The sequence below is a fragment of the Miniopterus schreibersii genome (genome assembly GCF_964146895.1).
Source record: "Miniopterus schreibersii genome assembly, chromosome: 7".
Taxonomy (NCBI): Eukaryota; Metazoa; Chordata; class Mammalia; order Chiroptera; family Miniopteridae; genus Miniopterus; species Miniopterus schreibersii.
The window spans coordinates 9182060-9290791 of NC_138108.1; the positions used below are offsets into that span (position 1 = coordinate 9182060).

The 108732-nt window shown below is 45.1% G+C and overlaps 1 protein-coding gene across 1 annotated transcript; it reads right to left on the bottom strand.

The window, feature by feature from the left end:
* Positions 1-3056: 3056 nt before the first annotated feature.
* SGPP2 (sphingosine-1-phosphate phosphatase 2) lies at positions 3057-81381 on the bottom strand. The gene is made up of 5 exons (XM_081142714.1): positions 81119-81381; positions 46967-47125; positions 26140-26319; positions 23532-23621; positions 3057-8746 (listed from the first exon to the last, which is right to left on the bottom strand). The coding sequence occupies exons 1-5, from the start codon at positions 81335-81337 to the stop codon at positions 8195-8197; spliced, it is 1200 nt and encodes a 399-aa protein (XP_080998840.1). The 5' UTR covers positions 81338-81381; the 3' UTR covers positions 3057-8194.
* Between the last annotated feature and the right edge of the window lie 27351 nt (positions 81382-108732).

Below are 108732 nucleotides of genomic sequence, written 5' to 3' on the forward strand. Positions count from 1 at the left end.
CGCCAGGCTAATCTCAACATTTTAATGTTTGTTTCTTAGTCATAGGAAGTAGTTAGAATAGGAATTCTCCCTGGTTTATAGAACAATCGACCTTCAGAGAGATTAATGATGTGCCCAAAAGTTACATGGCTATTAAGTAGGATTGAGACACCCCGTAAGAGTGACTTGGAGTTCAGGATCACTCAGTATTTTTTGTCATTTACCTACTTAGCCAAAATGCTGAGATGTGTGTTTTTTAATATAAAAAAATACTGGGAGACAAAATGTAAAAAATCTTAACTCCAGTACTTTAAAAAATTGTACTAAGTAAGGCCTTCCCAAGCTAATGTCCTTTCCTCCCAGTGTCCTCAAGTAAGTGACCCCTGTTAACAATTTAGCTTGCATTGTTTCTGACATTTTCCCTTGTTTGGACAGTCAGCCACAAACATGCTCAGTTTGTGGTCAAACTCTGCTTCCTGGTTTGCAACAAGTTTTGATTTTTAGTTTACCTACTATATCTCATGACGTTTCCCTTAACATGTCCCATTTTTTCTAGCTCAGTACATACAGACCTACCTCATTCTTTGAAATGATGCAATCTTCTGTTGTACAGATGTCTATAATTTGTTCAGCTGTCCCTCTGTTGGACATTCTGTTGTTTCCAACTCTGCAGGTACAAACTGTTCCAATGGACTTGCATATAGCTCCCCCTAAGTAGCACTGGCTTAGGGACCCCAGAAACCAGTCCTAAAGACTGCAAGACTGTATAAATATCCATGTTTGCTGTCTGGCGGTCACGTTCACAGATGCGTGGGGTTAGATAGTTCTTAGTTGTGACTGGTGCTTGAGCAGTACATTATCCCAGGAGGTTAGATTCCTAGCCATGTAGGGGATGTTAGGTGACTACCCTGGAGCAGCCTACCTAAGAGCCAGTGAGCCTGACTGCTGCTCAGCCTTCAGCGGTGATGGCCCCTGGGGTTGGTACGGGCACTGCGCACAGTCTTGCATCTCAGTCTTTGCCTCTGCTGGTTGTTTTCTATAAATACCATTAACCCCAATGCTCGAGTCTTGACTTGGCTCTTTTGTCCATTTTATCAAAAACAGACTGGTGGCCTTAAAAGGACACAACTGCCTTCAGCAAAATCTGCCCTCTGAATGACAAAAGCTTTGGACACACCGGATTTCTTCCAAAGTTATGGTTTATTACGTTAATAAGGAATTAGAATCACTTTATATTACTGGAAAAAGAAATAGAGGCTGCCATATGTAATAAAATTCAAGGCAACAGCACATGGCTATGACAGTCTGTGAGCAGCCCCCTAAGGCTGGTGCTCGACAACCAGGCCACAGGAAGGGGGAAGCTGACCACAGCAATCCTAGTTTCCACTACCGCCCGTTTATTTCCAGGTATTCCACTCCTTGGACTTTCCAGTAAACAGAAGGGATGCCTGTAAACACTGCAGCGAGACTGGACTGAACAAATATCTCCAGCAAAGGGTTTAATTGAGTTATGACTGGCTAAAGCCCCAGATGTTTGTTCTCCCCGTGACCAAGCAGTGTGGTGAGAATATGCTCAAGGCCCACACTCGAGTTTCTCACCACTCATTTGTAAGGTTTGGCCTTGATTATTGCTATTGAAGGGAACCAGGGATGTGATGTGACTGTGTGTTAGGAACACTGAAAAGTCCCCAGGCACAGGAGGCACTTGCAGAGAGAACCACTGCAGCACTCGAGTTAGCGTGGGACGGGCCAGACATACGAAGCAAACCCATCCTTGAAGACAAAAGTGAAACGAGGGTATGTGCCTGCTTGAGACCAAGGCTTGTAGCAAAAGAGATTTCCTACCTTCTACAAGTCACAACTTTCTATCATAGGGCATGAAAATATGCCTGCCCCCCAATAAGCATCTGTTTAGGCCAGCAAGAAACCAATTGTCAAGGATGCACAGCTGGGCAGACAAGCACATTGTGCTGGATACATACCGGGTAAAAGACCAGTCAAGGAGGGTGGGGTTCCCGCGAGACTTCCTAGCTCTGTTGGGGAGAACTTTCAAACAAGGAGCACTTGGGGTTATCCCCAGGTGGACGAAGTCAGATAGGCCAGGTAGAGGGTGCCCCAAAGCAAACCGTGCTGTAGGAGGCAGGGAGATGGTGTGTGGGCGCTAACGGAAAACAATGGGCACAACACCTGTCCCGGGAGGCCCTGGGCTGGCGTGTCCTGGGGCACAGTGAACCCGACTTCCTCTGTGATCGTCACGGCAGGTAAGCAGCTGGCTGACCCATACGCCTTTCTTCTCTTTGCCTACTTTGCACCCCCCACCTAGACATCCAGATGAAACATGTGAAGCAAAACATTGGGCATCAGCAGTGAAGGGGCCGGGATCCCTGAGACACAGAAAACAAGGCGAGCCCTGTGATTGCCAGGTGTGCTGCACAGACAGCTTCCAGTGGGGGTGGGGGTGGGATTCGGGCAGAGTGGAGGTCTCCAGGAGTTGAGGGGCTGGGAGGCCACAGAGGCCCTGGCAGCTAGAGCTGGCAGGAAGGATGGAAGCTGCAGGGAGCTCTGCAGAGGCCTCACTGAGCCCAAAGTCATGTACTGGTCAGCATGTGCATGTGTGGGTGCTCCCATCACAGGTGACCTGTAACCATCCACAAAGACGGAACACAGCTGGAGCAGAGCTCACACAGGCCAGAGCTAGAGACCCTCACCCACCGGGGCAATGTGGAGAGTCCTCAGAAGGATTTGCCTCAGTGCTGGGAAAACCGGCTTTAGACTAAATGTCACTCGGGTTCTGCCTCATAAAGCTCGAGAACAAGACCCGGAAGAATCACGCCAGTTCCAAGTCATGAACTGCAGCCCAGAAGCAACCTTCAGGACATGTATAGTGATGCAGACATATCCAGCACCCAACGAGGTATAATTCACAGGAACTGGCATCCAATAAAAAATCACTCGGCAAGCCCTGGCCGGGTAGCTTGGTTAGAGCATCGTGAGAATATGCGAAGGTTGCAGGTTCGATCCCTGGTCGGCACATATAGGAACCAACCAATGATGCGTAAATAATGGGACAACAAATCGATGTTTCTCTCAATAATTTTTAAAAATTATTAAGTGAGCAACGAAGCCAGGAAATACAGTCCTTATGACTAAAACACTCTAACTCAAAAACAGCGTCGATAATAAAGTCCATAGGTGAGGATAACTATTCCAGATGTTCAGGAAGCCAGGAAAGGCCGAACAAGGTGAGACATGGAAGAGGTGTGTTTGGAATTCCTGGAGAAGAAAACTGATGTGAGAGAGAAAAAGGAAGAAAATAAGCTGATAAAAATACTAATACCTACTTAAGAGAATCGATTTCTTGAAAAATTCACTTTAAGCTGTGTTTTTCTTTCCCACAACAAATATGGCTTTCTAGCCACATGTTTTACCAGTGCCCGATTAAGACAGCTGAACTGCTCTGTGTTTGGTGTGCCTTGTGCATAACTTGCTCCTACCCCAGCGCCACCCGTCGGGTTTCCACGTGACCGAGGGACACTGCAGAGCCCTCTCAGACTCTTCAGATGCTGGTGGATGGCGTAAGTCACCCCGCCCCACCCCCAACAACTTGAGGTTCGCCTTGTCAAGAGGCACTGACATTCTTTGCCCCTCTCCATTGGGGAAGAATCTGGCTTGTGCTCCAGCCAAGGGGAGCCCGGCCTCACAGCAGCAAAGAGCAGGCCAGCAGATGTTCGAGTGGCATGAAAGCAGCCTTCCCGCCGGAGGCCCCGCCACATCCCTGCTCTCCTTGTGTGCTGCTGCATGCCATCCAGGCAGGCGCGGAAAGGACAACGGATTCTGGGCTTCACAGAGTTCCCTTGCCGCATGTGGCTGCAGTTTTCGGAATGTAACATTCAGCTCATGGTTCACCGTCGATGCTCACTCCTCATATGCACCCGGTAAAGTCAAGTCTGCGCCGCAGGTGGGCCCCGCTTCGGGGAAGCAATGGACGCAAGGCGCAGCCACAGTAATTCATTACAGAGCTTATGTTTTCAGAAACGACGGATTGCCGTATGATTTTTAAACAGCAAATCCCTTGGTGCAGTTAAAATTCAAGTTTAAAAAATCCACCCACAGGCAGCTCTTAAGAAAACATCTATTCTCTACAAGATACGCCTACACCCCTATTCCATGTGGTCCTGGTCAGCCTCTTACTAGGGAACTGGGCCTTCAGTCAGTATCATTAAAGGGACATGAAGCCTTTAATGGTCCCTCAAAGAGCCAGGCTCATGGCAAAATTTTTAAATGAAATTCCACAGGACTAGTTCAGGAAACCGAGCAGAGAGAGGAAGGCAGCACTGGGGACATGGACCGAGTCCCTGGCTGCCGTTGCCTCTGCTTAGAGCCAAAAGGACACGGGATTGAAGCTGTGTCTGAGGGTCAGAGCCAGCGGAAGGGGTAGGTGTGCACAGCAGACTGCTATCCACTAAAGGAGACTGAAATCACCGCCAGATGTCACCTCCTCTGGCACGGCCCCACGTGGACGCAGGAAACGGGCTGAGGCTTCCTCCATGCTCTTAGGACCTGGTTCTGCAACATCCAAGGCCCCTGCTGATCCTGACCCACTGTTATTTTTATGCACGATCGCCAGCACGGGTTTGGTGAGATTCTCCTTGTGAGCACTGGGTGCAGGTGTCTGGGAAAGGGCCTCTGATGTGCTGTGCTCTCCATGGATGTCATCTTGTGCCCGTTTCCCATCACATCCCTGTGCAAACCTCACGGGCTCACCCACTCCTCCCGTGAGCCTCCCTAGAGCTGCTGCAGCCCCCAAGCTGGAATTAACCACCCCTCCCAATCCCCACAGCATGGGTATTTTTCCCTGGCAGTCTTAACACATTGGATCTTGAATTGTGATTCTCTGTGCCCGTGTCTCCCCTCTCCTGAGTGAACACAGCTCAGATGGGGTCTGACCCTGCTGCCATATCTGGTGTGAATACATACATACTCTTCAAAGTACAACTCGGATCCTAGCCTTGGCCTTGCAAACAAGGAGGTCGGCTTTCTGTACCATTTCAGATAGCACATTTGTGATGCTTGAAGGCAGAGCACATCATTGTAATAATGTGAAATAGGATCGTGTCCATTTGGTTCAGCAAATAGTATACTCATCTGTGAAAACCCTTTAGTTACCTCACCTACCAACACCTATAACATTTACCTTTCAATAGTGAAACCCACCTATAAATACGGTAAATGATGCTCTTTAGTATCGAGTGGTTAGCACACCACTTCCTGTCAATCACTCTGACCGCTGAGGCTCTCAGCAACACTCGCCTGTGGTTCAACTAGACTGCGACAGAGACTTATATAGCCTGCTGTGTATTTCTGTCCCCTCCTTCAACTCAGGTCAAATGAACCCTCAGAAAAAAATCTAAGGAAGCAGAAACTGGCTTAACAAATATTTTATTTTTTTAAAGAATAAACTTACATAACGGTACATAAAGAAGACAGCTGAAAGCTTCTGAAACAGAAAGCGGAGCACGCGGCCCTGAAACACCACAGGCTTCGACGTCACCGGGAGGCATCCACTACCTATTTGGGCGAGAAAATCCCACGTTACAGTGCGACCACCAGGCGTGTTGTGGAGTGAGTTCGACCGCTCACCAAGGGTTTTAGTTCAGGACTCTTCTGTGTCTTTCTTCTGAGTGTTCTGTTATGGTGGAGGTCTGAGAAAAATGGCATGGCATGACCATTAGAATGATGGCTACAGAATGGACGCCCTGGGCGGTGGGCTGGGGGATGAGGGCAGGTGTGAGAGGCATGTCGTCCCACTGGCTTCTGGAGAGGCCAGTGATCCGGAGGGCTTTGGTGTCACAGGCTCCAAATGCAGGGCTGGCCACACCCCGGATCTTCAGCTTATATTGGATTCATCACTGTAAGCTTGATTTTAAAGTTCATTCTTAAAATTTTTATTTGGATGATAGCTGCATTTTTAAAATTTCTGCATCCTGTTGATTTTTCTGAATTTTTTTAAAATCATTTTTCAAGTTCTTAATCTTCAAGACTCCAGATCAAGAGAGGGGCTTTGGCTCAACACTGGGGGTCCACCAGCAGGGAGCAGTCTTTCCCCAGAGAGAAAGTCTCAATGTCTTAACGGCAAACTCTGAAGGGAAAGACCCAGAGGGTGCAAGACTTTCATAGTGTGAGAAATAGAAGGAGGGGCTGGCAGAGCAGGAGCTCAAAAACTAAGACTGGCCTCATCCGCATGCTCTCTACTCTCCAGCTGCTGTGATAAGATACTTGAAAAGGTCACCAGCCCTGACCAATCCTTGGGCCACTCCTGAATGTGCCGTGGCTCGATCCAAATCGTGCAAACGCAGCCTTAAGTCACCGGTAGAGCCGGTGGTCTTTCCTACTGTTGGCACTTAACACAGAAGAGACAGGTAACAATTTCACACGCACACCAACAAATCGCCAACGCCTGCTGCTGTGACGACAAATGATACAAGTGGCAAAGGCTGGTCCTTCTGTCCAATAGCTTCGGAAAAATCAGCTGGAATCATTCTGCATAATCGTCCAGTGGTCTGGGAGGGGGAAGGCGTTACAGGAAGGTGCCTCGCCCGCTGCCCTGGGGGGGGGGGCAGGAGTGCCTGCCAGCGGGGCTCCCCCCAAGTACGGCCCAGTCACGGTGCAGCGGCCACCAGGCAGTGTGCTGGAAAATGGGACACACGGCGGGCATTTCCATCCTTGCCCTCCAACCGCCAAAGACGTGAGAAGACCTCAAAGGATGTTTTACCAAACATTATTCTCAGGAAAGTGGAGCAGCAAGTTGGCCACAGATCATCCCAGCAGCGAGGCCAGGGGACAGGCAGGGTGGAGATGGGAAGGAACGAGGTTTCCGCTTTCAGCCGGGAGGCGGCAAGGAGCCCGCCTTCCCAGGGGCCCGGCGGGGCGGGGCGGTGCCCGTTAGGGTCACCCATCACCGCTCCCGTGGCTCGGGCACTGGGCTGCCAAAGCCAGTGTCATTTTTGAGAAAGCTGTGGCTACTTGTCCCTTGCCCTTAATAACTGAAGAGGAGCCCTGCGAGACCCCCTCTGGTGTCTGCATAACTGTCCCCTTCCTAGGCCTCCCGAGGACACACGCTCGCTCGGTGTAAAGGCTCTTGTGTTTGGTTGGCTTGTTTTCCCAAAGAGGCTGACGTTATTCTTGAGTTATTTACCCTTAAAACTGCCCAGAGATTTGGGGGGGGGGGCCTGATTTACAGAACGTAACAGAAATGGAGGAGCCATGTCAGGGTCAGGCAACGTCCCAGGAGAAGTTCTGTTCCTCTACTGACCCACTTTCATATGCAGACGACAGTTGATAATGGAAGCAAAAAAAAAAAAGAAAAAAGCAGCAGCTGAGATGGGCAGGGGGCCGCCCCAAGTCACTGGGAAGCGGGAGAGAGCAGGACACTCAGAGCAGCCCAGAGGCAGCCGCTTCTGGTGGAGGCTGAACCCTCCTGCCCGGTGCGGTGGGAGCAGCCAGCGGCTCCTCGGATCAGAGGAGTGGCACCTGGAATCCCTCAAACTTGCAAACAAGCCGCAGCAGACCCGTTTCAATACTCACCCCCCAGAGGCTGGGGTGCGCGAGGGCAGTGGGCTCCTGCCTGGGACCTCACAGCTCTGTCCCCGCCTCCCCGGCATCACAGTGGGGTCTGCAGCGCTCTCACCACCCAAGCGGGCAGCCTCATCTGATCATGACAAGAAAGTCGCCTTGTCTAAGGAATGCAGTTTCACAGGGTGCCACCCTTCCTCCAGACCAAAGATCCAGTTTGGGAAATGAGACTCAGTGCCGGGCCAGGTCATCACTGAAAAAATGCTCCATCTCCAGCCTCCTGGATGCCGCCCCCCTCTCTCCAGAGCCCAGGGGGGCGTGTGGTCCTTCCCGAACCACCTGCTGTCCCTGCCAGCCGGGGACTTGGTCTGGAGCCCGAGTCAGCAGACAGGGTGAGGACCCTTAGAGAACCTGACGGTTTCAGCCTGGCTTCACTGGCTGCATGACCCCTCTGGACTCGAAGCTCCTACAAGATGACTTTTCCTTCCACACAGCACCGGGCGTTTATCATAGGCATCAGCAAAACAGACGTGTGACTTAAAGAACATTTGCAAAATAAAATGTGTTGTCAAGACTTGCCCACCCAACCACTTCCCCGTGTCTTGGCTCTTGTCCAACGGGCTAGTTTCCAAGTGCTTGGGGCTCAGAGCAACCCCAGCAGCCTGTGCAGCATGGGCACAACGGTGGTGGCACAGATGCCAACCGACGTGTAGGTGACGAACTTGTAAGGCACTTCGATCTCCAGTCTCCGCCTGGCCTCCTTGTTCCTGGTGACCACCTTGAACCAGGAGAACAGCACCTGCAGTGAGAGGTTCTGCACAAGCTGACGGACCACAAGGATCAGCAGGATCCCCACCGTAAACTTGGTCAGACCCAAGACCAGCATGTCCGGGGTGAGCGGCCAGATGTGCTCAATCCCAGGCGGGGACTCCGTGGGCCTGGACACGAGCTGGAAGAAACTGTTGATCCAGAAACCTATGGTGACGCCGGCCCCGGCGGCCAGAATGGTGGTGGTGTCCGCTCGGGTGGGGCTGTAGTAGTCAGACACGGGGTAATTGTAGCACAGGAGGAATGGCACCACGAGGGCGCACACGGGGAAGAGGGGGCTGGCCGAGTCCAGGCGGTCGATGAGCGTCCAGGCGGGGTAGGTGACCACGATGAGGACCGCGGTGATCAGGACGCCGCCCAGCACGTCCTGCGGGGGAGAGAGAAGAGCGCGTGAGCCAGTGGGAGCTCCCTCTGGGCAGGTAAGATTTTGAGTCAAATACGGCTGAGTTGACATTTAAAATACAGTTTTTACATTGTTTTATTTTTTAATACATGTTTGAAAAATGTAAAGCGGTAAAACTTTGAAAACAGGGAAGAACAATCGTCGCGCTACTCGAGTTACGTATTTTCTTCCAGTTTTTCTGTTTTTTGGAAGAAACTCTGTATTTGTTTTCTCAGTGCATAGCTATGATCCCATTGTTCCTTCAATCGCCTATTATTTTTATTTGATTTTCTATGGCAAGTATGGCCAGCATCTTCACGGAGGTGGCCCCACCCTTCCTGCAGGCCGGGGAGGGGGCGCGGGATTCCGGGGGAGCCGCAGTCACAGCAGCCCCCACGCTCGCCCGGCTGGGCGGCTGGAGAAGACGTTTGGGGTGCGGTGGGGCCAAAGCTCTGCCAGGCCCCGGGCGCACCGAGTGGCTCTACCACGCCTGACTTAGTCCCCCTAGAGCGTTTTCGATGGTTTTCTTCCTTCCTCCCTCTTCCTCTCCTTGCCTTTCTTCCTTAAATGTCTGTTTAAAACAGCTTTAGCTCCTTAATATCAGCCACTTTTCCCTCAGCATTCCCACTGCAAAATTTATCAGAAGATGAAGTCACGGTCATTAATGGTGCAATACGTCTAAGTCAGAATGAGGAGCTTGCTGCGGCTCTGTTACAAAGTTGCACATGGATTATTGTGAAAGTTTATGGTTGAAATTTTTTTTTAATTTTTTAATTTATCTTTATTGATTTCAGAGAGAGGAAAGGAGAGGGAGAGAGAGAGAGAGAAACATCAATGATGAGAGAGTCACTGATCGAGCCCGCAACCCAGGCATGTGCCCTGACCGGGGATCGAACCCCGATCGCCTGGATCCTAGGTCGACGCTCAACCGCTGAGCCATGCCCGGCAAGGCAATGGTTGAAATTTTTAAACCGACCGCCGCCCCCCCCGCCGCCAAAAGTGACATCTGTAATACTTTCAGCAATAAAGATAAAAAAACAGAAACAAGAAACACTTCCCCCAGTGCAGTGATTATAATCTGGAAAACACTGAAAAGTATAAGAAAAAGCGAGGATCCTTGTTTCCACTACCCAGAGTCAACCCTGTCTGTATCTGGCATGTTGCCTTCCACTCTTTTCATACATATAAAAGAATTCTCCAGGCTTAGTCTTTTGCTTTAATAACTTCATATATTTCTCTCGCTTGTTTCCAATACAATGACATCTCAAACATGTGTGAGAATTAGACCTTGGAGAAAAATCACTGAGGCTACAGCACAGCTCAAGATGAGTGGCATCCGCCCATCCATCCATCCGTCCGTCCTGACGAGAGGGCGCGAGTGCCCACCCCACGCTGGACACAGCGCTGGAGGGTCCAGGGTGAGGGAAACGCACGACCTGTGCCTAGGCCGAGCCTACAGCCCGGCGGAGAGACAGGCAGTTCTAAGAGGGAACCAGGCGAGGGTGTGGACCCTGGTGGTCCTCTGCGGCTGGAGGAGCGAGCAAACAGGCAGGGACCCCGCCGACAAGGTCCTAGAACCCAGCCCACTTCAGGAGAGCGACACCTGGGAGCCAAGCGAAGCCACTGAAGCGCGTCACTGGGCACCAGGGCCAGGAGACTTCCTCCAACCACCAAACCGAACGGTGAGCGGAGGAGCTGAGCCGTGTATGGAACAGGAACTGCGAAGGCCCCTGAACGCACGGAAACGCACCTCAACTCACGCATGGGAAGTGAGGAGAAATCAAAACGTCTCTTCACACAAAAATTGGACATGGATGTTTAAGCAGGTCTATTAGTAATCACCAGCCCCTGGAAACGCCCACAGTGTCGGGCTGGCTGGGTGAACTGCTAGTCACACGGGGATATTTCTCAGCAATAAAAGGCAACCAACTACTGCTGCGGGCAACAGCCTGAGATCTCCAGAGAATCAGGCCGAGTGGGAAACGCCAGTCTCCAGGGCTACATACTGTACGGCTGAATTCATGTGAAATTCTCCAGAAGAAGTAACTACAGTGATGGCCAGGGTCTAGGGGTGGGGGGAGTGTGGACTGCAAAGGGATAGCATGGGGGAGTTTTTTGGGGGTGATGGAACTGTTCTGTATTATGGGGGTGACTACCCGAATCTATGTGTGTTAAAATCCATAGAACTATACACCCCAAAGCCAATTCTGTTAATTTAAAAAATAAATTTAAAAATTACATTTTAAACAAAAATTACAGAGCCAGTGGGCTCCGTCTTTGCCACTGAGTAACCCTGCTGAGCGTCTGCTGCTGGGTGTAAAGTGTGCTGGACCCCGAGGTCCCCAACATGCCCCCCCACCCCCACCATGCACTAACCATAACCTGGAAGTGTGACAACGTTCTGTTGATGCAACAGGAAGGGGGAAAAGGGACTCTGTCTATTAATCATATGAACGCAAAATGGCACAACCTATATGGGGAGGAATTTGGTGATATTTTTAAAAATTACAAGTTCATCTAACCTCGGACCCTCAATCTCACTCTGGGCCCGACCCCAGAGCCACGCCTGCCCACGTCTGGAACGGGGCATTTACAAGCTGTGCGCTCCAGTTTGCTGGTAACGGCAGGAGGCCGGGAACACGCACCGTTCCACCTGCGGGACCCCTTCCGTCCGCCCGCGGCGCTCGCACGAGGGAGCCCCGCGGGAAGCTGCGACACTCAGGAAGCAGGACGCACACAGCGCACCGCCCGCTCCGTGTAAGGCGGCGGGGGTGGGCCGTAGATGCATTCTACCCCACGCGGGGCACAGGGCTGGGACGGAGGCTTTTCTTAGGCCACCGTGATGTGCCCTTTGAATTTCACGTCATGTAAACAGGTTGCCTCTGTGAAGTGCTCAGTGAGATAAAATTCAGTCAGTCTCTCCTTCTGCAAATAGGACCTGCCTCTGAATTCCCAGGAGACTGGGGACCCCCGGGAGCCCAGCAGTGCCCTCTGCGGGTAGCTGGAAATGATAAATGTGAGGAGGGCCTACCGACACATCACCTGCTAAGGACCTAAGGCATCTTGTCTGTGCGTTTTAAAGAAATATGCATTTTGAGGGAAGGGACAAAACCAGGCACCCTGAGCGCAACACCCCAAACAGCCTGTCCTCTCTCTGCCCCTCAGATCGCCTCCTGGCAGCCTCACTGGACCTCACATGTGAGTCCTAAGGAAGCCTCCATCTAGGTAACACAGAGCTAGAGAATGCTGCTTTGAAACCACGCTGGCAAAGGGCCCTCCAAAGGGAAGAACCCATTCTTTCTCGAACCCTAGGCCACAGTACCCATGGGGGCGCTTTCCGATACTACTTGGCGGGACACGGGCAGAGCATGTGTATCACCCACTATGGCCCTTGAATCAGTCTCGGGCACAGATCTGTCCTGCCTGGCAGGACACCTGGGGAGATGCTAGCGACGTGCAGAACAGTGGGAAGGGGGCTGTCGCCCGGCAGGGACCACAGTACCAAGAGCCGCGGCAGCCTCTCCTAGACCAGAGGGTGGGGCAGTCACTGCCCAGGTCAGGGAGCTGCTGGGCCCACAGGGAGGTGGGTAAGACCCAGGTGCCCAGGGTCACAGTCTGGGTGAGAGCAAGGGAGCCAGCGAAGCCATCCTGACACGGGGCGTGAGACAGAGTAGCACTGGCTCTAGGGGCTCGGACGGGGTCACATGAGACTCCCTTGGAAAACTCCAGAAAAATCTTGTGGGGGCGTTTCTATTGGGAATGGGGGTAAAACAGTTTCGCCGCTGGCTAGAGGTTCCGAGTGGTCCTCAGGCGCTCAGGGGAATTCTACCACGGTACATGTTCCTGTGGGGGGCACCCCAGGCTCCCTGGTCACAGAAGCTGGGAGTCCTGGTGCCCATATCCGACTGCTCCCTCCTCTCCGCACCAGCACCCGCCAGTATGCTCCAGACTCCTCCTTCATTCACATGCTCCGCTCCTGCCATCAGAGTTCAAATCTTCATTACGCCTCCTGCCTGCCATTCTCCTGCCCCGGGCGCCCCTGGCTGCCTTCCCGCTGGCCGTTTCCATAGCAAACATTCCCACGCTTGCTTGACTGGGCACTGGAATCACCGAGGAAGGGCTGAAAGTGCAGCTTCCCGGGCAGTGCCCTCCATTCGGATCTGCAGTGCGGCCCAGGAGTCTGCATTCTAACACCCCGGGGCAACGCTGATGCAGCGAGTTTCAACGGGAAACGCCAAGAAACAGCCTGGGGAGCAAGGGTCAGAGCCCGGCCGCCGTGGGCTGAATGAAGCCGTCATTCCAGGGTTCTCTCTCACTACCTTCCACCTTGAACTCTCCCCTCCAGCCACGTGGGTCTGCCCGCTTTGCCTAGACGTGCCCGGTGCAGCCTCATCGATAGCTGTGCCCCGTGTGCGCGCAGCTCGCCCGCACGCCTGTCGGGGCCTCGCCAGTCCCCCGAGGCTCAGCTCCACTCTCCTTCCTTTCCAGCAGCCTCAGGAATCACGGCGGCTGCAGCAGCGGCTCCCTGAGCTGAACGCGAGGGCTCCTGCTCAGTGCCACTCGGGGCCTGTGCAGGGCCCACGCCCAGGCTTTCCCGAGGGGATTCTGAGGCTCCAGCAGTGCGGCCAGTTCTCCTGCAGGTCTGCACAGCTCCCCCAATGCCCCGCACAGGGCCCAACGGGGGGCAGACATCCAGTCCCGGCGACTGGAGAGTCTAACGCCTCTCTCACCCCGCATACCCAGAGTGTTTAACACGCACTGTTTCCACACACGGAAGAAAACCTGCCTCCTTCCCTGTCTTCCTTTGTAACTGCAGGTATCAAATGCCCAGGCCCCTGGCTGGAATATTCTTTCCTACGGATTCTGTTCATCGTCAGTGCACCAGGAGGCGAGACTATTTTGGTCCATAGGCCCAGCACTTGAGGCAAAAGTAATTGTGGTCAACGTGGCTGCTGGTGTAGGGCTTTTCTTCTAGCCACACGGTTGGACTTTTAGCCATAAAAGGCGGTAAAACGACATTTAGGTATTTTTGTAAGGAAAATACTTGAACCATCGCGCATGAGATTTCTAATTTGGGGCTCTACGTTTCTAATAACAGACTATGCTAAAAGGCTTCTAAAAATAACAACTGGCGTGCTTGAAACTTCTCGAACAACTTTTTACATGAATTTTTTTTCAAGCTACTAATTTCACAGAAACTATAAAAACTCACAAATCTCCAACTCAGGTCTGCTGTCTGGTTTCTGGCAGATCTGAAATCAGGAGCTATCTTTGGAACTGCACGCCGGTCACGTGTTTGGCACAGTGCACCAAAAATTAGATAAAAATACATGCTGCTTTCTTATCTCCTGATGTAGCAGGAATATTTTCCATTTGAAAAGATACATTTCTGCAAGCTTGGGGTTTTTTTGTTTGTTTGTTTTGAAGTAACCAACCATAAATGAGATATGGAGAATTCAAACTTTACATAAAGAATACAGTTATGGTACATGGTTGCATGCATGGGTGAGATATCAAAAGGAAACAAACTAAAATGTTGAGTACTTTTTTCTGCTTGGATGTTACAGGTTAGTCCACGCTTTGCAGTATTCCCTCAATTTTCTACAGCCAACACCTACAGGTTTTATTATAATAAAAATGTAATCAGAAGAAATCAGGATGCTCAAGTCAGAATGTTTCAAGAGAGACAAAAACACAAGCACGTAGGATACGTTGCCAGCATTCCCTACAGATCACACTGTTTGAAATATAGTCAATCTTTAATTCAATTTACCATCCAAGGTTTAAACAAAGACTTTTAAATTATTTGAAAAGAAAATCATTGCCCGAAACTAACATTTTCTAAAGATAAATGCACAAAGATCTATATCCCTTTGACTTTTGTACCTCCTGTAGTTTCAGTTTTAAAACTTAGTATTCAGATACAAGCTTGGGCTTTGTTATATCTCATTACAGAAAACAACTGTATAGACAAAGGTGTTCAGGAAAGAATGTTAACAGAGCCATCCCAAGTGTCAGAACAAATTTATATAAACACAAGCAAGAGTCGTCTTATTCTTGCCAAACAGAAACATTGCTTTTGGTAAACATCTCTAGATATCTCGACAGCAGGCCCTAACCCTGAGAACTCCGGCCTTTGTGAATTCTGACCCTACATCACATTCCCATATGCAGTTTACAGCGACAAATTTACATTCTGTCTTCAAACATCTTCCCTGAAGAATGCTTTTGAGCCAGACCAACACAACACAAGATTAGCTAACTAGAAAGAAGGGTCCGAACCAGCCCATTCATTCAATTGTTAGGAAAGAATGCATTCAGATCCTGGAACTATTTATGCTGAAAACTCTATGATTCTGGCACCTTCCCCTCGGCTGGGTCCCCTGCTGAGAACGTGAAGGCCCTCTCTGCCCTTGGCTGCCTTTACAGAGCCAGCTGAAGCCAGGAGCGGAGTAAAAGACAAGACCCACTTCTTTGTAGATGCAGAGAAAGCTCTGAATGCGAGCAGACCCTGCCATTAAAACAATAAAGAAAACACTGCCCCCAAAACACTATGATTACTCTAGGAAATAATGTGAAGTTACAGACCAGCGTTTCCGAGCTCACACACTCGGGTCTCTTTTCCATGCCAGCTCGCAATTAATTGAATTTCTGAGTAATGCAGATGAGGTTCAATAGAAGCCAAATGGCAAGGGGGGTGCATTGTTCATAAATATGAATGATTGCAGAGAGAAACCTACGCGTCATGTGATTAGCATATGTATGGGGGAGGAAGAGTGAATGCCTCTGTCCAGAAATATTAATTTCCTATTGAAACGCAGTGGTGTCCACAGGCATCAGTCAGAGGCAGGAAGCACATCTACCTTGTCACTGAGGGGAGCACGAGCAGTCGCGTCTCTTGATATTCGTGGCTATGGGGGGGGCTCGGACCCTGATGCCCCTCCCTTCTGAGTCATGACTGTTCTGAGTCACCTCAGATATCTGAGCACAAATCTAGGGCTCAGGATCCCTGGGCACGGCATCCTATAGTGGTAACGAGGCAGCTTTGAAAAAGACTTTTTGAAAACTCACTGAAGCTCCAGAGTAACTATATGAATCAGAAAAAAATACGCCAGCATCCACCTGCAATTTGAGAATAAATGACTGCCTGGAACCTGAGCATATTTAAGCCTTCGTTAAAAATTATGGTGATGTGCCCTGGCCCAAAGGCTCAGGTGGTTGGAGCACCATCCCATACACCAAAAGGTTGTGGGTTCGATTCCTGGGCAGGGCACATACCTAGGTTGTGGGTTGGATCCCCGGTCGGGGGCCTACGGGGAGGCAACCGATCGATGTTTGTCTCTCATGTCAATGTTTCTCTCCCCCTTCCTCTCTCTCTAAAAATCATTTAAAAAATATACCCTCAGGTGAGGATTTTTAAAAATTAGGTTTTCTACAAGTGTGTTAAGACAAATTATATGAAACTCGGATATAAGGCAAAAAAAAATTTCAATGTCATATGGGGGCAAAGGCCACCCAAGGATCACAGGAGGGGAAAGCACTTTGTTCCACTCACTGCTTACGACTGACGGACTCAGACGCAGTGAAGTGAGAGCTGGTAGGTTTTTGTTTGGTAGAGATGCACATAACTTCTGTTCAGTGGAAATGATAACCCCAAAGGTTACACTTTATAGGACAGTTTTGTATATAACCCAGCAATCTTAATGTAATATTTATTCATTAAATTGTCTGTAAATATTTAGTTCTTCTTAACGTCTCATTGGTTCCTCCGCTAATTAATGAGTAAAATCTCTGACACCTATTCATGTTATATTTGGGCAAGAGTTCTGATTTTCTGATTTACCACTTAAAGATTATACTCTAGCAAGTAGGTAATCATTTCAATGTTCATTCATATGACTATCTTGAATGACTGAATATGCATATTCCATATAATAATTACCATTTTTATCTTTTCTTTTGTATATTCTAATGGGACTGGTGTGCTAAAAAAGTAAATAAAGCAGGTAGTTATATTTAAAAAAACACACACATAACAAAACATATCTTTATTGATTTCAGAGAGAGGAAAGGAGAGGGAGAGAGAGAAACATCAATGATGAGAGAGTCACTGATCGAGCCCGCAACCCGGGCATGTGCCCTGACCAGGAATCAAACCCTGATCGCCTGGATCCTAGGTGGACGCTCAACCGCTGAGCCACGCCCGGCCGGGCATGCTTCTTAATGTGATGATGTAATAAGGTATTATCCCATGCTTTTATAGTATCAACTAGAAAGATATTCAGCTATACTGTATATTTCTAAACTCTACTCCATATACAGCCTGATTTAGGAAATAATCACTTGCTCACCTTGGCTTCACAGAAACCTTACAAGTTCAAACAGCAGAGCTTCGTGAAACAGACGAAATTCCCCACCCACGCTTCACAGTAACACGGACAGCTCTAGCTATGACGAATCTCAGGGCTCGGCAGGCCCCGGGGATTGTGGCATCAGCTCAAACAAGCTGCCAGGCAGGTTACAACATCCTCTGTGACACCTGCTAAGCAGCCTGCAGGAATGACAAGCAGAGGGAAGGGCAATCTGCGAGGAGACACAACAGACACCGTCAGACATTTCAGTGATTTTTCTCAGGTCTGGGTGGGCAGTCAGGCCTTTGCGCAACCAGAGAGGAGAGGAGGGTCATGTTCGATGGGCTGTGGTTGTGGAACAGGCCCGTGCGGGCTGAAGTGTAACTGGCCTTGTCCCCGTATCCGCTGGGATGCGAATGGGTGCAGATGGTCCCCATGCTCTGAAAACTGAACCTGGCACTAGAATCTGCAGGAAGCTTGTTGAAATGCAGGTTTCGATTCAGCAGGTCCCAGGGGGCCTGAGAGTCTGCATGTCTAACCAGCTCCCAGGTGACACTGAGGCTTTGGTCAGGGGACTCCGTCGGGAATGGCAAAGACCATCTCCCATCGCTGAACTGCAGAGCCAACTCAGGCTCTTCATGCTGAACGTGGCGGGTTTGAGCTTCCCGGGTGCGTTTTTGAAACACATTAAAATAATAAAAACTGAATGCCAGTGAAAGACGACTTACTAACACTTGTAGGATGCAACTAAACATATTTTTAGGGGGAGATGCAGAGCCTTGAGTGATATATTGGAAAGAAGGGTTATAAATCAGTGGTTAAGAATCTACTTCAAATACATTGGCAAGATAACAGCAAACTAATTCTGAAAGAAGTAGAACAACAAAGAACAAAAATTAATACATGTGCAGTAGAGAAAATTCACAAAATCAAAACCTGGCTCTGTGAAAAGACGAGTAATATTGATAAACCCCTATAAAACTGATCAAAAACAGAGGCAGACTCAGGAATGAAGAGAGATTGTTCCAGACCCTACAAAGATAATAGACTATTGTAAACAACATTATGGCAACTGATTTGACAACTGAGATAAGATGGACAAATTCCTAGAAAAACACAACTTATACTGATAAAGGAGAAAACAAAATCTGGATAGTCATATATATATATACACACACACACACATATATAATGGATAGATATGACAGCAAAGACATTTGAAGAACAAAATTGGAGAACTTTCACCACCTGACACCAAGACTTACAAAGCTCCAGTAAATAAGAGATGGGTGCTGGCATGCAGACAGACTAATAAACTAATGGGAAAGAGCAGAGAGTGTATATATAGGGAGAGTATAAATAGTCACTTGGTTTATGATAAGTTGATGCTTCCATAAATGCAAAGAGGATCGTCCTTCTAACAAATAGGGCCGAGTACATTGGGTACTCCTATACAACAAAAATGAGTCGCAAAATCAATTCCAAGTAAATTGTAGATCTAAATAAGAAAAGCAAAATTATACAGCTTCTCAAACATGAGAGAATATCATCATGACGTTGTGGTAGGCAAAAGTATCTTAAACAGGACACCAAAAGTTGCAAACATAGGTAAAAAATGATAATTGGATTATGTTAAAATTAAGAACTTCTGTTCACCTGAAGAGACCACTGGAAGAGTAATAAGGCAAGTCACAAAATGGGAAAAGAAATTCGAAATACATATATCTGACCAGTGACTCACCAACAAACCAATCAAGAAAACACAAGCAGTCCAATAAAAAATTGCCAAAAGACAAACAGGCACCCCACTAAAAAGATATATAAGTGGCCAATAAACATATGAAAAGGGGCTGACATTCATCAGAGAAATCAATGTAAAAGCACAAGGAGATATTGCGATATACCCGCTAGAATAGCTAAAATGACAGTGACGGACATTGGCCAGGGCTGCAAGGATGTGGAGAACTGGGAATCTCATGTCCTACTGGTAGGAGCGTAAATTGGTACAATTCTTCAGAAAACACAACGGTATATCCTTAAAGGTGAACGGTGCTTATGACCCAGCAATTTCACTTCCACATTCACACTCAACAGTAACACGTACATATCTGCTCTAAAAGGCACATAAAAGAAAGTTCGGGGGAAGCATCATTTATAAGCCTCCAACTGGAAACCACCCAAACATCTGTCAGTAATAGGAGTTAATAAAGTATGATACGGTCATATAATTTAACACTATACAAGAATAGAAATGAGTGAAAACTATATACAACCACATGGTGACCATCACAAACGAAACAGTAAGGAAAGGAAGCCAAATGCAGAAGAACGCATACTGCGTGATCCCATGCATGTCCAGTCCAACTAGGAATGGTGCCAGGGACCTGGGGAGTGGGCGCCTTGGGGGAGATGCAGAGCAGCGGGCAGGAGGGGTCTTCTGAGGCGCTGGTAGTGCTGTGTTTACAGTAACCTGGGTGGTTGTTACTTGGGTGTACTAGAGCAAATTAAGCTTGAAACATGGCTGGAGGCAAAAATGACAAAACTGAAGCTGTGCAAGTTCAGAGTCTTCTACAGAGTAGGAAAATGCAATGATGTCAACGTAGAAAGGATACCACTGGGGCTCTGCCTGCCCTCTCCTTCTGATGACAGACCCGATTTACTTTGGAGAACTGCACTGCGCCTCCCACATACCAAGTCTCACGCTAACCCTAACCCTGGCTTACGCAGGCTGGCTCCTGACCCAAGGTCCAGTCACAGTCCCCGGCACCCCTTGGAGAGCGCTGGGTGCAGCAATGGGCTCATAACCCAGGTCAGGACAACTAAGTACCTTCCCTGAAATTCATCCCATTGGAATCCTTTCAGGAGTGAAACAAAGAATTTAAGGCCAGACCTCCCTGGGTCTAGTCTCGGAGAGAAGGCAGCTCCAAAGCATGGATCCATCACATGGAGAAAAGCCCTTCCTGAGGCTCAGTTGTTTGGCCCCAACTATGTTGGATTCCAGGAGCTACCCAGTCTTTCCAAGATATTCTACCCTGTCCCCTCCCTCACAGCTGGCTGCAACTGGTTTACTCTTCAAACCAAGAGAATATGAGATTATACACCGAAAAATCATTTCTGTAAATCGGTTAGGATGCCTTTCACTATGAGAAATATAAGACTCCAATAAAAATCAGCTTGAGCTATAAGGAACTTTGACCTTGAACAGTGAGCCTAGGGAAGGGCGGCCGCAGGTGCGGTACATTCAGCAGCTCAAGAGTGTCATCAAGGCCCCCATGTTTTATCTCCGTGTTTGCCACGAACAGTGCTGACTTCTCTCAAGGGTGGGTTCCCCTGCGGGCCCCAGATGGCTGCTGCTCACAGTTGGGACTATCTGTGCCATGATTCCTACCCAGCAGGTGATGGAGAAACTTCTCCACGCAGGGACCAGCATAATCAGATTTGGAAATAATATCCTGGCAGTGGTGTGAGAACAGCTCTAAGACATCTTTAAGAGCCAGAATTAATCCGGCTTGGTGACTTCCTGGCTGGTGGAGTGTGGGAAGGGAGGAGCCAGGGGGATGCCCAAGTTCCTTATTAGGCGTCTTGGTAGGTAGAGGCAAGGCCAGGACTGGTTTGGCAGGATGGTGACAGTGCGAGCAGGTTCGAAGGGTCCCCACGCTGCACTGGGAACAGCCAGGAGCTGACTGGAGCCTGTCCAAAGCCCTGACATCACAGCAAGCCTTTAGCCCCTGACAAGGGGTGATTTAATGGCTGAGCTAAGCTCTCCGTGACCTGCCCTTCCCCTCCGTGCACAGAGAACCGTGTATATAAAACAGGCACGCCTGGGGACACGCTGTGGCACCCTAGCTGTGCGGGGTTAGCACAGTTGATGTGGACAGGAGGGGCAGCGGCCGTCTCTCCCTTCCTCCACCTTCCCACTCGGGTTTTGTTCAGGAACACACCCACGTCCCACTTTAAAGGGTAATTAGCCTAATCAATGGCTCTCAGCCCTGGCTGCCCATTAAAATCAACCGAGGAGCTTTGGAAAAACACCAGTGCCCAGGGCCCTCATATATATATGGCTGTGGTAAAAAACACATAACATAAAATTGACCATCGTAACCATTTTTAAGCATACAGTGCAGCGGCATTAGTGCACTCACACTGGTGTGCAAGCATCACCACCATCCATTTCCAAAACTAAAACTCTATACCCATTAAATAACTCCCCACTGCCCCCTCCCTCCACCCTGGGCAACCACCATTCTCTTTCTGTCTCTATGCATTTGTCTACTCTAAGGATCTCATGTAAATGGGATCATACAATATCTGTCCTTTTGTGAGCAGTTAGCTCACTTAGCATTATGCCTTCAAGGCTCGTCCATGTTGTAGCATGTGTCAGAATTTCCCTCCTTTTCAAGGCTGAATAATATTCCATTGTATGGACGTACCACATGTTCTTCACCCAGTCACCTGTCAATGGACGCCTGGGTTGCTTCCACTTTTTGGCTACTGTGAATAATACTGCACTATGAACATGAGTGTCCAAAGAGTTCCAGATACTTTTTAAAGCTTCCCTTAGGGTCTGAATATGCAGACAAAGTTGAGAACCACTAGTGCAGAGCAGTCCCCCAAGACTGAGGGGGCCGGGAGAGGCGTGTCCTTCAGTAGGCCCAATCCAGCCGTTACGTTTAGAGTACTTGTCATATGCAGTAATCAGACCGTAAACATCTGTCTCCATCAACAAACCTGAAGGCTCAGGAGGGTAGGGTAGGTTTTGTTCCCTCAGTAGCTCCCAGATGTAGCCCAAGCCTGGCAACTGGCAGGAACTTTTAAGTTATTGGTGACTAAAGAAGGCTACCAACCCACCATTTAACTCTATCCTACTATTAAAACCAACTGCTCCCTTCTGCTACTAGAAATCAGGTACCATTGGACCCTGGGCCATGCCTCTGGCCCTGAGTGGGGCCTGGGCCCGAGTCAGGGCCTAAGATCTTTATGAAATAAAATCACACGTGTGACAGGATGGTGGTGGGAGGACCAGCTGCTATGGCCCCTTGCTCTGGTTTCTTCTAGGTCAGATGCTCCAAAAAGAGTGGCTGTACACCCCTCCCTTTCATCTGAATGAAACGCCTAAATGATCTTCCCCCCAAATCTCTGCTTCCCCATTCCCATAACCCACTTTAAAAGGCAGAGAAAGTCACGCTGCTGTATTTTTACTGAGGGGGGTTTTCTGTACTCCATTCCCATCTGCAACTCCACATCCATGTATTTCCTTTGTTGGTGTTTTTAAACCCTCACCTGAGGATATTTTTTCCATTGCTTTTCAGAGAGTGTGGAAGGGGGGAGAGAGAGAAATAAAGGAAGACAGAAACATCGATGAGAGAGAGACACGGCATTGGTCGCCTCCCGCATGTGCCCTGATGGGGGCCGTGCCCTTGGCCGGAACCTAACGTGGACCCTCCAGGCCGCAGGCTGACGCCCTAACCACTGAGCAAAACCGGCCAGGGCTGCTTTGGATTTAATGTTAACCTCAGTTCCCAAGATTTTTTTTTTTTTTTAAATATATCTTTATTGATTTCAGAGAGAGGAAAGGAGAGGGAGAGAGAGAGAGAGAAACATCAATGATGAGAGAGTCATTGATCGGCTGCAGCCCGCAACCCGGGCATGTGCCCTGACCGGGAATCGAACCCTGATCGCCTGGATCCTAGGTCGATGCTTAACCACTGAGCCATGCCCGGCCGGGCCCCAAGATCATTTTTTATTAAAGCCCATGGAAATTAAGAGGTAGGTGCAGATAAAAAGTACCCAAAACACCCGAGAAAGCTCTGCTTTGCTCCACGTTTGAGTCTGTGGGCGTCGTCGGAGGGAACTGCTTCGTAAAGGGGAGCAGTGGGGCAGCAAATTGAGAGCGCTCTCCCCCACCTTGTCTTAGAAGCTGCCAGATGCACTGGGCACCTCCGGCCTAGGGCCGTACGGGAGGAAGCGAGCCCATGATTCCGGGCTCTTCTGACCTGGCAGGGCCCTTGCCTGCACCGGCAGCTGAGACCCCGAAATTCAGGCCTCTCTCTCTGAGGACCTAGGTGAGGAACTGCGCCCACTCATCGCACCCCTGACCCTGGGCGTGTTCCCTGCACTGCTTGCTTCAGCAGCAGTCAGCCAGCATGAAAACAAATGACGCAAGTCTCTGTCACTGTTCCAGTCAATCTTCAAAGTCACAAGGATCTAGCCCAACTCAGCCTCCTTGATATTATCTTAATAAGTCATTACCATTATTACATATGTGCCATAAAATAATAATTACTTAACTCACTGGCCTAATGGAAAATGTAATTACACATGCAAATCGCTTTATAAAAGTACCGTGTGAAGAACACACTGGCACAGCAGCCAAAATACTACCCAGACGGTCACCCCAAGATCCAACCGCAGAGTCTTACCAGGACTGTGTGCATCCCCGTGTAGAGTCTGCTGAGACACACCAGCGTGGAGAACACCACGGCCATCAGCAGCCCCAGAGCGAAGGGATACTGCAGGGAAGAAAGGAAACGGGACGTCAGCTTGTGTGTGTGTGTGTGTGTGTGTGTGTGTGTGTGTTCTCTCTCTCTCTCTCTCTCGATGCCTTAGAAGAGGCCAGGACTCCCGATCCAGTAACTGACCTAGGCCAGACCTGAGGGAAGAAAGGGGAGGATGCCCGGAACATAGTGCTGGGGGGAAGTTTCACAACACAAGACACAGCAGAGCGTGGCCTTAAGGCCTGCGTCCACAGCTATTGTGCCGGCTGCTGCGATGGAGGAGCTAGTTATTTTTCTCCACCTATTCTTGGAGTGAGACCTGTGAAGTGTGCGGTGCTGAGCAAGGGCAAGCTAGACGGACAGCACTGGGGTGGGGAAGTCCGGTCACCTACTGACACGAGCTGCGGTGACAAAGCTCGGCAGCAACTGGCCCACGCTAAGAATGGGCACGTTTATGTCCAGATGTCAAGGCAGAACCCAGACTTTACTAAATCTCAACGTTTGCTGGTAGGACAGCAGACCGAGGAACAGGGCTAGTGCCGAATCACATGAGGAACGTACGAATAGCCTGCTTATGAACTAGACATGGAGATATAATCCGCCAGGACTCGTGTCTGGTCTTTCCCAGAGAAGAATAAAGAACTGCCTGTGTTGTGCGAAGCACTTTATAGTCAGAATCTCATTTAACCTTCACCTAACCTATGAGATAGAGTTTCCTCATTTGTAGAATGTGGCTAACGATAGAACCTAAGTCACAAGTTGCATTAGTATTAAACGTTAGCATGAAGATGCTTCCCCATCAATCATCACATCTGATCCTCAAAACAGGAGCCAGGGCTCAGAGAAGCAAAGTGACTTTCCCAAGGTCACACAGTCAGATGTGACAGAGTCAGAACCAGAAGCCACACCTTCTGAACCCAAGTCCAGCATAGTCTTTCCTATGTAACACGTGAGTACAGTGGCAAGTGGCTGGGTGTCTCTTCTTAAGGTTTATTGTTAACTGGGTGCCAGACTTTAATCAAAAAAGTGCTAAAAATTAATGCGTTAGTGAATTCTGAAATTAGAGTTTGAAATTAGGCTCAACACATATTTATGTGAACAAATCCCATATTTAGTGCTATTTAGGGGCAGTAACTCAGATAGCTAAACATATTTATCATTAAAATTAAATAGGAAAGAAGATCTTAACAAGTCAAGCCTTATGAAAACCACTGCATTGTGTGATCTGAAAAGAATTTTTAAAATAGGCCCAGGTAGCCTTAAAATATGCATATAAATGGTGGTGGTGGCTTCCCTGTTGTCAGCCTCAATCGCTGTTTTTCCCCAAGGTAACATCAGCACGTTCACAGGCCTCTCTGGACGCTGAGAGCAGCCGGATGAGGGCTGAGACCGGGCCCGCTATTCCTCCTGGGGTAGATGTCACTCACCAGGCACGGCATAGCTCAGAAGCCTGCATTACATTAATTCAGATGGTACTGGGGCGCTCGGACATTTTTGACCCTGGCATGACACTGAAGCAAGTACCAACACAAGATTATACCTGGTTGGAGACATTCCTCAGCCCTCCCTTTCCCATTTAGGAAACCGAGGTCTAACCCAGGTGGTCATGACCAGGTAGATGACAGCCAGGGGAGAGCCAGGACTTAACGCTAATCTTGTTCTTGTCCAACCCCATTAGGCTGACACCCTCCCCATTTCAGTAAAGTCTGGCACGCAGAGTGTCCCTGGGTTTCTTGGGTATGGGGGACAGGGCGAAACAATACTGTCGTTTATGGATGGGACTGCTGGATTTAATGAAATCTAAGTTTTCTAATAGATCAAAGGTAAAATTATGAAATGAAACAAAACTAGAGCAGGAGTTCTAAGACGGATAAAACAAAACTTGATTGCAGTAATAATCTAACTTTTAAAAAGGTCTGACAATAATTGGCATGTTAGCAGAAATTGGAATTTCATTAAGTGAAATTCTCCTGTTTCTGGCATTTATTAATCTCCTGTAATTCAGACAGTTTTCTAGAAAACATGGAGCCATTACTTGTAATGGTTGAACCCAAACAAGGGACAGAGGCCCCCCGGGGAGTCATTTGGGGCACGGACTCTTCGCCCCTGGCCCTGGGAAGTCTAGCAGGAGGATTTGGTGGAAGCATCTCAGCCCCGGGGGGTCATTTACTAGGATCATAAATGCCTCGTGTCTGTTGAAAATAGGATGGAAGCCCCGACTCAAGTGCTGTCTCGTCAGGCAGTTCAGGGGGAAAATGCTTTCCGAAGGGGGGAGACCACACACCCCGGTTCCTGGACAGTCCCCGTTATGCTGGTGGGGTTACTGATGGTGTTCACTGTCGTTCTCAGGCACAACCTGGCTTAGGTGCTAAATTGTAGTGTCACTTTACTTATGAAGAAATTGTCACCGATGGCTTAATAGGTCTCAGTTCCCCTGAGGCTTCATTTCATGAGCCTCAAAGTGCCCAAAGCAGCTTTCGAAGAAGATTCTGAAGCTCTCGTGGCCCGAGAGCCTCCCGCAGCAGGGCCTCACCTGGTACCTGTCCACGGTAGAGATGAGGAGGGTGAAGGAGATGGCGGTGGCCGCCATGGCATGGGTGGACGGCATCCCATACTCAGCGATCACTCTCTTCTCCAGCTTCACCACCGGAGGGGTGGCGGGGCGAGGCCACTTCAGGATATCCTTGGCCACCTGGCCAATGTACATCACCAGCTGTAAAACCGAGGGACCGAGGTGAGTCTAACCAGGTAAGGAAAATCACTGACCCCCCACGCTTCACAAATTTGAGTTTCCCTGTCTGTTGGCTGAAATGCCCTTTCTTTCAGAGCCAGCTGCCTATTGGGGAAGGCTTCCAGAGTGGTATTTAATTGATAAAAAGAGAAACAGGCCTCTGGATTCCACAGGGCAACTAAGACGCAGCATGAACTCACTTTATTTCAGTCACATAGTTCACAAGCATTTATATAGCACAGATGTGTGCCAGGCGGTGTTCTAAGAGCTTTATGAATGTTAACTTAAGGTTTATCCAGTAATATTAGTAGACTGCAGTCCCATTTTACAGATGAGTGAACCACCGTATACAGTCAGTAAATGGTGAGACTCGCTGGATTTGAATCTAGAGATTTTGGCTTCAACATCTTTGCCTTAAACGACCATGTGATAGTTCTCATCCAAACACAGGATGGCCCTGGACTAAAAACCATCGATACTCAAATCAGACAGCCATCGTTTTCAAGCTTTAACCAGAACAGTGACTCTTCTATGGAACTTGTAGCTAAAAATTTGAGTGCTACTGTTACTCCTGTCATATGTAGGTGACATATTGGATTTAATTTAACTTCACTCAACAATCAGAAGCATCAGTAAAATAAATGCTATGGAATTTTCAGCCCAACATAAAGACACCTCAATCTGGAGTTTTTTCAAATGACTTTTTCATGATGCCATTGATGAAGAAATTTCCACTCCTTTTCATTTTTTTCTTAAAGCAGAAGAAAGAAATCAGAATTTGATTTTTATACTCTGCAGAAATGAACAGGACTGTTAACAAGAGACTTACTACTTTTTCAGAGAGCTTTACAAGAGAACCATTTCATGATGATTATAAAGAAAGAAAAAAGAAAAACCATTTGCTTAAGTCTCTGCATTTGAGGCACCTGCACCACACAGGTGCTATTTTATTTGATAAAAAAAAAGTTTTTATTGATTTCTTAGGGAGAGAGGAAGGGAGAGGGAGAGAGAGAAACATCAATGAGAGAGAAAAAGTGATGGGCTGCCTCCTGCACACCCCCTACTGGGGATCAGAGCTGGAAACCTGGCCATGTGCCCTGACCTGGAATCGAACCAGCGACCTCTCTGTGCCTGGGGTGACGCTCAACCAACTGAGCCACACTGGCCAGGGCCACAGGCTCTACTTTAAAATGCAGATTCCCAGCCCAACCTACTAAATTGGGGCCCCATTCCCACAAGACTCCTAGGTGGGTCGATCGCACAGGAGAACTTGAGAAGCCCTGGTATTCTTGCACAGGTCACTTTGTCATGGGCTTTCATCAGAAACTTTCTCATCTTACCGTGACCATATTGATCTTACTAAGGCTTTATTTGGCTCGCGATGGATGGGTTACCTTGCTCTGGAACAAATCCCACTATGGGAAGACTATTTCGAAATAATCACGATTAGTCAGCCAGCTCTCCTTAGGGTCGCCCACCTCCTGGCGCTTTCTTTTTAGCTCGGTTAGCTGCCGGTTAATTCGGAGCTCGATCCCAGCACAGTCCGTAGCCCCAGAGGCTGCGTATGCTTTTGTGCTCTGCAGCCACTTGCTCCTGGTTAAAAACCGAGAGCCACCGTCTGTGCACAGCAGGCTGGATCCGCAGGCTTTAGTGCCGCAGTGACAGTCACTCCGGATTCCACGGCTGCGCCCTCTAATCGGACTTTGAAACTTAACCTCTTTACCGGCCCCTTATTACCAGGATCCACTGTCCTGGAAACCAGCTCGCTCTTTTATGTTTCCGCCTCCCTCCCGCGAACCTGTAAAAACCACATCAGACCAACTACCATCCGGGGAGTTGAGAAGCCTGCAGATGTTCCGACTGCCCAGGATTTCTCAGGGGCTGCTGGAGGTGGTCAACCCTGCCCCGCCCCCGCTCACCAACAGAAACAATTTATAGGCATCATGACTGACTCCAGTTGCTCCAAGACACTTTAAACCCCTTGGAGACAGGAAACCTTAAGATCATACACAGCGTGAAGACAGACTGGGCGACCCTCCTCCAGATAAAATTTCATTTCCCTGACGTTCATGAGATCCTCTGACTTCACTGATATTTTGCTTTCTATGTTTGAAGGATGTTTTTAAGAACTGGGGCAGTTGGTCATTTTATTTTTTAAAAATAGGTCTTTATTGATTTCAGAGAGAGGAAGGGAGAGGGAGAAACATCGACGATAAGTCATTGATCGGCTGCCTCCTGCACGCCCCCTACTGGGGATGGAGCCCGCAACCCGGGCATGTGCCCTGACCAGGAATCGAACGGCCATCTCCTGGATCCTAGGTCAATGCTCAACCGCTGAGTCACGCTGTGAACCTAAACTGCTCTAAAAAATAAAGCCTCTTATAAAGAGTCCCATGGCAGAAGAGAACTATTTCGCCATTCATTTTGCAGTTAGAGAGTCTAATGATTAACTCATTAGGGCTCGCCCTAAATGGAGGACTTGGCTCTGTACGTAAAGGGAGCAAATTAAGTTCCAACATCTATCACATTCTTCTGGGCTCAGGCCCCAGAGGCCTATATGCAAAGGAAAACTCCCTGAGGAGGCAAGGCAATTACACAGCACTGACACCTCAGCTGACCTGCCGGGTCCCCTGCGTCGTGGTGGCTGATGGGGAGGGGGAGGGGGAGAGTAGCATTTCCCGATGAGGAATTAGCCGATTTTCTTACTTCTGCCATGATTACAGGATAAAGGAATCACATAGGTTGGGGGGGGGGGTATCCATTTCTTTGGATAGCCCACTGCTGATCCCAAGCAGAAAAAAGCTTTTCCAGTGAACCCATCTGTCAACTGGACGCAGGCCGTCCTCACAGCACGGAAGAGCTTCCAACCGGGGTCTGTCCCTGACGGCTGGGCTCCTCCAGGCCCTCAGAGACAACAGCACATTTCCTCTTAGTGTGGTGGCCCTTTCCAGTTATTACAACCCAAAATGACAAAGTTTGCTGTGCCAAAGACATCTCTGAATCACAGGACGTTCCTCTTCACAATAGCATAAATAAAACCTAAACAGTTCAGGAAATAGGTCATCAGAATAACATCACTGCTAGTAAAGCAGCCACAGACTTTCACAAACAAAGCCACGTGTTCGTATTTCATACACTGAGGTTGCTGGCTGCCCCCACTGGTCCCCCGCCCCACAAAGCAACCACTGTTACTACAATGAAAGCTAAGTCCACTGTGGGTGGAGAGACACCCAGAGGCTCTTTCAGATTACACGCCCCACGCCCTTCAGCCACGCACAAATCCTGATCAACTCTAACATCTTTCTTCCTCTGGCTACACCCCCGGCTCCCTCCACCACGGGGGAATTGTGGCGCAAGAGACTCACTAACAGGAGGGCATGACACCTCTCAGGTCTCGTGGGAATTACGGTCTATCCATGAACTTATTCTCAGTAAGTCAGGAATTATTTACAGCATCTCTCCTGGAGAGTAGAGAAGCACCCAAAGACCACAGCTTCTGCACCAATACGCCCCTGTCCCGTTTTAAGCTCACCCCCCTTTTGCTCAGCTTCCTAATGTGACCGTTTGGAGAACGTGAGACCAGACACCCAGCCGCTCTCCTCCTAGGCGCACACCCGAGAGAAATGGAGACGTAGGTCCCCACAGGAGCTTGTGCATGACTGTCCCCGGCAGCAGGCCTTACAATGGCCGGCCAGCCAGTTTAAACCACCTAAAGGCCCGTCAGCGGATGCGTGGATCAACTCAATGCGGTGGAGCTTTACCACACCCACTGTTACCTGACCGTGAAAAGCACTGAGGGGCTGAATCACGCTACGGCACGGGTGGCCCTTGACAACGGGGTGCCGAGTGAAAGCAGCCAGGCGTGGAAGGGCACATGCTGTGGGATTCCGTTTATATGGCGTGTTCGGAACAGGCAAATCCAGAGCGACAGAGAGCGGGTCAGTGGGTGTCTGGGGCTGCGGGAGCGGGGTGGGAAAGCGAGTGCCAATGGATGCGAGGTTTCCAGTTGGGGAGATAAAATGTTCTGGATTTAGATAGTGGTGACAGTTGCATAACTGAAAATACTAAAAGCCACTGAATTATACTCTTTGAAAAGGTAAATATTACATGTAAATTATGTCACAATTGATGAAACTAGGCATCAAGATGGGTCCTGAAATACCCCTTCTTTGTGTCCTTGAAGTCCTTTGTTCCAAATGTTATTGACAATGTCTGCAAATATTGATCTAACAGAAGTAGCAATGGGGCCTATTAATATTCTTGTCTTCAAATGTCCTGCCCAGCTCTGGCCCTGAACCCCATTTCCACAGGGCACTGAGGAGGTGACCACAGATGTCACAGAGAAAGCTGGGGAAATTCCGTCTACTCAAACCACGAGCACGGAATTCATTTTAAGAGCAACTTTTAGCTATAGAGGCTTTTAAGATCAGTGATTTTACAAAAAAAGGAGACCAACTACACTAGCCCTGTTGTGTGGACCCAGGGTTCAGTGTTTTTTCGTCCCTGGAATGAATACACACTGCTCTGTAGGCCCCGAGCTGCCTCCAGGGACTGGATTAAAAGCATTTCTTTGTTATGGTTATTTGGAAATATTCTAGAGACTACTGCTTACCATCCAGTGTGAAAAGTTGTTTTCAATTGAATATCCTCTCATGCTTGTGGCTCTATTTTTATTTACTTTTTAAGAGTCAGGGCTCTTTTACTGTGTATATCACGTGGGTTTGCATGGGTTTGTGGGGACAGGGTGTGGGGGGGCATGAATCACTGAGAGAAGCAATTGTGATTTCAAACTAATAAAATTTCATTCCATGCCTGAAGCACCAAAACAAAGAAATCACAGAACAAACATTATAAATCACAGAAGACTATTAGAAAACTCATCTTCACATATGCCAAGTTCTGTAAAAAATACGTTAACTAAAGCAACAAATGGCAGGTGAGAAACAAAATAAGTTACATTTGCTTGCTCTAACTCTCCACTTTTTCAAGCTCATACCTGCTTCTGAAATTTTTGAAGATAAACACTAAAGGTACAAAGATCAGTAGTTAAGTCATGGGTGTAGCATAGTTGTAGGAAAGTTGCTTCAAACTAGCTGAGCCTTTTCATTAAGACGGAGCTGGGTTAAATAATACGTTATATTTGTGCGGTGATTTTTTTTTAAGTGTATTTTCATAGACGTTATTTAATGTTCACGTCATTCCTGTTTTACAATGAGGACATTGACGATTGCAGAGGGTGACTGTCTCTCCAAAGATAATGCCATTGGTATAGAGGAGCTGGACTTGGGCTTTTCTCCATATTCCACCATCTAGCATCTGACAAATAATACACGAGAATGAATATCTACCTTAAAGCACAGATATTAAAATGGGGTTCAGGCTCAGTACACCCTGAAATATATTTAGCCTCAGAGAGTGTCTAGGCTGGAATCACCCTGAGAAGAGAAGACGCGCCCGTACCTGCCCCCTCCTGTCTTTCCACGTGGGGAGGTCGGGGTGGGGCCATGGTGCTGATGGATCGATCACGAGCCTGGTTGAGGCCAAAGGTCAGTACCAATGAACACCTAGCTTTTCAAGCCACCACGGACTCTCCTAGTGCATGTGGCCAGAGCCGGATCATTTCATGCTGGAGAGAGACAGCTTTTCAGGTTTCAGGTTTAAGGAGCTGAAGGTTGCCTCCGCGGTGATTCAGCCTGCAATCTAGAGAATTCGGAAAAGACCTGCACGGTGGTCAGAAAACAAATATACGAAAGATTTGTTTCTGGAAGGATTAAAGACTCCATGGAGTGAAGCCATGCTACATCATCCACGCCAGGTGAGTCACGGTCAACGGCGGCTCAGGGGCTTGCCTGGCGCGTGACCCGCCAGCTGTACCGCACAGTAAGAAACTGGTTCTGTGGTGCCGGCAACCGGTGCCGCAACCTGCAGGGATGAGAACCACTTCTAATCATGAAGACGGTGCTTCAAAAGCACTTGACCTAAGGGTCCTTGTTTGAGAAAGTTCAAAGGTTAGGGGCCTTCTGTCTGTCTGGATTAGGTTTCCTTCACACATGGACGTGCCCAAATCTTCCCACTTCTCTTAGTTCGCAAATAGTTTACTGTTGAACTAACTGGTGATAAGAACAGTAAAGGGTTATTCCCAGACCCTCAGGTCTAAGTGTTCTCGGTCTCTAACTATGGCACTGCTGGCTGCATTTCCTCGGGCGGCAGTCCATGAGCAAATTAAGTTAGCAGTTAAGAGGTTGGGTGGAAATGGAGAGCTAAGGAAACGCATATGGAGAAAAACTCAATATGCAGGCTAACAAAATTATGGGAGCCATAATCACAGGATGTAGGGAGGAAAATTCACTTATGACAACGCAGATGATGTGAGTCTTTGGTGAGGGCACCCTGGATACACAGCTACTCAACTACTGTGGGGAACAGCCAAGTGGACTCTCCTATTTCTATATACAACATCTATTATCCGTTCTCAGTCTGATGTCACGGGCTGAGCTATCAATGCTGGGCAGAGCCAATACTCATTTCAAACAACTGTCAACAAGATGACCACAAACAAGGGTGGCTACCAAGTCTGTGTGTCCAAATCAGTGCGAAGTCTAAAGACTCAATATGTTATCTCCACAACACCCTCAATCAGATGTGTTTATCAACACTCCTATTTATTCCTCACTGTGTGCCTCCCCCCAACTTTCCTGGTCATCACTTCTCTTCCTTCCGAATTGAAAACAGGACCTTCAGCCCGGCCAGGCAGGCTCAATGGTTGAGCACTGACCGAGGATCCAGGAGATCGCAGTTCAATTCCCTGTCAGGGCACATGCCCAGGTTGCGGGTTCGATCCCCAGTTGGGGGCGTGCAAGAGGCAACTGATCAATGATGACTCTCATCATTGATGTTTCTCTCTCTCTCCCTCGCCCTTCCTCTCTATGAAATCAATAAAGATATTTTTAAAAAACCAAAAAAAAAACAAAAAACAGGACCTTCAGGCGAAAGTTAGGATCCACACTGTCATTACATCACTGCTCCCCTCTGCCACCATCACCATCACCAGAAACCAAAACTTCACATCTCACCTGCGAAAGAAACTGGCCCTGGTCTGAGACTTAACCTCTCTCCCGGGAAATGTCTAAACCTTGTGACAGTCTCTTCCTTACTGAGAGAGAACTCGAAGCCCTGAAGTGCGGGGCAGGGCCCATATCTCAGGAAGAAAACTTCTCGGCGAGAATGACTGCATGAACAGGCCCCTTGACCCTGGGGTCAATTCTGCCTGCTGGTAACATCCTTCTGCCTACCAAAGGGTGCAGACACACTCGTGGTCAGGCCCTCATTCCTCAGGCCCTGGTCTAATAAACCCTGTGGAAGGGCCTGTGTGGGGATAAATAACACCAACTTTTAGAGCTCAACCAAAAAAATGTCCCCTCTTAAGGTGAAACAGTCTAAGAACTAAGATTACACTACAGTTGACAAGGGCTGTAGACATGAAAATATCTAGCCCGTCAACTCCAAAAGTCAAGTTTCCTTGTTATTTTGGCTGCAGTCATGACTTTCCTCTGGAAGACAGTCTTTTTTCCCTTGTCCCGCCTTTGCTGCTTCCTCCTTGTCAGGGGCAGGAGGGCTTCATCGCCAGGTTTCTGCCAGGCAGACAGGAACTGGTCCTCCCCTACCTTGGGATTACATGAGTCTCCTCTGAAGAGTCAGTCTTTGAGTAGAAAGGGACAGGCGTCCCCATGGGTCCCCTGCCTGACGCCTGCTCACTGCAGGGAGCAAAGGAAGGAGGTTGGCCAGCATGGGCAAAGTGGAGGGGAGAGCAGGGCGCCACCAATGTTCCAGTTGGCCAGTGAGTGATTAACTCGAACGCTATTAGGAGGGGCTGTCGATCACAGTCAGAACCTCCCCAGCAGGACTGAGGGGCTATAACCTCCTCGTGACCCTTTGTCATGAGCAAGGCTTGACTGGAGCCTGCCAGCGCCTGCCTTCCCGGCCAGCAGGCAGCCTCCACGCTCTTCTCTCTGCAGACTCCACAGCCCACTCCAAGGCTGCGGCCCACGGGATGGTGGACAGTAAAGCATTTTCACAAAACCACTGTTGGATGAAGTGTCTTACCAGATTTGAACCACGGCAAATGCTTTCTTTTAAAGATGGAGAAAAACCAACACAAACATGGCCTCATACTTTCCAAGTCTAGTTTTCTTCTTAAAAGGCTTGCTGGGCCATTTAGACTTCTTGAGCACATTGGTTTCCAAATGAATACAGAAATTAGACAGACTGTTGCTAGATTTCAAACATTCTAGATTTGCTATAACAATTTAAACGTGAGTCATAAGTAAACAATAAGTCAAGTCAGCCCTCTGCCCAAATGCCACCTCCTTGGAAGGTCTTCCCGACCAAGGACCTTACCTAACACAGCTGCCTGTCACCACTCTCTCGTACCTGCTTTTATTTTTCTTCATCCAACTTTGCCCTGCCTGCATTTAGACTATAAATGTATTTTATTGGCCCCAAGCACACCCCAAGTGGGTGTTCTGTCTTGTTCAAGACCCAGAGTCTGGAACTGTGTCTGGCTGGGTCAGCTGGGAACTCCCGCCCCCAGCACCTCACCTGGCTGGCTCCTTCCATTCTTCGAGCCGTAAGTAAAATGAAACTGACACAAGGGGCTCTTTCCTGGCCACCTTCCTTAAAGTAGGTCTCTGCTCTCACCCTGTGGCCTGAACAATAATCATACCAGCTTTAATTACTGTGCTGATTTACTCATTACTGTCTGTCTTGCCTACAACTAAACCCCAGGAGAGCAGGACGAAGTCTGTCTTATTTACTGCGTGATCCTCAGCACTTAGCGTAGTATTTCGTAAAAGGCCCTTGCCAGATGTTTGTTGAATGACTAAAAAGTTGTTACTCATCAATCACAAGGTAAGAAAGAGACCTGATGCTCTTTTTAAAAAGCAAATAAAATCTGGTTTCTGGTTCAAAGATTCCTCAGTAGTTGAGAAATGTATAGAATTACTACTTTCGTGAAGGAAAAAAAAAACACCTGACAGACTCTTGACCAAATTTGTGTCCTACCGGGGCCGCTGGGGAACAATTCCATCTTTAAAAGACCTCTAGGAACTACCTTAGTAGTTTGTAGATTTTTCTAGTGTACCTTTAGCACCCTGAACTGTAATTACTTCCTTACAGGTCTGTCCCCAACGGGGGGGGGGGGGGGGTGGCGGGGGCAGCTCTTAAGTCATCTTTGTAGAAACAGCCTTTATTTTTTTCATCACTATTTATACCCCTATACCCTCTCCCCCTCCCTCTACGCCCTTTCTCCCCGAAACAGCCTGTATTTATTTTACTCAATAATTATTCATTGAATTGCCACTAGGTGCCGGGTTCAAGCAACAATGCAGAACCACCCAGCAGGGAAGGCAAATACAGATTCAGGGTGGCTTGTCTAGATACAACGTCTGTGCTGAGACCTAGCAGCCAGGAGCAGGTGAGACCACGCAAGGTGGTGGGACCCTGGGAAGGAGCATGGTGTGTCTAAAACGCAGGGACTGGGGAGGGACTGGGGGTGGGACACTCCATCAGGAGGTTCTGGGGCTCCAGGGAAGAGAGCGGGCAGGAGGAAGGAGGAAGGTAGAGTCAGGCAGAGGGCCGACTGTGGAAGATAAGCTTAAGGTGCTTGGACATTCATGTGCTTTAGAGTGGTTCCCGGCCACCTTTGCATTTGCATAGGTCACTCTACATGCTGTGCGGAGGAAGCATGTGAAGGTGGTTAAGCATAGCTAGAAGGAGGCCGGTTAGAAGGTTAGAGTGAGAGAGAGAGATGGTGTAGGCTTGAACTGAGGCAGTGTTTCCGAAAATGTTGGAAATACAAAACTACTGGTGCCCATTATAGAATAAAAATCTGTACACTAAGTGAATCGATGCGCAAACCGTGGCTCCCTGGAGAACTAGACTGCTCACTGCTTCAGAAAACAGCAATCTGAGAGGCGAGGGCCTAATGGACATGGACTGTTTTTGGTGGTGTTTGTTGGTTGTATTCATTTTGTAGCTTTTCTGCTTCACACCCCGTGTTAAGGGAGATCATTTAGATGTTTTAGTTTAAAAGTCCTGCTTTTTGGATCTACCAAGCTCATGAAAAAATAAGAGTAAACAACTCACTTATATTGGTAAATAACTTCAGATTTACAGCTGTGGCCAGGACTCTCAGAGATAATTAAGAATCTAATGTAAAATATGATGCAACTCCTTCAATAGCTATAACATCTAGTATATAACTTCTAAGATATACTACAGGGTGAAAAGAACATTGTATGACTCACTATTACTTGTTACATTAATGTCCCTGAATTAATCGGTATATAAACACATATTTGATGGATTTAATCAGTAGCCTAGGTGTCCTAATAGAATTAAGAGGAATTTTCCAACTATTATTTTAAAATACTATAGCACTGCCCAGCCAGCATGGCTCAGAGGTTGAGCAACGACCTATGATCCAGGAGATTGTGGTAAGGGGATCCCTAGTTGGGGGCTTGCGGGAGTCAGCAGATCGATGACTCTCATCCTTGATGTTTCTCTCTCTCTCCTCCCCTCTCCCTTCCTTTCTCTGAAATCAATAAAAAATTAAAAAAAAAACACAACAGAATGGACAAGTGTCTACCTTTGACACTTAAAAACATTTAAAAAATAAAATGCTATAGCACTCCTTAGCACCCATATTCTGTGCGAACTATTCATTCATTAGAAACAGTAACATCACAAGGTGACTATCTAGGCACAGCTGAGAAAGTGGTTACTACACAGCAAACTCTCAGCGGTTCTCATCAATTCTGGGAAAGCCAGCTCTAAAACATATAAAGTGAGAGAAAATACATTTCACACTTGGCCGCGGAAGGTGCTTCCGTGTTGCATTTGAATCTAGTTACATCCATGCGTGGGCTTCGGCGTATAAAAAGGTAGGGAGTGGCTGTGTGAGCCGCCTTTCCCAGGTGTACGCTAACATCAGCCTCAACGGAACAGCTCCTTCCTCTCTTGCTCTCTGTAGGCTGCTCTGGTTAGAGGAAGGATCCAAACGCCTTCCTGAGGGATTCTGCAGGACAAAAGGCTGTGTTGCACTGGGGGGCAAACGCAAAGTAAATTTTGCCACAACATGAGGCTGGAGAGTGAGGCCCAAGGTGCAGCCGTGCAGAGAGGCTCTCTGGGGTGGAGTTCTCTGTGCTCCTTTGTCAAATAAAACACAAATCTGGCCTCGGGCAAGGAGAGACTGAAAGGATCGTCGCCAGGGGCCAGAAGGGCTGCTGCAGTAGGGAGACCCCCCTGACCGTGAGGTCTGCACGGGTCAAACAGAAAGGCTTTTCTTCATAGGGAGGAGCGGAGGCCAGAGAGATGCTCCCCGAGCGTGGGAGGTGGGCAGGACAGGAGATCAGGGCACGTTCCCCCAAACCAGCTTATTCTCAGGGGGGCCGCAGGTAGGGCTGTGTGCTGGCTGGGGTGAGGGTGGGCCAAAGGTCAGGGGCTGGGGATAGAGAGCAGCTTACCTAAAGTTTGCTCAAGTCAAGGTAGAGGTATTTTGTCCAGATGGGCCAGTGGGGGCCAAGTTTACTTAGTCATTTATATGACAAAGAATGGGAATTGGAGGGTAGGTGTTTGGCCTTGTCACAGGTAAGCGGGGGAGAGGGGACAATCTGTGAGTTTTGTCTAAATCATACAGGGAAGGGTGGTTCCTTGTAGTAAGTCACTTCCCAGATGGCAAAAGGGTGGAACCTTGAGGGTTTCTGTTTCTCAGGAGTACAGGGCTCAGGTAAAAAGCCCTAGAAATATGTCATGTTATTTAACAGTTCGCTTTAGGTCATTATTGAACAAATATATAAAGATGTATATTCAATCATTCATTCCTTAAACATATAATTACTGAATGTCTACTGTGTGCTTGGAGCTGACCTGTTCTACACCTTTATGGAGCATTTTGGGGTAAGGGGGGGGAGAGTGTCTGAGATAATTCAAATGAAACAGGTTAAGGGCTGTGATGGGGAAACATAGGAGTTATAAAAGTATCTAGGAAAATTTCTTCTGACCTGTTTTTCAGTCATCTGACTCTTCAGCTATGTAAAACCTACTCTGCAATCCCCTCCATTAAATTTTTTATTTCAGCTTTTGTAATTTTTCATTTTAAAAGAATTATTTTAATGTGGTAAATTACTTTTTATAGTTTCCTATCTCTGAACATACTTTCTTTCAATCTTGTCTTTTATGAAGAATTGTTTTCTCAACTGTGACATAATTTTGAATGTCTACAACTCTTTTAACAATAAAAATTTAAAGTTACATGGTTATTAAAAAAAGGATCATCTTCCGTCCTTTCTTTTATGTTTAAGCCAAGAGCACATTGAGCGCTTTATCTAATCAGGTTCTGATTTGTAGGAGGAAATGGAGATTTAGAAAGGGCTTTGGGGAAAGTACTTCAAGATCAGCTCTGACATTAGTAAACCCCTCCAGACTCTCAAACCATCAGCATTGCTGAGGTTAAGGACAAGCTGAAGACAAGCTGCCAGGCGCTTTCTGAGACACTGACACTAGGCAAAGCCAGAATTTCCAGCACTGAGAGAAATGGGGCAAACTTTTCTCTAAAAGAAAAAGCCAAAAATGCTGGCCTTTACCAAATGTTTTAACATCTTTAAATCCTGTTCACATTTACCCAGTATATCTTATAGTGCCTATTTCTCTGTGAAAATTAATAAAGGAGACTTAAGCCAAGATTGGAGTCGGGAGGGCCTGGAAGGGGCTTTCACGTCCTACCACTCATGCCCCAAACAGGAAAATTCCTACCTTGCGCCTCCAACAGACAGATGTTTTCTGCTCTAATACTATTTTTCCTTCCCCTGGCAATGACCCAACCAATGAAAAGCCATACTTTCGAATTCCCAGTCTCCTCCAATAGGCTCTATGGTTATCACAGCTCCTCCCAAATTCCTCTTCTCTATGAAAGGACAGTCTTCTCCTTTGTTCTCCAGACTGGCCTATGGTTTTGCCATAACTTGCATGTCCTGAATTGAATTCTCTGCTATTCCTGAATAAACACATTTTTGCTGATAAAATAACTTTTATTTTTAAGGTCAACATCTTTGAACTTGCATTAGGGGTGCATTTTCCCATCTATGCATATTTTTTCTACATCTTCCCCCTACAGTCTAGTCTGTGGGGTCCTTTCCAAAGACTCATTTGCTCCAAAGAGACTCTTTCTTTTAAGCCTGACGCAGTACCATGAAGTAGAAAGAGGGCTGGACTGAGAATAAGGTCTGGGTGTTGTTAATATCTCTTCCTTAATTTCATATGTAATGCAGGAATTAATAGCTTACAAAATTAAGGAGATAAGAATACATTTGGAAGTACTATGTTATCTGTGGAGTTGGATACTTTAAGAAACAATACCTAACAAAACCTTAATTTTAGGACCAATACCCGACTCATGGAAATCATCTTTCCTACTTACATGCTCCCGACATCATATGTTAAATACAAAAATGCTACAGAACCTATTTCTATAGCGTTTGCTTATGTCCAGCTGTTTTCACAGTGGAGGTGAAGAGCTGACAGGAGACCAATTACATCTGAGTACAATCTCATCACCCTAAGAGGCAAGAATGTTTTACTCTTTTCTTTCAGATTGTGCTATGGTGCATCTAGACTTAGCGTAGGAACGAGGCGTTGGTAATAACAACAATGAACTATGTTTGTGGTTACAAGACCCCCAAACAATACAGTGGAGACCTAGCTTGATGTGTCTGCAAGAACACAAGATTCAGAAGGTGTTTTAGGAGACGCCTTCAAAAGATGACTAAGCTTGCCTTCTGGCTTATGTCAACATTTAGTGTTTAAATGCACATCATCTCAGAATTTCAGGTAAAAAACGTCCAGGGGACCTCGAAAAAATATTTAACATCACCTGTGTTTTTATTTGGGTATCCATTCACCTAGGGTTTCCTAGGTGAATTTCCATCACAAAACCTCTGTTCCACTTACCGGGCATTTTTGCTGAACTGGGGCCCATTCCATGCATGGCTCTTTATATTTTCATCTTAAAAGTGACACTCTAAAAAGGCTCTAGGTGGTTTTATATCTTTTGTAAATTTTCCTTAAAATATATTCCTTACAAATGTATAAGGTTATGCAAAATTAATACCCTTAAGAGAGCTAGATAACAGATTAGCACACCTTTAACCATCCTGAGGCAGCTATAACATTAAAGATAGGCACCTGGGTTTTCTAAAAGTCAGCCTCTTAAGTTTTAATGCTTTAATCCTTTCAATGTTAAAAGACACACCCTTTTGATTGCCCCCTAGGGCAAAATTTCAAACATGCTTTGTAGATCAGTAGCCTTTTTTTTTTTTTTTTTTTTTAAATAGGCACAAAACCCAGTCTTGTGCTTTCTAAAAGCTTTCTACAGTACAAATTTAAAATATATATATATATCTTTATTGATTTCAGAGAGAGGAAAGGAGAGGGAGAGAGAGATAGAAACATCAATGATGAGAGAGTCACTGATTGTCTGCAGCCCGCAACCAGGGCATGTGCCCTGGCCGGGAACAGAACCCTGATCGCCTGGATCCTAGGTCGACGCTCAACCGCTGAGCCACGCCCGGCCGGGCTACAGTACAAATTTGTTTAAATTTCTGAACCCAGCCAACAGGCAAAGCCTCAAAGAACACTCAGTTTGTTTGGCATGCTTACCCGAGTGAGCCACCATCTTCTTTTCACTTTTTAAGGAATTCTAATTAAACAGTCATGGTGTGGTCTTGGTTGGCTAGAGAAAGATGGAGGCTTATCAGTCCATTCCCCTGCATCCATTCTCTCCTGCTAAATATTTTCCCTAATTATGAAGGCCAACACTGAAAATTGCTCAGCCTTTATTTCACATAGGCCGGGTTTAAGCAGCCCGCCTAGGGGTGTGGTCATCCCACTGGCAGCCCTAATACAGGTGTGCTAGCGATTTCGAGTTAAATCCAGAGTTTCATCTCTTCCTTTGACTGACCCTTCTGTTATGGCCTAACTAAAGACATCAGCTCTCGGATTCCACTCATTGAGTTTTTAGTTGTTTACAGTGATGATATATGGAGCTTTTTCAACCAAAGAGGCCAAGCACAATTCTCAAAAATTGAATTGGTGGGTGGGAGCAATAGAGGTTAGCCATCTGAGGCAAAATGGCACCGTGGAAAGAAAGATGGGTTGGCAGGCAGAACCAGGAGTGGAGACCACCTGTTCTCCTTACTGGGCGTGTACCCTTGTGAAGGTCGCTTCGCCTCTATGGGTTTCAGCTTTCCCATCTGTGAAATGGGGTTCTCGTATGTAAAGCTCCTGGCTTGTAGAGGAGGCTCAGCCAGCAGCTGCTGGGGAACCACAGCCATTCAAGAACGCAGCCTGGGCTGCAAAAGGAATTGACTGGTTTAAAAAAAGCCTGTTACATTTTATTAGAAAATTTCGTCTGAAAGAAAGGTCCCTATGGCCTATTGATTAGCTCATTCTCTTTCCTTTTGTTTCACTAAGGAAGGGGAGAGAATCTGGGACACAGTCCAGTCCAGAGGGTGAAGGCCCCTAGGGACTGACTTGCCTGTAGGCAGTGGGCAGAGAGCAGCCTCAGTCCTTCACCCGGGCCACGCTCCAGCTGAATTCAGAAAGAAACTGAAGTCCCCAGGCTGTGCCCTACAAGAGATGCTCCTTGGTTTGGGGTCTCGATATGACCTGGCAAATGCTTGATAAGGCATTAAAAGCTCCACTACAGTCAAAGGGAAGGGAGGAGGCTAACTGTAAGAGGTGTTTAGTTTTTTTGCATCATTTTAGCAGGTCCAATATAATTTCATCCTTAAAGACATCCTGCCTCCAGGGCCCTGGTGTTTCAAATAATTGTATACCTGGCTAATCTTTAGAGTAATCGCACCTCTATGACATACATTAAGTGAAACATTTAGAAGAGATGCTGGAGGCAAGGGAGAGGAGAGGTGCTGGTCTCTATCTGGGAGGATTACAATTCTGCTCAATCAAAACAAAATACAACCAAAACCAGACCCAATTGGTCTTAGGGGGTTAGGAGTAGAGATAGTAGGTGGGGGTGGGGGGAAGGGCAGGAGAGTTAGGGAAGTGTGGGCACTTTCTCCAGTCATCATCATAAATGAGAGGGTAGGGAATCATTTCTCAGGTAATGATGGTGATAATTAGAGAGATCCAAACTATCCCACCGCAGGAGCCCAGTTTAAAAGGCTTAAAAAAAAAACACCACCACAAAAAACACTACACTAAAACCAAAAGATTTCCTTATTGTGCTTCAAAACCAATACAGTTTGCATAATAAACCCCCTAGAGACATTTACTTAATATTTAACTAAGGCTAAATTACAAGATTCTACTTCAGAGGCGCTGGGCAGAATCTCTGACGCCTAATTCTGTTCCACTCAGCGCGAGTCAGCGAGGGTTACAATCTGGCCATTGTCGAATACTGTTCAAGACTCATTAATCTCAAGCAAGAACCAACTTAACAAGCCGGGCAATCTTTTGAAGTGAACGGTGGTAGTGGTTTAAACAGAGGATTAGGAGATAATCACATTTCAAGTCCTCTTTTGGCACTAAAATTGACCCCAGTCTGGGGGCTGTGAATTGCAGGGACCAGGCAAGCTGTCTTGCTCCCTTCCCTCCGCCTGTCTCAGACTCCTTGTGACACAGCCAGATGGCAGCCAGCCCACATCCAGAGACGCCACTGCATTTTGACATGTTATCACAAAGTTCGCCTCTGAACCAATTTAGAAGACTGTTGTATAAACTAATACCCTAGAATCTGCTGCAGATAGACGCTATCTGGATGGTAGGCACAAGTTAAATGTGAATTTTAGGTCCGCTTTGTATTGCAGGTGTCAGCTAGCTAGCTTTCAACAATCAGAATGTGAGAGGTGTGAAATCCATCATTTTCAACTCGAGCTCCCCAACATGGGTTCCTTGGACTTGGAAGAGTGGGAACAGAAGGACCTGCCAGAAGGAATCTTCTGCTCTTATGGCTTTTTTATCGCCAGCATTCTGATTGTGCTAAAATATTTATATTCACCAAGCGATTAAGCATTTTCTTTTAACATGTCCCTCCAGTTGTGTTGAATACAAAACAGCAAGCAATCTGACATTTATTGAGCAATGGATTGGATATACATCTCAAGTGCCTTGAGCAAGCCTTCACTACTAGGATTGCAGTCCAAGTCTCCTGATGTTCTGCCCTGGCCCACGGCTCTGAGCCCTATTTAATTGTCTATCCCTACCCCCAGCACAGCTGTTTGGACCAGGCGCAGCCACAACATACACTGGGTGGAGGTGGACCGCGTCATGCCACACAAGGAGCCGGGGCACAGTGTCTTGAAACCTGAGTGAAAAATTACAGTGGAAGGCATATATACTAAGGGCTCAGCATACGACATGGCTTATTATTAGTTGAAGTAGTACTGTCCCAATCTATAAAATGATGAAAATGATACTAACCCACTGTTATGAAGATCAAATATGGTAATGAAAAAAAGACAATGAACAGAGACGCCAATGAAAGCAATAAAAGTGTACCACAGAGAGGAGAAACAGTTAGGATTGTGGCGAGCCATAAATTCTGCTAAGCTACTTCAGGCCGCGTGAGTCACTCCGAATGCAACAAGTGATTTTTAAAGGCAATGAAACGTGTTGGGACTTCATCCAATGACAACTGTAAAATTAATATAAAAGTTGACAGGAGGTTTGGCGCTCCTGGATGCAGCTGCCTTCCAAAGACTGCTGGGTGCGAGTAGAGGTTTCCAGTTATGATTCCAAGGCCTGCCCGTGTAACCAACACTGCTTAATTCGCAGCCCTCGAGGAGGCAGGGACAGCTCACTCGGGGACAGCCCTTCCAGGAGAGGGGCTGCCTCCGGGTAGGAAACTGAGAGGAGCCTCCCCCTGTTCCACCCCTCCTTCCTCACCACCCCCCAACATCCCCAGGAACTTCCCTCCCCTTGTCCACCTTCAACACTGGGGCCAAGCCAAGCATCTCTCATCATTGTCTCTGTAGCACAGAGCACACTCCCTTCCTATCAGTCAAGCTCCCTCCCTCTCCCCTCTTTCCCTCTCCTGCCCTCTCTCGTCCCCCCACCCCTCCATACACCCCATGGCCTCCGTTCTCTCACCCAGGAACTGCCAGGACCACACCACTGCCTTACAGATGCAGCTGACCACACAGAACATGTAACTCTCAGCCCGGTGCCTGATGGGCCTGGCCACGCACCCATTTTTAAGGGCAAGTCACAAGTCGCCAAAGCTCAGGAGACAAACTGCATACTCAAAGGTTGTGCTTTCCTTTCTCCGGCAAAGATTTTATTTGCTCACCCTCTGACAAAAGACTGGTAATTCTATCTCAAACAGGAAATCCTTTGCTCACTTTGAAATGAGGGCTCCAAAGCGGAAAATAACAACCAATGATGACAATCAGAGAGCCTTTGACCACTGCCTCCCATCATCTGGGTCCTCAGGAAAAGTTTCCACCCTCAGTGGGGGAGATAACTGGCCTTGAGCTGACCATACACATTACAAGATATTCCCAGGTTATTATAAGTAATTAATGTCATTTGCCCCACTCAAGCACCATAGAAATTGGATTTTTTTAATTCTAATTTATTTTTTTGTATCTCAAAAATAAATTTTGGTATCTCAAAATACTGGAAAGCAACTCAAGCATGGTGGGTCTTTCAAGCATTTTCAGATATTAAGAACAAAAGGAATGCCCTCCCCCCAACTCCTGCAGTGGCTGTCACTGCTCTGCAGGTACAGAGGCTGGATTCAGACAGGGAGGGGGACAATCGCCCTAACACTCACCTTACACAAAGGTGCATATTCTATCTAAAGGGATCCTACTTTTAGGCACAAGCTGGATTTAAGAAGAGGGCTGGCCAGGAGACAACAGAGAAAGGAAAAAGTGGCTTGTAGTTTTAGAGAGAAAGGAGAAAAAAGGAAGAATTTGGGGCCAAATAATCCTAACAGGGAGCCTAGGGCCTCCGTGGTTAGGCTAGAGGCTTCAACCCAGGTCTCATGTGTCTGGACTCCAAGTGTTCCGTGTTCCATTGGCACATAATGTTTTAAAAATAAATGTAAGCCTACGTTTAAAGAGTGAGAGATTGCAAGAAGAAAACAGATCTGGCCGCTCTGGCCTATTTTTCTTCATGGCAGTGACAGGAAGGGCAGAGGGATGGCTGCTCTCCAGGGCGTGGGGTGGTCACACTGTGACTTACAGATACCCCACGCACACCGTGTCTCTCCACCCAGGACTTCATTGTTTTACTTCTCTCCCTTGCCTCTGAGGACCTCCGAGTTTACGGCTCCCGATCAAGGTCATTCTAACTTGTTCTACAAATGAAAAACAACGAAGCCCGGAGTGGGGCGGGACAGCAGCTGGCTTAGGATCACAGCGCTTCTCAGGGCAGGGCCCCCGCAGGAGAACCCCGACTGTCACACACAACCAAGCACCGTGGAGCTGTCTGCAGATTCCCGAGTTAGGAAACCAGCCATGCTGGCATCCCTGTCCCTGAAGCTCCCTCTCCCGCTGAATCACCTATGACCTTAGAATTCGTTGGTCTTGGAGACCCCTGTGCCTTCAGGAACTAGTCGCGATGAAGTACCATGTTTTCAAATGGTGACGTGCAGCGTCCTCTACGGGCTGGCCCGAGCTCTGTGCACACTCTGGACACCTTGGTGGTGATTCTGGGAGGTGTGCAGTATTAACGCTGGCTGTTTCAAGCCAGAACTCGCCCATGCAGCCAGCTACTTTGGTCAGCAAGGTGTTTAAAATTACTTAAATTAACCTAAGTGCAGACACGAGTTATCTCGTGACCCGTCAGCAACGTTAGGACACAGAAATGTGCATACTCGTAACCGGTCAGCAAGGTGTTAACACCACTGTACTGATGAGAAAGGTAAGGCTGAGGACAAGGGCACCCAGGCGAGTGCAGTGGCTGAGCTGCCCTTGGACCCAGGCCCTTCTGACCCCACCGCCCGCATACTGGCAGCAGGCCTTGCTGCCTTGCAAATACCCACCATCTCCAATAACAACAACAGAACTTATTTGGTCCTGAAAAAAGTTAAACAATAGGTCCCGAGTAAAACGTCAGAAAGGGGCTCTACCTCTTGGCCTGGAATTGTCACTGGGTTCCTCAGAAAGGTGCCTGCCTTATGTTTTTGTCTCTCTGCTGTTTCTAGAGTATCGCTTAATACCTCTTGGAGTTATTAGTCATTAGCTTCTGGTGTCAGATTTTGATCCAATTTTACTAAACTGGGCCTCTTAGGAGGATGCACTTCATGGCCCTTTATGGGTTCTCACAAAGGCCGTCTTCCCTGCACATCACTTCTCCCCTCGTCTAGTGTTCCTCAACCATACGGATGTGGACACCAAAGTACACGGAATTTACAGGTTTACTGGGTTTTGCAAACAAAACAAGTTGTATTCAAAGCGTTTTAATTTTTACTGTTATTTTTCCAAAGTAAGCCAGGCAAAAATTCATCTCTAAGTGCTTAAAAAAAGAACATATGTGCAAAGCACTTGAGTAGCAAAGCAGGTAGTTGCTGTAGAAGAAATAGTGACCCATAAGTAATAGTAACACTTACGACCCATATGATGATCAGTCTTCTGGATAAGTAAGGATCAATATTCCACTGAGTGAACGGAAGAAATGTGATGTAGAACACTTCTTGACCCAAAGCAGCTGAAAATCGGAATAGGTAATAGTAGAAATAATTCTTCACAACGTACTTCTGCACATAAGCCTAAAAAGTAAAAGTTAAAAGACTGTGAGTTCATTGAACATGTCACTGGAGGGCAAATTGTGAAACCTCTCTAAAACTCTTGGGTCTCAGTTGCCACGGTATTGCCTCCCCTCTCATTATGGCTTCATTACCACCGATGTACATTGTTGAACATCCATCAACCCAATTTGTCCACACAATCCCAGAAGAAGTTAGTTCTTTATAAAATTAACTAAGTAACATCTAAGACAGAAATATCAGAGAAGACAGGACATTGAAAAAAGAAATAGGGGCAGGATGGAAGGGATAAATGGGGGGGGGGGAGAGGGAAACATCTATAATACTTTCAGCAATAAAGATAAGTTGAAATAAAGAAACGAAACAGGAAGATACAAACAACTGGAAGAATATACCATGTTCATGGACTGGAAAAATTAACATCATTAGAATGTGCATACTACCCAAAGCAATCTATACAGTCAACGCAATTCCTGTTAAAATAGTTTACCTTTTACAATAAAGATAAATTTTAAAAATAAATAAATAAAAATAAAAATAAAAAAAATAGTTTACCTTTTAAATGGAACAAAGGTCAACCCACTACAATGATGGTGCAAGGAAACCAGTAAATACATGCAGGGCCTGCTAATATACACTCCCATTTTCTATCCCTTTCCCCCTCTTAGCCTGGAGTAGGTAGGAGAAAAAAAAAAAAAGACTTAAGGGGGTTAAAACAGGAGTTTTAAATTATGACATATTAGTGATTAGTTAAGAAGTAAAACATGCTATTTATGGTAGTCATAGACTTTATAAAATCAAAGTAAAATGCCAGTGCTAAAAATGGGAAGAAAGAGAAGCAGCCCTCATAGGTCTAGATGTTCTGTTTTATATAAATTCGGAGGTCCTTGAATCGTGGGGGAATTCAGAGAATAAGTTCTATGTATTTATTCTGCACATACTCATTCTGTGCCTACAATGGCCAGAACCTGTGCTGGGTGGCAAGATGCAGATGAGTCAAGCATGACACTTGGGATCAAGGGGCTCTTTTCTGGTGGGGAGAGGGGGAGGGAGCTAAAGAGTACAGTAAACCCTCGATTTTGTGGACCTTGGATATTTAATGGACCAAATTTCCAATCTGTATATCATATGTGAAAATTAACACCCTGTTAATTTTAAAATGCTTTTAACCAAGATTTGCTTACAATGAAATTAATAGGTTATTTTTTGTTATTAATACACTTTTAATAAATTTTGGCAGATAGGCCATGTTGGAAAAAACACTGCAGTAATTTCACTGACATAGATATTATGTATCTACAACTATAGTGTAGATATTTATAATCCAAGCGTCACTGCTGGTAAACAATGTTTGGCGAATGATTAGCACGTGATCACACTGTATCACACGTGGCCATTTGTTCAGTTGCCACGTGGCAGAGTTTCTGCAGCAGTTTTCATGCGTGCAGGCTGATGTTCCCACGTGCGTTAAACCACACCCCAGCCATGTGCATTTCTTTACTCATCAGGACTGGTGAATGCATGAATTACTAGACCTATTCAGTATGAATTTAAAATTACAGTAATACATATAGAAAACTTTTCTGTGACATTAAACTTTTCATACATACCTAATTTTAATTACACAAATGTGTCTACGTAAGTAAAAACAGGTAAGCTAATTTGTCAATTTTTTAACAAGTATTTGGAAAACCTATTTTATTATATAATGGACTTCCAGCTTTAATGGACACTCCCTTACCCAAATTAATCTGTTATATTGAGGTTTTACTGTATAACAATTTGGGGCAATGAATTTTTAAAGGACCAATATTGTGTTTGAGGGCCTTAAAAAAGGCTGAGAGTATGTTATACTTAAAGAATAAAAAAAAAAAAATAGATGACCTTGGAAACTGCAAGAATATAACTGTATTGACGCTGTTGGCTGCCTACCAAGTATGCATTCCTTTCTTTCTCTGAGAGGTTCTTGATTTTATTCCAGCATCTCTTCCTCCCCCCGCCGCCCCCTAGACCTGTGACTCAGGGGGAAGCTGACACTGCCCTCAGCTCCAGAGGGGTATCTGGGTTCGTCTCAACCAGTCACTGTATGTTCAAGAATTCAGCCTCAGGCCAAGCAATGCATGGCACTACCGTGGAGAAAGTGACTAGGCAGGGGTGAGCCCAAGCTGCAAGCTACAAGTTCATCAGTCATCTAAGCGAATTAAAATGGGAGAGAATGGCAATAGATCGACCCTAAACAGGAGCGATAACAGTGCTCAAAATGAATACGGAAGTGTGCAGGGTCATTTCTCTGCCAAGATATTATGATTGGATTTGCAAAAGGAGGTCAAGGGACAGAGAACAAACAACTAAGCGACAAACTCCCCTCCCTCTATTATCTGAGAACTAACCTCTGCAAGTTCCATTTTATAAATGTACCTCCAATAGGCCTGACCTTCAGGCAAACCCTGTCAAGAGCCCCTTTTAGCATAAAGATTACTTTAACCTGCCAGCTACCAGGTACACTTGGTAACCTGCACTGAAGCTTTACAAGAACCTTTGCCAAACTGACAAGGGTCAAACCCCTCCCTTGTGTCATTTCACGGTTCCCAAGTGCTATTGACATTATAAATACTCAGCGACAGCCATTTCCCTACCCTAGAGATTTACCGGAGGCCAAGTTCGATATCTATCTTAATCCTAGTAAATAACTGAAAAGACCTTCAGGGATGACAGCAAACTGCTCTAGTGTCCCATATTACTAATATCTTTAGGCATGCTTTTTACAACTGCTCAGGAATTCTTTTTTTTTTTTTTTTTGAAGGGAGAGCTAAATATTCTCTCAATCTTTCAGGAACAGAAGCAAAGGTAAAATTTTAAATATCAGCCTTTATATGGGACACCCGAAGGATTTTTTAGAGAATATCTCTATATATGTGACTAAATAGATTGAGAGCTATTCTTTGCCTCTAAATTCTTGGGGGTTATATGCCACCTAAATAAAGAAGTACTCACTTTTTTTTAGAACAAGAATCTAGGTTTCCCTTGTAGGAAATCTCAGTGTGTACGACTTCAACATATCTTTGGAAATAAGAATTTCAGTTCCAGTGTCTGTGTTGGTCCCATTGGGAACAATTAGAGAAGAAAGGGGTTAAAAACTGAGGTGGTAGGTAAGGTGAATGGCAGAAAGAGCGAGCTAAGAGGAGGGAAACCAAGGCCCAGGAGTCTCCTTACGCTACACTTCTGTGCACCAGCCTGCAGGGTAGTGTCTCTGGGCACAGACTTGAGGGGCAGGGATTAGCAGCTAACTTTTTAGACAAAAGATAAGGAAGGCACTGAACATTTAGGGGTGGTGGTGGAGAGAGAGTTTTAGAAATCAGATGCTTCTTAGTATGACTGTCATCTGTTGCAAAGCCAAATGAAGAAGTTTCTAGTAAACAAGGGGTGATAAGATGGAAATTACCCACATAGCCATTAGAATTAACTGCAAAATGTCACCGATATTCTCACTTGTGTACTTTATTTATTGGCTAATTTTCCTGAAAGTTAAAAGAAGTGTTTTCACAGGTGAATAGAAGTGTGACCGCAGTCTCCCAATGCCATCCTGCCTTTTTGGTTATACGTTTCTCAAACGCCCATTTTTCAAGTGGGGTTTTTAGTAACTGAACCTGTGGGTCAGAGAAAAGCTGCTCCGTTTTGCTGTTACTAGGGTGTTCCATGTTCTCTGCAAGGCTGCCTTCCATGCATAAACGGATCAGGAGAGGCAGGGAGCCGTACAGACTCATTGCTCGGGAAGAGAAAGAACACAGAGTATAAGTATAATGCCTCTTGCCTCAGCTCTGCTCTGAACACCTGAACAGGGTTTTGTTTTCCAAACACACACCGAGGAGTCCCAAATGCAAGGGGAAGATGGCCAGGTCAGAGCCACGGACATGCTCAGGGCTGACCCAGACAGCAGAGCGAGCTTTCCAATGAGGAAAACAAGAAACCGTTTTTAGTCAAAACAATGTGTGACCTGGGGGAAGTCAATTCGCCCTTCTAGCACTAGTTCAGTGGCTTTTTAATACACAAAATGTTTTAAAGTAGGGAAAGTCCCCTTAAATAAAATGGCACCCCAGGACCTATTATATAAAATAAGACTGAAAGTCTGTCCTAATTGGTCGAAAATGAGGAGGTCACTGGGAGTTCCTATTTCAGGCAGTCCCCCTCCAGGCCCCCTGCCCCCATCCCCACCACTGTCCTTCTCTGGAACAGCCCCTCAGAGCAGGTCAGTCATCAGTTTGGAAACCTCCTACCTTCGTCTCTGCCAGACCTCACACACCCACCACCTCCCTAGAACTTTCCCTTGGCCCCAAGTACACAGGCTATGGATATTCCAGCCTTAAACTCTGGACCAAAAGTCATTGCAAGGTCTTATTACTCATCTCTTTTTGTTCAGGTTAGAGCTGTAAACATAAGTATTTTTCCAAAGGTCAAGTTTGAGACACCCCTGAATCTCAACAGAGCTGAGAGGAGTTCACGTCCGGGAGGCCATCTGCAGCTCTAAGCAGTTCTCTCCAGCTGGAAGCAGGAGACAGAGCTCATCCTCTTGGGCTGAGAGAGATCCAGTTCTATAGGTCCAACTACATACATGAAGAGTCTTACTGAAAAAGAATCCTAAGGCCCAAAGCTCTTTAGTAGGACACACCAACGGCGTTGCTTCAGAGAAGTTTTAGAGACGGAGGGGAAGAAGCCAGTGAATACAGGGTGAACTGACCCCGCGAGCAGAAGAGGCCAGGAGGGGGAGGTTGGGGACTCGGACGCGGGACACGGCACGTCTCGGGCCCAATCCAGGCTGCCCCGCCACTTACTACCTGAATGATCTCAGCAATGCCTTAAGCTCCCAGAGCCTCAGTTTCCACCCCCTGCAAATGTAAATGACACTAGTACATACCACATAGGAAGGTCGGGAAGCTTAAATCAGATCCTGTTGACTGGGTGCAGAGCACACAGCTCAGAGCCTGGAGGAGAAACTTCTCAGTGAGACCTAGCTGCTGGCCACGCCTAATAAGGGCAGCAATGAGGGTTTCCAGAATGTGCTTCTCGAGTGCAGCGTGCACTGGAACCACCTGGCTCTTGTTAACACGCAGACTCTGATGCAGTCCAGCTGGCAGGGCCGGCAGGGCCGAGCTCCCCGCTGATGCCGATGCTGCCGTTTCCAGCCCACGCGCCGCACCGTGAGTACAGCAAGGGTCAAGGATGCCCCAGGGAACAGTTTTTAAACACAAAAGTGAGGCTCTCCGATTTGGTCCTCAGTGCTGGAGGAAGCCTTGATGGGAATTTGAGAGAGTTAGAGAATTCGATCAACTCCCCAGAGTTGTCGCATTGTCACTCGCTTGCCCAGGGTCATTTTTCAGGGTAGGCAACATCGACATGTACTTGGGATTGTGGAGAAAAGGGTATTAGCCAATGGGCTCCAGACTGACAGTCATTTATGGAGACCAGGGTCTCCCCAGAAAAAATACCGTCTGTGGTTGAGGGAATATCCCCAAATCCACAGGATTCAGGACTGCAACTCGGCATTGCCTCGCTCTCTGCTTCTCATGCTCTGCGTTTATCTGCCAGAATTTCTAATCTGGAGCCTGGAGACTGGGAAGGGCACAGCTAAGGAACTTGACGCCTCTTCCAATAAATAGAACCGACAGAGGTTTTGGTCCTGCTACCTCTCTCTGAAAGACTAGGCTTTGGCACAAACCGCACAGATGGAATATTTGTAAAATAAACACTTTGCAAGCTGTTGTATAAGACACCAACTAGCATGTTAACACACCAAGTACAACCCAAGCAATGGCCACACTTTTTTTTTAAATTGAAAATGGCAAATCTTAGGGGCCATGTCTTTGTAGACCCTTCATCCATTGCTACACTTTAGCGGTAGGATATTATTTACTAATATGCTCCCATCACTCTTAATTACTCTTATTTAAAAAAATTTTTTTTAATTGATTTTAGAGAGAGAGGAAGGGAGAGGGAGAGGAAGAGAGAGAAACATCAACTGAGCCTTCAATCTGGGCATGTGCCCCAACCAAGAATCAAAGTGGTGGCCTCTTGGTGCACCAGAAGATGCTCAACCGACTGAGCCACACCAGCCAGGGCTACTCTTATTTTTTTTTTTTAAGTTTAGGAAATCAAGACTTTCCAACCTATAAAATAAATTAAATGATGATCACTTAGAAAGCCTAAGAAAGATTGACAGTGTCCCTTGAAGGGGAAACGCAAGGAAGGAGACTGACTGCACGGGTTTCTTCTTTCATCTTCAAGTCCAGATAGAATTACAGGCTGGGTGAGCTCACTGATGTCTGCTCAGCGCCGGGTGATTAAAATTTCAGGATGGCGAGACTGAAAGTCAATAGAATAAAAGAACAAGTTCTTGGAATAAACGAGCTTGAAGGGAACTTCACATTAATCACTTTCATCTGCTTAGCTGACATCTGTCGGGATCCCTCAGCCTATGCCCAAGAATAAGACGGAGGCTGGAGGGGACTGCACCCAGGGCGGCTTTCATTGCATTTGTTTTGCTGTAGGCTTTTCCACATGGCAGCTTTGTTTTCCTCTGGACAATCCATCAGGTTTCAGCTCATCCTCAGAACATCTGAGATCTTCTTTTTCTTAAATTTCTTTTTTCTTTTTTTTGTTAACCCTCACATGAGGATTTTTTTCCATTGTTTTTCAGAGAGAGAGGAAGTGGGGAGAGGGGGAAAGAGAAAGGGAGCGGGGGGGGGGGGTGGGAAACGATGTGAGAGAGACACATTGATTGCCTCCTGCATGTACTCCCACGCTGTGGGGTGGGGGGCGAACCCACAACCCAAGTATGTGCCCTTGACCAGGAATCAAACCTGTGACCCTTTGGTATGCAGGCCGACACTCTAACCACTGAGCTACACTGGCCATGTCTATCTTCTTTTTTTTTTCCTCAAGAGCCAACTCTTGCATTGGCACCATCAGAAAGGGTGAGCCAGCCGGTACTAAGAATTGTGAGATTCTTGAAATTGCGACAGTGATCCACGGTGGCAGCGACGCTCTACTTGAACCCAGAAGCAGGTCTTACAACTGGACAAAGCACTGCCTCGTCCTGAGTTGGAGAACGCCGTGCCCGAAACTCACGATACCTGATTAGGAAGCAACTCTGGGAATGGGCAGGGGGCCGTAGGACAGCGGTTTACAGAAAGTGGAGGTATGGGCCTTGCTAGAAGAATCTCCTCCACGGACAAGAGCAGCAGCAGTCGACACACAGAACAGAAAAAACCATTCCCCTTTGTAAAGGGGGTGGGAGGGCCAGCTGCCCTTTAAATTCTCAAAATGTCTTAAGAACTTAACTGTTTTTCAAAACATTTGGATCCACTAAAACCTGAAACATATTGTGCGAAACATTCTTCCATTTAATTGTTAAGCCCTTGTGTGTTCAGGGGGATTTTTGCTGCAGATGTTTCTGATTCATTTATATTAACTTATCAAAATGACATTTGGAAGAGCCAGAGGATGCTCAAGAAGGAGTCTTTTAAATTTGCATTCATTAGTTTTAGCCCAGGAATTCCACCCCCTGCCCCCATGCACACACTCAGGTTTGGTTCAGTTCTGCTCTAACCAGGCAGCATGAAGTCATCAATTCCTAAATCCCTTGAAACAAAACAAACACCCTTTTCTAAAACTTTAGAAGGCGCCACCAATGAATGGGTGAAGAGGGTCAAAAGGTACCAACTTCGAGTTATAAACTCAGTCAGTCACGGGGGGTAACGTACAGCACGGGGACCGTACTTAACGTTGTTTTGCATATTTGAAAGTTGCTAAGAGTAAAACATAAAAGTTCTCAACACAAGAAGAAAAATTCTATAACTACGTAGGGGTGATGCAAGTTAACTAGACTTATCGTGATCTTTCTGTAATATATACCAATACCGGATCAGTATGTTGTACACTTGAAACTAATATGATGTTACGTTGATTATAGCTCAACAAAAAAAATTTACACTTTTTAAAAAGGCTCCACTAAAATGTAAGAAAGCTATTCAGACACGTATAAGGTTTTATCCTTGATGATTTTTATGTACAAAGATTGAAAAACAAACACTGAAATCAGACAAAAACAAAACTCAAGTCTGGCTAGTTTGCCACTGAACTCAAGAAGATTTTACCCAAAGGCTTTCCTACGTCCATCTTTTGGGTTTATTTGGGTGAAATGGGCACGGATTTTTTTCACTTGTAATTTCTTTATCCAAGACTATCATGTTGGTAGGTGTGTGTGTACCTGGAGAGCAAAGGTGAAGCAAAAAGGAACCTTCCTGCTACCCCTCCCCACTTCTCAAATCCAGCTCTCTACTCCTCGGAGCTCTCAGGAAATCCAGGACGGGAAAGAGAGCACTTGGGAATGATTTCCCTTTCTTGATAGGCAACCCCTTATCCCCCCAGGGACAGAGCAAAGCAGGGATGGCTGGGACAGATGGAAAGGGGAGGACCTTTTGCTGAGAGGGTCTCACTCTCCCGACACTCCTCCTAAGCTTTGCAAAGCGTCATCAATTTCCGTCACATTTTCAAACCATAGTTTCCTCTGGAAGGCCAGCTCTGGGGAAGTTTAAAGCCACTGGTCACAAAAATAAACGTCGGAAAAGCTTTGAAATTGTGAGCACACACACAAAAGGACATGAAGAAGAGAGCCAGGCTGGGCCAGAACAATGGTCCTCCCCACCCAGCCTGTCCCTGGCACACTCGGATTTCCCTGTGCCTGTGAATGTTGGGGTTTCGGGTTGTTCTTTTTGTCATTTTTTATTTTTTACATTAAACGTGTGGGCTTTTTATGTTACTTGTTTTTTCTGATTATCTGATTAATACTAGTGTTTGTTTTTTTCTGATTCACACATTTTACTTGCAAACATTCGGGAGTTCTAAAAACTATGGGCAAACAAAGCAAAACTTCCCCGTGACCCCACCCGAGACTCAACCCCTTTGAATATCTCCACTGGTCTTATTCCTGTGCGTGAGAGTGTGTGTGCTGGCCTGTGTTTCAGCAAAATCTTACATTTTTAAGTATGGCTGGAACTGACAGAAAGAGGAAGGGAAGAGAGACACTATGCTGAAAGGAACAGCATGAGAAGGATGGAAGCAGCAAGGCGCGTGTTCCTGGAACAGTACACAGTCAGTCCATAGCCTGAGCATAAGGTATTTATAAAGGGAGTTGGACGTAGCAAGGCTAGAAGAGAGACCAGAGCCAGAGAGAGGAGTCCTGAAGGCCATAATAAGGAGGCTGGCTTTAACCTGTGGGTAATGGGGAGCCACTGAGAGTACTGGACCAGGAAGCGACATGATCAGAGGTGTGGTCTAAATGGCCCCACTGTGCTGTCCCTTCTCAGTGATTTCCCATCTTTTTCAGATTCAGGTGTGTCCAAGGAGAGGTCAGAGACAGGCTTCAACATGCCCAGGAAACAACCTCTCACACTGTGCTCCCAGAGGGTTTTACCCACACTTGGCCTCTGCCAGCGGCAGACCGACACGAGCCCGCTGTGCTCCACTCCAAATCCGAAATAGAAGCTGGACGCTGAGTCCCTGTGGCCCATCGGGGCAGACGAAGCGGGCGTGCTTTCTGTTTCTAGTCTTGACTGTGTCATGTGGGATCTGATGATACAGTCACTTAGCAAGAAACCACAGAAACAAAAACAATTTGATGAAACCCAGAGAAAGTGAGTCAAGCACAGACTGCGACCAAATGCCACAGGCTATGCAGGGGCCCACCCTGAACGAAGCCCCAGGCTCTGGGTCTCAGCTAAGCTCTGCGACCGAGGGCCCCACGGTTCTGATGCCTCCTCTCTAAACAGGGACCACGGTTGCTCTACCGAAGGACATATACTAAAAACCAATGAAATAGGTGAATTGCGTGGTACATGAATTATATCTCAATAAAACTTAAAAATGTAAATAAAAGCACTCAGGGGCCTTGGAAACACCAAACTGATAACTCCTGATTTCTGACTGCAAAGGAGGCCACCGACAGAACCAGATCTTGAAGGGTCACTCCACTAGGAGACTGTTCTCTTGCCCCAACTTGATGAGGTTTAAGGGGCATGTGAGGGAGCAGAGTTTCTTTCAACACAGAAACACTGACACGGTCACTGGTCTTAAAACATAAACGATTCAGTGCTGCCCTTAGACCTGGACCATTAGGGTCTGTGCGCTGACTCCATGATTTAGACGCCCCATTCTGATCTCCTCCAGCTGTGTCCTTCCACACAAGGCAAGGGAAGGTGCCCAGTCTTCTAGAACATTCTCCAGGCACCATACCTGGGACCCCAGAGTCCCTGTCCAAATCCCCCAGCCTGCATCCAGGCCTCACACAGGTCTCTTCCCAGGTCTGTCCACCTTAGTGTGAATGACAGCACCAGTGTGCACCCCCCACACCCCAGGGCTGGCCCAGGCACAGGGGAGCCCATCGTGTAGTCCTGGACAGGTGACAGGCTGGTCCCCCAACTTTGCTACCTTCCAGCTGGACTCTGGGGAATCTAAGAATTCTAAATCTGAACCTAGCTTTCCGGGTCACATAATGTATCTATGTCAAGGCAAAAGGTCAAAACGAATTGCATTTAATGCTTTGTTAGCTTAATAAATAACTTTAAAATACCTTTCCCTATGGGATCTCTGTCTCCATTTGTGCACTTGCCCTAAACCTTGCAGTTTTAGAGATCAATTATTTTTATTTCTAAGTCTGTCGAGCACTGAGTGACTTTTTTTTAAATGTTTTTATTGATTTCAGAGAGAGGAAGGGAGAGGGAGAGAGAGAAACATCAATGATGAGAGAGAGTCACTGATCAGCTGCCTCCTGCACGCCCCCTACTGGGGATTGAACCTGCAACCCAGGCATGTGCCCTGACTAGGAATCGAACCGTGATCTCTTGGTTCATAGGTCAACACTCAACCACTGAGCCACGCCATCCAGGCTCAGTGAATATTTTTGGTCTTCTCCCTAGCATGTTGTATTTTATAGGTAAATATCGATTATGTAGTAGAGGCCATCTCGTCTTTTCATAACTTCATACCTAATAAATACTAAGGATTTATTTTTGCTCCCAAATAGTACAGAAAGTTTTAGGATAAGAAGCATCTGAAATGTGTTTGCTATCATATGCCTCATATTTGCAAAACATGGAAGGGGGAGAAAAAAAGGAAACACCAGGAAATAAAGCCTAATGAATAAAGGGACTGCATACTTTACATGAATAACATTTAAGGTTCCTCTGGGCTACTCTTCTCCTGAAGAATGGAAAAGCAAATCCTTAAGAAAAAAAAGAAAGCCACTGGACACTTTTTTAAAATCAATTTATTTTTATTACTTTTTAAATATAGTTCCAAATATTACAGATGTCCCCTTTTTTCCCCATTGACCCCTTCTACCCTGCACCCACTCCCCTCCCCAGGCCTTCACCACACTATTGTCTGTGTCCATGGGTTATGTATATATGCAAATAAATTCTTTGGTTAATCTTTCCCCACCCACCCCCACCTTCCCTCTGAGATTCGTCAGTCAGATCTATGCTTCCATGTCACTGATTCTATTTTGTTCATCAGTCTATTAAGTTCTTTAGGTTCCACATATAAGTGAGATCATGTCATGTTTGTCTTTCTCTGCCTGGCTTATTTCGCTTAGAATAATATTCTCTAGGTCCATCCATACTGTCCCAAAGGGTATAAGATCCTTCTTCTTTACAGCTGTGTAGAACTCCATGGTGCATATGTCTCACAACTTTTTTATCTACTCATCTACTGATTGGCACTTGGGATGTTTCTAGATCTTAGCTATTGTAAATTGTGCTGCTATGAACATAGGGGTGCATATATTCTGATTAGTGTTTCAGGATTCTTAGTGTATATTCCTAGAAGTGGGATCACTGGGTCAAATGGCAGCTCCATTTTTAACTTTTTGAGGAACCTCCAAACTGTTTTCCATAGTGGCTGCATCAGTCTGCATTCCCACCAGCAGTGTACCAGGGTTCCCTTCTCCACATCCTCACCAGCATGTGTCATTTGTTGATTTGTTGATTGTAGCCATTCTGACAGGTGTGAAGTAATAGCTCATTGTGGTTTTAATTTGCATCTCTCTGATGATTATCGATGTTGAGCATTTTCTCATGTGTCTCTTGGCCATCTGTATGTCCTCTTTGGAGAAGTGTCTATTCAGGTCCTTTGCCCATTTTTTAATTGGATTGTCTTCCTCTTGTTGAGTTGTATGAGTTCTTTGTACACTTTGGAAATTAGTCCCTTATCAGGTGCATCCTTGGCAAATATGTTCTCCCATACCATGGGGTTCCTTTGTATTTTGAGGCTGATTTCTTTTGCTCTGCACAAGTTCTTTAGTTTGATGTAGTCTCATTTATTTTTTCTTTTGTTTCTCTTGCCCTAGGAAATGTGTTGGTGAAAATTCCACTATGTGAGATGTCTGTGACTTTACTGCCTATGTTTTCTTCCAGAATTTTTATGGTTTCATGACTTACATTTAAGTCTTTTATCCATTTTTAATTTATTCTTGTGTATGGAGTACGTTGGTGATCTAGTTTCTTTTTTTTTGCATGTACCTGTCCAATTTTCCCAACACCATTTATTTATTTATTTATTTAAAAAATATATCTTTATTGATTTCAGAGAGAGGAAGGGAGAGGGAGAGAGAGAGATAGAAACATCAATGATGAGAAAGTTGTCATTGATCGGCTGCCTCCTGCACGCCCCTGACTGGGGATTGAGCCTGCAACCCAGGCATGTGCCCTGACCGGGAATCGAACCACAATCTCCTGGATCCTAGGTCAATGCTCAACTGCTGAGCCATGCCCAGCCGGGCCCAAAACCATTTATTGAAGAGACTGTCTTTACTCCAGGAACTTAGTGAAAGCATGAAAAGAAGAGCTAGATATGATAAATAAAACCAGGCAGAAATGAAGAATACTGTATCTGATATCGAGAATACGCTGGAAGGAATTAAAAGCAGGCTCAATGAAGCATAGGATAGAATAAGTGACTTGGAAGATAAGGTAGAAAAAACCAGAGCAACAAAAAGAAAAAAAACACTTAAAAAGCATGAGGACAGTTTAAGGGAACTTTGAGACAATGTAAAGTGAAACAACATTCACATCATAGGGGTACCAGAGGGGGAGGAAAGTGAGCTAGGGATAGAGAACCTGGTGGAGGAAATAATGACAGAAAATTTCTCTATGCTGGAGAAGGAGAAAGACACACCAGTTCAGGAAACACAGAGGGTTCCAAACAAGAGGGACCCAAAGAGACCCACTCCAAGACACATAATTAAAATGACAAATGTTAAGGACAAAGAGAGAATATTAAGGGCTGCAAGAGAGAGGCAAGCAGTGACCTACAAGGGAACCCCCATGAGGCTGACAGCTTATTTCTCAACAGAAACTCTTCAGGCCAGAAGGGAGCGGCATGAAGTTCTCAAAGTAATGAAAAGCAAGAACACACAACCAAGATTGCTTTATCCCGCAAGGCTATCATTTAAAATTGAAGGTGGAATAAAGAGCTTCCCAGACAAAAGAGGGCTAAAGGACTTCAGTACCACCAAACCAGCACTGCAAGAAATGCTAAAAGTACTGCTCTAAGAAAAAGAAGAAATAGAGAAAGGTATATTGGTATAAAGGGGGAAAATGGTACTAAATAATTATATATCAATAACCTTAAATGTAAATGGAATAAATGCTCCAATCAAAAGACATAGGGTAGCTGAATGGATAAGAAAACAGGACCCATATATATGCTGTCTACAAGAGATCCATTCTCAAAAACAGACCACATGTTAGGGCACAAAGCAAGTCTCTACAAGTTCAAGAAGATTGAAATCATATCAAGCATCTTCTCGGATCATAATGGCATGAAACTAGAAATCAACCACTATAAAACACCTCAAAAATATTCAAACACATGGAGGCTAAACAGCATGTTACTGAACAATGAATGGGCTACCAATGAGATCGATCCATCCTGAGCTACCTGGGGTGTATTTTCCCTTGTCTCTTCGAGAAAGATAAAAACCACCAGTTCTTCTCTTTATCTTGAGATTACTGGCAGGTTAGAGAGGAATTTTCCTGGTTTTCATTGGCAAACAAGATGCCAAGTAGCAGAGGTCTCATTTCTGGATCCCAAAGGGACCTTCTCATTACAGAGGAGCATGAAAGCTAAGTGTTAAAGAAAATGATCGCTAAATGCATGCACTCTTTGGACATAACCAAATAGCCTCTGGCGCCCTAATCAAAAGAGGCAAGACATCCTCATGGTTAAGACTTGGGTTTCAATCCTTGCTCTGCTTCCCACTAGCTGTGTGGCCCTGGCTCTGTGCTTGTTTCCTCAACTACAGAAAATAAAATACCCACCTTACAGAGCTGTGAAAAATAAAGGTGTCAGTGAACATGAGGCGTTTAGAACAGAGAAAATGCTGAGTGGAAGTTGTTGATGATAATAATGATGCTTATTCCACCCTATCAGGCACTAAGCACCAACCGCTAGGCAATGAGTCTCCACGTGTCCCTGCCACCACGCTCAGTGGACATGAGAATATATTCTTAAATATGTCTCAGTCTCATTATTCTTGTCCTTCCCTTCCTTTATTTACTTAAAAGAATTTTATATTTATCTTCTTCTACTTTTAGTGCTCTTATAATGCCATCAATTGAAAACCAGAAGTACAAAGCTGCTAAGGAACTGCAGTCAGTGGGAAAGCAGCAAGCATTGGATCCTTCCCCTCGGATAAAAGGAGAAACAACTGTATCTAAAGGTGGCTGTGGGTCATGGGACAGCCCAAGGTGCAGCCCCTCAGCCCCTCAGATGTCTGTTCCACAATTTCTAAGTCAGCCACAGATTACACAGAGGGCTCAGAGGCTTTTGGGCCCATCAAAATAAAATTTTACACACTTATTAAACTAAACAGGTAGCTGGATAATACCATGCATGGTCACAGGTGTTTTCTAAATATTAATATGACTTTCAAAGTATTCACCATCCATGGGGTGAGGAGTAGATCTTTTTTTTTTAGGTCACCCAAAGAAAATACACTAATCATTTAATAGGGCACGTTTCTTTCTTCAAAACAGTCCCCAGATGGTTGATTTCATGGGTACTCTGAAAACTAATTCTGCAAAGTTGTTTCAGTGGGGAGTTTTGTTCTGTTGAGTTTCTGATTCCAGCTCCACCCCACCTCCCCTTCTATTTAGTATGGGTTTCTATTCATTTACTACTTCTTATTAAATTGTTGCCAGAATTTTCAGACTCCCCAGATTACATCCCCCTTTTGAGAATCAAAGACTGGTAACAGTGTGCGTTCCCACAGGCCTTGTGGCAAGAGTCAGCTCCTTCTAGAAAGGGAGGCCTTCTTCAGGATGAGGCACGAGTCCTCCACCGTGTTCCAAGCCCTAAGCATGACCACAGTTGCCTTTTCCCTGGCCCAGGGGAGCTTTCCGGTCCAAGGTTAAGTAAACCAGGTCATGGCTCATAAGTCCTCACCCAGAGTGTCAAAGCCTGCAGTCAACGTGTCAGAAAGCGGGACGGGTTGACTGGGAGCCAGCTTCCCTCTCGCCACACCAGCCTCCACCCCTTGTCTTCCAGGGAAGGCTCACTTGGTGAGGGCACCATATGGGTAGAAAGGGGGAGAGGCAAGCGGAGGGCGCAGTTGGAAGGCGGCCCCTGTAGTCATCGCACAAACAGGACCACGTTGGCAAAATCCCCACGGACGGAAATTCTACAAGCCCTCTCTCTAATCCAGTCCTAATGTTCAGCAACCTTCACTGTCAGGAAATCCTACCCTAAATAACCCAAATCCTTCACGCAGCTTAAACCCATTTCCTCTTACTCTCCGCTCACTGGAGATGGGGAACAGCTGGTCACCGTTCTCCGTACCAAGTTCTTTGTCAACTGGATGATTGGATTCTGGCTCTGGACCACTGTCATAATTAGGAGTCTGACCGGTTCCATATTGTGCCGTCTGCAAAAGCATGTCAAATAGGGAGATAAAACTTTGAGCATGCTGTGCTTCAGAAATGTGCCATCAGGGGATCCCTTGCCATGCCACTAGGCTGTTCCCAGTTTAGAAGCTTGGAAATGGGAGTTTTCTGCGGGGCCGGGGGTGGGGTGGGGATGTGTTTCTCTGAGGCTAGCTCTGGCACATGAGCATAGCATCCAACAATGCAAAGGTTCTCCAAAGGCGACCGAGAGAAGCAATACACAGAGTGAGCACTGATTAAGCACTTCTTGTGTTCCCATTACCGGCATTAATCTCAGATGCAATTTTCAAGGCACTGATGTAGGTGTTAGGATTTTTTTTGCTTTGCAGGTGAGGAAACTGAGCCGCACAGAGCTCACGTTTCCAAATTTATACACCAGTGAGGTGTTCAAACCCAAGCAGCTGGAGTCCAGGGCCTGTGATCCCTCAGCCACCCCTCCATTCTCCGTATCAACCTCGTGCTGGTGAGTCCAGGCAGCTTGCTGCCTGGAATATAGTCCCTTGGTTTCAACAACCACGCTTGGCCAGTGGAGATCTAGTCGTCATGGTGACAATCAGGTGCTGTGCTCCAGACGTAGCACAAAGGAACTCTAAAGCCTAAAAATTCAAAAAGCTTGACGCCACCAAGCTTGAATTCTCATAGACAGAGACGGCTTAGAGGCCAGGTCCCACCACATACCACCTGCCTGGCTCCGTGTCCCCAGCAGTAGAGTGGTGATGACAGATGCTGCTTCCTGGGGATGTGGGAGGCACATCTGTCCCCCTTGCTCACCATCTCTCCCCTTGTGCCCCTGTGTTTCCTCATGGCACTTATTTCTAACCATTGTCATTGCCTGGCCTCCTTCAGCAGCCTGTAAGCTCAATAGCAAAGGGGCTCTGTCTGTTTTCCTCACCACCATATCCTAGTGCCTAGCTCTGCACATGGTAGGCATTCATTAATATTTGGAAATGACTAAGTTACCATTAGGAGAATTAAATAAAAAGGCTCATGTAAAATGCAATAAAGATTAGTTCTGCCCAGTTCTCATAGTTTTCTCTTTGAAACTGACTAAGTTACCATTAGGAGAATTAAATAAAAAGGCCCATGTAAAATGCAATAAAGATTAGTTCTGCCCAGTTCTCATAGTTTTCTCTTTGAAACTGAATAATCTGTTGTTTATCTGATTTATTAACCTTGGTTCCCTCTATAGTTATGCAACGGTCACTCTATCTTCTACTCTGCAACCTTGGCCTGGATACCAGGGTTCCCTGCTGCCCAGAGCAAGACCTCCTGAAAATCCCAGGAACTCAGTTTTTCAAAGCACAGCATCAGGGTGTGCAGATTTACTTTCTATGCCACTTCAGAATGGCTTCTACCCCAAACTTTCGGCCGATCTTATGCTTTAAATGGCTGCATTGAGGCATATCCAACTTTGCATTCCTTCTGATAGTTGGTGGCAGCATCCGAGAGAAGCTGTGCCTACAACTTCTGAGGGTGTCCTGAGGGTTTCTACCCTGGGAACACTGGCTCTTCTCCTTTTCTCTGGAATTTTCTAGACCAGGAGCAGCACATTCAAATGCCTACATGGGTGAGGCAAGTGATGTAAATGGGCAAAGCCATTGCAGGTGTGAGACAAGAGGGGTTGGTGGGGACAGAGGGAGCCTGCTCTGGTTCAAGGGGATAATTGCCACTGGAAGCCAGCCTCTTATGGTTGAACAGAATGCAAGCCAAGGCTGCTGCAGGTCCCATTTTCTTAAAAAAAAAAAAAGTAGGCCAGAAAATCTAGAAAGGTCTCACTAGTAAAACCATGTGGGAGCAAAGCATGTGTAGGGCCAACATTAGGGCCACCAGGCCCTGGTTTGGGACCCGTGTTTTGTGGTTAAAGGAGGACCATCACCCAGGCAAGGCTGGGTCCCAGCTGTGGCAGTTAGTGCCCATCTTCACCCCACATGGATGCCTTATAGGGGTCACATTCTTCTCAGAACTCTGCATGTAGTCAAGGGAAAAGATCACTGGAGGTCTCCTTTTCCTGGTCACTGAGGAGTTAAGGCTCTCCTGGGTTGGGGTTTGGTCAGGGACTGACAGGAGCCCCGATACCCACATGCTCAAAGCTTTCTCTTATTACTCATGCACACAACTTCTTTTCCCATTTCTAAATCCTCTTAGCTTACAATGTTCTAGCCTTAAGCATGAAATCTGTATGTCATGGGCTGTAATAAAAAAATCCCCAAGGAATTTTCCCCCCATATGATGTCCACATTTATTGTTGTCTAAAATATAAGAACGTCAGCTTTCCTCATTCTATATTTGTTAAGTTTCAAACCCTCTTAATGGTCCCATCAGAAAGCTAAGCATAAAAATTCAAATAAGCTTCTTTCAAAATGTTCACTTAGTTTTCTTATTGGGAATGAAGGAATCTGAGAAAGGAAGATCTTGTTCAGTTGAACCTTGATAGTCTTTGAGAACTTGTCCCTTCCCACCTATGTTATGTTCATGTGTCTACCTGCTGCCCTGGTAGGCTGAGGGCTCTTCAAGAGCATGGGGTGGCAGCCATGTCCATTGTTGAGTGGTCAGAGTCCAAGCCAGGGTCTGGCACCTTGTCAGGAGCCTCATATACATGGCTGAACATTAACAGTGTTATCTCAGAGCAGGAAACACTCTAAAATACACTTTCCATGACTCAGTAAGCTCAGATGACGGGGGGGCAGAACCTGGGAAGGCATTTTTCTGCGGCAAATGACTGGATGCCACAAACTATCAGAAGGAAGGAATGCAAAATTTAATATGCAATGATGTAAAGCATAAAATTGGCCCACATTTTAGGGCAGAAGCCACGCTGAAGTGGCATAGAAAGTCGATTTGCACTGCCTGTATAGTCCGACACTCCTCCCCTCCACCCAGGCCGCAATTCACTCCAGAAGAGACCTGCTGCCTCAAGACAGCAGCAGGGGCTTCAGCGGTGGCAGGAGCAGGAGCCGGAGTGGCAGCTCTGGTGACGAGCCGGCAGAAACGACAGTGAAAGTTAGCGTCTGAGGGCTCACTGGACGCCCCACACGATGTGTCCAGCACAGCTCCTGACGACCACCTGCGCCTCAGAACTCTAGGAGGTATGTGTGGTTACGTGCCCATTTCACAGGTAAGGAAACCAAGGCGAGAGAGCTTATGGGATATGCCCAAGGGAACAGGGTTTGGGAGCTTAAGGAGCAAAGCGCCATCTCAGCCCATCACTCAGCTGCCTCCTCCGAAGTACAGCCCGTGGGACACAGACCTGCAGGGCAGTGCGGCCTCGCAGGGCTCCACCACCCACATCAGCTCTGTCAGTGACCCCAAACCACTGGGTCCAAAACATAAGGACCCCTAAACACACCTGACCCTACCTGCTCCTGGCATCACTCTGCTCTCCCGAGGCCACTGGGAGGAGCCATAGGAGAGACCACCCCTGGAACTCCTCCTCTCCACCCTGGCCCCTCATAAGTCCTCTCCTTCAGTAATAAGCTGAAAGCTTTAAAAAAAATTTTTTTTTTTTGCCCGGCTGGGAGTGGCTCAGCGGTTGAGCATCCACCTAGGGTCCAGGAGATCGGGGTTCGATTCCCGGTCAGGGCACATGCCCGAGTTGCCGGCTAGGGAGCCAATCAATGACTCTCATCACTGATGTTTGTATCTCTCTCCCCCTCCTTTCCGCTCTCTGAAATCAATAAAGATATACTTTAAAAAAATAAATAAATTTTTTTTTTGTTAATCTTCACCTGGGGATATTTTTTCCATTGATTTTACGAGAGAGTGGAAGGGAGGGGGAGAGAAAGAGAAACATCAGTGTGAGAGAGACACATCAATTAGCTGCCTCCTGCACTCACCCTGACCGCGGCTGGGAAGGGAACCTGCAACCCAGGTGAGTGACCTTGACCAGGAATTGAACCTGTGACCCTTCCGTTCAAGGGTCAATGCTCCAACTACTGAGCCACACCGGCCAGGGCTTGGCTGAGAGCTTTTTCAAAAAAAGGATTCATAAGGTACAGCCAGGTAAACTTTCATTTCCAGATGTAGTACTTCTGCTTCATTAGACAATTGCCACTCTGGCGAGATATTTTCACTTTTAATATGATGACAATTGTTAGAGGAGAAACTACTAAAATGTCTTCCCTTTGAAGTGTGGGCGTTTTATAAAGGTCACTGCGTGTAAATGTGCCGCCCGCCTCCTAGCCCAACGCTGTGGCTCAGCGTTCAGTCACTGTGATCTCGGGGTGCTCGCCAGGCCCCGCTCTGGCTGATCTGCCGATTCTTGCTGGGCTTGTGGCCCAAGGCTGTAAACAGTGCCTCTCTCACGGGGGGAAGGTGAGGGCCCCTGCGCCAAGTCTCTCCAATGCTACTCTATTTTATTAGAGCAGATTCGTCAACTGCTAGGCACATATGAGCACAGAAACAGTGCAAAAAGAAACTACTGGTTTTCAAAATAGTTGCAATGTTTAGCCAAAAGAAACGAATTTAAGCACCGTAGGAATTGGATATTTTATATGTTCAAGGATATTTATGTAATTAAGCACATTTTATGACACTGGTATCTAATATTCATGGACATGAGAGCATGAACTGCACAACCAAGCTTTCCAATGTTTTTCTGTGCTTATGAGAAACATCACCCAACTGAGCCAAAAGGCTGGGGAAGGCAGAAGTTGGAAAATACTTTAAAATACACTAGTGTGAAAAGTCTATTTGATAACATTTTCATAACACCTGCTGATATTTTTTTATTACATCATGACAAAGACTGAATATCTGCCATAATGAAAGGTTGGTTCAACAAAGAAAATTTCTTTTAACTAACCCTTTTATAAGATTAAAGATTAAAAAAAGAAGTACACCACATATGACCCTCTCATTAGATACAGAAAAAGAATTCAATACACTGCAGTCATAATTCATGAGAACACCTCCTGGCAAACAAGCTCTAAAAGGGAGGGGAAACTACATGGAATATAATACTCTATAGTGAAATGTTAAGACCATCCCTTTAAAACCAAGGACAAGAATGTCTATTGTCACCATGCGTCTTCAACCTAATACTAGACACGGCCTTGTCTGTGCAGTGTGGCAGAAAAATATAAATTAAAGAAAGGTATAAGAATTCAAAAGGAAGAAATAAAGTCTGTTTTTCATTGTTTTCATAGCAAACACAAAGGAGACAATTTGCTAGAATTAAGCAAAGTGTGGCAAGGTTGCCAAATCAACACACAAACTCAACTGCATTCAAACACACCCACAGATATATCATAAGGGTGTCCATTACCCCCAAGTTAACCCTGAGATTAAATACAACTCCAATTAAAATCACATTAAATTAATATAATCTACAAATTGTTTCACATTTCTTTAGGTAAGTGAAGTCATAGTCTTAGAATATTCATTTTTTTTAAAAAACACCCATTCATCTAGTTTTTGAAATTAGTAATTATGTTTTATTTTAAAATAAAAATTGATAAATTCCTGTATCATTCAATTAAGAACCACATCAGGTGGCTCCCTCCCTGGAGCCCCCCCGCCCCTCAGGTTACCTTTACCCCTCTCCCTCCCCTAAGCTCCAAGGGCCCATCTTTTGCCTCTGTACTTATTTCCTGAGTTCACACCCAGCTGGCACACTTCCAACTGGCTTACTTTCCCTACCTCCATGACTTTCTAAATAAACTTTCTATTAAAAAAAAAAAAAAAAAAAGAACCACATCAAACACTTGGCAATGGTAGTTGTAATGGCCCTAAATTGAACCTACTTTAGGATCTGTTTACTTCAACCACTACTATCAGATTAAGAGGAACCAAGATCCAACACAAAACATTCCCAAAACATTGCCAGCAGGTCGCTAAAGAGCTAAAACCCCTTAAAATTGTTTGGGCCTGCAACAATAAAGTGAGATCTTCTGAAACAACTTTTAAAGAAACAACAAAAGAACAAAAGATACTGGCCAAAAATTGACTGAAGGATGGGGGTGATAACACTCAACATCTGCCTTTCTTAAGACTTTTCTAAGCTCTCCAATAATATACTTTTGGCTGAGAAAAGAGATCATTTCGAGGTTGAAATCACTCCATGCATTAAGATATTCCCATTAGTGCAAAAGGGCTTTATGCATTTTAAGCATCTGGTGTTTCATGTGGTTGTTTGGACAGAGCAGGTGTTTTGTCATTTCACAATGGGGTTTTTACGCAGAGACGTGGAGGGAGCCATTTTTCTTCGTTTAAGAAGGTTTAATAAATATCTTCTCAGGTAGGGATCATAACCAATACAGCTGATATTTGGGACTTTGTAACAAAGATGTCAATGGTTGTAGAAAATTCTTATGTGGAACAATGGTACTAATCTTAGTAATTATATAATATTCCTCAAAAGATCCTCATAAGAGAATTTTACCTATAAAATAAAAATGGTTTAATTTTCTCTAAACATAAAACTACTACCTTCTATTGTAAAAAAATATGGACAAGCATGAATAAGAAAAGTTTTTAAATATCCAGAGAACCACTGGTAACAGTTGGTTCATCATTCCAAACCTTTTAAAAAAATATGTTCCAATACATGCTTATACAATTTTAAAAACTGGGTCATATTACAAATATCATTTTTTAAATTTGCTGTTTTAGGTTGAACATATCATGGATGTGTTTCCATGTCTAGAACCAGACGGAATTTTAATTACTTTCAAGATAGCCTTTGGATATTGTGGTTCAGATTTTCCCTTTGTAGAATACAGTAGGGAAAAACCTTTTACAATTAGATATTTGATAATTAAATATGGTAATGGTTTCGAAACTACCTGTGGGAGATGAACAAAAAATTTAATAAACAGGTAAATGGGTCTACCCCTTGGGGGATGGATATATTGTTGGCCTTAACCCTAGAAAAAGCAGCCATTAAAATGTGAGTTTGAGCATCCCTGCCATAGCCTCAGCCACTGGCATTTAGAGCACAGTTGAAATAAAGAGGAATCTACTTTACTTTTTATGTACGTCAGAGACAATGATCTCTTTTATAATTTTAAATTTTAAATTAATCCACTATCCTCCATGACATTACACATGGGCAAAGTAACCATCAAACATGCTATCTTATGCTAAATACTCTCGTGGTTTTATTTCATTGTAGCTCATGCTCTACCGCAGGAAAAAACGTGAGTGATAAAGATTTACACGGGGGTGCAAATCTCAGGGAGCAAGAACGTCAGATTCGAGGGGCTCCAGGGCTGAGAGTAGCTGGTAGGTGGGGGTATGTGTGAAGATATCAGGCTTGTTTGTAGACTGGGAGACAACGACAACTGAGGGCGGCCTGAGACGTGGCGTACTTGCAACACCAACCTCAAGTGCATTAACAAAGCAAGATCCAACCAAAAAACCTATTTTAATGGGAAAAAACCCTGCAGCTGTAAAACAAGTCAGTGGAAGTGAAGTCAAGGGCAAATGTGCTTTTCTGACCCTCGAACGTTTCTCTTGATTTCCCTGGACAAGTAGCCGGGGCCTGCGAGCAGGTTTCCGATCCAGCCCGTGGCTCTGGACACAGCAGCGCGGCCAGCTCGAGAAGCACCCCCAGGAGCCTCGGGTTCACCGTGACCCTCTTCCCCTCCCCGCAGGAGCCCTGCTCCGATGGGCTGGCTCCCATAAAATTCCACGGAAACAAAGTTTTTGCCTCTCGGAAAACTCAGAACAGACCCAGAGAAGGCAGAGGGGACATTTCTTTGCCAGGTGTGATAACCAAATAAATGGGGATTAACAAAAACAAGAATGAAGGCAGTGTTCTGTTTCATTCAACTAAGGGGCTGGAAACTGCCAGGGAGCACTTGGGGAGCTGGAGATAAATTCAAGGGCACCACTGCTTCCTTCCCCAGATTGCCAAGGCCTCGGGTGGCTAGCCCTCCCCCTCCGCCCACCCAGCCCACGCCCAAGGATTTGTTGTATCTAAAGCCCTTTGCTAACTAGACCACCATGTTTGAAGCAGGAGTGTGGGGAGAAGAAATGGGAATCATGGTCCGGCTGGAGTTTTCAGTATCTCATTTCCTCAGTATGTGCACTGTATCTATCTCCCCAGGCGAGCAGAAGATTAAAGAGCAGTGGATGCCCCCAATTTTAGCACTTTCTTCGATTCCTAACACAGGCAGGAGCACTGCAAAGGTGCTGCCAGGAAACCGGACAGGACTTTCTCCCAGGAAACCTGAGCTAGATAACAGGCCAGAAGGCCTTCGTCAAGGCAGTTCTTATCAGGACGAGAAGATTTAATCATTAACACAAAGTGTAAGAGCAGAAGTGAAGGGCTTTTTAAAATTCAAGTGTTGACATTTCAATTCTAAGTCAAGTAAGTTAGGATTAGAGGTGTCTCACTAATCAGCCTTCCTAAAAACGTGATTTAATCACGTCGTTTAAGTCACGTTGTTTAAGTCAACAGGTGTTTCACCTTCACCAGCTTTCGGCGGTGCCTCAGCTCCCCCCACGGAGTCCCACGGAAGAAAGCAAAGCAGGAGTTATGCATTAATCAAAACCTTCCACCATTTCCTGGATAAAAAGAAAGGGACCAACAACAATAACAACAACAACAAATTAAGGTAAAAGAAGACACAGTCAGGGACAGTGGTCAGGGATAAAGTGACTGCAGATGTGACTGGAGAGAGCAGGTGACCACATTTCTGCCAAGAAAAGGTTGAGTTGAGCACACTCTCCATGCTTCATTCAACAGGTAATATTAAGTACCTGCCATGTCCCAGGGACATGTTAGGTCTTGGGGATGCACAGCTGAGAAAGAGGGACCTGGCCCCTGGGAGCCCCCCCCCCCCCCAACTACACAAACATGGCAGAAGTAATGGTCTAAGAGCAATTATGAGCAAGTCTCCAGAGCAGGAGGGACCAGCACATTCTGGCTGCACGGGGAGACCCACCCAGGCTCTCTCCAGTGACAGCAGTTTGTTAGCGGATTCCTCAAGCAGTGAGGACATCAACGGTCCCTCCGGCACCTGCTCTCAGTGGAGTGCACCGTACCCAAAGCTCACCCCTCTCCTCCACTCAGAGTCCTTCCATGTGCTTTCACCATTGCTGGGGGGGACTCTGCCCTCCTCTCCCTCTAAGGGGCCTGCTGTCCTACTGCTTTCTCTGCCTCCAGTCTTTCTCTTTCTCTCCGAAGCTCATCACCACTCTTCCATTTATGTCCCTATGTCTGGGTCTTGCATTCAGACTCCCTACGGAGCAATCTGATTGGCATGCAGTATCCCAGCTGGATGAAGTTCTCACGCCAGGCCATTTCATAAGATGCGGACCAGCCTCTGCAGAAGGCTGCCTTTGACTCAAGGACTGACCCCCATCCAATCAGCTAATTTCCGTAATGATGAGCCCCATGATTCAAAACATGGCAACCAATGTCTTAAGATACCCTTTGCGGTCTCTTTCCTCCTAAGGTGTTTGTGGGTGAGGGAGATACTCAAGGGGATCATGAAGAACCCAAAACAGATATTAAGGCTTGATTTCATGTTTGTCCCATATTTGCTGCTCTTTGAATATAACATCACCATTTCTCAAATGCTTCATTCAGCACCAGGAGCCGTGAATGCCCACTCAGGCATGGCCATTCAACCCCACATTCTTTCCATTAAGCACATGACACACCGAGAACCCTTCTTATCGCAGTGACCCAGTTGCCGGTTCTGAGTTGGCACATGGGGTGAAATTGATTTGCCATCCCCATGTCGATAGGATGAAATCCAAATTCTGCAGGAAGCCACATTAAGGCTCAAGCCTAAAACTCTGGCTCTAGCCCAGAATTCCAGCCAGTATTCAATTACCACGCCAGTTTCTTCACGAAGCCTGTGCTTGGATATGCTCCATTGTCCTCTCCACCTCTCCCGAGGGAGGTGACCTTTATGGACTGCACCCGCCGGGCTCCCAAGCTCCCTGGCTTCTGATTAAATCTGGCCAAAGGGAGGCCCTGGCAGGATATGAGAGGGCATATGAAGAATGGGTCTGAGATATATTCCCCCACTACGTCTGCCTGGAGGTTTCTCTATTGCAGGCCTCACCTCCTGGCAAGGGCCTCCCTCTGACATCTAAGCTCTCCTTGGCGCCGGGGTTACCAGAACCCTATCCCCTTCCCTTGCTTTTTTTAGGCTAAAGTTACCCGCTCCAAGACCATGCTGGTTTGTCCAACCCTGCCTACACCTTTGTAAATGAGCCCATCTTTAAACTCCCTTCAATTACCTGTCCCCTTTTAATAAAAAAAATAGACATTTTTTTGAACAGTTTCAATTTATAGAGAAATTCAGAACACAGTACAAAGAGTTGGCATTTACTCCACATCCTTCCCCATACAATCTGCAGCCAGTTTCCCCTATCATTAATATTAGTATGATATATTTTAATACTGATGCATTATTATTAACTTAAGTCCATACTTTACTTAGACTTCTTTAGTTTTTTGGTTTTCTTTAAAGTATGTCTTTATTGATTTCAGGGAGAGGAAGGGAGAGGGAGAGAGACAGAAACATCAACGATGAGAGAGTCACTGATCGGCTGCCTCCTGCACGCCCCGCATTGGGGATCGAGCCCCCAGCCCGGGCATGTGCTCTGACCGGGAATCGAACCGCCATCTCCTAAATCATAGGCCGAGATGCGCAACCACTGAGCCACGCCAGCTGGGCCAGATTGCTTTAGTTTTTACCTAATGTCCTTTTTATTCTGTTCCAGTGGCCCATCCAGGGAACCACAATAACTCTTAGCTGTCACGACCCTGAGGCTCCTCATGGCTATGACAGTTTTTTCCGACTTCCCTTGTTTTTGATGACCTTGACAGTTTTGACGAATACAGGTCAGGTGTTTTAAAGCCTCAGCTGAGATTTGTCCGATGTCTTTCTCATGCTGAGACTCGGGGTGTATGGGCTTGGGGAGGAAGCCACAGAAGTGCAGCGCCTTTCTCAGCACGTGTCGAAGCGTATGATTTCAATAGGCAACACGCTGTCAACATGCCTTCTCACTGTTGGTGTTAACCTCGACCACCTGGCTGAGACAGCGTCTGCCAGGTTTCTATGCTATGAAGTTACTCTGTTTTTCCTCCCTCTTCCCATCCTGTCCTCTTTAGAAGGAAGTCTCCCCGTGCAGCCCACACTTAAGGAGGGGAAAGTTATTTTCCCTCCACCAGAAGGTGGGGTAGAGCCTATGTGAGTTTTTAAAAATGTTTTTATTGATTTTTTTTTTTAGAGAGAGAGGGAGGGAGAGGGAGAGGGAGAGAGAGAAACATGGAGAGAGAAACATCAACATCAACTGGCTGCCTCCTGCACGCCTCCTACTGGGGTTCAAGCCCACAACCCGGGCATGTGCCCCCACCGGGAATCAAACCTGCGACCTTTTGGTGCATGGGTTGATGCCCAACCAACTGAGCCACACTGGCCAGGCTGAGATTTTTTTTTTTAATTGAGGTAAAATACACATAACATAAAATTTGCCATTTTAACCACTTTAAGGGCTTTGGTTACCCTTTTTCAGTAGGCCATCTAATTCCTGCTGGGACTCTTACTATACCGAAGCCGAACTTGTCACTCTTCACCAAAAATGAAAGTGTGTCTTTATGTTTTATTACATGGAATTCCCAAGCAGAGGAAACAGATCCTCCCATTCCTTTCTGTGTGACTCCTCCTCACTGATTAAACCCTGACTCAAGGCTTCCTGGGCTCCTCCAGGGATGGCAAGTTACTCCTGCTATTATCTCCCCAGCCACGCACTTATCCTCCCGGTCTCGTACTCTGCGCATTGCATCATTTTCTTTGTGGCTTTCCCAAGGCAGGAACTGAGTCTTATCTACCTTTGTATCTTTAAGGCTGAGGACTGCCACAGAAACACAGTTGCTGATCAATAAATGTTGGAAATAAAGGAAGAAAAGTGAGATAGAAGCCGAAGTGGACTATTTTTTCCAAAGCTTAAAGAAGTTTTAATACCTAATACTGGCGAGGGTGTGGGAAACCTGCACTCATAGCTTTGGGCCCCAGCACACCCTTTCTGCAGGGCAAATTGCTAATGCCTATTATAAGCCATACTATATGTATATTTCTACCAGCAATTCCAAGTATGGAAATTTAAAGTAAGAAGAGATTCAAAGACTGACTCGGTCTTGGCAATGATTTTCTGAATTTGACACAAAAAGGCAACAAATGCCAAATTAAGCAAGTAGGACTACATCAACCTAAATAGCTTCTGCACAGCCAAGAAAACCAACGAAATGAAAAGGCACCTAGTGAAGGGAGAAAATATTTGTTAGTCATCTGATAAGGAGTTAATTTCCAAAACATATAAACAATGCATACAACTCAATAGCAAAAACAAAACAACAAAAACAAAAAAACACACAAAGAATGGGCAGAGGATCTCAACAGACGTTTTTCTAAAGAAGACATACAGAACACCAACAAGCGCATGAGAAGATGCTCAGCCTCACTAATAATCATCACAGAAATGCAAATCAAAACCACAAGATACCTATCACTTCATGCCTGTTTGAATGGCTATTACAAAAAAGGCAAAAAAATAACAAGTGTTGGTGAGGATTTGGAAAAAAGGGAACCCTTACGCACTGTTGGCAGGAATGCAAATTGGTGCAGCCCTTATGGAAACAGCATGGAAATTTCTCAAAAAATTAAAAATGGAACTTCAAGATTAAACTTGAAAAGATCTATGCAGTCCCAATGCTCACTGTAGCATTGTTTACAAGAGCCAAGACACAGAAACAACCCAAGGGTCCACTGGTGGGTGGATGGATAAGGAAAACGTGCCCCCATGGAATATTACTCAGCCATGAAAAAGAAGGACATCTTGCCATGTGCGACAGCCTTGGGGATGGGCCTTGAGGGGACTATGCTAAGTGACATATGTCAGGAAGAGGAAGAAAAACACGGTCTGATCTCACTTACAGGTGGAATATAAAACAACAGCAACAAACAAAACTGAACTCAGATACAGAGAACAGATTGGTGGTTGGCAGGGGTGGGATGAAATGGGTAAAGGTGATCAAAAGATACCAACTTCAAGTTATAGAATAAATAAGTCATGGGGATGTAATTAACATACAGCATGGTGACTACAGTCAACAATACCGTATTGTATATTTGAAAGTTGCTAAGACAGATCTAATATCAAATCATTATGTTGTACACTTGAAATTAATATGTCGATTACATGTTAATTTAAAGACAATCAAGATATATAGAAAGATACTTGAACAAAGTTATTTTTAATGCAAAAACTAGAAACCAAGGCCCAGCAACAGGCCAATTAAATTTTGGTATATCCATGCTATGGATAACATATAGTCATTTAAGATCAGGTTTAGCCTGGCTGGCTTGGCTCAGTGATTGAGCAACGACCCATGAACCAAGAGGTCCCTGGTTTGATACCTGATAGGGGCATATGCCTGTTTGTGGGCTCATTCCCTGGTAGGCGGTGTGTGGGAGGCAGCCAATAGATGTTTCTCTCTCATCGATGTTTCCAGCTCTCTATCCCTCTCCCTTCCTCTCTCTAAAAAATCAATAAAAACATATTTATAAAATAAAATAAAAAGATCAGGTTTAGTATTTACTGAATAATTTTCTTTGGTAGTAGAACAACAGTCATGGATCTAACTTTTTCTTTGTATTTTTCCAAATTTTCTAGTCTGAATAATCTCTATAATTAGAAATAGTAAACAAATATACCTTTTCTAAGTGCCTTATTTAACCATGTCAAAACTGAACATTCATCTAGACATAAAACTTGAAGTTTAACCTGTTGGCCATTTTAGTTATAATCAAGCAAAAATATCACAGGTGCCATGGCAGACGCCTCCAGCCATCACTACCTTCGTCCTGAACACACTAAGGGTGGTGGGTCCCAGGATAAGAGAATTCATAGCTCCCACCTGTTTAACAAATTTTCTGGGCCCCACTTCTGACCTGGATTCTGGACATTGTTTTTTTATTTAGTTTTTAAAGCTCCTTTAACTGACTATAATTTATAGCTACATTTGGAAATCCATGGTTCTATTCCACTCTGCTCATTTTGCATATAGGACCACTTAGGCCCAGAGGAGTTCAAAATGACAGAGAGGCAGAGCCAGGTCCTGGTCTCCGATTCCTGCGATGGTCCTTTGCACTTTAGCAAGTCAATAAAGCCCAGGGTGGGGTTCTGAAGATTGACAGACTTGGAAGGTCCCAAATGTTTCATGAGGAAAAGAGGAGAGCAAAGATGTCTATAAACAACCTATCTTTGATCCCCTTCCGAACCCAACTTTACAACAATGTCTCAGCAAATAGTTATCAAAGAGTATTCATTGAGCACAATGTAATTTGGAAAGATTATCTCTAGTTTAATATAATGATGGGAACAGGCACTGCAAAGTCTAACTTAATACAACTGTGTTGAGTAAGCAAAGATAAAAATCAAAATACCATTATATCCGAGGGTGGCTCTGCCCCAGAACAAATAAACAAAATTCTAATTGGGCCTTGGCCCTCCTAGCTCGGTCCCAGGATCCCTGTCTCCAGCTCTTGGCTACTGCCAAGAATGTCCTCCAACAGTTACCCTTGCAAACCAGCTACCCTTGCACGCAAAAGCAGCTTCTCTTTCTACCCAATCTCCACTCTGCTGCCAACCAAGCCCCAACACTTCACATGTTCTCAATGAGACACAGTCAGTGAAGCCTTCAAATTTCTCTCTGGAAGGCACACAGCAGAAGTTTAAACCTGAGAGTCAAAAGACCCAGCTGTGTGGGTATTTGGCAAGTCCTCAACAAAGCATTTAACCCTCTGGGACTCAGACCTCTGTGGAATTCATGACCACTGGGACATACCCGAAGCCCAGTCTGACTTATGAGTGACGGCTTTGTGCAAGCCAAGCCCTGCCCTGGTTTGTAAAAGATGCCGTTTGTCTTTAAGCTAGCAGCGTGTAAAGAGAATTTGTAAAGGAAAGTCCTTATTCAACCATTTCCCTACCTGTCTTGTTCTAAGAATTAAATATAGAAAATGTGGGAGGTGCCCAGCTGGCGTAGCTCAGTGGTTGAGTGTCAACCCATGAACTAGGAGATGAGGGTTAGATTCCAGGTCAGGGCACATACCCAGGTTGTGGGCTCCATCCCCAGTCGGGGGCGTGCAGGAGGCAGCCGATCAATGACTCTCTCATCATTGATGTTTCTCTCTCTCTCTCTCCCCCTCTCCTTTCCTCTCTCTGAAATCAATAAAAACATGTTTTTTAAAAAAGTGTGGGAGGTGATAAAATTAGATTTGTTACAATCTAAAGTCACCCAAATGAAGAAAACAACTTCTCTACTGTTTGAAAGGTCTTAGATCAATGTCCTAGTGCTGTCTGAATTCTAGGCTATGAGGAAAAATTTGATTTTCAATATTTACTCTTAAATTTTAAAATATCTGCAATTTTTTTGTCTTGAATATTTAGCCCTCCCTTCCTTTGTGCTGCTCCATAGTGAGAACAGCCGTGGGTTGGACACAAAGGAGGAAATCCCTACCACATGGCTCACTGAAGACCCAGGAGCTCTGAGCAACAAGAAAACGCCTCTCTGCCAGAAATCCTTACCTTGCTTTTACTTATCTATCATTTATTATTATTTATTTATTTATCTATTTATTTATTGTTAATCCTCACCCAAGGATATTTTTCCATTGATTTTTAGAGTGAGTGGAAGGGACAGTGGAGGGGGGGGAGAGAGAGAAACATCGATGTGCGAGAGACATGCTGACTGGCTGCCTCCTGCACTCGCCCCCCGGCCGGATGGAACCTGCAACCCTTCGGAGCAAAGGCTGATGCTTTAACCACTGAGCAACACCTGCCAGGGTCCTTATCTTGCTTTCGAAGGGCTTATTTATACTGCAATCTGCACTCATTTACTCACAAACGCCACCGAACTCCCACGTGCTGGGCCGCGGGTGTGTGTGGGGGCAGTAATGAGCATATCACACAAGTTTGTCGCATCCTGGGACCTCACCGTCCGCAGGAGGCCGGCAGTAATCAGATCTCCACACAAAGGTGTACTTAGCGTGCTAAGTGCTGTAATCAAGAATCTCAAGCAGCAAAGAGAACCTATAAAAGCAGGGTGAGACTGGAAGGTGAGCGAAGGCGTCTCTTGAGAGTTCGAACTGACCCTTGAAGCTGAAGGATGAGGGGTGGTGGAGAGAAAGGAGAGGCAGCTCAGGCCGGCCCGGCTGGGCAAAGGCCAGAGGCCAAGGAGACGGGTGCCTGTCCGAAGAGCTCCCCCAGCTGTCCCATCAGGCTCCTCCCAAGTCTCTGGGGTAGTTATGCAATCATTTGCTTCTGGGAACTCCACCTGTATTTGGAAAGAAATCTTCCCAAGTCACTTGAAACCAACACACCTTTAAAAATATTCATGAGCCTCTCATTTGTCCAATGCTCTCGTGTTTTTTCCCCATCACACATCACTACGGCGATCTCTTATCGTGACCTTTTAGCCCACTCTTACCCTTTCCTGCTCTACAGTGAGTGAGTTCTGTGTGGCACGGGAAGTGAGGACCTCCTTGCCTTTGGTTCACTGAACGACCAGGCTCTTCAAGCAACAAGGAGACTCTGCTCTCTGCAAGGCACCTGCTGATCAGGCTTTGAGAGGGCAAGAGGATCTTTTCCAGAATACATCACCAGGGGCGATGCTTAGAGCAGTTTGAAAAGCACTGGTGGAAAAACGCACTCTCTTTCGGCTTCCTGAATTAGGGACACAGAGTAGAAACTTGAGGAGAACGCAAAGCAAGCAGCCCGAGCATCTATCTGTGGGAGTAAACAGTGGGCATCTACCTGTGGGTGTAAACAGTGGGCATCTATCTGTGGGAGTAAACAGTGGGCATCTACCTGTGGGTGTAAACAGTGGGCATCTACCTGTGGGAGTCAACAGTGGGAGCACAGAAAATGCCCTGCCACCTTTCAGGAATGAAATGCCACCGGTCCTTACCCCCTCATTCTGCCCCATTTTTAAGAGGCAAGAGGATGGGGGAGGGGGTACCCCAAACTTATCTAAAAGCTACTGATTTGTCCAGGGGGGACCCCCCCACACACACACCATTTCAAATTCTGTAACTCAACGCCCACAATATTCCACTCCACATAGAAGCCAGGTCCTCCAGAAGCCCTCAGCTACTAGAAATGGACACAAAATTAAATGTCACCTTCCTGTCACCAAAACTTCTAGGAAGAAATAAATGCAGCTTCTTCCACCACCACCTCCACTCCCCCCCCCCCCACATGCTTCTGCCCTCTGTGCCATGACCTCGGCCAGGGGAAGCCAGCTGGCACCTCAGTGCGGCACCCAGCCTCCCTCCCAGGGGCAGCCCTGGCACCCTGGCGTCTGGGCCCGTCCGGTCCCTCCGGTGCACTGCGGCAGCGCACGCGGCTTCCCAAAGCCGCAGCGGGTTGTGTAACCACGATCGGGGCACCTAGAGGGGAGCGTGGGGCGCTTCCTCCCCGCAGCATCTACCCAGAGTCACGGTGCCAGGTAACACAAGGCCCAGAAGGCAGGGGGCCCCGAAGCTGGGGGCGGGGGGGGAGAGCAGAGCGCTGGTAGGACCTCCTCTCTGGCCGGGAGCAATATTTACACCCCAAGTTCTGTCCTTGAGCTGGCGGCGCAGGAAGGGGCAGAGCACAGCGAGCCGTCCGCACCCCGTCAGTGCGGATCGGGGAGGGGAACGGGCCCCAAGCTCAGGAGTCCTGGGGCAGCGCTCAGAGTTGCTCCCCAGGGGCGCCCCAGTGAAAACGCCAAGGACACCTCCTCTCCGTCCTTCAGTCCTGTAACTTGCACATTTGGGAGGAAAGTCTCCACCGAGCGCATTTAGGGTCCCAGCATCTGAAGTCTGCGGCGGCCGCATCCCGGCGCCCGGACGCCCCTCCTCCCGCCGCGCGCGGCCGGGTGGCCCGGGGCGGGCGCGCTCTCAGCCCGCGGGCGCGGCGCACGCCCGGGCCACGGCCACGGCCACGGCCACGGGCAGCCCCGGCCCCGCCACACCCACGCACACCTGCCCACGGTTACCTGCGGGACCCGGACTCTGAGCAGCCCGTTGGCGGGTCCCCCGCCGCCCTTGCCGTTGGCGGCCGAGCGGTGAGCGACCCCGGGCGCGGGCGCCGCGCCCTCCGCGGGGCCCGCGCTGTTCTCTCCAGGACCTTCCTCGGGCGCCGGGAAGAGCCCGCAGCGGCGCTGGAAGCGGGCGACGAGCTGGGCGTCCTGCAGGCTCCGCAGCAGCTCGGCCATGGTGCGCCCGGGCCGCGCCGCCACCGCCACCGCCGCGCCAGGCCCTCTGCGAGCGCGGTCCCCGCCCGGGCACCGCCGCGGGGCTCCCCGGGCGGAGGGCGGGCGGGGCTGGGCGCCCGCCAACAGGTGCGCCGCTCGGGTCCTAGCGCCCGCCCCGCGCACGGAAGCCCAGGTGCCCGCCTCCACCCTTCGCCGGGCACGCCCGCCCGCCTGCCCTTCCCCGCGGGCTCGGGCGCTCCCAGCGGCTGCCAGCTCGGGCCCGGGCGGGGGAGCACAGGTGTCCACACCAACCCCTTCCCACGGCCGCGCCCGCACCCCTCCCGACCGGCGCAGAGGTGCCACCTCCAGGCGCGCGGCTGGGCACTCGCGGACCTGCGGGAGCCCGTCCTGCCGCGGGCCCGCTGACCCCGGCGTCACCTTCCTCTCCCTGTTGCGCCCAAGGTGGGGTAGGGTCTCCCCTCCAGCCCCCCGCGGCCCGCCCTGCGCTCTCGCCTTGGACCGCTTCCTCCACGCAGCCCCCGGGCTTGCCCCGTGCGCCGCGAGCTGCGGCACCTCGCCCGACGCCCGCCTTCCTCCACCCTGCTCAGGAGCCCAGGGGAGTCGGGGCCCTGAGTCACCCCGCGCCGCCCTGCCCCCGCCCCCGCCCCCGCCCCCGCCGGGTGATTTGGCAACTGGGAAAACCCTTTTAGACGTAGGGAGAAAACGCGATTATTTCCCGGTTTTCCGCTTTGAGAAAGACGACGCTTGCCCCCCGCACCCCCCCCCCCCGCCTCTATGTACCGGCCCTTAGCCCCGAGGGGGGGTGACATCTCGCCGCAGCTCCCCTCCACCTGCTTTAGGGGTCTCTGCGGAACAGCGAGGGGAACGACCTGGGGGCCACGGCGGTTCTCTCCTCCTGAACCTCCTTCCAGGGCGCTGGGATCCCCTGAAGGGGCCTCTGCGCTTTCCCACCGGGAGCGGGAGGCAGCAGTCAAGTGGGGCGCAGCTGGTGGGCCGGCAGCCGAAGCGCAGGTCCATCCCTCCGGCCCCGCTGGCCGCTGCAGGCCTCGCGGCTCCTGCGGCCCGTCCGAAGCCTCCCCAGCGTCCGGTTACACGGACGAGGGACAGCGAAGCCCTGCCACCGCCGGGTTCACTCGGCGGCGCTTGCAGTCCAGCGAGCCTTGGGAGTGCAGCTTCAAGGGCCTGGTGAGGCCTTGGGCGCCGCTCTCCTTCCCAAAGCCGTCTGGAGAGCGAGATCAAGGGGCGGAGGGAGCAAGGGAACCCTCAGCAGAGACCATTTTCTATTTAATTTACAGAAGAAGCGCCACCCGTCACAATCGGGCTGTGTCACACACACATGCCCAGTCCTGGAAGCAGAGGGCTCCTCTCCGCACCGTCGCTGTCATTTACAGCCCCTGGGGCCAAACCCTGCGGTTTCCTTTTAAAAGCTGGAGTTGTCCTAGGTCAGGACCTGCTCTTTATCTGTGTTAAAGAAAGGTGGTCTCAACCTGGGCGGTTTCTCAGTGGTTAGAGCCTCGGCCTTCGGGCTAAGTAAGGGTCACTGGTTCAGTTCTGGCCAAGGGCACCTACCTCGGTTGCAAGCTCAATCCCTGGCCCTGGTCAGGGTGCGTTAAGTGTCTCTAGTGTCTCTGTCTCTCTTACATTGTATCCTTCAGTGAGAATTAAAGAAAAAAAAAAAAAAAAGAAACATGTTCTCCCATGAAGACACTTGAATAATGTGTCTCCCAAATTTGATCTTCAATTTTCCTTTCTCCCAACTAGGAACGAGGCAAAGCAAAACATGGTCCATGCAGCACAAGGCCGATGAACTGTAATATTCAGACAACGCATTCTATCTGCTTGGAGGAGCAGGCACATCTAGCTCCCAGTCACTGTTGCCTCAGTTTCTTCCTGTGATAAAACAACAATCCTCACTTCTTACCTTTCTTATAAGGCTGTTGTGTGTCGAGGTCCTTGGCTCATGTCTGTATCACTCCAAGCTCTTCCTCTGTTGTCCCATGGTCTCCTTGTGTGACTCTGTCCAAATCTCCCTTTTCTTATAAGGATACCAATCTTTGGATTAGGGTCTGACCTCATCTTAATGGGATAACATCTGCAAAAACTTTACTTCCAAATGAGGCCACATTCACAGGTTCGGGGTGGACGGGTGTTTGGGGGGAACACTGTTCAGCCCAGCACAGGTACTCAGTCTGTGCTAGGTGTGTGCGCAGTGCTTTCACTCCGTGACTAATTAAATCACCTTCTGTCCTCCCAGCGGCCTATGAAGTAGTCACTCACCATCCATGTATTCGACAATAGGTACAGTATCGGTCCCATTCTAGGGTCTGGGGATACTTCAGTTAAAAAAACACACAAAGCCCCTTAATTATGGAACTTATATTTTAGTAGGGAGACAGATAATAGGAAATCAAATCAATGTGTACTTGCAGGGAGTGAGGAGTGCTCTGGAGAGAGAAGAGCATGGCAGGTGGTGTAGGGGGATGACATGTTTAGGTAACAAGGTTACTCTGAAAAGGAGATATTGTGCAGAGACCTGAGGAAGAGAAGGAGCTCACCTTATCAAGATCAGGAGAAAGAGCATTCCAGACAGAGGCAACTGCAGGTGTAGAGGCCTTGAGTCAGGCCCAAGGTAGGCATGGTGGAGGCCAGAGTGGCTAGAGATTAGGGCAGGGATTGACTTGGGAGAGGTGGGCAGAGGCTAGATCAAATAGGGCCATATAGGCTGTAACAGAAAGAAATACTCCCATATTACAGATGAGAAAACTGAGGCTCACAGATAGGAAACTTGCCCAAAGCCACACAACTGATAGCTGGGAGAAGGATGATTTAACCCAGGTCTGTCTGGCTCCAATATCTGTTCTCTTTATTACTAAAATACATTCTATTCCCAGAATTTCTCTTTACTCCCGTCTTTTGTATTAAAAGTTATTCCCAGCATGTAGTAAGTACTCAATAAATACCATATCAGTGCATGTTGTTCCAGACTAAGTAAAATCTTACATTTTTAAATGTTCTTAGAGTTAATGACTCATTTAAACCTTTTCACATGTAGTCCTGGCCAATGTGGCTCAGTTGGTTGGGCACTGTCCTGTGCACGGAAAGGTTGCTGGTTCCATTCCTGGTCAGGACACATGCCCCGGGTTACAGGCTCGATCCCTAGTAGGGGGTCTGCAGGAGGCAGCCCATCCATGTTTCACTCTGACATCAATGTTTCTCTCTCCCTCTCCCTTCCTTCTTCTCTCTCTAAAAAAAAAAAAAAAAAAAAAAATCATTCATTTTTAATTTTTTTTAAATTTTGCCCTGGCCTGTATGGCTCAGTTGGTTGGAGCATCATCCTGTACACCAAAGTACTATATATGAATTTGGTTACTGGCAGTTTTTTAATTAATGCTAATTTACGTCTTTGCATGTAAAGTGCCTGAGGATTAATAGCTTTAGCAGAGTAGAGGCGTATCACTTGTTGATAAATTGATCAGAACCCTAGGATCCATGGACTACCCAGTTTACCAAAAACTTTGAAATGTTAAGTACAGAACTCACCTTGTGTTGTTCAGGTGGTCCCATTCTGTTCTCTAACTAATGAAAAACACTTTTTCTTTCTGGACATTTTCAATAAATCATGAAACATAGTAAAATTTTATTCTTAGGGGACAAAAAACAACAATAAAAACCACCTTTCAGGCTGAGAACAATTTTAGCTCAAAACCTTGATTTAAAATAAAACAGTTGCAGATGATGTTCCTGTCAACGGAAACAGAAAGAGGGAAAACAGTGAGAAGGAAGAGGAGTTTGGGGTTTTGCCTGCAGCAAGCTTTCAAGGAATGGCCCAGTTTGCATGCTCTCCCAACCATGAGTATTGGTTAAGAGTTTGCTTTCTGCCAGGACCTCTTGGTTTGAAGCCAATTGAATCAAATCGTCTGAGACCAAATAGTTTTCTCCAGGGCCTTTTGATGGCCTTTGACCATTTTGTGAGGAAAATTTAGAGTTTAGCAAGCTGTACTTAACAAAAGAGCATGGGGGAGGGGACAGCTCTCTCATGCCAGACAACTTTCAAAAGTAAGCCCTCTTTCTTTGGCTTATGCTCTGATAAAACATCAAGACATCTAATAAAGAAAAGGGAACATTTCGTCCATCTACATCAGGCTTGCATTGGGGTTGGTCAAGCTCATGTACTGAGTGCCTCAGCTGAAGACAAGAAAATGTATTTGCTCACAAGTGGTCTATTAGGAATGATCGCTTTTATTTCTAAAGAATGTTCTCTATTAATATCACTCACTGTTATGTCCTTTCCAATAATCAGTTTCCTGGACACTTTTAAAATGTGACCAATTTTCAAATTCAGGTAACATAATACTTTCCAAGACTGTATTCATTATATAGATCTGGGTAGGGCTGTACCACTTAGTTATTAAGATTGTAAACCCTCATGTGCCCTGGCCCAGTCTGGCTCAGTTGGATGGGCATCATCCCATGCACTGAAAGGTCGCTGGTTTTCGGGCTTGATCCCAGGTAGGGGGTGTGCAGGAGGCAGCTGTCAACGTTTCTCTCTCTCTCTCTATCTCTCTCTCTCTCTCCTTTCCCTCTCTCTAAAAAATAGTAATAATAAAATCTTTTTTAAAATAATAAAATATAGCCTCATCTACCTCTGGACAAGCTTCCAAATCTAAATGAAGCGTTTTTAGTTAAGCTTCATGCATATATTCAATTTCATAAATAATCTATAAGCTACAAGTTAGTTGGAAAGCTTCATAGATACTCACCTCTAACATGCATTGTCTAATAAACAAAGAAGTTCCAGAATACTATGGGGTAATCGGTATAGCATGTTGCTATTTATGTTTAAGATGTTAAAATACATGTGTCTCTCAGAAAAGAAAAAGCTAAAAGAGTTAATCACAACCAAGCCAATATTACAAGAAATGTTAAAGGGACTTCTTTAAAAACAAGAAAAAGAAAGAGAAAAAATATAAATAATAAAATGGCAATAACTACATATCTATCAACAGTTACTTTAAATGTAAATGGATTCAATGATCCAATCAAAAGACGTGGGGTGGCTAAACAGATAAGCCAACAAGACCCTTACATATGCTGCCTACAAGAGACTCACTTCAGATCGAAAGATACACATAGAATGAAAATAAAGGAATGGAAAAAGATATTTTATGAAAATTGAAATAAAACAAGCGGAGGTAGCAGTACTCTTATACCAGACAAAATAGACTTTAGAACAATGACAAGAGACAAGGACCCAGCAATTCCAGGTCTGGGTATTTATTTGAAGAAGCCCAAAAACACTAACTGGAAAAGATACATGCATGCATATGTTCATTGCAGGATTATTTGCAATAGCCAAGATATGGAAGCACCCTAAGTGCCCATCCATGGACGAGCGGATAAAGAAGAAGGGGTGCCTATTCACAATGGAATATTACTCAGCCATAAGAAAGAATGAAACTTGCCATGTGCAGCCACATGGATGGACTTAGGACTTCGACGCTGTTATGCTAAGTGAAATAAATCAGGCAGAGAAAGAAATACCATATGATTTTACTTATATGTGGAATCTAAAAAACAAAATAAATAAAACAGAAACAACTCATAAACACGGAAAACATTTTGATGGTTGCCAGGTGGGGGGTTAGGGGCAGCGGTGAAAAGGTGAAGGGATTAAGAAGTACAAATTAGAAGTTCCGAAACAGTCATGAGGAGATAAAGTACAGCATAGGGAATATAGTCAATAATATTGTAATAACTATGCATGGTGCCAGGTGGGCACTAGATTCATCGGGATATCACTTTGTGGCTTATATGAATGTCTAATCACTATGTTGGACACCTGGAACTAGTAAAGTATTATATATCAACTGTAATTAAAAAATAAAAAATTATTTTTTAAAAAAGACCAACCAAGAGCACAAAGAATCTTTTGGAGGTGATGAATACATTATCTTGCCTGTGGTTGTCATTTCATGTGTGTATACTTACGTCTTATCAAATTACAAAATCTTATCAAACATATCAAGTTATATATTTTAAATGTGTTTATTGTATGATAGTTAAATCTCAATAAAACTGCTAGAAACATAAAATGAATAAGTAAAATACACACGTGTGTGTGCTTGTGCACACGCAAAAGAACAGGGGGGAAAAATACCCATTTGTTAGCAGCTAACTCCTGGCCTGGGATAGGAGCTAACAGGCACTTCCAGGTTTTCCTCTGTGCTCTTGACTTCTGTTTAAAGTTTTCAGATGTGTATTAGCTCTGTAACCTTATACAGGTGTTTAACTTAAAACAATACAGAATACCTGGTGGGCAACAGAGATTAACTGCATGAGCTCACCCAGGGGGCTACTTAAAAAGATTTATTTTTTTAGAACTCTTTTAGCTGGTCAGACTTGGTCAAGGAGAGATGCAGTCTTTTAAACTATTTATATAAACAAGATCACTGCGAGTAATGACGTCTAGAGATAGTGTGGGCCACCAGGTCATACCTGTCTTCCTTGCGCAGTTGACAATACCCCTGCCAAACTCACCTGATAGACAGTAACACTTTTTTAAAACACGAGGCCCAAGGGTTTTGAGTTTCCAGTTCGGCGGCCTAGTAAGTCGTCTTGCTGTGGTGAGAGGGCTGTGGGCGGCGAAGGGTGCAGTGTGGCCAGGTGTGGAGCCCATCGATCTCAGGGTTCCTCCCTGCGGAGGGCAGGGGCCTGAAGTCCTTTCAGCTGTGAAAGGTCTGTGAGAATGAATGCCTGCTGCCCAGAACGGCCAGAGGCCAGTCTGCAACCAGCTTGAGCACCTAGGACTGCAGAGCCCACCCTACACAGAAGCCCTGCCCACCCGCCTGCGGATACAGGTTCTCAGGAGCAGCTCTATGCCCTGGCTTCAGCCATCAGTGTTTCTGAAGCCCAGAGGGGCCCCTGAACGTCTGCAGACACGAGTCAGAGCCATCGACGTACTGGATCCAACAGGTAGAGAGCATGGGCCTGAGTCTGGCCCGCACCTTGATCTTAAAAATGGAATTCATTGCCAACCTTTAAATATCAGATGACATTATTATGTAAAATATAAATTTCTAGCCTCTCTTAAAACACTGGGGCCCGGCCGGGTGTGGCTCAGCGGTTGAGCGTCAACCTAGGATCCAGGCGATCGGGGTTCGATTTCCAGTCAGGGCACATGCCCGGGTTGCGGGCTCGATCAATGACTCTCTCATCATTGATGTTTCTATTTCTCTCTCCCTCTCCTTTCTTCTCTCTGAAATCAATAAAGATATATTTAAAAAACAAAACAAAAACAAAAAAGAACTGGGAATTCTGATATCACCAGGCCAAGATTAATGGTGGCAACAGAAGAGCTAATTACCTGCTGCTCTCTCTAGACGACATCATTCTGGAGTTTTCCACAGCTCTCCCCATTCTGTGTTATTTTACATCCTTCCCTCGATGGCACATTTCATCACCAGCTTAGCCCCTGAAGCATTTGGCTTTACATTCACTGCATTTAAAGCAAGGAAGGCCAATGCTGAGCAGCAGCAGTGTTGTCCACTGGAATCCCACCTCCCTAGGTTAGTTGGATACAAGAAGAAATGGTCTCTGGCCTTATGGAATTAGGATGCAGGGGAGGAGATAGGACAGCCACCTGTCCAGTAAATCCAGTCCTGAATTGGCCTCCAAACCTTCCTTAACATAGTGACTATCCGTAAATGACCCTGTGTTTGAATTTCCTGGAAGGCACTTAAGTTTCACCCACCTTGGCGTTCACAGCAGTCCTCTCGAGGATATGTTTACACACTGGCAATATGCGTCCTGTGTAATAGCAAACGCCAGCTTCCCCAGAATAACGCACAGAATGCTAATTTGTAATTTAGCTCGTGATGCTTTCCCATCGCCAACGGCCTTCCTCATTGCTGACAATGCCCTTTCCCAGGAGCCGGTCACCTGGGTTTCAAAGTCAGGTTCAAATCTAGGTCTCTTAGTCCTTGAGCAATTCTCTTCTCTGTGGCCAAGGTTAGCCACCTGTGGAACTGGAATATCATTCCATAGCGTACTTTTCTTGAAGGGTCATTTCATGAAGTCAAGGAGATGCTTGTTTCTCCCTTACTTTAACCGTAATAGAATTTCCTCCAGTTCTCCCTGTTTTTTTTCATATCTTCATTATTGTCAACATAGCTTAACCAACACCATTTGGCTCATTCGCTCTGTGAGGTGAGATTTAAAAAAGAAAAAGCTTTGTTTGAATACCATCAAACTCAGCTTACTGCTGACAATGTGGTCAGTGAGCAGTGGGGATAACTTTCTCGACAATCAGCTCAAATGACAAGAGAGGCAAAGAAGACAGTCAAATGCTTTGACTCTGAACTTCCTATGTTACCTCTAAGTTCTGAAGTCCTAATTACTACAGCTTTTACCATGCCTTTTTTTTTTTTAATGTTGATAGTATGCCCGATTAAAATATCAGTGTGTTACTTGGTAAATAAATACTTGTGGAGTTTATAAATCCACATTCTAGTCATGAACTGAGTTTATTAACCATGATAAGCACCATTTGTATGAATGAGGTAATTGTGCCTATGGATTTGCTGCACACTAGAAAGAGTGCTAGAGTTACGTTAGTGATTTTGCAGATTACTTTCACACGAGTGAGCTTTGAATTCCTAAGAGCTGGGAATGTGTCCCCTTGCTTTACTGAATGCAAAATCTCCTCTCTGGCCTGGCTTATATCTTCAATTTCTTTTTCTAGGCTTGGTTAGCATTCACTTTGGTGGGTAGAGTCAGGGAATAGCATGGCTGCATCTGGCTCAGTGCCACTGATCCAGGATTAGTAAATGTCACCCACGACTTAGGGATTTTTGGGAGGAAGTAGTAGTGCCACTGAATGGAAGTGCTGGGTTTTCAAAGTGCTGGACACTTCAGAGAGTCAACAGGCAGGAGTCCCCACATCACTTGCCAGGGCCCATCACAGCTCAACGTGAGGGCCTTGGCTGGTCGGAAGAAGGTGGACAATTTTGTTGCTATTGTTGTTCAAATCAACAGGACTTTTCCTCATAGATTAGATTCATTTCTTTTCTCTGATTTTAAAAAATAATACTTCTAAGCTCTCCCTTTATTGCAGGGTCTGGAGGCCTAATGACTGTATTTCCCAAACTCACTCTTACTGGTAGAGATTAGAGTAGATTCCTCCCATGAGAGATGCTGGTGTGGGTTTGAAACTGAGCAAAGCAGAAGCCATGTTGCCCTGCCAGCACCGGCAGCTTATGGTGGATGCTCCCGGAGAGGCTGACCTGAGGTCTGGCCGGCAGCTCTGGGCAGCCTGCTGTGACTCACCTGCTTCTTATGATTCAGCACAGCATCCTGTCATTCCTTCATTTCCTGATTACCTAAGTGCCACTGCTGGATTTCCTCACTATGACTCCCATTCTTTTCAAGCGGTAATGAGCTTCTGATCTCTGTCTCTTTCTACTTCAAATAATACTGAGAGTCAGGGTTCTCCATGGAAACAGAACCAATGGTAGAATCTACATCTACATCTGCACATACATCTCCCAGGGATCTTCAAAACCCATATATGTCACAAGACTTATTACAGAAATTGGCTCATGTGATTATGGAGCCTGGCAAGTTCCAAAATCTATACAGTGAGTCAGCAAACTGGAGACCCAGCCAGTCCGATGGCCTCAGGCCCAGGAGAGCAGATGGTATGAGTTGGCACTTTATGAACATTATCTCTAATGGTCACAGCAACTGGGACATTTGGACAAGTTACTATTGCCCTATTTGACAGCTGAGAAAACTGAGATTTGCAAAGGTTAAATCGCTTGCTATAAAATATAACTTTAATCCATTATTAACTAGCATTGTGAACTCACTAGTAGTGTAACTATTGATCAATCATGTACTTTAGGACAAAATATAGCTTTTCTCCCATTAAACTGCTGTTGGGGAGAAGTTCCATTTAATCCCCTTACCCAGCAGTCACCTATGAAATTATTGGAAAGGCCAACATTTTGTGCTGGACTGGTAAATAACTTTTATTTATTTTTATTATTTTATTTTTTTAAATATACCTTTATTGATTTCAGAGAGAGGAAGGGAGAGGGAGAGAGTTGGAACATCAATGATGAGAGTCGTCATCGATCGGCTGCCTCCTGCATGCCCTGAACCGAGGATTGAGCCCCCAACCTGGCCATGTGCCCTGACAGGGAACCAAACTGGGATCTCCTGGATCATAGGCCAATGCTCAACCGCTGAGCCACACGGGCTGGGCTGGTAGATAACTTTGAGCACAGAGTGAGGAATGTGGGATTGAACTAGTCCATTCTGTAGAAAGATCAGGTTGTGGTCTGCTCACTTCCCCAGCTGGTTTCCAGCTCCCTCCAGGATGTGGGGCTCTGCTCATTTAGTGATTCTTGGTCTAAAAACAACATTTCCCAAGTACTCATCAACTCATTCTCCCAGTGTTGCTCTAAGGCCATTCCAACTCCAAGATCTACAGAAACTCTATGATATAATTCTGATCCCTGTTGGTCAGAGCAGATAAAGAAAAAAAAACAATGGGATTTGATTTAATGCTAAATGGTTTAGCACTGGCTGAAGGAAAAGCTCTGTTTTAACGCTTTAAGGGTAGAAAGTCGAAAAGAGAAATGGACATAGGCCTTGTCCCCCATGAATAGTGTGGGGGGAGATACAGGTGGATCTGGTAATAGCCAAACTGTAACCTAAGCTTGGCACTGGGAGTAAGGGAGGTAGAAACTGTTTACAGCTGGGGATCAAAGGAAACATTACGGAGGAGGTGGGATTTGAGGTGGTCCAGCGGTGGTGGGAAAGACCCTGACCAGCAGAGACAGGGGAGAATATACCAGACAAGAGATGGAGGACTAAGCACAAAGAAACATAGAACGGTGCCCACTGTGGGCGAGGTCCGGGAGTGACGTGAAGGCACATGGAGGGAAGGGGAGGGAAGGGGTAACAAAGTGCCCCCAAGGGGTCCTCAGAGGGGGCCAGCAGCGGGGTGCACGGGGGTGAAATGGAGATAGCAAGTCATTTTATTCCACACAAGGCCAAAGATTCTTCTGACTAGTAAATTTAACTATGAAGGCAGACTGATAAAAATTTTCCTAAGTATTAATTACAATAATACACACACACACACACGGTTATAGTTATAGTTATTCAGCACTAGCACAGTCGCTAAACTAAGCACATGACCCTTTAAATCAGGGTCTAGAGGAGAGAGACAGAGGAAATCGGGTATTTGGAGGAGAGGGATCTGATGTGTGAGAAGTTCTCCAAAGCTGACTTGAAGATGAGGGAGACGAGGAATGTGGGTGGCCCCTGGGAGCTGAAAGTAGCCCCTGGCTGTTGACCAACCTGCAAACGGCTTCTCAGCCCTACAAGTACAAGGCACTGAATTCTGCTACAACCACGGGAGCTTAAAAGAGGACCCGGAGGGCCTGGAAGGAATGCAGCTCAGCTGACATCTTCATTTCCACCTTGGGAAACCCTAAGCAGAGAACTTAGCTCGGCCGCGCCCAGACTCCTGACCCACGGGAGCTGTGAGACAACAAATTAATGCTGTTTTGTGCTAAGTTAGTGCTAATTTTTCTGCAGTAATAGAAAACTAATACAGAAAGGAAACTGAGTAAGACATATTAGGAAGGGAAAGTCAACAAAGTCAGCAACTAATGGAATATAGAAAATGAGAGAGTAGGGAAAGCCAGAAATTCCTTTCCTTATAGCAAAGTACTTATATTTCCTTTAATTATATATATTTAAAGGTGGTGTTGGTAAGGAGTGCTTTTGGCTGCAAGTAGTGGATACTCAACTACTACTGAGTATCGAGCAGCACAAGCAGTTTTTCTCAGAGCTAGTGTGGCTGTTCCGAACGCAGGCATACATCTCTTCTGTCTGAATCTCTGCCATTTTGCTGAGATTATTGTCATTTGCTGTCTTATAGTCCCCATGTGTCATGATTGCATGGCAACTGCTGCACCTCCAGGCAGCCCATGCTCTCTCGTGGGGAAAAAGGGATAGCCAAAGAGTTCTGCCAGCTGAGGCAGATCTTTTGTGTTGGGAAAGCATAATATTTTCGGAAAGCCCTGCTCAGAGGACTCACTCACATCTCCATGGCCAGAACTGGATTATGTGGCCACCCTTGGAGCAATACTGGCCACGGGGGATGAGATTACTATCACTGGCTTAGACCAATCACCATCACTCCCTGGCTTTGGGGTAGAGATCCTTGTCACCACCTGAACAAATCAAGGTTGTCCTCACAGGAGTGTTGGAGGCAAGAATGGATGCTGAGCAGGCAACAGATGGTGCCTCACAGTTGGAAAGGGCATTGTATCTTTAATTCAACAAATATTTATTGAGTACCTATTAAGGCATGGCCCAAGGTTTACAAGGAGGAGGAGGATGATGAAGAGGGTTGGAAGGGAAAGGGACACAGGCATGCAAATAATAATTACAGTGAGAATTGCTTTAACGACGAAATGAAAAGTCTCTACCTTTTTTGTTCTATTTTTTGTTAAACCTAACCCGAGGATAATTTTTCCATCGATTTCTAGAGAGAGGGGAAGGGAGGGGAGGAGAGCTGGGGAGAGAGAAAGAGAGACACACATCAATGTGAGAGAGACACATCGATTGGTTGTCTCGTGCATGGGCCCTGACCAGAGCCGGGGATCCAACCTGCAACTCAGGTACGTGCCCTTGGCCAGGAATCAAACCTGTGGCCCTTCAGTTTGAGGGCTGAAGCCCTAACCACCGAGACACACCGGCCAGGGCTCCATCTTTTTTTTAAAAAAACATGATGTACTCCTTTCCATAAATGCATTAAGTGAACCACAAAAACAGAAATAACAGGTCCTAAAAAAGTATATATTGATTTGTGCTTTTAAAAGGGAGAAATGGTTTTAATTGGTAGAAAATATATTCAGAGGAAACTTCTAAGAACTACTGAAGTTAAGTATTGATCGATACCTTGAACTAAATCTGGGCAAGAGAGTAGCTCTCATTTAAAATGCAGAAGTGATGAAAACAGATGTGTAATAGTTTCCAAATGAGTGTTGCAATCTTTTTTTATTTCGTGGAAATGGTAACACTATGATTTAATATAACTTACACAAGATTCTCAGGAGCTTCACCCACTTTAATGTGCTACATCTATTTTAAAGTACTTTGGATACTTATATATCATTTTCAAATATTTAGCCTTTTGTTCACCAGCTTCATTCTTGTGAAATGTCTTTATAAAAACAGTAATTTTTTTCCAAACTATAATCTGATGATATGGAATATGACACTTGAGCTTATTCATATTAGAGAAATTAATTCAGTAATTAATTGTTCTGATATAAACTGGACTTGAAGCATGACAATCAGTTTCACACCAGCATAATTAACCTGAGTTTCCAAGCCTCTGTGATTGCTAGAGATGAAGTAGACGATTAATGCTAGTGTGTGTTTCTACTAAGATGCTTTGTACAGAATTTTGTAAAAAAAAAAAAAGAACTTTTTATTAAAATAGCTGAGCATAAGCATTGGATGGTCCTAACACTTACTGATTTTCTACCCCAGCTATCTGTGTGTATGTAATTAAATCTGGTTATTTTCTCTTATTAACGGAATCTGTCTTTATGTAGATTTAATGATTAGACCAGACAAAAGAACTTAGAGGGTAAAGTTTCTTCCTCCCCGACAGGACGTCTGGAGATAATTTTGGTTATCACATCACAACTGGCAGAGGGCTCCTCCTAAACACCCTACAACGCACAGAATGGCCCCCACTACCAGGAATCCTATAGCCCAAAATGTCAATACTGCCGAGGCCGCGAGACCCTGCCATACCCAGTGACATAGTGACGTCAGAAGCATTAGAAAATGGGAGGGACGGTGGGCATCCACTTGGTGGTTACAGGACTGGCTCTGCAGAGCCAGGGATCGATTTTGGATTATCCAGGAAGGATGTGTGGAAGGACCTCTTGTCTAACTAAATGAATCTTTGCGACAAATGAAAGAGACGTGCAATGTGCATGAAAATGTTACAGCATCAGAAACACTGCCGATGTGAAGTGAAAGGGACAGAGAGGGGACAACGTGAAAGGCTGTCACACTCCTCAGATTCTACAGGCAGGAAACTCCTAAGCTACAAACATATATATTACCCTTCACGGAAAAGGAAGGATGACCCTGCGTGCAGGGCAGTGATCCCAGAGGGCAGAGTCACTTTCCAGGACACCAGGGAAATATCCAAGTTGTAACAGTGTTTTAAAAAATGAAAACAAGCTATAAATACAACTTTTTAGTTGTATTTATACAACTTTCCAGCTTTAACTAAGATAAATATACTACATTTTATATTATAAAGTCTGCAAACCAATTTTCTCAGTTTCAATAATATAGTAATAAAATATACTTTGCCTTATTTAAAACCCTTTTATTTATTTCTCCATAGTTCAATGTGTTTACAAAAATATAAAAAGCTGTCTAGTTAATATTCTTTTATTTGCTAAGCAAAATATTTCTTTATTCATTTATTTAATTAAAAGAGCACATACTTTTCAGGTGTCAACGGGGTGCTGGTCTCCTGCATTCTTTACTTTGACTGGGTAGGATATGAGCCTTACTTGTAAGAATGAACCCTCCCTGAAGTTCTGTGAAGCTGACCCTAAGACCAAGTGAACTGAGAAGAAGCCTTGTACACTTTCAGGTCTGACTTGGGCTGGATGATCTTAACATAGCTTTCAAATGACTCCTGGAAAATGTTCTGCAGAAAGAGACGTCCCCAAGTCCTGTCACAGAGAAGCAAGCAAGGAAACTGTACTTTTAAATATAATTTTTGGCAGCTGGAGCCCGTATCAGTTGGCTCTCTTTTAGTTATTATTAAGGACCTCAAAAGCCAACCTAAATAAAAGATGCTGAATCAGTTTGAAGTGATCATGTTTATAATACAAATGGACATAAATAAACCTAATTGTCTAAGACTGGTAGGAACTACAGATCTGCTTCTCATCAGAGGAAAAATAAAGCCAAGTCCTCCCAAAGAAACTTTTGGAATATGCTACTTAACTGCTCTGTGATAGGAAAGCATACTGATCTTTTAAAATGATTTTATTTTATTTTTATTATTATTATTTTTAATGTCTTTATTGATTTCAGAGAGAGGAAGGGACAGAGAGAGGGAGAGGGAGAAACAGTAATGAGTCATTGATCAGCTGCCTCCTGCAGGCCCCCGACTGGGGATCGAGCCCGCAACCCGGGCCTGTGCCCTGACCGGAATCGAACCAGGATCTCTTGGATGATAGGCTGATGCTCAGCCACTGAGCCACACAGCCAGGCAATAACGCTAATTTTATTGTACATTGTAAATAGCTCGTTTCCCATATTCTTCTGTGATCTTAACTGCGCAATTCAAAGGAAAACTTAGGCCAGTGTTTTACATGTCACCTGGCTACTACCTTTTGCTTTTCCAAGCTCACCTTACTAATTTGCTTTTCTTTGTCTCCCCTTTTTTATTGCTTGCATAAAGTTGAGGCAATGATAGAAAATTTGTAGAAACAGATGATACAGGAAGTTGCTGCAGAGCACAGGGAGAGCATTGGTTAGTTAGGACTGGAAGGCAGGATCCTGGTCCTTGGAAGGCTGCTTTCCAGGGTGGTGCTTAACTTGGATTATTTCTTATTGGTAAATGCTTCACTTTCAATTACTTCTGCTTTTATCCTGTTTCTCTCTAAATTCTCCAGACATTTTGCACCCTTCTGTATTTGGTTGGGGTTCTATCTTCCTCCCTCTCCCAGTCTCCACACCGGCTTCTGCAAAGTTCCTGGTATCAAGGTTACCATTGACACAGTCCCGGCTCTAACAGAAGGTCATTTCCAACAAAGAAACTCTGGCTTGTGTTTGTATGTAAGAGCTCCGCTTAGGAGCATGACAAGTAGAGGGGAGTCAAGTGACACCTCCTAGCAGTATGGTGGTCTGCTTGGTACAAAAAGCCTGGAGCAGAAGGGCACCCCAAAACCAAAAGTAACTTCTGGAAATGGAGTCTATCCCCAGCAGGCTAGGCCTTTGGCCAGGAAGGACTGAGGCAATTTCTAAAGCTCTCTACTGGACATAAATAGATGCCCTCAGGTAAGTAAATGCCCTACCTGGGACATAAGGAATGGGCTTCTATGGTAGGAAGGTAGGGAGAGTACCTAGGCGCCCACATGTTTTTATGAATACTTGTCAGTTATATCAAAGCCTTTTCAACATCAATGATTTGTCAGTAATCAGACGATTTGACAGAATATCCTACCTCACTTTTAGTGGTCTAGAAAATAATCTACGTTTAAGCACTGGATATAATCGTGTAGGCAGTAATATGAAAATGGATGTTCCTTAAGTTTTAACTGGGAAAAAAATTTATTCTTAAAGGGTCATTTTTGTCATTTCCTGGCCTTAGGAGGACCTGCTACATCAAGACTAAAAATTTGTGTATGTATTTGAATGAAATACAAAAGAACTTTATTTTAAGTAAAAGAGCCTGCATCCCATGTTCTATTTCTTTGTCAACATAAACTGCAGCCCCAAATCATTTCCCCTATTCAATTACAAGAGTCAGGACTTGGTCCAGCTCTAATTGACTCCAGGAATATTTTATTTTTGCATTGAAAAGATAATCTAATTTGCAGCCATATGTTTGCTGGAGTGGCTCTCTGATCTTGGCCCTGACGACTCTCTTGGCCTCGTGACCAGGTGCGGGTTCCAAGGAACCCCAACTCACCCTGCTCTCATCTCCACGGTCTTCACTGGCTTCATGCACTTTTCTGAATGGCATTTATCTTCCTGTGGTTTCCCCCCTCCAGTGTCTTTCTCTTTTTCTAATCATGGACGTATTCACGCTTGAATCGAAAGAGTGAAGTCAGATTTAAATGCTAGATCAAAAATATCAGAGAGGAGTTACCAATTTCATGGTTCACAAACTAATGGTATCAATCTGTACTGTTTAAGAGATACAGAACCTTCCGGCCCAAATGCAAACTCCATTGGCCTTGAAATGATTAACTCATATCTGATGACTGAGGAGTCATATGAAAGCTTTGCTTAGAGTTTTCCAGGTCACTGACTGTCATCGTGGACTTTCATCCATAAAGGGGTAGAATTTGGGGGTTTTGAAATTACTCATTTGAAAGTTAGAAGATTCAGAATTGTATTTTCTGGAAAAATAAAATGCCCTCTTGCTACTCGTATGTTCATGGTACCCACTTTTGTGGAGAAATAGGGTGGTTCCTCTCTAGCTTTAGGTGTGACGTTCATTTTCTCCACTGTATCAGGCAACGACCTCATGTGACACTCTCTCCTGCAGTGTTCCAGCCCCTCCTTGAGTCTTTCCTGCCCCACTGTAGCAAAGAAGGTGTCCACAGGCTGTCATACTTAGCAAGTAAAAGTACCGGACGCCCAGTTATATGTGAACTTCAGATAACAAGTCATTTTTTAGTATAAGTATGTCCCAAATATTGCAAGGGAAGTACTCATACTAGAAAACTTATTCTTTCTTTATCTGGAATTTGAATTTAGCTGGGGTGTCCTGAATTTTTTTTTTCTGGCAATCCAACCACATAACAACATAAATGAAAATAGAGTCCAAAAATGCATATTCTCAGATTTCAAAGTCTGCTTTTATTCTTTGCTGACTTCTCATAGCCAGTTTTCCATTCATACAATGGCATTCGCTTACAAGGAGCACAGTGGGGAATATTTTTCTTAGTCACAATCCTTAAAGCACTATTTCAAATGTTCTTTAAAAGGCTAAATACTCCATAAATGTAACTTCTTTGCCAACCCAAACAGCACTTATTCAGCAAAGGGAATGAAATTTATTATATTCACGTAATGTGTTGTTCATTAAATCAATGTCTCTCTAAAAAAATCTTAGTATTGGGTTTTTGCTCATAGTGATAATTGATGGGGGCTCCATGTTTAGGCAGGCCAATATGATAGATGACAATTGCAATGCCTTTTTTTTTTTCTTTTTTAAAATATGTGTTCAGCCAAATCCACAATGCGGGCTATCCCACAGGACATTTGACCAGGGTTCTCAAGAAGTTAATGGCCCAGAAAAACAAATAGAAGTGGGGAGAGACTGACAGATAAGAGTTAAGACAGACATTAGATTATAAACAGTCAAATACAATGACTGGAACTTGTTTGGATATTGATATGTACAAGCCAATTTTTTAAAAGATGTTTCCTAGCAAATGGGGAAAAATTGATTATGGCCTGAGTATTACTTAGATGGCATTAGGAATTATTGTTAGTTTTATTATGTGTGACCATGAAATGCAGTTAGGTAAGAAAATGTACCCTTCCTTTTTTGAGATTCATGCTATAGCATTTAGGACTAAACTAACGTGATGTCTGGAATTTGCTTTAAAAACATGGAAGAGAGAGGGGGGGGAGAGAGAGACATGGCAAATTGATGGTAGCTGCTGAAGTCCTGTGATGCATTCAGGAGGGTTTGGGATAAGACTACTTCTGTGTACTTTTTGGAGGTTTATATAATACAATATAAAATTCAATCTAATTTTGATATATTACATAGAATGCATAGAAAAAAGTGTATAAGGACACCATACTTTCTTTTTTCAACTTCTAAATGTTCTTATTAACTTTGTTTGCTATTTTGTTTCTAACTATAAAAGTATATACTCAACAAAAAAGAAACTAAAAAATACAAGAAGCAAAGACAAGATGAAATCATGTAGAGATAACTTGAGCAGAAACAAAAAGAAAGATCACTGGAGTAAATAATTATAAATTTCCTTTCTGTCTTTATTATTATTATTGCATACAGGAGGGAGGCCTCAGAAAAAACTAACCCTGTACACATCTTGATCTTGAACTTCCAGCTTCCAGAATTGTGAGAAAATAAATTTCTACTGTTTAAGCTACACCCTGTCTGTGGTGCTTCATTATGGAAGCCTTGACCAAGCTAACACACATGGCAAAATGCTCATTTTTTTCAACTTTTCTGTATGTTTGAAAACATATATATACATATATGTATGTTTTTGTTGTTGTTAATCTTCACCTGAGGATATTTTTCCATTGATTTTTAGAGAGTGAAAGGGAGAAAGGGAGGAAGGGAGGGGGAGGGAGAGAGAGAGAGAAACATCAATGTGAGAGAGGCACAGCAATTGGTTGCCTCCCACAAGCGCCCCAACAGGGTCCAGGGATTGAACCTGCAACCCAGGTATGTGCCCTTGACCCGGAATTGAACCCACAACCCTTTGGTGCTCAGGCTGACACTCTAAGTGGAGCCATGCTGGCCAGGGTTGAAAATTTATATATTAAAAAGTTGGAAGGACAAAACATGCTAGGGCATCTTTAGTCAACAGGCTCTTAAGAAAATATTTTCAGTCAATTATAGTTGAATTTTGAAATATCAAGCTTTGGCTGCAACTTGGCTGAGAGAACAGATGAGTCCCTGGAAGTCTGCCAAATGAAATGAGAAAGCCCTTTCTCACTCCAGCAGCAGTTCTTACCACAGTGGCAGTTCTGTTGTTTCAGATTTCAGGCCATTATATCTAGACCCACAGTGATGTGATTGATTTGGAAAATTATTTTGTGCAACAAAATAAAAGGACAGTGAAACAATTGCCTTGAGTTCCACCTCCAAGTTATTTCAAAACAGCAGTGATAGCAGTTGGCAAACCTGGGGACATGGTGACAAAGATTAGAGACAGCAATGCTGAAATTATCCAAACAGTGCATTAACTCTGTCAGTTGGCCAACAGCTCAAACAAATACTTCCTGATAAAGTTTCATTGATTCTTTAGTAAATAATTTAGAGGACTCGGTCACTGGATTTACTCCAAGCAAAAAAGCAGTTCAGTTTGCACACACTGACTTTTACTTTCCTTCCAGTTTTTTCAGCAATGGCCCAGACACAGAAGTGCCCTGGCTATTTCTCTGTCCCTGGCATCAGTGAGATGGAAATAGAAGCGATCACACAATTTAGGTGTTTCTATTCTCAGTGCAGGCTTGCATTGTTCTAATGCATTAAGATGCTAAGAGACTGGTGGTTCTCAGTCCTACCTGCACTTTAGAATCATCTGGGAGGATTTAAACACCATTCTGACTTAATATGTCTTGAGGCAGGATCTTGGTGTCAGTGTTGTTTTAGAGCTTCCAGATGATATCAATGTTCAGCCAGGTGAGAACAACAGCCCTCACCTAAAGCGAATTCCTAACCACAATTCCAGGCACCTTTTGGGAGTCTCTGAGGAGCCTTCAAAGGGTTCTTTAAATCATCTCCAACAGTATATAAAGGATAATACATCACGACCAAGTGAGGTTCATCCCAGGAATGCAAAGTTGGTTTAGCATTTGAAAATCAATGTTTCAAAAAAAGAGTAACCAGCAAATTGGGAGAAGGGGGGACCTTCTCAACCTGATAAAGCAAAGCTATGGGAAATCAACAGCTGACATAACATTTAATGATAAAAGACTTGAACACTTCCCACCAGGAACAAGTTCTCACTGCTTCTATTTAATATTGTACTGGAGGTTACAGACAGTGCAATAGAGAAGAAAAGAAATAAAAGATATACGGATTAGAAAGGAAGACATAAAACTGATGTTATTCTCAGATAACGTGATCATTTGCACAGATAATGCTGAAGAATCTATAGAAAAGCAGTTAGAACCAATAAATTAAGCAAGGTTGTAGGGTCCCAGTTCAATATGCAAAAACAAGCTGACGTTCTTATATACTAGAAATAATCAAAAATTAAAATTAAAAAACAATATCATTTACAATAGCATTAAAAATATTAAATACTTAAGAATACATAGGAGAAAAATGTGTAAAACCTGTATATTGAAAACTATGAAACATTCCTGAAAGAAACTGAAGAAGACCTAAATAAATGGAGAGGTATATTGCGTTGATGAATCAGAAGACATATTGTTATAATGTCAATTCTGATACCCACTTGATTTATGGATTCAATGCTATCTCAAAGTCCCAGTAGGCTTTTTTGGTTGAAATTGACAAGTTGATTCTAAAATTCATATGGAAAAGCAAAGGACCTAGAATAGCAAGAGCAATTAAAAAAAAAAAAAAGAACAAAGTTGGATGACTTACACTATATAACTTCAGCACTTAAAAGCTGCAGTAATCAAGAGTGTGGTATTGTTACCAAGATAGACAAATAGATCAATAGAACAGAATGGAAAGTCCAGAAATAGACCTACACATATAAGGTCAATTGATTTTCAACAAAGATGCAAAGGCAATTTAGTTGAGAAAGAATAATCTTTTCAATAAATGATGCCAGAACAACTTGATATGCATATGCAAAAAAATCAATTGTGATCCATACCTCACACCATATATAAAAATTAAACCCAAATAATCACAAGTCAAAATGTAAAACCTAAAACAATAACATTTCTAAAAAGAAACAAGAGAAAAACTTCATGAGATTGAATTAGGCAAAGACTTCTGAGGTATAAAAACATAATTGACAAAATTAAAAATTGACAAATTGCATATAATCAAAATTAAGAACTTTCGCTTATTGAAAGGCACTGTTAAGAAAAGTAAGAGACAAGCCACATACTGGGAGAAAACATTTGCAAGCCACATATGTGATAAAGGTCTTATAACAAGAATGTATAAAGAACTCAAAACTCAATAATAAGAAAAAATTTTGAACAAAAAATGGGCAAAAGATTTGAAGACACTTTACAAAAGAAAATATACAGGTGGCAAATAAGCACATAGAAAGATACTCAACATCACTAGTCATCAGGGAAATGCAAACTGAAACCATTAGGAGATACAACTACACACCAATTGGAACAGCAAAAATAAAAATAAAAATAAAAATTGACCATACCAAGAGCTGACAAGGATGTGGAATAACTGCAACTCTCATCACTGCTGGCAAGAACATAAAATGGTACAACCACTTTGGACAGCAGTTTGGTGGTTTCTCAAAAGTTAATCATATACCTACCAGCCGGGTATTAATCCAAGAGATATGAAAGCACATGTCCATACAGAAACTTGTACATTAATATTCTAACAGCTTTATTGGTAATATCCCAAATGTCCATCAAATGTGGATGGACAAAGAAATGGTACAATATCCATACAATGGAATCTATTCAACAATAAGAAAGAATAAACTATTGATACATGTACAACAAGGATATATATCAGAATAATTATGCTGAATGAAAGAATCCAGATAAAAAAAGTACATACTGTAGGATTCCATTTATTTGAAATTCTAGAAAATGCAAATTAATCTACAGTGATAGAAAGTGGATCTGTGTTTTTATTAATGATGGGCGAGGGGAGGGCAAGGGGAAATTTGGGTGGGGGTAATGACTATGTTGATTACCTTTATTGTGCTGATGATTTCACAGTTGCATACACATTTCAAAACTTGCCAAACACGTTAAATTACACTTTAAACATATGCAATTTATTATCTGGCAATTATATGGCAATAAAGCTGTTTTTAAGAGTTGATAGGACATTTTCATGCTACCAAAGTATTACCCCACAGATTAACTGCTAATTGAAAAGGGAAAAACGAATCTACATAACAGATGTCTGACAGCTGCCACGGTACTTTAACCAACATCACTAATAGTGAGACAAAATGGCATTAGGTGCCTCCTGATATAATTCAGTAAGTTCAAAGCATCTCCTATTTTTACCAAAAGGTTTAACCTGCATCTTATTAAATCTTTAACACCTAAATTTAAGTTTGGAGAAAATACTAGGGATAGGTGAAAAAGTTAAATAAATTTCATGAAGTAATTAGACAAATCCAGAGGGATTGTCAGCTATGCCTTTAGTTTGACCTCTTTGTGTTGTACTGACATCATCAAAGAATCCCTGTTTGTTATCCCCTTTGAACATGCAAAGAGCACTGATAATGTTAGAGTGGAATTTCCAAAGTAAAACTTCCATGGGAAGTACAACCTTAATATTCTCTGTAGGGATGGAGCCCCGTGGTGCTGGCAGAACAGCTATCCTTGCAGGTTTGGAGAAGAAATGTGTGTGCTTCATGGCTTTCAACCTACGCTAACATCAATGGTGATGGAAGCTGCCAGTCTTCCTGTGATAAGTCTGCTGATCATCTCCATGAAAGACATTGTCAGCTTCATCAGACTCAGGACCTCAAATCACTTTTTCAAGGTGTAAGTTTGTTTTAAACTAGAAAGGGCAGTAGAAAATAATGTACTTTTCCTATAGGCAAAAATTTGCTGGCTTTCTCGAAGGCAGGTCTTGAACACTGAATGACCTCCAGGAAAAAAAAGAGGGGAGAGACAGGAAATGTTGAGAGTAAAGGAACATTTACTTAGGCCAATTGGACATGGATGAGTTTATTCATGGCTTGACTTACTGGTAGTACTTTTGATCAAATCAATGAGGTCATTCTTTCCATTCAAAGACTCACGCACTATTAGGAAAGCTGCTGAGCCTCTCTGCTATCTGCACTGCTTCCCTGGAAAAGGAGATAGGAGGAGGCAATCAAATTAACTTCAATGCTAGGAAAAAATGTTTCTTTAGGCTGAAGTAGAGAGCAAATTTTTAAAAAATGTTTCCTGCAGGCAGAACTCTGTAGACACCTGGAATCCTGCAGAATTCTTTTGATGATTGTTTCTGCTCCAGTGATCTTGAAATAAAATGTGTGTTCATGATCCTTAACTTGCTGACATCAAGCATGCAGACTCTGCCAAAAATGACCTCAGAACGGAATGGATGCTACATAGATTAACTCTAAAGAGTCCTGGAAAGAGCTGGTGTTTCCTGACTCAAGCCTGCCCTTGTCTGGGAAAGCATGCGAGGGAAGCTCTGATTCCATTACTACGTTTGTGAACTATGTTTGTGAACTATGTTTGTGAACAGGAGTTCTTCATCACTCGTCAGCCAAATCAAAAGACAGAACCCACTGAATCTCAAAGATGACATTTGCATTTTACCAAAGAGCACTTCACAATTTCAGCCTCTCATTCACACTAAACAATAGCAGCTTTGCTGTTACATTCACTTCTGAGCCAATTAAAGTGCATCTTTTATTTGTTTGCATAGAAAATTCTACACTTTTGCAGCAATTTTGCCATTTTCAAGAAATAGCCATTCATTTCTGCCTGAAAAATGGGAGTGAAGCATAGGCATAAAGATTGCTTTTACATTCTGTCCAGTGTAAAAAATGAATTTTCCTTTGTTGCAAATGGTGTAAAACATTGTGAGTCTACGGGCTTGGGTACCACTTTGCATTGTCAAATATTAAACTTCCTTACAATGTTACTGTGATAAAATAGTACTCCTATTAATTAGCTTAAAACATTTCATATTTTAGTGTCTAGGGGGTGATACTGGAAGAATTTAAGAACCGTGTATTCATAGTCAACAAGCTAGAACAATCTCTTTCTTATTTATTTACTCCAATATAGAACACCCACATTATGACTTCTAGTAGAGATGTCACAGAACAATGCAATAAAATAGAGATGACAGGAGCAAATTCAAAGATATATGGTGGTTTCATATATAGCCAAGTTGGCATTTCAATTCAGGGCAATGCATGATTAATTGAATAAATGCTGTTGCCATAATTTACTCTCCACCTGAAATAAACTCCTAAACGACAAAATTTTATATTTACTTTTACAAATTATTTGAAGAGAGATGTAATAAATTACGTTGAAAAGCAAATGGTAGGTTAGAGCAAAATAACTGCATCATATGAAACAGAGAATTCACAGACAAGAAAATGCAAACATCAACGAACACTTAAAATAGGCACCATCCCATTGGTAGTATGGAAATGCAACTTAAGCAAGACAACTTTTCAACTTCAGATTGTCAATTATTAGAGCAAAAGAATCTAATGTTGTGGAGGATGGAGCTGCAACTGGCAATCTACATGCTTATGATCACAACAAAGGAAAATGACAGCAACTATAACACAACTTTTGTATAGAATAAAAAGGTAAAGGGCAATAGAAGAAAATGTCTTTGCAAGCTGTGTAATATGAAATTTTTGTACTTATTTTCCATTTTCTCTTTTTTCCAACTATTCTGAAATAATTATTATATAGCACTTTCTTATTATAAATGTATTAGAGTTTTATTTAAGTATATTAGGGCTATATTTAGGGATATTATTATTAAGAGATGAATGCAGTGCTACACTATTATTTATAATAATGTACTAGATAATATATGTATAAAGTGACTTAATTTATACATTATTACATGTAGCATGCTTTATACCTAAATAATAATTATTATTTAGTAAATGATTACTAAGTGCTAGTACTACTAGTACAAAATACTAATACTACTAAATACTAGTAATTATATAAGGGCAAATAATTATATATTATAATGCAATGAAACTGTGTATGAAATTTGCATAGTTAATATTTGTTTTACCATATAATAAAGCTCTATATGATATGTATAAATAAAGACTTTATAATACTACTTATCACATATAGTACTGTACCCCTTAATAATATTTAGTAAATAATAGTAATTATTGAAGGATACATAAAGAGCTAAGTATTAGAAGGCAATAAATAATATTTGGATGGTTAATCATAACTTGTAAATGTATAAAATATTTATTTCCTAGAGCTCAGCGCTGAAACCTCACAGAGAATTTGCTTCAACCCTTAAATATCATACTTCATTAGCCGTGTGGAATTTCGGCCCCTATTAACTAACCCCTGCAGTTCTGAGCTGACATTCCTGTGCATTAGCTTAAAGCAGTTTCTGTTTACAGTGTCCAGGACTTTTGAAAAAGTCATATTAATAGTAAACAAGGAAGCATGACTATGTTAATTCAACATAGTGCACTCAACCATGGTATGTCATAGTAGAGAGGTCAAATGACACCATGTAACTGACGCAATACAGAAAGAAGCCAAGCGGAAAACAGGAATATTGTCTCATGCAATCTTCCTGGACCATCACTTGGCATCTCAGAGCCTTTGTCCCTCAAACCGTAAATAGATATCATGTCACTAAGTCATCACGTTATTTAGAGAAATAGTGACATGTCAATAAAGACTATTCCTACTTCTGATTCCTCCCTTCTGTGCGTAGCTGAATGTTGCTGCTGTAGTCACCATGTCCATTTGTCAACCAGCAAACATGGTGGCAATAAAGTCACCAGTGAGCTAAAGACACCAAGGATCAAGACCCTTGCCAGTACCTCCTCCCAAAATTCTGCTTGTTATTATTTCTGTGGATCCTCTAACTCACAAGAGTAAGAGACACCGATTCTGGTATGATGCCTTGACTCCCACCAGCCTCTAGGGAAGGTTTCACCTGAGTCAACAGAGAGCCCAGTCAAGTCATTAGATCCAAAGGAAACATTTTTTTTAGCATCTACTATGTACCAGGCTTTTTAAGACATGGAAACCCATTCAAACTAGGATGGGTAAAATGGGGTGAGAGGTGAAATAACTGAAGGCATCAGGAGGTCTCCCAGATTCTAAGGTTCATAACAGTACATATCTAGGAACAGACAGTCCTGACCCAAGGCCTCCTCCCCGCGTGTCAGTCCTTGCTCACCGCATCTGCCCCTGCCTCGGCCTGTTTCTCGCTGGCCTCGACTCTCACTGTCACTCAGACCCTCTTCCCCCAGCTTTTGTTTCCAACTTGGCCAAATTTAGCTGTCTCAGCCTTAACAAAAATGACCTTTTAGCTTCTCACTGATTCAGATTTCCCTCTGGGCCTCTCAGTTCAGATTCGAGAAAGAGAATGTGATCATTGAATGCATGAATGAATCTCTGCTTAAGTAAATTGATCAATAAATGAATAAATTCAGCATCATTCTCCTTGGAGTTAGAACATTTATTGAAGATTAAAAATCCATTGAACTCACTTATTTCCCCAAAAAGTCCATAGATAGAAATTTGCAAAGTGAACTTAGAGTAACATATTGTGCCATCTGTTTCATCATGATGCTGTATTATGTAATATTTTTATGTAATATTTTGTTATGTAATGTTTAATTATGTGATATTTGGTAGGTTCTATTTAAAGTCCTTTGTATTTATGCTCCCAAACTATATCTACTAAATTAGTGCCATATTGAAATAACAGCCATGAAAGTGTTAAACAAACTGAAATATTCTATATTACAGGTCAGGCAGTTGTTAAGTACTTGATTGTTTCATTTAATCCTAGTAACACCTAAAGAATAGGTAGTGCTGTTGGACAAGAATGAAGAAATTTCGGCACACCTAGTTTAGAAGCCATTTGCACAATGTGGCAGTGGAGGCAGAATTCCTACAGGGCGTCTCTGACTATAGTTCATGGGTTTAGCCACTGCCCTACATAGACTACTTTGCACTCCTCAGTGAAATCAGACTTT

Coding starts and splice junctions, on each gene's coding strand:
- SGPP2 (XM_081142714.1), bottom strand. CDS start 81,337: ATGGCCGAGCTGCTGCGGAGCCTGCAGGACGCCCAGCTCGTCGCCCGC. Junction 47,126..81,118: donor TCAGAGTCCGGGTCCCGCAG/GTAACCGTGGGC, acceptor TTTACTTTTTAG/GCTTATGTGCAGAAGTACGT. Junction 23,622..26,139: donor CTACCGTGGACAGGTACCAG/GTGAGGCCCTGC, acceptor TCTTCCCTGCAG/TATCCCTTCGCTCTGGGGCT.